At 42.0% G+C, this 144,179-nt stretch overlaps 2 protein-coding genes across 5 annotated transcripts; both read right to left on the reverse strand.

The window, feature by feature from the left end:
- Positions 1–14,197: 14,197 nt before the first annotated feature.
- Arl4a (ADP ribosylation factor like GTPase 4A) lies at positions 14,198–16,308 on the reverse strand. Of its 4 annotated transcripts, none has more exons than XM_028872281.2 (2): positions 16,170–16,308; positions 14,198–15,202 (listed from the first exon to the last, which is right to left on the reverse strand). In XM_028872281.2, the coding sequence occupies exon 2, from the start codon at positions 15,117–15,119 to the stop codon at positions 14,517–14,519; it is 603 nt and encodes a 200-aa protein (XP_028728114.1). In that variant the 5' UTR covers positions 15,120–15,202; positions 16,170–16,308; the 3' UTR covers positions 14,198–14,516. The 4 variants fall into 4 exon arrangements, with proteins under 4 accessions (XP_028728114.1, XP_028728113.1, XP_028728112.1 ...); XM_028872280.2 differs by having other exon boundaries at positions 14,198–15,205; positions 16,170–16,307; XM_028872279.2 differs by lacking the exon at positions 16,170–16,308 and adding an exon at positions 15,629–15,759 and having other exon boundaries at positions 14,198–15,205.
- A 12,960-nt stretch (positions 16,309–29,268) lies between these two features.
- Scin (scinderin) lies at positions 29,269–116,311 on the reverse strand. The gene is made up of 16 exons (XM_028872278.2): positions 116,020–116,311; positions 108,837–108,991; positions 99,907–100,068; positions 80,839–80,988; positions 60,279–60,371; positions 57,972–58,104; positions 57,373–57,461; positions 55,642–55,857; positions 53,376–53,497; positions 52,867–52,957; positions 49,447–49,617; positions 44,587–44,764; positions 44,231–44,352; positions 32,948–33,025; positions 30,125–30,185; positions 29,269–29,633 (listed from the first exon to the last, which is right to left on the reverse strand). The coding sequence occupies exons 1-16, from the start codon at positions 116,216–116,218 to the stop codon at positions 29,506–29,508; spliced, it is 2,148 nt and encodes a 715-aa protein (XP_028728111.1). The 5' UTR covers positions 116,219–116,311; the 3' UTR covers positions 29,269–29,505.
- Between the last annotated feature and the right edge of the window lie 27,868 nt (positions 116,312–144,179).

Here is a 144,179-nt window from a genome sequence, read left to right on the forward strand (position 1 = left end):
TTTTGTATGAGAACCAACATCACATAAGAATCACTGAGACATTGAGAGTACAATGAATTAAAAATATTCAAGAATTAAAAAGAAATGCTTTCAATTTCTTTCTTTAGGTCTGGGAATCAAACTCAAAAGTTCTTTGTGTACCACACAAGCACTCCATCACTGAGCTACGTTCTCAGCAATTGTATGTTTTCTTTCTTGCAAACAAATTTTATGCATTTAGTCCCAGAAAGTCGTCAGCTAAACTTGCACCCACTTTAGCACTCACATCTACTGTCACTATGACAACACATCTCCCAGAACTCCTGCTCCTCTGGCTTCTATGCTTTAAAGGGTTTGCTATTTATTCTGATCACGGCTATAACATACATTGCTTTGTTTTTGTTCTGAGACAAGGTTTTGCTATGTAGCTCCGGCTGGCCTGGAATTCACTATGCTGTCCCAGCTGGCCTGAGCATTGCAGTCCTCTTATCTCAGCTTTCTGGCTACTGGATTGATAGACATGTGCTACTACCATACCCAACTGGGATATTTTCACTTAAAAATACATTTACATCAGATATATCCTGGCATAAAGAAATACCAAACACCTCTGATGCTTCTTGATTTTTGTGTTTCAAAAATTCAAGTGAATGGACTGACTTACCAACAACCCATAACCTGATTTCTATTCCACAGCGTTTACGACAGCAAAGTTTAGCAATTATTAACATAATTTCAGTAGGTAGGTTTGTGCAATTGCTGGGTTTCAAAATAAAAGTCTGTCCTGGCATTCAATGTCATCTGCTAAAAGACAGACACACAAGGCGTCCTACTGGCAATAAAAATATCTGGAGATTTTAGAAGAAAGGTACCAACTCTGTCCTCTTTGGGACTTCATAGCTTTACCATATAGTCCCAAACATTTAAAAAACAATGATTCAATTGTCTGCCCAGTCGTTAGAGAATCCATTAGTGAATAAACCTGAGGACAAAGGTCTCCTAAACCATGTTACAAATGTTCCTCTGTGGTTTCGGTGGCGTGTTAATTACCTCTTACACAAGAGTCATAGCATGAGAGGCGTGGCCATCACTGTCTTACAATTGCTGTCACTGCTGTCTCAGACTTTCAGTGCATGTTTATCAAGTGGCTAGTTTAGGCAGAGCACAGCCATGATTTAAAGCACTGCTCACACCAGTCCTAATATGATGTACCACTTACTGCCTATTTCTGAGACCCTTAAAACAGATATTGTGCTTGGTGAAATGATTGCAAAATATCACCACAAACATCTTGTTAGAATAACCCAGAAGACAAGCCTCAGAGGACTGTCTTCTTTAGCATCTTCGAAAACAGTTTTTCAAAAATTAGACTCATGCGTCAGTTATCTTTTGAACTGGAATTGTGAGTGAAACCACAAGGAGGTGGAGAAAAGCTCTAAAGACTTCGAATAACGGTGCTTTCTAGTCTTAAAGTGTTAGTGGAGATACATCTAGTCCAAAGTTCTGAGCGGCAATTGTACCTACTTAAGAACCCAAGGGGCCGGCAGGGGCAGGCTTTCTACTTAGCAAAATGTTTAACAGACCTGAGACCTAAAAGTCCCCAAGGTGCAAATAGCTTTTTATGTGGCTACTGGAACATTTGAGTTTCTGTGAATTGCCTCTGAACCCTATGAACTCATAAGTCATCAGGAAAGTGTCAGTGTGCCACATCCAAGATAGAATCACAACAGGCCTTTTGTGCAGACTCTGCCCTAAGCTTCAGCTACCCTGCAATAGGCCTGAGAGTCTTGTCAAGAGGAGACCCAGTATCCACATCTCTTATTCAACAATCAAAGAGTTTCAGTGGGAACTAACAGTTTCTGTGGGATAATCCTTTGGTACACTGTGAATATGTATTACTCTCATTGGCTAATAAAAAAGCTGTTGGGCCTATAGCAAGGCAGGATAAGGTTAGGCAGGACAATCAAACTGAGAACTGGGATGAAGAAGGGCAGAGTTGGAGAGATGCCAGCGAGCCACTCAAGAAGCAAGATGCTAGAGGACAGGTAAAGCCATGAGCCACATGGCAATACATAGACTAATAGAAATGGGCTAATTTAAATGTAAGAGCTATTTAGTAATAAGCCTGAGCTATTGGCCAAGCATTTTGTAATTAATATAAGCTTTTGTGTGTTTATTTGGAACCAGGCAGTCAGAACAGAAAAACTCTACCTCCATTTACAAACAGTGGTGCCTGGTTTGAGGGGTATCTTTAAAAATGTAAAATATACAATTAGGGGAGAGTGGTGGGTACTTTAATATTTGAAGACTCACTTCCATGATGAAGAAAGGTTGCTTACATAGATTTTAACACTATTGCCTTCTTTGCAATCTCAAGTAATGTGTGTATTAAATTTGTTTTCTTTGAAAATTGAATGCTTAAAGTTTTAAGAGCCAAGGTTAAGAAAAGAGAGCTAGAATCTCAAATCTCAGGTGATTTAGAGCAGCAGCCAGGTTGAGATTCATCAATGTGGATTACTCTCCTTGTACCATGCAATATGGGATCAGTTTCTCCACGTGCCCTAACTTCCTTCCTGAGAACTATGGAGCAATAACTATTAATTGTAGAGTGATAAACCCAGCCTACATTTCCACATCATTGAGACACTTAATAAAGCATGTTTTTAAAGATACTTTGCAAAATGGAGAGTCCTTAAAAATGGGGAGGGGATGAAATGAAATCATCTTCCTATTAAGTCCTTGAAGTACACATAACTGACTTTACAAAAATTCGAGAATATTAGCATGACTTAGCAATATAAACAGTTTATAAAAGTCACTGAAAACAAAACTTCACACTAGCTGCATTTCCTGTGCCTAGTGATCATTGTATCCAAGAAAGGCTGACCCTGCTGACCTTCCCCAACCTTCTACAGGTTGAGTCCAACAGAAGAAAGGTCCAGAAAAGGCAGGATTTAGAAGCTCAAATAGAAATGAAGCCTTTAATAATCATACTCTTCAGTTGCCCATGTCAAAGCATGTTCTCTTTGCTCCTGAAATTCTTCGTGATTTTCTATGATCCTATGTGGTTATAGGAGGTAATATATCTGCCAGTGTTATTATATTCAGGGCTTTTTGCAGCTATGTCTCATACCTCTTCATATGTCTAGTTTCTGTTACTGTTAAGTATTATGAGTAAAAACAAAAATGTTAAAATATAAATTCAAAATCTGAAAAAAAATTGAAAGTAAACTTGGTTGGACATGGAGGGAAACAAGATGGAGGCATCAGCGTCAGAAGGAGGTGGCCGACGCAGCCATGGGGCTGGCAGCAGCCACACTGGTCTGTTGGATAAATGGAAGATTGATGATAAGCCTGTAAAAACTGATAAGTGGGATGGATCAGCTGTGGAAAAACTCTCTGGATGATTCTGCCAAAGTAGTACTCTTGGAAAAATACAAGTATGTGGAGAACTTTGTCTAATTGATGATCACCTCGCTAAGCCAGACATTGCCGATAAGAGGAAAACCATTGACACCACATGCCATGTGATGGGATGTAAGAAAAATAGCATAATTGTGAAATTTTTGTTAAAAGGGGGATTGCCTGGATCAAATTATTAAGAAATATTAGTTCTCACCGGGTGGTGGCGGCGGCGGCGGCGGCGGCGGCGGCGGCGCACGCCTTTAATCCCAGCACTTGGGAGGCAGAGGCAGGTGGATCTTTGTGAGTTCAAGGCCAGCCTGGGCTACCAAGTGAGTTCCAGGAAAGGCGCAAAGCTACATAGAGAAACCCTGTCTTGAAAAACCAAAAAAAAAAAAAAGAAAGAAAGAAAGAAAGAAAGAAAAAAGAAATATTAGTTCTCTTACAATATGTTAGTAACTCTTGTCCACCAAAAAAAAATAATAATAAAAGATAAATCAAGAAAAAACAGAAAAATATTAAATAAACCCAAGTTCAGCTCAGAGGCTATTTCTGCAACAACTGACCTGTAATCTTCATAAGTGACAGGACATGAGAGTCAAGGAAGGAAGGAAGAATTGTTCCAGGGTAAACGACACCAGCTACCTCACTGAGCCTGGACTGCATCCCTGTGTCATGAAGGACATTGCTGAATGGACTGGCCAGGAGGATGGCTCTGGGTGAAAGGTTGCAGATATTTTTGTGTTATGTTTGTAACTCTTACCCACATTTGAAACTGTTCCAAACTCAAAAGTGAAGAACACAGTGTCAACCTGTTACTCTGTGACTGAGTCTGGTGAGTGATGTCCATATTAAGAACACCATCTTCGTGTGTTCCTTTGTGACTATGACTCCCCATAATCTAATGTACATAAGAAAAGTGGCACATTTGGAGAACCAGGATAGTCACTGTGAAAACACATTAAGTGCTGACTCACCAAATGCCTCACCAGAGAATTACCAGTCATTAATGTTAAACAGTCACACAGCACCCATATAGTCACTCATAATTCACCAAAAGTAATGGCTCCTTCGAGTTATCCTTCAAAAAAACCAAAGCTACCGTACATATCAGACACATCCTAACACTATGCTTACACAGATAAGGACATGAAACTAGACAGACATTATTCTTCTCCCTTTTATTTCAGGTTCGAGGAGGCACAGATCCAGGCGTCCACAAATGACTGCTCCGTAGTTTGTGAGGAACGAGAATGACGTCCTGTTTGTGCATGGCCAATTAAGAGTCATGCTACACCTTTGGAACCCCAGGCCATTCCGACTTCATCAAGGCTGTGCAATCCAGTGATAATACTTATGACTGAGAATATTGGTGTCTCCATGGATGACACACTAGCTCTCTGTCCTATTATAACAGGGGTCAGAGGAGTCCAATGAAGACAAAACCGGAGAAAAACTGTCATCAGCTTGCTGCTTTTCCCTTCACATCAGAGACCCCTGAACGTTCTTCTTTGCTACAAAGAAAACAAATTTAACGTACTTCTTGGAAATCTCTTTAATTCCCCCATGTGTCTTTATGCCAACATCTGTGCTCCCCTCTGCCAACCCTGGGTTTGATACAAGCATTTGCCTGTTTCTATCCATCATCATTCCAACCACAGATGCTACATAAAGAAATGACAACACAATTTCTTTTATGAAATAACAATACCAGCAATATCACATGGAGAGAGAGCCATAGCTCATGCACACTGTGAACAAACCCTAAAATGGCATTACTGGAAAGAATGCCAGGGGCTTCAGATAATCTATGCAAACCCACAGTGTCCACAGTACTTCAGATAAAATTTCATTTGTAAGCTAACAGTGACGCACTGAATGTATACTAGAATACTTGAATACTAAACAGCATCTATTGATCCTTGTAGTTTTGAGTTTAAGCCAGTATATCAGTATCCCATTCTGCAGACAGGTTTAGTATCCTATTCAAAGCAGCTGGGAGGTGGCAATCATAACTAAGCAGCATTTTTAGCAGGCAGTCTGGCTTGAGAAACCAAGTTTTTTAATTAGCAATTTCCCTCTCCTGAGAGGTCTTCTAAGTCATTGCCAACATTTGCATTGTCAACTTTTTCCAATTCAGTTTAGCAGCTCTCGAGTTTCAGCATTTCAAATCTAGAATTTCTAGATAATCACTCCAGTAGTCATAAAGAATTCACTGCTGCACATGTATTAGGTAGCTCAGTGAAAGAGCACTTACTTACCATGGACAAACCTCTAAACTCAATCACTAACACCTGACCAAAAAAAACCCCTACTAAGTATGCTCAAATCATATTAAAAAATTTAAGGTATATTTGAAATGGAACTTCATAATTTAAGAAGACAAGGGTTAACTGCTGTGGGATGTTAATGTATGTCCTGTGGGAGCCCTTCTTGGGTTCCTCGTGGCTTTACCCAGCAGGTCCGTATAGAGGATGATTAGGACCATGGGCCTGAGTGCAGGTGTTTGAGATGGTCTGCACTTGGCTGTGCTGGGGGATGGTCTGTATGTCAAGTTGTTCTGATTGGTTAATAAATAAAACCTGATCGGCTGTGGCTAGGCAGGAAGGATAGGCGGGACTAACAGAGAGGAGAAATAAAAGGACAGGAAGGCAGAAGGACTAGCTGCAGCCGCCGCCATGACCAGAGACACTGCAGCCGCCGCCATGACCAGCAGCATGTGAAGACACCAATAAGCCACCAGCCATGTGGCGAGGTATAGATTTGTAGAAATGCGTTACTTTAAGATATAAGAATAGTTAACAAGAAGCCTGCCACGGCCATACAGTTTGTAAGCAATATAAGTCTCTGTGTTTACTTGGTTGGGTCTGAGTGGCTGTGGGACTGGTGGGAGACAGAGATTTGTCCTGACTGTGGGCAAGGCCGGAAAACTCTGGCAACAGTTAACAGCAGATATTATGGCCTAGACTAATGGGTAAACTCAAGAGCAATTTTTAAATTTTATTTATTATTTATTGTGTTGGATATTGATACGTACAATTCAGTAGATATTGTCAAAAGAATACAAAGAAAAGCACCTTAGACACACAATGAACTGCCAAAAAAATAAAAACGAGCATCCCAAGTGACCAGAGGACAAAAGACCAGCTACTTTCACAAGAGAAAAATCACTCTAGTAGCTCACTTGCCAGCAAAACCAATGGAGGCAAAAAGACAATGGAATCACATGACTTAAAGCGCTAATACGGGGCCAGAGAGATAGTTCAGTGGTTGAGAATGCTTGCTGTTGGAGCCCACTCCCAGCCTGGGTCAGACGACTCACATCTGCAACTCTAGCTCCAGAGGATCTAACTTCCTCTTGTGCCCTCCATGGGTGCCTATCACACAGAAACTAACATACACATAAATAAAAATTTAACAAAATGAATCTGTAAAGGGCTAGTAAAAATTAGTGCCAGGCATAGTGGTTCACACCTATAACCCTGTAATCTCAGCCACTAGAAGGCAAAGGTAAAAGGTTCACTGCAAATTGAAGGCCAGCTTAGTCTACACAGGAAGTCTGAGTTCAGGAAGCTTACTACAGAAATACTCAAATAGTACAAAAAGCCTGATGATAACTTTTGCAAAATCTTACTGAATGGATAGATTTGCTGGCCCTGTCTAATTTAGTGGGAACAACCGCATGTGTTCATTCTATTGCATGGATTTCTGCATAAATTTAAAACACAGTTCCTCATATATACAAACCATATATTAAGTGCTCGATAGCTACACAAAGCTACCATATTTGACAATATAGAGACTATTTACAGTATCATAGGCAGGTTAGTTAGTTGGTTTTTTTTTTTTTTTTACTCTGGCTCTTTTGGGTTTTTGTGGGGGCCGGCCACCCAGCTCCCAAATAATCACACAGAGGCTTATTCTTACTAAAAAATGCTTGGTCTTAGCTTAGCTTGCTTTTTACCAGCTTTTCTTAAATTATCTCACTTACCTTTTGCCTCTGGGCTTTTTCGTTTTCTTACTTCTGTAATCTTACTTTCACTCTTACTCCGTGGCAGGCTGGGGGGCTGGGGGGTTGGGGAGGCTGGGGGGCTGGGGAGGCTGGCCCCTTCTCTCTCTCCTTGATGTCTCTTGCTTCCCTATCTCCCTTTTCTCCTATTTATTCTCTCTGCCTGCAATCCCCCGCCCTCCTTTCTCCTGCCCAGCTACTGGCCATTCAGCTCCTTATTAGGCCAATCAGGAGTTTTAGACAGGCACAGTAACACAGCTTTACAGAGTTAAACAAATGCAACATAAAAGAATCCAACATATCTTTGCTTCATTAAACAAATTTTCCACAGCATAAACAAATGTAACACATCCCAAACTAATATTCCACAAGACAGTTCCATTAGTGTCACTAAAATGGTAACAATCAATAACTAACATTACAAAAAGAGAAACAACAGAAAAATCAAAGTACAAAGAAACATGTTATTAATACACAAAACTACTGAGATGCATTCAACAAGGTGTAGAGCAGTGCTTCTCAACCTTCCTAATGCTGCGGCCCTTTAATGCAGTTCCTTGTGTTGTGGTGACCCTCAGGCATAAAATTATCTCATTGCTACTTCTTAACTGTAACTTTGCTACTGTTTTGAGTAGTAATGTAATAACTGATATGTGACCCCCAAAGGGTTGTGGCCCACAGGTTGAGAACCACTGCTCTAGAGGGTGAGAAGTTACATAGGAAAAAAAAAAAAAAGGAAAACTAAGGAGCTGAATGTATGGACTAAAACTAGTAGGATCCTGATTCTAAGATTGCAATTTTTAAAAATATTTGAACATGCATGTATATGTGTGTGTATATGTATATGTGTGTATGAGTGTGTGTATATGAGTGTGTGTGTGTGTGTGTGTGTGTGTGTGTGTGTGTCCACATGAGACACAAAGCTTGTGGAGATCACAGGATAACTTGCTGGAGTTGGGTCTTTCATTCTATTATGTGGCTTCAGGCAGCTTTACAGGCTGAGCCATCTCACTGGCTCATGATTTCCAAGTTTCAGAAATGAATTTTGTCATCAGGGAAATATAAACACCAAGTAGACAACCAGTGGAGAAAACCAGATTGGTCCTGAGTTACTCAAACAAAATGAGAGCTATTTTGAGTGTTGGTAATTGCTTTGGTTTAGACATGAAATAAAGACTTGGAAGCAGGGCAGTGGGGAGATGGGGGCCACCGGAAGAATTTAAGTCATTTGGGCATGCTCCTAACAGAAATACTAGGACTCCGGTCCCTTTGTACTTCCCAACAACAAAGGGGAACAGACCTCCTCCACATGTCCCTAGCATGATCTACTGAGCAATCACAGGCCCAGTGCAAGAGAGACAGGGATCATGGACCAAAAGCTCTGAATTGGGAGCCTTTCCTTTCTTTTAAAGTCACCCCAGGTATTTTTGTCACAGAAGTGGAAAGCCAACCAACACAATCATGCTGGTGTAACTTCTGAGTAAGTTTGAATTTGACGTATGATTTTACTTATAAAATCTTAAAACAGCTTGTTTTAAATGAATCTGCTTGAACATCTTTACCTACCCATTTTAGAGTGCTATGCCCATCTTAAGATACTCAGCTCAAAAGCAAAGCTCCTTTTGTGTGTATGAATTAATGTATAGGATTTGACACTTAATAAAATAGTGTCTTTGTTGGTACTGATTCAAATTCACTCAAGTTTTGCTGAATGTTTATTATAAAGCAACCACTGTATAGCCATGATGGCACCTCCCATCTGTAATCCTGGTACTCAGGAGGCTGAGGCAGGAGATCATCCTAGGTTCAAAGCCATCACACAGTGAGTTCCAGCTCACTCTAAGCTACAGTGAAACCCTGTCTCAGGCAAGCACTGTGCTTCTGTAAAAACACTTTTTAGAAGGTCTGAACCATGGAGGCTCATGCCTAGAATCCTACTACTCAGTAATGTGAGGCAGGATTGACAGTTCAAAACCAGCCTGGACTACAAAGTGAATTCCAGCCAGCCTAGGCAGCTGAGACACTGTCTTCAAAACCAAACCCAAATTCAAAGGTCTGAATTATATAGTATTAATTATGAAGTTCCTTTCAATTTTCCTTCTAGTACCGGAGATAGAATGAAGGGCCTCAAACACAGACTCTGCCACTGAGCTATCTCCCGGCTTTCTTGTTTTCTGTAACAAATGACTGGATTTTATGTTAATGCAATGGTTAACTTTAATGAGTACCAGAATCACCTGGATGTTGTAAGCACAAAGACTGCTTGGCCCAACCCTAGAGTTTCACATTCCTAGGTCTGGAGCGGAGGCTGGGGTTTTGTGCTTCCCTGGGTTCCTAGCTAATAATGCTTCTAGTCCATCACTGTCTTACCTCAATCCAGCTGCAGTCATTTAGAAGCAGTAATGTAGTAGTATATTCACACCTGCACTGGGTATGGGACAATCCTCTAGATAATTGTCTCAGCAATGCTTTAAAGATTACTTTTTACTAGTTTTAATTATGTGTATGTGTGAGGGCAGATGCACATGAGTTCAGGTACCCAAGGAGGCCACAGGCACCAGCCCCTGGGAGCGGGAATTACAGGCAGCAGTGAGCACCAAAGTGGGTGCTGGGAATTGAACTCTGGTCCTTTGCAACAGCCATGTGTGTGTGTAACCGATAAACAATTTCGTCAGCGTTTCAGAAATGCCTTAATTCTCCCTCATTATACAACCAGAGTAAAGACCCACTCCCCTATTGAGCTTACTTAAGCTAATATTTGGGTTTTGGGTTTTGGTGTTTTTTTTTTTTTTTACCCAATTTACCTATAAAACCATCTTACCCATTATCAATTGTAATATCAATTGCAGTAAAAGAAACAAAAATTTAAAAACACGACCAGAAGAGCTGCTCAGAGGCAGAGCACTTGTCTAGCACTCGGGGCTCCGGGCTCAATCTCCAGTATGGGGAGTGGAAAAGACCCCCAAATTGAAAGTAATTTAAAAGTAACAAGCATTTTGAAGATCTACACTAGTTTTGGATTTTTAATTTCTGTGGAGTAGTATTTTACCACTACCTAGAAAATAACCAAAACTTTTAACTTTTGTTTCTTGGGGGAATGTTAAGACTTTTATTGTACCAAAATGCTATAGAAATCAAAGAAAATTACCTAGATTTCAAAGAACTGAGGATGTTTAGACCTTCCTAAGTTCTCCCAAGCTGCCATTTTATGCTATGTGGCACACACTCCTAAGAAAAACACACTGTGAGCTTTCGTCATTCCTACTCCAAAATGTCTTTTTTCCAAATACAAATGCAAGAAAATATTTCAGTGACTAATTTATTCAATACTTACTATGAGCCAAGTCCTCTGACAACTAGTGCATTTAATCCTTTTATTCAGTGAAACAAACCCTACCAGTAGACATGACCTTGGCTTACAAATGAAGAAACTAAGAGAGCAATATTAAACTGACCAAGACACGTCTAGTAAGCAGGTTCCATCATCAAGCATGGGCTTGTGTGGCCATTATCATACTATGCTGCATCTCAACAAATTCCTACTCCAGTAAGAATAGGTTATACACATCATTTCCCTCAACCATCTCAAGCTAGGTGGGTCTGCATGTTACCAGAACATTCACAAGTTTCAAAGGATTTGCTCAAAGGGCTACATGTATATCTGAAAAATGCCAGGATTGGGACAAACTTTGAACCTCATGTTGTTTTTAGCTAGTACAATCATTCTTCCCCAAATCTAACCATTCATTTAATACTCCTTTATTTTGAACTTGCATAGAATTGGAACATTCTCTGGCTGTGGTCTATTGGGAATATCTTTAGTCTTCAATACTTTAATATTAATTTATATTTTTGGTATCCTTTATTTGCTCATATGAAAGTTTTAAAAAAAGAAAAAGAATCTGAATATTTTACATCAATACTATCTTCCCATTTCCAGAATGTTCTGCAAAAATTAAAACTTTAATGTAGAATCTCAATGTAAGCATGGTGGTATAAGCTTATAATCCCAGCACCCAGGAGCCTGAGGAGATTGACTACATACTGAGACCTTATTTCAGAAAACCGGCAATGAAAAAATTGAACTTCAAATGACAGTCTAACCCAAGATTCCAAGTTGCATTAATTTATTATTAAAAATTATTAATTTATTAAGAAACATTTTTGTATCTGTTACTGCTAAAATCATTGTTTATATGATGAAACTGTTACATTAAATAGAACACTGAAATGTTATAGCAGGTTTCTCGCCAGGTCACTATGAACAATCCAGCTCTTCTCAGCAAACCACTCCTGTGATGGCTTTTCATTGGCAGTGCTAGGAATCGAACCCAGAGCCTTGCACCTGATAGGCAAGCACCTACTCTACCCCATAACACTGACTCCTACAGAAACGCTCTGTGTGCCGTTTATTCTTGTTCTTCAGCCACCATCCACCCACCCAGTCTGGTGATCAATTTCCATCTACATATCCTAAACTCTGCACATTTTAGCTTTCAGTAGCATCTACCTCATCTTATGGTTATTAATGAACTATCCAGACTAAAACATAACATGATCGTCTGTTTTAGCATAACTTTGGATATGAGTCTTTAAATATCAAGGGATATTTTAACTTTTTGTTCTACAGTAGTTAATTTAATTTAGAATGTTTAACCCAATTAATAGTTTATATTAAACCAACTCATTTCAAATACAGTTAACTATTTTAGAAATCTACTTTAGGTGCTAAAGATGTAGTTCATTGACAGGATGCTTGCTTCATAGACATGGGGCTCAGGGTTTGATCCCTGATACTTCAAAAAGACAAATATACTTTGGAAAAGGGTACCTTAACTAAAAATAAAAAACTTAGATACAAAAGCAATGCCTAAACTCTTGAGATTTAGAGATTCATTAGCTTATTTGATTAATAACTCTAACAAGTGATAGAGAACTTGAATTTATCAAACTGCAAATTTTTTATTGAAATCGCTTATATAAATATAATTTTATGCAATGCCCAGTTTGCTGTTCTCTAAATATGAACTTGCTAGTCCATTTCTTAGCTACAAAAGAAGGGTCAAGCGCTAGTTAACACAAACTACTTTCTTCTTCTTTTTTTTGGTATCTCTATATAGCCTTGATAGCCCTGACTGTCCTAGAACTCACTCTGTAAGCCAGGCTGGCCTTGAATTCAGAGATCCACCTGCCTCTGCCTCCCATGCCTGGCCCAAACTATTTTATATAGCAAGAACAGAGAAAAGAAGGCAGGGAAAATCTAAACTGATTTAGAATTGAGGAAAGCAAGCTTTATTAGCCCATCCTGGACTTAAGGATTTGGGAGAGGATCCTGAATAATGCAGTATAAGGTGGGGGGGGGGACCTCCCAGAAAATAGCCTGTGAAAACCTCACCAGAGAAAATCCAAACTATTATAAAACTAAATAGCCCAGCTGATAAAAGTCCTTTTTACATATATAATTAAAAGCTGCAGCAGAAGTGGAAATCCAAAGCCAGACTATTCTCCTAAAGCCTCGTCATTTATTGGTAATTATTATCCACAGCTCTATAAACATTCTAGGAGACCATCATTTGTGCAGGTACATTTGACATGACAGTTCCACTTGGAGCTAATTCATTTTGTAACAAGAATTCAGGTTCCAAAAATTCAATTGTGTCACTGAGAAAAAAAATGAAAAGCTCAAAACCAAAATGAGAACTGCTATTAAAGTGCACTTCCTTCGGTGAATTCAGAACAAACAGCTGTTAGCTTCAAACATAGGAAATATGCTGATTTGCTAATATGTGATTACTGGAAAGAAGTCTCTTCCTGGAGATAAGAATTAAAGTTCTCTCCTCCCTGTAATTTCATTTTGTTTTTATTACAGTAGAAACAGCACCAGTTAATTGTCTTGAAATGGCTTTGCCACTTTCTCCATCATTTTCTAGGATCTTAATTCCTATCTGGAACACTGTACCACTGTTTCCTACAATCAGAGCTAGAAAGCTATGGAAATAGTGTTCAGCTGATAAGCAAAAAAATTAAAGCTCAGAGCACATATCAAATGGTATCTTACATATTCATTCCACAAAGCATCAGGTGATATTAAAGCTTTCATCCCTCCCAATATACTACAAAAATATATGAAAAAAAAATCTGTTTCCAGCCAGCAAATAGTAATAAAACAAGTATCTTTTAACTTGTATCATGTTAACTTTTAACAAGTATCTCTTATTTTAGAGACTATGTATTACAATAACTCCCTCTGACCGAATTTTCACCACCACTTTCTCCATAAATCCATTCATGTATCCAAGCATATGCATTTAGTCAACATGCTCATATTTACTATATTAGGGAGTCATTTTTAGGTTCAAGTGACAGTTCTCACAATGAACTATTTCTACAATAGCTCTAAGGCCCAAAAAAAGTTTAGACCTGTGTAAACAGATGCATAGCTATTTCTAAAGATCACACACCCAAACATGCTTGTCGGGAAAACAAATCCATGCACTTGAATATATCACATTTTTACTGATGCTGGACCAACTAAATTAAACATTGTCTAGAATTAAAGAGATAGCATTAAAATTGGTTCCAGAAAAACATTAAAAATCATCTGGCCAAAACCTCAAAAAAGAAAATACTTCCTTCTTATCCCAGTGTGTTCAATTTAACTGTGTGTGTGTGTGTGTGTGTGTGTGTGTGTGTGTGTGTGTGTACAATAATCTACCTTAACATTTCCATTCATTAGCATTTTTTGTTTACAATTGTTTTGCAATTTCTTGGCAAAGGCTTCCCCCAAAAAGATACAAGCACAATACATTAGGCATATACACTCTTCAAAGTTTTATTTCACTAACTTCAGGTCAAATATTTCCACAAAATTGTTTTCTGGTCAATTACTAGCCTTTTTTTTTTGGCTTCCCAAAACGGCAGTACCAAAAGATTTGTGGGTCAGGGAGAAGAGACCCCTGCATTTACTCATCTTCCACAAGGCAACAGAGTTGGGTATCTGACTGTTCAACAAAACAAAGCTTTAACAGCATCCAGGAGGGCAGACAGGCAAACCAGGCTGTAGACACTCAACTTGTCAAAGTCAGCCCAAGGAACACTGATTCCACACCCATATAAAAGATGCCATTCATCTCTTCTTTTTCTGTTGCCGCAACATTTTTCTTCTTTTAATTATCATATCATGTAGTTTCTCAAGTCCTTCCTTTAGTCCATCTCCTATGATCGCACAGGTGGGCTGCAAATGCCAAGGAGTCGATGAGCTCAGTTCACCCATTGCTAACAATTTCTCAATTTCTGAGAGTGACAGTGAGTTCCTCAGGTCTTGTTTGTTAGCCACTATAAGCACAGGAACCCCTTGGTTTTCTGATATCCTAGTTATTTTATGAAGTTCCGTCTTGGCCTCTTCCATTCTCTCCACATCGACCGAGTCCACCACAAACACAATGCCATCTGTGCACCGGGTATATGACTTCCACAGTGGCCTTAACTTCTCTTGACCACCTACATCCCAGAAGTGAAAAGTGACTGTTTTGGAATTGCCCAAGGTTACCTTAATTTTCTCCGTGTTAAATCCTTTGGTAGGCACGGTATTTACAAACTCGTTGAACTGCAGCCTGTATAAAACGGTCGTCTTCCCAGCGCAGTCCAAACCCAGAATGACAATATGGAAGGACTGGAAGGACGGCAGGCTGGACAGGATGGAAGTCTGGTCTGACAGTCCATTCCCCATTTCCAGCTGCGAATGGTGTCCCAAACCGACGCCTTCTTCTTATCTGCTTACAATATCTCTTCCCGGGTGATCGAGCTACGAGACTGCTGAGGGAGGAAACGAGTATGTTATTACCGTGAGCACACTAAAATGGGTTTTTCTCTACTTTCTCTAAAAATAGGCACCGCGAGGAACTTCATAAAACTTGCTGTTAAGTCAACACACCAGATGAGCCTGGGAATGCACGAAATCCAAAACAAACGATGAATAATTATCACCAAAAGGCTCCGATTCACCCTTACTTGCAGTAACGTGTACCCGTCTCTATTCTCCCCGAACCCCGAAAGCTTATTCTGAAGACAACCCAAGCCACCGGTATGGTGCACGTCACCGTATCCACCGGAGTGCCTTTTCTTGGCAGAAAAATAAAAAAAAAAAGGCAACCCTATCTGGGAGATCTAAGCCGGCATGCTTCACCGCGTAGCCAGGATCACTTTCCGGGCCCCCCTCCCCGGTACCACCGCTCTCACCTCCCGGGCTGGAGTCCGGATCCCAACGGGGAAACATGGGCGGGCGTTGCTCTCGGCGCGGGGAACGAACGGGCCGCGGCTCTGTCCGCCCAGACCTCGGCGCAGCTCTGCCGGCCGCGGCCCCGGGAAGCCCAGACGCGGGCTCTGGCCACGCCCACCCCCGCGGCCCACCCCGGCCCCGCGATCCCATTGGTCAGCGCGTCGGGGCGGCCAGGCCACTCCCGCCCCGGCGCCCTAATTGGCTGGGGTGCCTGCCGCTCCCCGGGCGGCCGCGCCGGGCTCGCACTCGGCCCTCCGGCACCACCTGTTGCCCTAAGCGGGGATCGAAGGCGTCTCGGAGGGAGCCGAGCCGGGCCGCTCGCCCGCCCGCCCGCCCCGCGCACCTGCAGCGACGCTCGCTGTCACAGCCGCGGGACCGCAGCCGCCGCCCACCGCGCCCGGGCTCGCCCGGCCGCGCCCTCCCTCCCCCTCGGTACGCCGAGCGGCTCCGGCAGGCGCGCATCCCTCCCCGCCCCAGGCCGTGACCCCCCGCGCCACTCACCTGGCTTGGCTGACGGTCCTCCGTCGCCCCGCCTCCGCGGCGGTCAGCCGCCGGGGAGTCCGTCCCCGGGCAGCGGCGAGGCCTGACGGCGGCCCGGCCGACGCCGCGCGCCAGCCCCGCTAACGGTGCTCGCCAGCCTCGCCACCGGCCGCGGCTCCGCCCCTCGCGCCGCGCCTGCCCGCCTGCCTGCTCGCCGGTGCCCGCCCGTAGGGGGTTGGGGGGCGGCGGGGGAGTGCGCGCGCGCGCGCGGGGGCGCGCCTGCTGGCCGCGTCTCCTAGCAACGCCCAAACACGGTCACGTTTCCAACCCTCCCCCGGCGCCCGCGCGGCCGGGCGGAGACGGGCGGGGCTCCGGCCGCCGCTTCTCGATCTTTCTGCCGCCGCAGGCTGGGTGCGGAGGGCGGGCGGGCGGGCGTGGCCGGTATTGCCCTGGCACCCTCTGGACGGCGGCGGCGGCGGTGACTCAGGGTCCGGAGGGCTGGAGGACCCTGGCCCCGCCGGCCCCTGACGTCACGGGGCGGCCTCCCCAGCGCGGGCCGGCTGGGATGGCAACCCCCCGGCCTTTTGTAAGCCAGGCGTTCCCTCCTGCGGGAGGCCAGCTGCGCCCCAGCACCGCTGCTGGGACGGGAACCAGTGCCCCTGCTACGGGGGAGGAAATGCACTCTGAAAAACGTGGTGAAACTGCAGCCCATACGCTGTAACTAGTGATGAAGCGCGCTCTCCGTCGGAGAATGTAATTGTGCCCCCCTCGGTGTTGGACAGTGGAAGGCAAACTGACCCTTTGCTGGCATTCTGTTCTTTATGAGACAGAAGGAACCACGTTGATCCGTGAGCCAGTTACAGAATGCGACCAGCAATCCTTTCAGAGTACTTAGGACAACAAAGAAAAGGGGTATTAACGCCTGGTAGAGCCCATGGGAAATTTTTATTTGGAAACTATACTAATGGTGCATTTTTAAAAATGTACTTTAAAATACGGTTTCTGGCCGGACCTGGTGACACACGCCTTTAATCTCAACACTTGGGAGGCAGAGGCAGGTGGATCTGGGTGCTTCAAGTCCAGCCTGGTCTACATAGAGTTCCAGGCCAGCCAAGGCTACATAGTGAGACCTCCTATTCAAAACAAACAAACAAAATAAAATTAATAGAAATATAGATTGTAACTTCCCTAAGAAATTTTCTAGTCTTCTCAAGACTATTGTTGCCAGCGGTATTTATTTTATGAATAACACAGAAAGACTTGTTTCTGTTGAGTTTTTTGGTTTGGTTGGTTTGGTTTTTCAAGGCAGGGTTTCTTTGTGTAGCCTTGAATCTGGCTGGCCTCAAATGCAGAAATTTGCCTGCCTCTTCCTCCTGAGTGCTGGGGTTAAAGGAGTATGCCACCACTGCCTTGTTTCTGTTTTTTGTTTTGTTTTGGGGGGGGGTTGTTTAGTTTTGTTTTTTAGTAGCTGATATAAAATCTAAGGAATAAGCTTAGTGCTTAGTTTAAATATAGCATCACTAATTTTGGAGGGAAAAGCTAGAAATCTCAAATGACATATTCTATCAAGTTATTGAATGTAATCTGAGCTAAAGATCTTTATAAGTATAGGATCTCATTAGCCATTTACAGTCATTAGCCTAAAAAGTGAGAAAAGCTTTAGTGCGATAATTGCTCTTCTTGGGAATTTTAACAGGCATTCTTTAATTCTTGCTAGAATTGCTTGCAAATCTTCTTAATGTAAAGTAAAATTCCACCATTTACAATAGTTTTGAGATCAAGTGGGCCCTTCAAGTATTCCTTGCTTAGTGCCATTTTTGCAATCTTCGCAGCTAAACAGGTGAGATCTGCAAACACTGACACTCCAGCCTTGCAGAAATCACCTACTGAGCCTGCACTTCACTGTTCGGCTCTGGGCTTTGGAGTACAACAACTATCTGCAGACTACAGTCTGTTAGTTGGATTTGAGAGATTAGGAATTTTCATGTTCTTAGAGAGCCCCAACAGAAAGAAAGACTGCAATATAGACCATCTGTGCCCCTACAAAGCTTAAAGTGTTTGCCCTGTACCTCTGTATAGAAAAATGTTTGCTATGCTTAATCTATAAGTAGTAATAATAGCCATATAAAAACAGCAGCAAATGATTAAAAGCCACGATGTTTTTGAAACTCACTCTTCACTTTGCTGCACAGAGCCCGTTTAGGTATTTTATTTACCTGCTATCCCAGGAAGATGTTACCTTTGGGCTGTAGTTCAAAAACTGCCCTGCTGTGCCCTGGGATACCTTGGGGAACACTTGGGGGCTCTGTGGGTGATTGTAGTTTTGAGGGCAATACTGACATCTGTTGGACTGTGTTTGTAACTACAGCTATTAAGTTGTTTGCCTCTATCTAAATAAATGCCAGTTTGAAAATACACTGACATGTGTAGGCAGACCCTAGGGCCTAAGAACTACTTTTAGTTACAATTTTCCAGATCCAGCTCAATACCTCTCAAGTCAGAACCACCAGAAGAAGGACCAGGGACTGATGAGCATATTGCAAGTAAGTATTCTGGTCAGTCCATGACAAGCCATTTTGAGCAACTCTGGTTTTTAGCCACATCCCAGACCTCAGAGCAGTTCTGATATTTGTGGTGCCCGGCTTCTCTCCTATAACCCACCACATAATAATAAAAGTGCATACCGAAAGTAGCATGTCTTTCCTAACCTTTACCATGTTTCTGCTCTTTTTGTTTAATGCATTTTTATTGGAATCTCCAAGTGGAAAGAACAGGTCAATGGATCTCTTAGAACAAATGCATAATTACTGTGATTTTCAATAGGGTTTCTGACTTGTGAACTGGAAATAGCATCAAGCCTTATACTTGTACAAATGGATAGAAAGAGAAATGCCATTTTTAGCTGGATATTAATAGAACTCTTCACCACATGGGTTGTGTTGTATTTTAAAAATGACTGGAAGGCGTCACACCATACACCAGGGCTCATGTGGAGGGTTTAGTCCCTGGGGAGGAGAGCGAAGAATGAGAAAGACATGGGAGGTGGGCAAGGCCCGCCTTTTATAAGGAAACATAGTGAACTCGCACAGGGGGTGCTCTTAGTGGCTGCAGCTGAGGATATATCCTGTCAGGACCCTAAGGTCAGGCCAGCACAGGTGCCTAAATGCTAACATTCCCACCTTTTGTTTATTATAAAAGGTGAGGAGGCCAGGCGGTTGTGGCTCACGTAGTGCACGCCTTTAATCCTAGCACTCGGGAGGCAGAGGCCAGCCTGGTCTACAGAGCGAGTTCCAGGGCAGGCTCCAAAGCTACACAGAGAAACCCTGTCTCAAAAAACAAACAAAATAAAGGTGAGGAGTTAGAAAGGGGGTAGCTGGTGAGGCGGGGATGAGGGCGCCATGTTCTCAAGAGTGCTTCCTGCTGACCTGAGGTGGGGGTGGGGGTCTATCAGTCGTCTTTGCAGGACCTGAGAAAGCTGGGGTGCTATCTAGGCTCTTTGGAACTGTCTAGCGCTGCTTGGACCTGGCAAGATGCTGTTCGAGGTGGATCCAAGTCCCTGGAGCTCACAAGAACTTTAAGTTTACAAAAAGAGTTAAGTTGTAGACACATTAGAAAGCAACCAAAAGGAATTTAAAAGCCTGAACTTGTGGCTATGATACTATAGTGGTAGAGTGTAGTGTTTAGTACTCTGCCAGAGCTAGACTAATAGCTTATCAGAATTCCGTCAATTAATGTCAAGGTTGTGAACAGTAACATAGAGAGAGAAATCTGGAATATGTTTCATTCTTTTATATATCTCAGATGACTTGCTCCTTATCAGCACTTAAGCTTTCCTATCTTCACATAAACAAACCTTAAAGCACCTGGTCCTTTCCATCACCACAGCATCACCCTGACACCCTCTTTCTGTCCATTCACCAGGAGACACAGGTGGTTGATTACTGAGGGCAGTCAGTAGTAAAAAGTTACATTGAAATCTGTTCTGTGAATTTATTTCTTTTCTGATCTGGTAAAGAACCAAAGTAGCCATACCATGGGTGAAAACAGAACAGGTTTGTACCAAACTGGTAAGGCTGTCTTCTGAGAAGGCAAGGAAAAGTGACGGGAAGATCACCAGGCCAAATGGGGACAGGAGGAAAGGGCTGTGATCAGGACGGAGGGAGCAGAGGTCAGCACTGCCCTGGACAAGCCATGGGGGCCTCTGCCCAACTCTGGAAAAAGGACCCTCTCGGGGCACCAGAAACTCCATTATATATATTGTTTATCAAATATCTTATTTATCAATCATGTAGCCACTTATTTAAATTCTCTAGAAGCTTGGTGTAGAACACTTAGCAAAGACATAAGTACTTAGGTGTAAATCTCTAAGTCAGCTTTTGTTAATCTGAATAGACCTTTCTAACCTTACATTTTTATCACCATAAAGAGTATATTCTAAACCAGAGTTGAATCACATATGTCTTTACATTTCTACCAACATACTAAAGTCCACTACTTACATCATGATGAGGTCACCATCCAAGATGGAGATGAACCACGTGGTTGCTGTTTAAAATGTTTTTCTAAACAATAGTTACATGCACACATACACAGAGTTGAATCCGAGTTACTTACACATACACACAGAATTGAACCCAGCTTACATTTACACATATAGTGTTAAATCCAAGTCACATAATACACACAAACACCACACACACACACACACACACACACACACACACACACACACACACACAGGAAATTTAGAGAGAGCAGACAGACACAAGCAGGTCTTGGAGCAAAGAAAAAGAAATTGGAAAAGTCTGAGTTCCCCAACTGCCTGGTCCAAGGAATACTGAGGCCAGTCTCACTTCCAGGGCAATGGTGAGAGGCAGACAGCCCCACCGGACACCCAATTGCTGACATTGAACAGAAGACAAAGCTGTGGGTGAATGAGAAAGCAGATGTGTTGCAGGTGGAGAGAGCGATTCAGAAAGCAGATGTGTTGCAGGTGAAAAGAGCAGGTCGTTGTGGGTGGAGCAGGCGGGTGGGATCCCAGCATGAAGTGGGTACCTTTGGTGGGCTCTGCCAAGGTATGCCACTAAGCAAACACGTCACACACAACAGAATTAGTGCAAGATGTTTATTGGGAGGGGGAGAGCCAAAGAGCGAAAGGCTGCCTCAGAGTGGGGACATGAGAGAGGCAGGAAGACAAGAGGAAGAAAGCAGGAGAGAAAAGAAGGCAAGAGAGGGAATTAGAGGCAAGGAGAGGAAGAAGAGGCAAGAGACGGGGCAAAGAGAATGAGCTCTGTCTGGCGGGCACTTTTAAAGGGTGCCCATGCCATGGAAAAGGACCTAGAGACAGGTGATGATGCCACTGCTTTGGCAGAGGCTGAGCAGGGGAAATGCAGCGTAACAGGGATGCACAGCAGCAGGCTTCCCAGCTAGCAGGAGCTGAGTAGGGCAGGAAGAAAGAACAGAGAGAAAGCTTGGAACAAGCTTGAAAACAGGGTACCCCCTCCCATCTATTGGATCACTGGCAGAAGTTGAAAAGGTCCCGTGAAATACTGGGATATGGGGAACTGGTAAGTGGCCATTTGAATGGATATCTAAGGGGTATTGGGGCAAAGGCGGATAAGTTTAGCCCTGAAGTCGAGTGGTAGGTGCATTTTCCATGAGTGAGGTAGAGAAGATCCAAGGGCTGGAATCTCTAGCATCCCAGAAATTCAGCAAGGATGGATGAGGAGGCACAGTCTGCTCAGTGCACCATCATCCAAAGAAGCAGGGCCCAATAGGCTGAGCCCAATGAGACACAGTTGCATGCTACCAGAACTTCAAGAAAAGCCAAAAGGCAAGGACTGTGCTCAAGAAACGAAGCCTCACTTGTGGGAAATGGCCAGAGGTGGGGAAGTGGGTGAGGGGTGCTTACCAATCATGCCAGTGTTGGATGAAGAGGCCCAGCAATCTGTTAGGTGGGAAAGTTGGGCTGTCGCAGGTGGACCAGGTTCCAGGGTCCCAGCATTCACAGGTGTCACGTTCACTAAGTATAAAACATATACGTGCAGATCCTTGATATTTTAACTTCAAGTCTCTAGCCATTAGTGGAGACTAACACTCAACATATAACATAGACGTATGATGGCAAAAATAAATGGGGAAATTATTTGATCAAGTAGTTGAGCCAGGAAATGGGATCACTAAGGCTTGTGGTTGATTCAATGCAGTGAGTCTCTAAATGGCTCTTCAAGGCACAGTTAACTGCAGGATTTCCATCCGTCCGAGCGAAGCATTGTCCTTTGGAATCAGCAAAGATGAGGCTGACTCCTGACTTCCTGACGGTGAACTTCTGGGTCTTTCTGCCCTTCCTAAATATTAAATAGTGCACAAATATTGCACAAATATGATACATTTATCACTTGGAAAGAACACCAGTGTGTCAGCTTGTCACTCTAATACCTTTGGTTTTAGATTACTACTTATGTTTGACAATTTGATGCTTTATGTGTGTGTTTTAAATAGAGACACCACTGTGTATGGATCAAAACAACCTGACTATTCTGTGCACCCCTTAATAGTGTGCTGATAAACCTGAATCTACCCTTTCATGACTTCTAATGTTTTCATATTTTAGTGTTTGCCTATTTCACAAACAAAAAGATTCTTCTGTTATGTTATAAATTTAATTACCAGTACCTTAGAGAAACAATTTTTTTATTGTGAACTATGTGCAAATTGCTAGTCAGAAAAGAACAATGAGAAATGCTCATTTGTCTATCAAATTGTTGAAAACTTTCAGGGCAAAAAATTCAGTTCCTTCTCTGATAATTGGTGAGTTCATTGATGAATTTGACTCTCTTCCACATGAAAATCCCCTGCCCATTGTCTTTCTCTCCCCTGACTTTGCCCTTTGGGAAGTTCTTCCTTCCCATAATGCCCTGGATCACATCTCCAGCATGTGTTGGAAGGCATACGTCTCTTCTGCCATAGATATCAGGGGTGACTAAGGAATCCTGTGTTTTCAGTGACTACAGCATGACTTTCTCAGCTGATAGAGAAATGGGGTCTCAGAAAGAGTTTAGTGGTCAAATAATCATAGGCATTTGTAGACCAAGCATTCAAATTTTTGGCAAAATAAATTTGTTCAAAAACAGAAGACTTCTGGTCTGTGTGGTTCCAGAGAGTTGCATGTGACAGAAGCCACACACAGGCTTTGTCTGGATAGTGCCCTCACAGGGTTAATAGCTCTTTCTCTGTTGCACTAATAGCAGCTACATTCAGTATGAAAACACACTTAATCTGATTTTGTATGGTTTGGCTCACGTTTCTGGAAAGCCCTGAGCCAGGTCTGAGTGACATCTTTATCTACTGTTATTTTGTTTACGATAGCGCTGGCTTTTCCAAGTTACTAATCCTCGGTCAATTCAGATTGCGTTCCCCTCACTGAGAATATAGAGCTCTTTTCATTTCTGTTTAACTTCTTAATCCCCCCCCCCCCCCCCCGTCCCTGGTTTGGAGAATGCCACTGAAAGCTGGAAAGAGCAGTCCATTCTGATTAGTATCTTGAATTTTTCTCATCTTTTCCCGGGAGGAACATAACCTGCCTTCTTAGTTACTGCTGGTAGAAGTTTTTCTTGATGTTTTTAAGCTAAAAAGGGATAGCGTTACTCCCAGCTTATGATACTTAAGACTTCTCAGCATGTCTACCATTAAAACAAGGCCAAACACCATTATAGCAAACCCCTCTCTGGGCACCAGTTTTTCTATTACAGTGTAAGGAGATCTGCTTTAGAGAGGGGGTTCTTCTTTCTGTTTACCTGTCTTAAAATGGGCAGATCCTGTTGCACAGGGAACGAACTCTGCCATTTGCTACTGGCTTCTGTCCCTGGGCTCAACAAGGGTATCCAAGTACTCATCATTTCCCAGCTGGTGAAGAAGGGAACAGAAGAGTGGATCGCTAAAAGCTTCACTCTGAAGAGAGTGTCAAGAAACATGCCCTCTTAGCTCAAAACAGAAACAAAAACTGCTTGTATGATGTTTTTCAGAACTGTCAAGTGACCATACTGTTGACTGATAGAGGCTCAGAGGATGGGATCTACAAATATGTGCCAGTGGGGTTTTTGATATTAAATGGCAAGATAGAATATAAAATGAAGATCTCAAACTCATCCCAACATGTTTTCTTCTCTTGATTTCATGTCACTTTGGGGGAAATGGCATGCATACTTAGTCTCAGTTTGCTTTCTATTGTTGCGATAAAGACCACGACCAAAGCAGTTTGAAGAGGAAAGGGTTAAATACCCTGAGTCAAGGTCCCCAGAGGGGAGCAAGGAAGGAACCTGGAGACAGGAACTGAAGCAGAGACCCTGAAGGAGTAATGACATTCTTCTGATGGGTTAATCAGCCTGTGTTCTTAGACCACCTGGACTTCCTACCCAGGGGAGACACCATCCACAATGGGCTGGGTCCCATTAATCAAAAGAATGCCCCCACAGAGTTGCCTGTGGGCCAATCTGGTGGAGGCATTTTCTCAACTGATATTTCCTCTTCTCAGATGAACCTAGCTGTGTCAAGTTGACAAAACTAACCAGCACATTTAGAAACAATGTTTTTAGCTTCCAAGTAACTCACAAAGTCATATATTTTCAGTGGAGATACAATTTTTTTAAAAACTCAGACTGCTTATCAGCACTAATTTAGCAGTCAGTGGGAATTTTACAGTACATTCTGTTCCTCCACTGTCCTTATCATTGAAATTTCTTGTGGGTGTATTTTCAGTTCTGCTGAGAATACCCTAAATTTGTACCTTATACTTCCTGAAGTGTTCCATAGAATCTGAATTCCTTACTAATGTGTCTGGTAGTAGGAATTATTTGTGGTAAGTGTAAAAAGTGGGAATGGGGGCTGAAGGTGTAACTAAGGTCGTAGAGTGCTTGACTCGAATTCAGGAGAGTTTATTGAGTAAAGGTGTGAAGGTGAAGACCCCAAGATGTTGGAGATGCCAGAGTTGTGGGATACCTGCCAAGGAAAGCTGCAGCCCTGGTATGGAACCAACCCGAGAGAAAGAAGTGTGTTAAAGTCAACAAAGCTGAAAGAACTTGGAGATCTGAAGAGCGCTTTAACATCAGACATGGAGATGCGGAGTGGAGTTTGCCCAGTTGGTTTGTGGTCTTGCTTTGGTCCGGTATTTCCTCACTGTGCTTCCTTTCCTCCCTTTTGGAATGGTAATGTATCTCCTGTGTCATTGCATGTTGGAAATATGTGATCTGCTTTTTGATTTTCACTTTACAAGAAGTTACAGTTAAGACTTTTAAGTGGTGTTGAGACTGTGACAGACTCTGGGGACTTTTGAAGTTGAGCTGAGTGCAGTTTTACTTTATCGTATGGCTACAAGCCTGTGGGGGCCAGGGAGTGGAACGTGGTGGTTTGAATAGGAATGGCCCCTATAGGCTTATATAGTTGAATGCTTAGTCATCAGGGAGTGGCATTACTTAGGATTAAGAGGTGTGGCCTTGTAGGAAATGTTGGAGTGGGTGTGGTCTTGTAAGAAATGTGTCACTGTGGACAGACTTTGAGGGTTCAGGAGCCCAAGCCAGGCCTAGTGGCCTTCTCTTCCCGATGCCTTCCAATCTAGATGTGGAACTCATATCTGTCTGCATGTTGCCATGCTCCTCGCCATGAAGATAATGGACTAAACCTCTGAAACTCTAAGCAAACCTCAATTAAATGTTTTCTTTTATATGAATTGCCATGGTAATGGTGTCTCTTCACAGCAATAGAATCTGTACCATTAGAGGACCATTGTATATCGGAGGACCTGCTGATACATCATTCCAGTAATGTCCTCACTGGATGTCCAAATACAGAAATTGACAGATAGCTTGTGGTCAAGAATAGGAGAATGCTACTCCAAAGCAAAGAAGAAATGGAGGTGTGTGTGGGGGGGGGGTCACCGTTTCCTTATTAAGTCAGATCATTATTTAAAATGTCTATGGTTCGGTTAAACACAGCTGAAATGCCCTACCAATTCTCTGGTGTCCACAAATGCTTCCCTGTGCTCTAGATTTTCCAGTAGTGTCCCCAGAATTGTCTGTGAACCCGGCATGAGACTTTTTTTTTTTAACCAGAGTTTGTGAATTTCCACCTTGGAACAAGAACAGCATTTTCCAAGGATTGGGACAGAGAAGAAACACTATCTCAGCACGTTTTCTATTTTAGAAATAAAGCTTTAGGCAGAAGGTGCGGTTAACAGAATACAGGCAAATCTACCAACTTTTCACTGTATCAGCTTTTTCCCAATCTACCAACAACTTAGACTAGCTGTATCACAGACCTTTCCATCAAGGTTGACTAATAATAGCCTTGTGTCCTAAAGCTATCCACATGTTATAACCAAGATAGACTTGTGGATTCTGTATGTTATGTCATACAACAAAAGGATTTTGCAGTGTGATTAATAACACTGAGATAAGAATACTATCTTGGATCACTCCAGGACCCAATAAATCCAGTGGACCTAATATAAATAAGAGGGTCCCTATTAGTGAAGGAGGAAAACCGGAGAATCAGATTTTTAAAAGATATAACCAATAATAAAGAAAAGGAGACTGGAAATGAGAGAGGGCACGGGACAAGCTGGATAAAGAAAACAATGTAGGGAAATGATGTAATTATATTTTAATAACTAATAAAGATATGACCAACAGAGACAGAGGCTAGATGAGGGCACAGATTTTTGAAGATATTATTTTAAAAGTTGCTAAGGTAGAGAAAGTATCCACGAACCAATGAATGTAGATAGCCACTAGAATCAGGAAAATAAAGGAGATAGATTGATTCTTCCCTAGAACTCCAGAATGCATCTCTATCCACCTATTTTAGAACTATATGACAATCTATGTGTATTGGTTTAGGTCACTGAGATTATGGTAGTTTTTATAGTAGAAGAGATTTAATATGAGCAGGAAATAATTGGACTTATAGAGTTTTTAATAATAACAAAATGAGCTATTAATAACAAAGACATGAAATTGGGGGAAATTGGTAGGAGGTAGTAGATGGATATGATCAATATGCATTGCATAAATCTATGAAATATTCAAATAATAAACATTTTAATGAAAAAATTAAGAGATCCAATTAGAAATTTAAATAAATATTTAATAAATAATATCCCATATATAGAAATACCAAATTTAAGTGTTTGAACGTATTTAAAAGGTAACCTAATGTATATACCTCAATCCACATGTATTACATCTGTTAAATATATTGGGTCTTGGGTAGAATGTCTGTTTCATGAGGATGGAATATGATAGATGTCGCCAACTCTGTTTCTATTTGGTCCTTTTTGTGAAACACTATATTTTTATGCATGAAGACTGCTAGCACTTTATTTTAGCTCGTTTTCTTAAAAGCCTACTATAGTAACAGAATGCTGTGTTTCTATTTTAAAGTCTACAGCAGTGAGTCTCAATCTTCCTAATGCTACAACCTTTTCATACAGTTCCTCATGTTGTGGTGACCCCCAATCATAGAGTTACTTTTGTTGCTACTTTATAACTGTAATTTTGCTACTGTTAAGAATCATAATGTAAATGTCTAATATGCAACCCCTAAGGGGGTCGTGACCCACATATTGGGAGCCATGGTCTCATTTACAGAGTCCCAGCTTTGGCACTGTTGACATTTGGGGCCAGATAATTCTTCGTTGTGGGTGGGTGACAGTGATCCTGCACATCAATGGCTGTTTAGAGCATCCTCAGGTTCTGCTTGTTATATGCCAGCAGCATTAGATGTTCAAAGTGTGAAAAACAAAATGGCACTAAGGTCCTCACAGTTGTGCCTTGGGAAACAAACTTGGCTCTGTGTGAAAACTACTGCTCTGTTGCCCACAATTTGGTGGTAACCCCTTTAGCATCCACAGGGATATTTGGCTGTTTTGCTGGGGAAATTATCAAAACACCCAAAATATGGGTTTTTCTATAAAATCCACATTTATGAGTAAAGAAGGTCAACAGTCTCCAGACAGCATTCTCTAGGGCACCCTTGTTCTTCCTGCTGCCTCACTGAGATCTCCTCTAGTTGATGGAACATTCTGGACTCAGCCTTGATTTGCCATCTCTGACTATATTCATCCCTAAGCCACCCGTGGTTTGTTGTTGTTCGAGAAGGTTTCTCGGTCAGTATGCTTCCCCTTCAAGAGCCTTGTGCTGGCACTCAGCCTGGGCCTAACCACTTGGTTTTGATTGTCTCTCTAGCCTCTATGGATAAAATATCATCTGCCCAGCCAGGCCTTCTTAAACTATAGGGCCGTACCCAGCACTTCTCTGCCAAAGGCTGTCTGCTGTCTGTTATTGGAATTCTAGATTTATCCCCAACTCCTGACCTCTGGAGCCTGTGATTTTTATATAGTCTGTGATATGTAAAATGTGTTATAATAATCTAACCATAGAAAAGTAGTTTGACTACTAAATAAAAATTTAAGGAATATTAAATTCATAACTACTTATACATAAAAGTATATTAAGCTATAAAATTAATAATCATTAACTCATCAAATTTGACTAAAATGTCACAACATGAAACATTTTCCAAAAAGATGTATTTTAATGATGAAAAACAGCATTCAGTACATATTTTTATGACATTAAGCACATCCTGTCAAATATATAAAGTTAAACTGATAGGAATACGATTGGCTTTATTATGAAGGGCTTATGATTTCAGTTTCCTAAAAAGGCTGAAGAAGTTCATCTTGGAAAAGGACACTGGGGAGTGAATGGCATCCCCCTAGTGACTAAACCTACTGCCAACAGAATACCCAGGAGGGCAAACGCTCAGGAGCCGTGACGTTCTCTAGTGTATTAAGACAAGGTGGAATAGCGGTCGTTGAATTATAAAATTCCTTCCTCAGAAATTCCCCTAGATTTTATAGTCTTTTACTTTTGTGTCATATAAAAAGCAAAGTTGATCCAAAACAAATGTTTACTTTAAGCTATTTCAATATAGTAACATACAACAATTCCTTTTAAAAAAAAAAAGAGAGAAAGAAAGAAAAAGAAAGACAGAAAGAAAGAAAGAAAGAAAGAAAGAAAGAAAGAAAGAAAGGAAGAAAGAAAGGAAGAAAAGAAAGAAGAAGAAAGAAGGAAAAGAGGAAAAGGAAGAAGAGAAAGAAAACAGAAGGAAGAAGAAGAACAAGGAGAAGGAGGTGGAGGAGTCTCAGCGGAGGAGCCCAAACTAGTCATTTAAAAAGTAGCCGTTTGGCAGAGGTTTATCTTCTGAAGCCAGACGATAAAAAGTAAACGAATCCCCAGGAACAAAGTGGGGCAGCTGCCACAATGCAGCTAGAGTGTTAGCTGGTTTTCTGGAACTCAGTTTACCACCTGCTGGAGTTCCAGCCCAAGAACCAGCCCGTGAATGTGGGTGGCTCATGGCCTTGTTTTATGATGACAATCGGTGTCCTCTTATCTCTTCCAGAAGGATCTGTCTCAAGATACGTCTTGGCTAAAAAGAATTGAAGAGACAAAAGTTCAGTTAAGTTTCAGCTAAACTGAAACACTTACAATGAAAATTCTTTCATACAAGTAAAGAAATTCTTCTTGCTCCCAAGTAGCCACAGTCTCCAGTCATTTCTCTCATCTGCCATGGAAAGTGCCATTATAAAGTCTCATTGTTGCCTGAAAAAACTTCTGAGATTTATGAGATTATCCTTATCCTTCAGTATATAGAAAACTGTGTTTAAAAAGGACACAAAAGATTTTCAGAAATAATCATATTCTAAATTTCAAAAAGAATCATATTCTGAATTAGGCAACAAAATCTTTTCTTGTATCATGAAATTTTTTCACTTTAAAAGATACTATTACTCAAGTTCTGATGGACAGCTGGAATTCTCAGATTTGGCATGCAATTTTGGAAGATAGGAGAGGAGGGTGGGCAGGCCAGCTGTGATAACCATGCTGGGTTCCTGCCACAGTTGTCCCAGGAGAGCTTACCAGACTTCACTGATTCTTTCTTCTCTACTTCATTGGCATCTTTGCCAATCCAAATAAAGATCTGAAAAGCAGAATAAAAGCGTGTGCTGATAGGGTGCTGACCTGGTACTTTGCCCACACCCCCCACTTCACCCTTAGAACCCCACACAGGAGGGAGGTGAAGGTGGGGCCTGGGAGACCTATGCTTTCTCAAGGCTTCCTATCCCCAGGAGACCCTTGCATTTACATCCAGCATCTCTGACTACAGTTCACATTTAAATGTGTTTGCGTGAGCTCTTCTAGTTATAAAGTGGGCTTGCTTTCTTTTACAAGACTAACAGCTTCTAGCCTGATTTTTGCATCCATCTGCTGGGCCTGCATGGCAGTTACCTCCATCCCAAGCTGTAGGTCTAAGCAGCAAAGGATTGCGTGTAAGGGCAGGGCTTGTTTCTGAATGTCCTCAGGAATCTCTGGCTTCCATCTATTGCTTTCTTATAGTATGGTGCAATATAAAACTTCAATAAAGTGTTACAGTGTTTATTAGTTAAATATCAAGAGTTTAAATTTTTATTTAAAGTATTACACATACAATTGTGTACAATAAATATGTGAACATGTAATCTGTATATATCCATTCCTTTGTCAAGTTATTTTAATTCTGAAGCAGTCTCCTAAATGACTTTACATTTAAGTCACCTTACAGTCACTTAGTAGAGCAACTTTGGTGAAATTAAGGTTCTGTTGTGTTCTAATTCACACACAATGTGTCCAAGCATGCAAGACACTATGACAGTACAGTTTCTTGGATAAAAGGGATAATTTATAAAGAAATGAAATGTAGTACTGTGAGGATATAGGGTTGCATCCCTGTTGTGGAATATTATTTTAACTAGATAAAATGTGCTGCCTTTGTTTAATTATGTAAAGATGTGTTGCTGTTTGACCTTGCCTGCCTAAGGAATCTGATTGGTCTAACAAAAAGCTGAATGGCCAATAGCTAGGCAGGAGAGGGATAGGCGGGGCTGGTGGGCAGAGAAAGTAAGTAGGAGAAGAAATCTAGGCCTGAGAGAGAAGGAGAAGAGAATGAGGGAGAAAGACAGGGACATGCCCAGGGCTAGAAGCCAGACACAGAGGAAGCAGGAAAGTCAGACATACAGAAGGGAAGAAAGGTAAAAAGCCCCAAGGTAAAAGGTAGATAAAGAGAAACAGGTTAATTTAAGTTAAATAGAGCTAGCCAGAAACAAGCCTAAGCGAGGCCAAGCATTCCTAACTATTAAGAAGTCTTCATGTCATGATTTGGGAGCTGGGTGGTGGCCTAAAAGAAAAAGCCTGCTGCAAATCCCCAATTCAGATATGGTCCTTGAAGGTCCAACGTTGACGGGTGATTTACTGAGTAGCTTAGCTGCTAGAAACCAATCTGAAGGTTCAGTGGTTAAGAGTACTTGTTCTTGCAAAGGATCTGAGTTTGATTCTCAGCACCCACCTGGTGGCTCACAACCATCCATTACTTAAGTTCCTGGGGATCTGATGTCCTCTTATGACCTCTGCAGGCAAAACACTCATACACATAAATTTTTTTTTTAATATTTTTTGTTTTTAGATTTTGTGTGTGTGTGTATGAGTGTTTTGCCTACATGTGTGTTTGCACTACATGTGTGCTTGGTGCCCAAGGAGGTGGCGAGCTTCCATGTGGGTGCTAGGAATCAAATCTGGGTCTTTCACAACAACAAGGGCCCTTAACCACTGAGCCAGCTCTTCAGCCCAAAATAATTCTGGAAAAGGAAAGAAAGAAAAAGAAGAAAAGAAAACTATCTGAAAACAAGTAGGTACCTTACTCCAAAACTCCTAATTCAGTGTTTGACATTTTGTTCTAAATAATTTGATTCATTTTGTTTGTTTGTTTGGGCGTTTGTTTGTTTTCAAAACAGGGTTTCTCAATGTAATAGTCCTAGCTGTCCTGGAACTCACTTTGTAGACCAGGCTGGCCTCAAACTCACTGAAATCCACCTGACTCTGTTTCCCAAGTGCTGAGATTAATGATGTGTGCCACCACCACCTGGCTATAATTTGATTTTTAGCATATATGTTTGTCCTTTTCACAGTTGTTAATTTACATAGAGATTTTGAAAGACCACCAGATGTATATAGCTGTCCAGTTGCCACTAATTTTCTCCTAAAGTTAAGATCTTTGAGATAATAACATATTTTGCTGCTTCAATTCAAACCTATTCTGTGCCTGATTTTTCCCCCCTAAGGGATGGGTTCCTTAGGAAATCTTGTTGAAATTCTCAGTATTTTGGTTTCTCCCACAGCACTGTGCATATTCATGTAGTTAATAATATAATGACTACACAAGTAACAGTGAGTACAGTTTACCAATAAATGAAAAGTTGAGCGGTTTTTTTGTTGTTGTTTTGTTTTTTTGTTTGTTTGTGTGTTTTTGTTTTATTTTTTCCTAAAGCTGCAAAAAGTGAAAGATGTAGAATTATTTTCAGAATAAGAAATCAATAAACTCTGTGACATTTCTATTGAGTATAGCCTAGGTCCTCAGAACTATTTATTATTTGTTTATTTTTATTTTATGTGCATTGGTGTTTTGCTTACATGTATATCTATGTGAGGGCATAGGGTTCCCAGAGCTGAAATAACATACAGCTGTGAGCTGCCATGTGGGTGCTGGGAATTGAAACTGCGTACTCTGGAAGAGCAGCCAGTGCTCTTAACCACTGAGCCATCTCTCCACCCTCCCCCCATTTATTATTTGAATTGCCATTTCTCAAAGCAAGTACTGTCAGTTCCCAACCATAAATACAGCCTCTTGTTATGAGCAAACTATAGCCCTACCTGTTCCCACGCGTCGAGTAGCATGACATCATCTTCTGCTAAGTCATCCTGGGTGAACTCTCCAGGAACTTCTTCAATCTGAAATGTTTGAAGAAGTTTATGACAAATCACACACAGGAGACAAATGCTGTTTTGTACTTTGAATGACAATGAAACACTTGATTAGTCATATTTTTCTTAGTTTAGGGCAACAGATTTATCTATGTAATCAAGTATCACAAACTGGTGCTACAATCTGGTCCAGATGGTACTTAATATAAACACAGCATCTGCACACCTTTAGGATGAACATATACAGTCAATGTGAACACAGCTCCTCTGTATTTGCAATTCCCCATGACAAAGTCTTCACAGATTTTATTGTCTGCCTAGCCTTAATAAATTTGATATGATGGTTGAGTATGAGGTTATCTTTCTTTTATAAGTCAAGATTATTTTAGTCAAGAGTCAGTAGTTATTCTAATAAATCAGCAAATTTAAAAAGGCAGCATAATACATATGCAAATTTTCATTGTTTTTAGTTCTAATGGATTAAATTTTGTTTTCTACCATTAATTGGTAATAAGTTATTGCAGTACCAATATGAGTAGACACATGTTAATCTGATGTTCAAAGTTTTGGAGCGTTCTGCAGTTCTCCCTGATTCTTAGGAAGGTTTGACAGTTTAGGTTGGGGTCCCCAATTCCTTGTACCTTTCCTCTGAGCGGTCACGTGGACGGAGTTGCCTTCGGCCTCTGCCAGTCCATATTAGCAAATGTGACTTAGCAGTGCTTTCCTGTGCTTCCATCACAGGAAAATAGGCAGCAGCTCTGGCTGAACTCAACTAGAACAAGCTAACCAGTCATCCTTACCTTCTAATATGTTTACTGTGCCCTGAGGAGATTCTGAACTCCTTAAAATAACAAAAAAACAAAAGCAAAACAAACCAGAAAGCAACCTAGCATGTTCAGAGAGGAATAAATTGCTTTATACTGTCTTTTTGTTTTAAAGATTATTATTAAGTGTGTGTGTGTGTGTGTGTGTGTGTGTGTGTGTGTGTGTGTGTGTAAATGCTTCATATGGCCAAAAGAAGGTGTGTTGGGTTTTCTGGCACTGGAGTTATAAGTGGTTATGAGCTGACTGATGAGAGTGCTGAGATCTGAACTCAGGTCCTCTACACGTGCAATATGTGTTTTTAACTACTGAGCCGTCTCTCCAACCCTGCACTGTCTTCTTACAGAATATTTATCAATCATCTGATCATTTAAAAAAAACTTGAGTCAGAAAAACAGGTGAGTGACCTGCCTGCCAGCTGAACTGCCCCACTCAACCCACTGCATGGCCCACATCCTCCTACCTCATGACCTGTCCTACAACTGTGCCCTGCCCCCAACTCCATCTGCCTTCCCCTGCTCAGATTCAGGCCGCACCAGTCAGAAGAACAGAGACACACACACACCGCTTGCTGTGGGATGTCTTTCTGTATGCTGTGAATATGTGTGGCTCCCATTGGATAATAAATAAAGCTGTTTTTGAAGCTTACAGCTAGGTGAGAAATCCAAGCAGAGATACAGAGAGAAGAAGGGCAGAGTTGGGAGAGACACGAGCCTTCTGCCGAAGGAGCAACAGGATGTCAGCAGACCAATGCCACAGCCATGTGGCAACATATAGATGTATAGAAATGGGCTAATTTAAAATGAAAGAGCTAGCTAACAAGCTGAAGCCATAGGCCATACAGTTTGTAATTAATATAAGCCTCTGGGTGATTATTTTATAAGCAGCTGTGGGACCATGGGTGGGGGAGATTTGTCAAGACATTGGGGCCAGGCAGGACTGGGAAAATTCTGTTTACACCCTCCCCTGCTGCACCAAAGCTAGCTACCGTAAAGTCAGTCCCTAACTTAGAGATTCCCTACTGGATCAGAGGCCATGCAGGCCACAGGAACCAGAAGACCAAAGAAGAAACAGAAACCAAGGGACAAAAAAATGCATCCAACAAAGATGCATCCAACAAAGACAAACTCAGAAATCAGCACTTAGACCTATAATCATCCCAAACCCAGACACCTAAATGCCAGTGTAAGAATACAATCAAAAACAGGCAATACAGCACCACTGGAGCCCAGCTATCCTATGATGGCAAGTCCTGAATATTCCAAGATACCTGCAGCACAACAAAATAATACTAAAAATAACTTTATTAAGATGATAGAAGTCCTTAAAAAGAAAATGGGGAAACAATTCTTTAAAGAAATCAAGGAAAAGACAAAAAAAGGAGGAAATCAATAAATCCATTAAAGAATGCCAAGAAAAAAAAATAAACAGGTGAAGAAAACTGTTCAAGACCTAAAAGTTGAAATAGAAGCAATAAAGAAAATATGAACTGAGGGAGTTCTGGAAATGGAAAATCTGAGTAAGCAAACAGGAGCTACAGACACAAGTATCACCAATAGAATACAAGAGATAGAAGAGAGAATCTCAGGTGTTGAAGATTCAATAGAAGAAATAGATTGATTGGTCAAAGAAAATGTTAAATCTGAAAAATTGCTAGCACAAATCATCCAAGAAACCTGGAATGCTGTGCAAAGGCCAAACCTAGAAATAATAGAAATAGGAGAGGAATCCCAGCTCAAAAACCCAGAAAATGTATTTGACAAAAATCATAGAAGAAAAATTTTCTAACCCAAAGAAGGGCATGCCTATAAAGGTACAAGAATCTTACAGAATACCAAATAGATTGCATCAGAGAAGAAGATATCCATGCCCCATAATAATCAACACTAAACATACAGAACAAAGAAAAAATATTAAAAGCTGCAAGGTGAAAAGGCATATAAAGGCAGTAACATATAAAGGCAGTAACATATAAAGTAACATATAAAGGCAGTATCATATAAAGTAACATATAAAGGCAGACTTACTAGAATTACACTCAACTACTCAATGGAAGCTCTAAAAGCCAGAAGGGCATGCACAGATGTCTTGCAAACTCTAAGAGACCACAGATGCAAGCCTAGACTATGATACACAGCAAAACTTTCAATTGCCATAGATGGAGTAAACAAGATATTTCATGACAAAATCAAATTTAAACTGTCCACAAATCTAGCCCCATAGAAGGTTCTAGAAGAAAAACTCAAACCCAGGGAAGTTAACTACACCAACAAAAACATAGACAATAATAACCACACATCAGCAAAACCCAAAGGGAAACAAACATACTCACCACCACCAACACAATAGGAATTAACAATCATTGTTCTAATATCTCTCAATATTAATGGATTAAATTCCCAATTAAAAAGACACATGCTAACAGAATGGATACAAAAATGGATCCATTCTTCTGCTTCATACAAGAAACACACCTCAATATCAAAGATAGACTTCCTCAGAGCAAAGGGTTAGAAAGGGATTTTCCAAGCAAATGGACCTAAGAAGCAAGCTAATGTAGTTATTCTAATATCTAACAAAATAAACTCCAAACCAAAATTAATCAAAAGAGATGGAGAAGGACATTTCATACTCATCAAAGGAAAAATCCACCAAGATGACATGTCAATTCTCAACATCTATACCCCAAATGCAAGACCACCTACTTTTGCAAAAGAAACATTACAAGCTTAAATCATACATTGGCCCTCATTCACTTGTAGTGGGAGAATTCAACACCCCACTCTCATCAATGGACAGGTCATCCAGACAGAACTTAAACCGAGAAATGATGGAACTAGACATTATGATTCAAATGGACCTAACAGACATCTGCAGAACATTTCACCTAACCACAAAACAATATCTCTTCTCAGCACCTCATGGAACATTCTCCAAAACCGACCACATACTCAGTCACAAAGCAAGTCTCAACAGATACAAGAAAATTGAAATACCTCCCTGTATCCTATCAAATCACCATAGGTTAAACCTAGATATCAACAACAGAAAACCTACAAGCTCATGAAATCTAAACAACTCCTTACTGAACAGCTACTGGATTAAGGCAGAAATAAAGATTTCCTAGAATTAAGTGAAAATGAATTCACAATATACGCAAACTTATGGGACACAATGAAAGCAGTGCTAAGAGGAAGTTCATAGCACTTTATGAAGTGCCTTCATAAAGAAATTAGATCTCATACTAGCAACTTAATAGCACACCTACAAACTCTATAACAAGAAGAAGCAAACACACCCAAGAGGGGTAGATGGTAGGAAATAATCAAACTGAAGGCCTAAATCGATAACATAGAAACAAAGAGAACAACACCAGGAACCAATTAAACAAAGAGTTGGTTCTTCAAGAAAATAAGCAAGATAGACAAACCATTATCCAAACTAACTAAAAACCATAGAGAATATCCAAATTAACAAAATCAGAAACAAAAAGGGAGACATAACAGACACTGAGGAAATCCAGAGAATCATTAGGTCATACTCAACAAAATTGGAAATTTAAAAGAAATGGAAAAATTTCTTGATAGATACTACTTACCAAAGTTAAGTCAAGATCAGATAAACAACTTAAATGGACCTATAAACCCTAAGGAAATAGAAGCAATCATTAAAAGTCTCCCAACCGAAAAAGGCCCAGGGGCAGACATTTTTAGCACAGAATTCTACAAGGCTTTCAATGAAGTGCTAATATCAATACTACTTAAATTATTCCACAAAATAAAAACAGAAGAAACGTTCCCAAATTCATTTTATGAGGTCACAGTTACCCTGACACCCAAACTACACAAACACTCAAAAAAGAGAATTACAGACCAATTTCCCTCATGAACATTGGTGCAGAAATATTCAATAGAATGCTTGCAAACTAAATCCAAGAACACATCAAAAAGATTTTCCACCATGATCAAGTAGGCTTCATCCCAGAGATGCAGGGATGGTTCAACAAATGAAAAATCAGTCAATGCCATTTATCATATAAACTGAAAGAAAAAAGCCACATGATCATCTATTTAGATGCTGAAAAGATCCTTGACAAAAATCCAACACCCCTTCATGATAAAAGTCTTGGAGAGATCAAGAATATAAGGGACATACTGAAACATAATAAAGGCAATATACAGCAAGCCAGTAACCAACATCAAGTTAAATGGAGAAAAACTTAAGGCAATTCCACTAAAATCAGGGACAAGACAAGGCTGTCCACTCTCTCCACATCTATTCAATATAGTACTTGAACTCTCATCTAGGGCAATAAGACAGCTTATCAACTTATCAAAGGGATAAAAATTGGAAAGGAAGAAGTCAAAGTATATTTGCAGATGGTATGATATTATACATACGTGACCCCAAAACTTTGACCAGAAAACTCCTACAGCTGATAAATACCTTGAGTAATGTGGCTAGATTCAAAATAAACTAAAAAAAATAAAATAAAAATAAAAATAAATCAGTAGCCCTCCTATAAATGACAAACAGGCTGAGAAAGAAATTAGAGGAATAACACCCTTCACAATAGCCACAAATAATATAAAATATCTTGTAGGTTACTCTAGCTAAGCAAGTATAAGACCTGTATAACAAGAACTTCAAGTCCTTGAAGAAAGAAGTTACAGAGGATGGAAAGATCTCCCATGCTCATGGATTGGCAAGTTTAACATAGTAAAAATGGCCATCTTACTAAAAGCAATCTACAGATTCAGTGCAATGCCCATCAAAATTCCAACACAATTCTTTACACACCTTGAAAAATACTCAACCTCATATGGAAAACCAGCTTAGCTAAAAGCAATCCTGTGCAATAAAAGAACTTCCAAAGGTCTCACCATTCCTGACTTCCAGCTGTACTACAGAGCTATAGTAATAAAAACAGCATATTGGCATAAAAACAGACACATTGATCAATGGAATGGAATCTAAGACCTAGAAATGAATCTACATACCTATGGACACTTGATTTTTATTTATATAGGAGCCAGAAATATACAATGGAGAAAAAAAAAACATCTTCAACAGATGGTGCTAGCGTAACTGGATGTCAGCATGTAGAAGAATCCAAATAGATCCATATCTATCACCTTGTATAAAACTCAAGTCCAAGTGGACAAAAGACCTCAACACAAAACCAGATACACTGACCTGACAGAAGAGAATGGGGAATACTTGAACATACTGTCACAGGAGACAGCTTCCTGAACAGAACACCAATAGTGCAGGTACAATGACAATTAAAAAGTAGGACCTCCTGAAACTGAAAACCTTCTGTGGGGCAAAGGACACAGTCAACTGGACAAAAAGGTAGCCCACTGAATTCAAAAAGATCTTCACCTAATAGAATTTTCCCAAGGGCCTGCCCTAAGAAAATCCCTCCCAGGGTCCTGGGGAAGACACTATGTCTGGTGGGGAATTATCTGAGAGGAAAAAAATCTATGAACACCATGCTCTTTCATCCATTACTTTATTTATCTAGGACAAAGTTCTATCTATACAGCTTCAGCTCCATCCTCACATTCAGCTCCTCTCTGTGCCCATTTTTTCTGTCCTCATAGTTTTAGTAAGCTCCTATGCTTTTGACCTCATCTTCATCCTCTGTTCCTTTGTCCTCCATCTTTTGTTCCTTAGTCCTGGCCCTGAGAAACTCTGCCTTCTTCTCTTCTCCCTGGCCTCATGGCTCTGTTTGCCATCTACAGAAACTGACTTGTTCTTTCTCTCCTGGCCATGCAACTCTGCTCTGACCAGGAATCCTGCCCCATCCTTCACTCCACCTGGATATGCAAAAATCTCCTTTTTTTCTGCGTCAATTACTCTGGAAGACCATTATCCCTGCCTGGAGAAGGGAGGTCTGAGCTTCGTTTGCATATGAAACAAAGCTATGCAACTACAACCCACCTGTCTACTAGGCACTGCAGGGATATTACCTAGTGGATCAGCAGCAGGTCTGAGAAGCTTAACTGTTTGCCATATGGCCTAGTAGTAAAAGGGCACACTTCTTCATAGCAGAAGACAGCTGATATATTATAAACTGAATAACACCAAATATTCCTTGATAAATGGCTTCCTCTAGAAAATGCCTTGACTTTACTAGGTATAGCTTTAATATACAGCTGAATCTCTAATATATTCTTGCAGCCCGCTGCATTTACCAACCCCACATCTGACAGAGGGTAAATATCCAAAATATATAAAGAACACAAGAAGGTGGACATCACCAAATAAATAATCCAATTAAAAAATGGGGTTCAGATCTAAACACAGAATTCTCAACAAAGGAATCTCAAAGGGCTGAGAAACACTTAAATGTTCAACATCTTTAGCCACCAGAACAGCTAAAATAAAAAACACAAGTGACAGCTCATCTGGCAAGGATGTGGAGCAAGGGGAACACTCCTCCACTGCTGGTGGGAGTGCAAACTGGTACAGCCACTGTGGAAATCAATATGGTGATTTCTCAGAAAATTGGGAATCAATCTTCCTCAAGACCCAGTTATATCACTCCTGGCCGTATACCCAAAGGATGTCCCATTATGCCTCAAGGACACTTGCTTAACTCTGTCCATAGCAGCCTTATTTATAATAGTCAGAGGCTGGGAACTGCCTAGAAATCCCACAACCAAAGAATGGATAAAAGAAAATATATAGCCCATTTACACAATGGAGTATTACTCAGCTTTTTTTAAAAAAAAAATCATGAAATTTGCAGGCAAATGGATGGAACTTGAAACAAATCATCCTGAGTGAGGTAACCCAGACCCAGAAAGACAAACATGGTATGTACTCACTTATAAGTGGACATTAGCGGTTATATAAATTATAATCATGCTATAATCTACAGACCTAGAAAGTCTAACAAGGAGGGCTTAAGATGGGATTCAAGAATCTCCCTGGAAAGGGGAAACAGAATAAATTTTGCAGGTGGAAAGTGGGATTGGGAACAGGAGGGATCAAGTGTTGAGGGGGTGGATACTGGGAAAAATGGGGGGAAGGGAGGGAGGAAATACTGGGAGAAATGACTGGAATTGGGGGGCATTTCTGGGTTGAGGTGGAAACCTAGAGCAATAGAAACCATGGAATCTGTCACAGTAACCCTAGCAAAGACTCCTAGTAATGGACATGGAGCCTGATCCAGCCATCTTCTGTAACCAGGCAAGGCCTCAAGTGGAAGGCCTGGGAAAACACCCCAGCCACAAAACCTTCAACCTACTGTTTGCCCTACCTGCAGAATGTTCTGAGACCAGAGCCTAGCAGCATGTTTATCAAACAGACCAGAGAGACTTCATCCAGCAACTGATGGGAGCAGATGCAAAGTTCCATAGCCAAACATTAAGCAGAACTTGGGGAGTCCTGTGGAGTAGATGAGGAAGGAACAAAGGAACCAGAGAGGACAGAGACACCACAAGGACACGGCCCACAGAATCAACTGACCAGGACTCAATGGGACTCGCAGAGATCAGGGAGCCTTTTGGGGTCTGACCCTGGACCTCTGCATAGTTTGGTGTTCTTGTGGGACCCTTTCCTCCTACTGGGTTGCTTTGTCCAACCTTGATGTGATGGTATGTGCTGTTCTTATTGTAGCATGTTATGCTGTGTTTGGTTGATGTCTCTGAGAGGTTTGCTCTTTTCTAGGGAGAGGTAGAGAGACTGAAGAGGGGAGAGAAAACTGTGGTCCAGATGTAACATATGAGAGAAAAATAAAAAATAAGCAAACAGGGGGCTGGAGAGATGGCTCAGAGGTTAAGAGCACTGGCTGTTCTTCCAAAGGTCCTGAGTTCAATTCCCAGCAAATACATGGTGGCTCACAACCATCTATAGTGAGATCTGGTGCCCTCTTCTGGTCTGCAGAGATACATGCAGACAGAACACTGTATACATAATAAATAAATAATTTTTTTTAAAGCAAACAAAAAAATTTATAAAAAACAAAGATTTAAATATCCCTTTTTGGCTGTATATTAATTTTTTTACACAAACATTAACACAACAACCATATGAATTAAATACTGTGGTTTTCGACATTTAATGAATGAGAGCATGAACACAGAGCGAGTAGAGAAGCTGCCTAAGGTCACCCATCAGGTAGGTGGCATCACATATATAGATTGGTTCTAAATGCTGTGATTTAAACAGTGGGCTCTACTGCCATGTACTAGTCTATATGCTTAAGTCTGTTTCCCAGTGGTTATTGTAAGATCAAACACATATCAGTAATAATCCTTTTCCTTAAACTGTGAAAGGAAAAAGAAAGTTTCCAAATATCACATAAGAAAACAAATAGACACAGAAGAAACGAATATTTCTGATAATGGTTAATATGAGCATGAGCAGGAAGAAGGAGGAGGAGGAGGAGAAGGAGAAGGGGAAGAAGAAGATCAAAGACTAGTTGAAACTAATAGATGGTTATAAAATCTACGAGTGAAGCGAGAGTACCTGTTTTGTAAATTACATCTTCCTGAGACTGTGGGGTGCTCAACTACAATCGGCAGACTACAATGTAACCCCTACACTTAAGGCTCAGAGAAGAGCACAGAAGAGGGGCAGAAAGATTATAAAAAGCCAGATGACCAGGACCCCGTAGGGTAGCAGCCTAGTGGAAAATCACCCTGTCCTTGGCTTGCATCCTGGGACTTGCATCCTGGGTTCCCCGCACCATGACTCAGAGTTAACGGCCAAACAATAATCCTAGCCGTGCTGTGCATTTCCACTCCCTCACTGCAGGTGCCCCGCTGCACAGCAGGTGGCCAACTGCGGTCCCAACAATGAATATTTATCACTAGCCATTATTAGATCTTCAATTTTCAGGTTAAACCGTTTGTAAGCTCCAAGTATGTTTTATAAATGGACAGTTCCTTTAGCACACTATTTCTAGTAATGCATCTGGTGAGCTCTTGGGAAATTTTGTGTGGTGAAAATTAAGTTTGTATTCACTAGGATGAAAAGAATCCCTCCTTTAAGTTCACACAAACGTCTAGCAGGTCGGAGATGGTCACACATTTCCGATTAAATGGAGGTAAGTGGATACAGCACAGAATGAAATTTCAGAACCTAATATAAAACCATGTAAGGTTATGGACTGCATGTTTGTGTTCAGTATCAGGAGGTGGAGGCTGATGTGAGGTAATTAGGTTTAGCTGAGGTCATGAGGACAAGCCTAGTGACAGGAACAGTGTACTAGGAAGAGACAGAGTCAGCTCACTGGCCATGTGATGATGCCAGAGAGCTCTCCCAGACAACAGATATGCTGGTGCCTTGGTCTTGGACCTCTCAAGCTCCAGGACGTCATGCTTGCTGTTTAAACATGCCAGTCTACCACATTGGTGTCAAAATAACTTACTAAGACTCTGTTGTGTACAATTTCCTCCCAGATGAAACACTCCATCTAGGAGGGAAGCTCATTATGACTCAAGATGTTCTAAGGGAGGTGAAAGAGTCCACCCTGCATTAATAAGCTCAGGAAGTAAACAAAAGAAAAATTTCAGGAAGTCCCTGAAACTGATTAGATACATTAGCCCCTTCCTCCCGAAGCATATATAAGTAGCAAGGACTGCTGAGAGACACTCTCAGGCCAGCTGAGATGCTTGGAAGAGACGTTCTCCAACCCACTCAGCTGCCTGCAAGTCATGCAGAATGCTCCAGGTTTCCAGTTTTCTTGAGCCGTTGTTCATTCAGGAGTTGACTTTTTATGATGTAGCTAACTTTAAATAATTTCTGCTCCTATAAATAACACCTAATAAAACTCAGTGGTTTACCAAGTTGGACTTTGGTAGTATCCTTACTTTGGACTGTCATTGGTTCCCTATCTGTGGTGAATAGACGTTTATTCTCATCTCCCTAAGAATAGTGCCACACAATAGACGTTCACAGTCTTCTAAGTTTACTTTTAATTGCCTGAATTATAAAGGAGTATAAAACAAAACATTCCTGTTGATGTCAGTTAATTTTCAGGAGACCGTAAAGCTCTCTGTGACTTTTTTTCATTCAATCAACCTGGAGATAATTTCTATTCCTCTGTGAAACCACATGGAAATTTTACACTTAGTTGAAAAATGATGGCCCTCCCCAAAAAGTATCTAATTACTAAATGAGCAGAACCAGCCACCCACAGTTCACAAAGACAAACTAAATACTGATACAGGTATGAAGTAGTTATTTTAAGGGCATTTTGATTTATATATTACTTTAGAATTTTCTAGATGTTTCTCACATCATTGGGCCTTAAACTATCCGGTACAGAGTGAAGATTATCACCCGAAGTTTACAGAGAAGCTAACCTGGGACTCACAGAAGCCACACATCTGGAAGTCCTTGGAGCCAGCACAGAATGCCTAACATCAGGATTGATCTATTTAAGACACTTACAATGAATCTTCCGGTTTTGTTGGAGCAGCCATAAAGTCGAGGTGGGTGGTCTTCAGCCCGTGTTTCTAGCAATGGCGAGGTCTGGTAGTCTCCTCTCCCTCCAAGAGAGTTCCAGAACTCCTCTACGGAACACACAATGAGTTAGCCAATGCATAGTCAGGAGAACATGCTTTGTAGGATTTTACATTAATGGCAATATTATCTCACTCTAACTTAATTATACCAGATGTCATCAACACTTTTGCAATTAAAGGCGGCATCCTTACACAACTCTAATGATGAAAAAAATGATTATTGAAAGAAGTCAATTAAGCACACTGAATATAAAATTGGTGACCTTGACCCACAGCACACACCTGGTTCCTGGCCTTCCTGAATCCTTGCAGTTTTGCACTTGAGAACACCAGCCACATACTCTGCTCCTTTCTCCTCCTCCTGACTAGCACCTTTTCCTATCCAGATGAAGCCATTGCTTTGTGGCAGTTTTAGGACAAAGGCGTCATTGGAATTCAATGAATTTGCATCAACATCAACCTAGAGCATGAGGGAAAAGTAACACAATGATTCAAATTCACTACTGAGGCTATGCAGAGCCATCTAGAACCTTCTTCCTAATCCCAGGAAATTAATTCAAGACAGAGATGCAATAGACACCTGAAACACTGGAGTACAGACCCCTTGGTCCATGCCCCATAATGTTCAGCTGCCTTCAGGCAGTACAGCAGGGTTTAGAAATTGGCAGTCTCTACTGGATGTTCCTCCCCACGGGAGGCCGTGCCTTCTTGTGGGTGGGAGAGGGAGGCTGGGGGGGGGCAGGAGGAGGGAAGAGGGGGATCTTTGATTGGTGTGTAAAATGAATGAAACATTTTCTTAATTAAAAAAAAAGGAAAAAAAAATTGGCAGAGTGTGGTATCCCAAGCCTTTAATCCTAGCACTCAAGAGGCATAAGCAGGCAGATATCTGTGAATTCAGGGGCTAGCCTGAATTACATAGACCTTTCAGGGCAGCAAAGACTACAAGGAGAGACCCTGTCTCAATTAATTAATTGATTAAAAATGAAAATAATTATTAATTATATAATATACATATATTATATATAGTAATATATAAAAATGAAAAAAAAATTAATTAAAAATGAACAAATAAGCAAGCCATCAGTCAAGAATTGAGGGTTTTGGCCAGACATGGTAGTTCACACCTGTAATTCTAGCACTCTAGGAGCTGAAGCAGAAGAATCCTGAAAAGTCCAGCCTAAGCTACACAGAAGACTCTAACTCAGTAACAAGGCAAGAGGGTAGCAAGTTGGTTCAGTGGTTAGGAGCCCACACTGCTCTCCTGGAGGACTTGAGTTGGGTCATCAGCACCCACAACAGGCAGCTCCCAATTGCCTATACCTCCAGCTCTAGGAGATCCAACATTCTCTTCTGGTTACCAAACATGGTAGACAAACATGGCAGACAAACAGCAGATTCTCACATAGACAAACACAAAAATTAAAGAGCAAAAACAACCCAACTGAGGACTTGACAAAGTAATACAAATAATATTCAGAGATATTTCAGGAAACAAGACACGTGACACATCAACAGAGGGTACAATGTCAAACGTTAAACAGGGCAAAGCTGGTCCACCTTCCTCCCCACTAAAGAGAGGGATCCCCAAAACCCATAAAACAGACAGGGCAAAGAGGTGACTTGAGGTTCACTAGAGTCGTTTTCTGACTTAGATAAATGCTGACTCTAATTATAGATCTGTGTGGGGATGGGAAGCAGCCCCGACACACACCTCTCTAGTAACCTGAAGCTGAAGACACTACCTCTGCTCTGCCAGGTGCAATTTGGATTCCTGTGTCCCCAGATGAGGGCGCTCAGGTGGGTTAGACACTGACCTGTGGGTGTGGCCTATGGAAGCATCAGGCAGGGACAAGACCCATGCCATCTCTGGCCTGGCCATGATCATGAGCATTCTAGGATGGGCTTAGACCTAAGACTCTGTGGTTTGTGACATCGTAACCACATCTGTGAGAACTGGTCTGGACACACAGTCATATAGCTGTGCATGATTTTCTAAGTAATTGTGACGCTGACTATGATATGACTCCCAGGGAGACCAGGAACAACCAGTAATCGAGATTAAGACAAAGCAACTAGGAGGGATGAGGAAAACAGGAGTCTGGCCAACTGAGACCACAGTCGAGAACATGTCAAGAAGGCTGGGGTGACACACTGTGCCGAATGATGCTGCCTGGCCCACCTCACTGGACTGTCCAGATCAAGGCATCTGCAGCAGGAGAGATGGATCTTGCCAGTTTGTAAGGGTCTGACTTGGAAAGAAAAACTAGAGGAAAGAATAATGGCTGTTGGAGCTTTAAAGACAAACTCTGGGGATTGGTAGCACTCAGAGAAGTATAATTGTCCACTTTCAGCAGGAATGAGGCATCCTGGACCAAGCAAGGAAATCATCAGGCGAGATGATGGAGAACGCTAGCAACTGGGTCTGGATTTCAGGACTTTTGATCTATCTGTATGTTTCCTTTCTAATGCAGAAGAAGCAGCCAGGAACATGAAGAAAGGTGACAAGAGCCTGGTGCCCAGATTGGTGTGAGACCAGGGAGGAGAACTCTCTAGTGTTTAGGAAGCATCAGCTTCCCAGGAGACAAGACAGAAGGTCACATGAGATCATCATGACTGACATGTCAGGGAAACTGAAGAGGATGCAGCAAGGACGTGGGGTGGTGCACTGAATTCAGCTGAGGACGCCTCCTAAAGAAAGGCCGACTATGGAGGAGACCAGGAGTTGAACAGTGGGACATTATGCTAATCTCTGCATCATTCCAACTTTATAGTATATGTGCTGCCGAAGCCAGCACAGTGGAACATTATGATCAGTTCTTCCGTATAAAATCAAGTGAGTGTCCACAGAGAAGAACTCCTCTGTCAACATAATGGGTTTTTAAAAAATAGTTATGATTGAAAAATGATAATCTATACCCAAAGTCCTGCAGGTGAGATTAATATGGAGGCCCAATTTTAAATGACGTGAGCACATAAGATCATCTTGGCCTGGAACACTTAGGTACTTAGAGGCTAGACAGAGTAAATCCCAACAAAAGCACCCTGGAGGGGTGGCTGGCTTTTTGGAAGAACATTCAGGAAATGTGGTGACACAGCCGTATCAGAAAAATACGTCCAATAAATAGTTCAAGTTGACTGTGGCGAATTCCTGTGGCAGGTTAATCAAATCAAGATCAGGGAAGTGGCCTTTGAAAGCGTTGTTCTCATTCACCCAGCTTACCGTGTTCAGGCTATCAAGAATGTGTGCTCTTAGAAGGACAACAATGATGGGCCCCAGAGACAATCTGGAGAAAGCAAGAGACAGTTTCTAAAGAATTTGCTTTCAAACACATCTCCTGGTTTCAAAATAAATGATCCAGGATCCAAGAATAACTTAGTCATAGATACAAGTGTCTGCAGTCAGGATGGACTGCAAGAAGAGGAACTGCATGGGGATCTGCTGCCTGCAGTCAGGATGGAGTACAGTATGTGCATGGGGATCTGCTGCCTGCAGTCAGGATAGAGTACAGTATGTGCATGGGGGTCTGCTGCCTGCAGTCAGGATAGAGTACAGTATGTGCATGGGGATCTGCTGCCTGCAGTCAGGATAGAGTACAGTATGTGCATGGGGATCTGCTGCCTGCAGTCAGGATGGAGTACAGTATGTGCATGGGAATCTGCTGCCTGCAGTCAGGATGGAGTACAGTATGTGCATGGGGGTCTGCTGCCTGCAGTCAGGATGGAGTACAGTATGTGCATGGGGTCTGCTGCCTGCAGTCAGGATGGAGTACAGTATGTGCATGGGAATCTGCTGCCTGCAGTCAGGATACAGTATGTGCATGGGGATCTGCTGCCTGCAGTCAGGATGGAGTACAGTATGTGCATGGGAATCTGCTGCCTGCAGTCAGGATAGAGTACAGTATGTGCATGGGGATCCGAAATCAAAGGAAGGGTCTAAGCAAACCAGAGAGGGGATCGTAGGCAGAGTAGAAGAACAGGGGCTGGAGCAATTTGACTTTGAATAGGAGCCGTACTTTTTTATTCCATGTAATAAGTATTTATCAGTTTAGCAAATCACTGTAAGATATATACTTTATGAGTAACATTGATATTAATTGATAAAACAGCTCATCACTTTTATATGTTTCTAATACATGAATTATTTTAAAGATACAAATAGAAAAATTTTAATTATTTCATAAACCAGAAGAGAAGACAATATCTATGTACAGATGTAGCTAGTAAAATTGTGGAAGAGCAGATATGGTGATCTCTGTGTGATTACATTTATGTTCTCTTTGAGAGAGAGGAACTGATGTGCAGGAGATTGTTGGAAGAAAAAAGACAGGATGAAAGTGACAGAGGCCATGGCTGAGGCCATCACAATGACACAGAAGGACCAGCTTCGCAGAAGAGGGTTGTGGGGGAGGAACCGCAGGGGAGTGGCTGCTTTGGCAGGGAAAGTGGGGGGCGCCATAAGAAGAGAGATCGGGTGGAGGGCCTGAGTGAACAAGGGCACTACCTTGCCCAGCCCCGTCGGGGTGTGGGGCGGGGGTTCTAGTGAGTGGAAACTGAGAGAAATTACAGCTTCCATTGAAGAGGGTTGCTGGAGTCAGTCCTCAGAGGACAGCCAGAGATGAAGCAGGAGGAGTCTCAGAGAAGTTGCTAGTAGATCGAGGAATAGACTGACTGAATTTTCAGAGCTCGCCGAGTGGCTCCTAAAAACTGAAAGGGTTTAAAAGACAGCTCTAGATCTGGGGAGACCCAGAGCAATGGAGTGCTGGGAGAGACCTGGATTTCAATGGCGACTAGAATTCAAGGTGTGGCCAGATTTTCTTGTTCAAAGGGCTTTCTTAGATGTCCCCAGGTCTCATGGTCATCTGACCACGCCTCACAATCCTACCCGAGACCTTTCAAGATGGAGCTGGAGCTGCTTCGTGCCCCTTTCCAGCTTCACTGGCTATGACACTCCAAAACCCATGTTTGGGTTCGGTGCGGTTGAAAAGCTGAGCTGCCCTCTCATTCAGTGTCTCTTGTTCTAGTTTCTCACGATGTTGAAGTAAAAGGCATCTACTTGCCAGGGTGCAGAGGCCAATACTCCTAATGGCCAGGCGTGTTGGAAAGTCCGTACCCAGAGCATATTTACAGAATGCATAGCCTTACCTCCACAATTCTGGTAATAGACGCCAGGTTCCTCCGAACTTGAAAGAGGCGAGTAGGGGGAGCCGGCGTCTGTCCCCCTTTCCGGGATGTTCCATTCTTATAAATAATGAGTGGTTTGTCTTTGAACAAACTCAGCAGGTGAGCGGGCTCTTTGCCTTGAGAGACACGGACCTGGGTGCACAGGGCAGGGGAACAGAGTATGAATAAGAGTTTCCAGAGGCCAGGCAAATGGAAATTCGGAGGCATGCCCAACCATAGGGGCCTGGGGAATACTGAAAATGACTGACTTCGTAAATGTGGTTCAACAAGTACACATCCAAAAGGGTGAGCAGCTACTTATGAATTGTCTTCTGGCTGGTCGCACAGTTTGGAAAGTGTCGGAGGGGGTCCTGAAAACCACTAATACATCACATAACCTTCAAAAAACAGCAATTGCCCACAGGAGGAAGGGGCACTGATTAAGGTCATGCTTTCCTCTGAAGGAGATTGGAGAGGGGGGAAAAAGTGGATTAAATTGTGTAGTAAGTTGCTTAAATACTGCCAGGATACTCCACCAAAAATACAAGAGCAATGGAGAACTTCAGCTATTCAAAAATAATTACTGTGAACCACTGCCATCTAGTAATTCAATAAGAAATTAGTATTTCGTTCACTGTAGGATTCAGCTGGCTAGTTCCAGGAAACTCGTTAATTGTGTATCACGTACTGTTCTGTGAACTCTCGAAGCACAATGTGTAGCTGCAAACGTTTGAATCGTTTGTGAGAAACAGCTTTAAGCTCAACTACATAACATAGGTGATATCTCTTCTAGCTATAAATATCACATTCCAATGAATGAAATACTTGATTAGGAATGGAGCAGCATGCACCTGAAGAATCCAACAATTTTGTTAATTGGGTTTTTTTTTTTTTTTTATAAACTTGGCTCATGTGCCCTTTATACACAAAGCCAGCTTGCTTTATATATCTATTTGTTCTTACCAAGATGGAAAGACACCAGCTAAAGACCAAGTTCAGCCTCCACATCCCCATCTTACATTCTAAATTATCCGAATCATCTCTCTGCTTAATTACTACACTTGGAAACCAAAGCATACATTTATAAAGGTTTGAAAAACAAGCAAGCAAATTATTTCACTTTTTTGAGACAGGGTTTCTCTGTGTATCCCTGTATCTGTTCTGGAGAAAAACAAAACAAAACAAAAAACCAAAAAATAACTTTTATGCCACATAGAACGTGAGCTCATCTGACATGAGACATGAGGTAGCTAAGCTGACACATCCTTCTGAAGAGAACACTTCACGATGCTGAATCAGAACCATCATAAACAGGCCAATGGAACTGTCTAGATGTTTTTCCCAGCACATGGGAACAAATAGCATCAAAACCTACCCAAGAATGGTGGTAGGGTAAGCAACCGGATTATAAAGCGAGGAAACAGAAGAGAGAGACAGAGGTCTCCAGAGATCTCCAGCTAGGAACAAGCAGGCACGTCTCTGCAGATAACAAGAGTAGACAGAAACGCTGCAGGCAGAGAGCAAGGAGCTGAACAGGCAGACCACATATTTCCTGTGGTCACTAACAACGGTCCTGAGTTGTGGCAGACACTCCAGCATTAGAGGGAAAGCAGAACTGAAGAAAGAACGTTGATACCGAAACCCGCTGGAAACGGCCTCTTAGACACAGCAGAGAAATCTACGTAGGTGCTGATACTGTCTGCTTACTGTCAAACGTTAGCTGTTGCCCCTTCATAGACACTGTGTGTGTGTGTGTGTGTGTGTGTGTGTGTGTGTGTGTGTGTGTGTGTGTGTGTGTGTGAATGTCAGTCATTTTGGCTCAGGGTTCAGTCATTCTCAACAATTTGTTTTTCATTTTCAGAAATACCAAATGCAGGATCGATCTCTTCCCTCCCTGGAACCACCTCTCTTCCTCTGAGTCTTTTCCTTTCCTCCCATTCCTCCCCTTCCCTTCTTTCCTCTGTTCTCTCCCCTCCCTACCCACTTCTATCCTTTTTCCCTCCCTGACACTGTCTTCATTTTTGGCCAGAAGACTTTGTTTCAAACAAGATTCTGGTCCCTAGGAGGGAAAATATGGATCTATGTATCTGCCAAGGTTGATTTCAGCTTGCCTGTGTGAACCATGATTTACGGATTCCTTTAATTGAGAGTGTATAAAATATTGTTCTATGTTTTTATGAAAATGTATAAAATATTGTGTATGTTTTTATGAAAATTATTCAGTTGTGCTTACTCTGGACTGTTGTGTTACTTCTGTTGCTTCTGTAGGAACTTATCACACATAAATTCATCATCTTACACTAGCCTAGAAATTTGAAGCGAGTTATTGCCCTAATTTAGTCACTGGGTTAAAATCTACGGGAGTTTAGTCACTAGGCTAGTACCTGGCTAGTGCAGTATGATAATCTAAATGAGAATGGCCTCCATGGCCTTATGTCTTTGAATGCTTGGTCTGCTGTCAGTGGAACTGTTTGGGAAGAATTAAGAGGTGTGGCCTTGTTGGAGGAGGTGTGCCACTGGGGGTGGGCGTTGAGATTTCAAAAGCTCATGCCAGGTTCACTGCCTGTGGACTAGGAAGCAAACTCTCAGCTCCTGCTCCAGCACCATACCTGTCTGTCTGCTTCCATGCCCCCACCATGATGATCACAGATTAACCCTCTGAACCTGTGAACCAACCCCCTGTCAAATGCTTCCTTCTATAAATTGCCTTGGTCATGATGTCTCTTCATGCAACAGAACAGTAACTGAGACCCGAAGGGACTCTAGGGTGTTTTTTCCTTGCCCTTTCCAGCTTCCAGCGGTTGTGTTATTCCTTTCTGGGTCTCTTTCTCCCCTAAAGCCAGCAGTTGGCCATGGAATCTTCACCACACTACATCCTTCTCACTCTGCCTGTCTCACTAGTTGACTCCTGAGGACCCTGATCAATGCTTTGCATCATGCAGGAATCCTGAATCATCTCCCTAATTTGGGGCCAGATGATGAGCAATTATGATTTTTGTCTCTGATTTTAATTCTCCTCTGCTTTATAACATAACATTTTCACAGGGCCTCCAGGTTAGGATGTGCACATAACACGTAGCTCTGTCTATTATAACTCTTTGTTCATAGCTGTAAATGTCAACTGACTGTGATATATGGTGGATTCTAAAGAGAAGAGTCCCTCTGCTTTCTTCTCAGACTCTGAAATTATTAGTTTTCTGGTGTTTTTATATTGACTTTGGTGACTTTCTCTTCTCCAGAATCTGAGATAACTAGTGTGTTATGAAATGTTTGAATTTCATAATAAAAACAAATCAACGTAAAAATTTCAAAATCCCTTTGACTGTGGGAAGTGAGCTTTCATTAAGAAGTAGGCTAGACAAATCTGAAATTGTGTGAGTTGGGAAGGTAAAGCCTACCAACCTGCACAGCCTGTCCTCCAAGGGACCGATCCAACTGAACAGTCAGGAACGCAGACATGGTCAGCTCATCTCTTGTAGCTGTTGCTCCTTGCCTAGAGGAATGTAAGCAAATCACACTGGCTTGAGTTAACATTCAACACCATCTCATGAAACCACTTCAAAAAGAGACTTAAGATACCATGAAAAACCAAAAAGAAGTGACGGTTCATCATGAGCTGAGCAATCAAAGCTACAGGTGTTTTGTTGGGTACTAATCCTGGATTGTCCTATGGATTTCTAGAAATATATAGAGTGGACATCTTCATCTCCAGTTTAAAGAAACCGGGCTTAGCCCCTAATGTGACTTTGCTAAGTAATCATGTCTCTCTAATGCCTGTTATTTTGGGAAATCATCCTCATAGTGCACATGATCTGAGTACAGTTGCCTTCTGTAATCAAGGGATGATTCTACCTCATGCTCCATGGAGGTCAGTCATGTGGAGCATGACCTGTGGGCTCTGCAGGACTCACCACGTGTAGATGATCTGCCCTCTGGCGTAAGTGTAGAGGATAATGTAGCAATCACCACCGTAGAACTCGCCATGGGAGTTTGGGTCGATCTGGACCCTGCCACTGTTCTCCACCCGCCAGATCTGAAAGAGACAGAATAGACCTAAACCATTACAAGTTCACTGACCTAAACTACCACTCATAAGCCATAAATAGTTTCCACTTGTGACTCATTATCAAGCAATGTTTAAGTTATTTTTCTAACCAGTTTATAATCAAGCAAAAGCAAGAAGATTAACAAATCTGACAATTTCTTGACTTTTAAAAGCTTCTATTTCTTTTGCTTCTTCCTCAATATTTAGTCAGTTCTGGGGATTTTGTTGTGGATGGTTTTGTTTTTAAATTTTATTGTCATTTTGTTTTGAGACAGGATTTCACTATGTATCCCAGGTTGATCTTGAATTTAAGATTCTTCTGTGTTAACCTGGTAAGAGCTAAGATTATGAGCATGTACTACCAAGCCCAGTAATTCTGAGACTATTGGTGTGTGTGTGTGTGTGTGTGTGTGTGTGTGTGTGTGTGTGTGTGTGTGTATCTGTGTGTATCTTTAAATTCATGAAAATAATACGGTACTACTACAATAAAAACTACAATTCAGCTCAGAAATATGCTTCAGCTTTAGAGTAAAATATTTTTTCGTCATTTGTGAAAAGGTCAGTGATGAAGAAGCCATCAGGCATTGCACTGTGCACCTGCGACACAATTCCTCCCTCGTGAGTGAGGGAGGAGGGGGGTAGGACTGGCTTTGGAATGTGGGGTGAGCAATCCCGGGGAACAGTGCAAGGCTTCTAAGGAGGAGCATCCCTGTGCCATCCCTCTAGAGACCAGAGGGCTCAGCAACACAGCCTCACCAACCCCAAGAGCCTAAACAGAGCCACCGGGGGTTAGCATCCCTGGTGTGGCTTAGGAGGCCTTCTCTGAGAAGCTGTGGCCAGAGCTAAAGACGGCACTGTAGTCATAGTGGGTGCCGAGGAGCTCCATCTGCTCAAGTGCATTCCAGGCAAGCTGCCTGTGCTGAGCTCAGAGAGGATACCCAAGCAGGACGAGCTGCAAACAGGAGGCTGCTCCCCTTTGATGGTGGCATCAGAACATTTATGATCTTGTCATTTCCCACCCCCAACACCTATGCAGTTCTTTGAAAAGAGGAAAACTTAATCTCTAAGTTTAACAACTATACTTGGTTCAAGCATTGTGATAAGACCTAGAAATGTAAATATGAAGCATTTAACTCTTGTCCTTAAAAAAACTGATGAGCTGGGTGGTGTTGGCGCACACCTTTAATCCCAGCACTTGAGAGGTAGATCCAGGAGGGTTTCTGTGAGTTCAAGGCCAGCCTGGTCTACAGAGTGAGATCCAGAACAGGCACCAAAGCTACATAGAGAAATCCTGTCTCAAAAAACCAAAAGGGAAAAAAAACCTGAGAGGTCTAGGAGAAATCTGTTAGTAAATAGCAATTCTGTGATACATATGGGATAAATTCTGTGAAAAGTATCATCTCCAAGCACAGAGAAAGGCCTTTTCAGTGCGGACAGCCAGCTCCTCAGGAGAGGCGTAGCTGATACTGATGGAGTTGCTAGGAAAGGGATGGCTTGACAACAGTCCATGAAGAGTGGGGATGCTTCAGATGGCAAGAGGAGGCCAAGGCTCCAATCCTGAAGCTTCCAGCAAGGAGGAAAGCCTCCAGAAAGGCTGCAGGGCCATGAAGAGGCTTTAGAGGAGGGATTATATTACCCAGGGCCCACTAAGTTAGATCATTGGAGAGTAGACTGAGTTTGAAGAGATTTGAGCTTAAAACAATTAGGAGAGTTGTAGCAATTTTGATCTAACCTGTCATAATCAATACATTCAAGTTGACTGCTCAGAAAGGATCTGCTTTGAGCTCATTTTGTTTCATGAACACTTCCAACAGATAGGGGGAGGAAAAATGGGTGGTACATTCTGAGTACAACCTCTACAACCCCAGATACAGACTTTCTGATAGAAAACGCTGCTGCATCCACCACCTTAATGTCAGCATGTACATGTGCAAATGAGCCTGAAGCCGAGCAACAGCACTCCAGCTGCAACTCCACGACTCAGTGTATAGTCTGGGGTCACCTTCCTTACCAAGTAAAATCCACCTCTTAAAAGGATTCAAAGATTGCCAAAGCTATATCCCTCCCCTCCCAGACAGTGCTGTAACAGGGCCTGATAAAAACACCGACAGAAAGAGAAAGATGTAAACTACCTCCACTGTGCCAGAGCCGTCATCCACCATGTTGTGCTGGGCTGCCATCTGGGGAGAACTGTGCAGTTTGGATGCATCAAATGGGATCTGCTGTATGCGAGCCACTTTCTCTGTGATGTAGACCTTCCCAAAGCCATCGCTCTGGTCTTTATCCTTCCAGTCCTTAAAGAACTGTTTGAAAATCGGTGTTTCACCACCTTCGGGAAGAACCTGAATCTGCAATTCAAAATAATAATCAATGGGAAAATAAGAGACGGAGAAAAATATCTACTGTAGGAGAAAGAATGGAGTAATGAAAATACTGTTCTTGTTTCTATGACTGCACTTGCAACTTCGTAAGTCTGTGCAGCAACCACAGTCATCCAACCTAGGTTTTTCTCACGGCCAACGTCATTGCTGCTGCATGTGAAAGACAAAGATGAGAAGAGGTTTCCTGTGTTACCACTGAATCAGTGTTTGTTCACATTAGGTTCACAAGAGATGGGAGCAGGAAGAAATTATCCCACTCTATTATTTGTGCCAGGATATATATGGAGAAAAAGAGTGGCTAGTCAATGTCCGAGCCAATGTGGAGGCAACCAAATATAATGAGGGTGTTACCCAAGTCTTCACAATAGGCTGAGAAATGGTTGATAGTCTTTGTGCAAGTTTTTATTGTTTTTTGAGATAGTTTTTTTTTAGTTTTTTATTTAAATTTGTTTATTTATATATTTATAGTATATATAATATTGAATTAAACATATTAAATACATTTAATTAAATATATCATATATTATGTATTACATATATTATATGTAATTATATTTTTATACATGTGTAATATGTAATATATGGTATATATTACATTAGTATATTACATGTATATGATACATATTATAATAATATATTATTAAACATATTAAATTTAAAAATATATATTAACTTGGTATACTTAAAATAGTATATAAAATGGTATATTTAAATTGCTATATATATATTTAAATGGTATATTCATATTGGGATTGTGATATAGCAATGCTATATTTAAAAAGAATAGCTAATAAAAAAAGGCAGAAATAAGCAAACACACAGACAAATCAAAAATTTCTATTGTGGTGAGCTGTGGTAGTCATTTACATTTTTACAAAGTCTTAATTCTATGTCCTTATTTTGCCATTAAAATATGAAAAAATATTTTAAAACCTGACCAAAAGTCACTACTAAAGTCAATAACATTAGCAAGATAAATCCTTGTGAAGAAGACTGATATACTGCTTTCTTTTTTATGTTTATAAATTAATTAATTAATTTTTTTTGAGATAGGTTTTTATGTAACCCAGGCTGGCCTCAAACTCTCTATGCTGCTGAGAGTGGCCTTGAACCGATCGCCCTGCATACACCTGCTGAGGGCTCCGATTACAGCTGTGCGCCACCACACATCCAGTTTCCTGTGGTACTGGAAATGGGGTCCAGAGCTTCATGTGTGCTGGGCAAACACTCTACCAACCACATCCCTAGCTCTGGGTAGCCCACTTTCTGAGAATGTTCCTCAAAAAAAGACTACTAGGGATGGGCCATGCTCAACTGGAGAATGGCTATACACACACACTCTCATGTGCACGCACACAGACACACAGACACACACACACAGACACACACACTATTTTGAAACAAACTTTTCATGAGCTTTGTGAAGATGTCATGACTCTCAAGTTTCAATGTTTTTTCCTAGTGATTTCTTTTCACACATACTTGAGTGTTGGTGGAATAATTCATTTTCTGTAGAAACTCCTCTGCTGTCTTCATTGCAGTCTTCCTCTCCTGTGGGTTGGCATTTTTACCTAAAATGAAAAATAAAGAGATGAAATTACAGATAAAATTACAAAATTACTATACTGCACTGTACACGGCCACATTACCCTGAACAGGCCCAATCTCATCTGACCTCAGAAACCAAGCAGGGCCCAGCTGGTTCCTCCTTGCATGGGAACACACTATATGATTAAGAAATACTTACATACCAAAAGTAAATGTGGTTATAATTTAACTTAAATATAGCAATGGGAGAATGACAAAATTCCTTGGTACATTGAATACATTTAATATCATAATAATTGACAGTTTATTTAACAATACATATTTCTGTTACTCAAATGCTTTCCTTAGCTCCCTAGTCTCTGCTGAGTAGTTCCAAAAGTTGGACCACTGGCTGCTTCTTAGGTGAGATATTTACAATCCGTATCTCAAGAGGGCTGCTCTGCTTTAAAATCAGGATGTTTTCCTTGCCCTCTTGGGAAGAAAGCATCCGTCTGAGCATGAAACGCAGCAACCATATCAATAGCATCTCTTACCTTTCCATACGAAAATTTGTTTGGCAGCACCGTGGTCCAAGATGAAGCATTCTTCAGAAAGCAACATTGCCATGGAGAAGGGGTTTTCTTCGGCCACCAAAGTCACCTTCATGGATCCACTTGCATCTGAGACCTAACAGAAAAGCCACGAACTCCATGATTTCATTTAGGGAAGAAGCAAACATTCTAAAACTGTGACATGGTGATGATAGCTACCCACTCTGTGGCTGTAGTGAGTGGACTGCACACTTTGAGAACACAAGCCTTACGAGCAAAACTGCCTCAAGACAAAGAGACAGAGCATCCCTGAGCCCAACCTACTGTATCCCAAACACTCTGTAAAACTATTCTTAGAGGCAGAAGAACTACTAACAGAAAGTTACATTCTGACACTCTCTCTAAAACTTCAGAAAACCATGGTGATAACCGCACTGTGTAAGGGCCCTCACAATGCTAGTGTATGCTAAGCTCCCTCGGCCCCTTTGTTCCATGATCATTTATTTTAAATTTTAGAGCAAACCTTTCAGGAGCTGATATATAATAGACACACAAGGCGGAGTATAAATTCGTTTAGGCTTCAGTTTCTGGGTCCCTATTAGATGGCAGTCACTGTACAGAGGAGAGCATTGATAGAGTGTAGTTTATGGCTGCAGATCTTTCAATGCCAGTCCTGAAATTTAACTATGTTTTCAGAAAACCATCAAGGTAAATTGTTTTCTGTCACAGGTGGAAATAAAGCCTTTAAGGAGGTTTTGTAGGTGGTTGTACAAAGGTGATATTTATTCACTAACCATCGCAATGCATTGGTTTTCACGGTCAGCTTGGGGGCCGCAGGGTGATCAGCGGCATGTTTGTTAAGTATGAAGGCTCCAGACCCAGATTCAATCAGCAACCAAGTTTTGCAACCACAAGGCGAGTTTGCACCGAGATTTGGCTTGCCAGTCTTATTTGGCCCCAAATGATTTCCAGGATGACACAGCTTAAATTGTACAGTACACAATATCCCCACTAGAGGGAGCCATGGTTCAAGATTAATACTTTCTTACATTGAACTATATCACTCATACATAATGCTATCCAAGAGGGAAGTTTTGATAAATGGTGGGGAACAAATGACATTTGCTAGACTATAAAAAGAGTAATAAAGTCACAAACCATTTAGTTAACAATGTCTGTATGGATCATGTTAAAAATACCAGTATTTAGCAGATATGATTATCAAATCACATTTTCCTTTATTGTCGAGGAAGAAAAGAAGCCACATTCCCATTAGAAAAAGGAAGTTATGTTACATAAATTAGTAATTCATCTTCATTCAGAACTATGAAGTTGGTAAGCTAGAAAGTTCCTTAGAAGGGCCATGTGTGGTGGCACACACCTCTAAATCCCAGCATTCAGGAGGCCGAGACTGGTGACTCTCCACGTGTTCAAGGCCATCCTGGTCTACATAGTGAGTTCCAGGACACCCAGGACTACACAGAGAGACCCAGTCTTAAAAAATCAAATAAAGAAAACGAAAGAAAATTCCTTAGAGACTACCAAATGCATTTTTCCTCTTCTTGTTGAAAAGGAGAGTATCACTAAATTGTGCAGGGAGATTACCACCTGCTCCAATGACCTGCTTAGGAAGTTGTGGGGGGGAGGGGCACAGGAGGAGTCCCGTCCCAGTCTCCTTCACTGCCTTGTTTTATGGCTTTTTGTCAATTTCACCAGAGTAGATTCAAAATTCTATTGCTGCAAGACACCTGAATAATCACCAAATAGAACTACTTTCTTCCTCCTCTTCCTCCCCTCCTCTCTCCTTCCCCCTCCTTCTCCTTCCTCCCCCTCCCCTCCTCTCTTCTCCTCCCCTTCCCTTTCACATTAGAAAACTCAGATGACTGTATCCGCCCAGTCACTAGGTCAACCAGCACCCAGTTCAGGGCGGGTTCCACCCTGTGCCCCTCTAGCTGACTGTAGAGTTCACCCTCCTGGAACAAAGAAAACACTCTTTGTAGTGAAAGGATATTCTAAAGATGAAGGTTTTACACTCTTACCAAGAATTTAGAAGAAAAGGCTTGCCAAATGTTTTATTCCACAAAGGAAATATTTTATCAGCTATACCATATCAACATATAACCATAACAAAATATAACCATCATGTAAGTTATGGCAGTAACTTCGTTATCATTAATGAATAGAACAAAAAGCTACAGAAGTGAACACTGTAGTGCATACATAAGTCTCTGTGAGGGCGAGGCGCGTTCCCTCCTCCAGTGGAGACAGTCTCCCCAGTGCTGAACTCAGAGTCCCACCCAGCGGACTCACCATGTACAGCTTCGCCATCTTCCTGTTACTTATGTCTGCCACGGCATCGTCGTCATTATCCCCATCTGGGAGTACAGGCTTTTGCCCTAAAACCTGGGAAAGGGGGAAGATGGGAAAAAGTAGTGCAGAATCTTAAAAGCAATGAGCCATCTTCTACTTGTAAAACCATCAACTACAAAACACAGGCAATTGAAATACCCAAGTCACGCATTTCTTGTCAATTTCTATAAACAGGTCTCTTCCCGTGGGTCAAAGGTGCAGGTGGCATGAAGTAAACAAACGCTGCACCTGCTGCTGACTGAGCTTCTAAGAAAGCCCACGTGACACTTAGGTGCATCCCCCTTCTTTAGTCTAACGGGGAGTAAGTAAAATGAGTTTTTAAACTAATTCCACAGCAGACAGAATTTCTCCCATGGCCTCTGCTTATAGAAGTAATCTGTAGTTTCTAACTCATTACTTGAATTATTGTTTGGGGGTAAAATATTGTGATGGTTAGTTAATCTCAACCATCAACTTGATCTAGAATCGCCTAGGTAATAAGCTCTGGGCATGTCTGTGAGGCACTCTATTGGTTAGGTTGAGGTGGGAAGATCAACCCTAGATGTGGGCGGCTCCACTCCCTAGGCTGGAGTCCCAAAGCTGTATAAAGAAGGCTTGTTGAGTATCAGCATTCGTCACTCTACGCCTCCTAACCATGACCACCGTGACTTCTGCCATTGTGATTTCCCTGTCGTGACTGAGTGTAGCTCACAGTGTGAGCTAAAATCAATCCTTCCTTGCATAAGAGGGTCTCATCAGGTTATTTAGTCAAGGCACTGGGATTGTAGGTACATACACCACACCCACAGCACAAGTTCAGTTTGTATCATGGACTACCATCAAGCTTTGTGTTACATTGTGCTTCCGACTGTTGGGACAAAAGTCAGAGACACGGTTGATGCTCCACAAGTATTTATGAACTGAATAGATAAATACATTTATCAATGCTTTGTATGTGTGACCCAATTCAAAAGTTCAAGTACATCATTTGGGAGACTATTCATTTGAATCTGCTTTGCATTTGTTTATACTAAAGCTGCAAAATACAAGAAGTTTAATTCATTAGCTTAAGTGACATAAATAACACAGGACAGACATAAAATGTAAACTTACTCTAAATAATGTAATTGTCATAATGTCAAGTTAAATTTAAACCCAGAAAAGGGACAAAAGGTATTCATAGATTCTGCAAATGGTCAACGACAAGATGTGAGCTCTTAGCTGTTCCTCTCATCATCATGGACTCTAACCTTCTGAATCTATAAACTCAGTTAAACACTTGCATTGCCTTGATTGTGGTGTTTGTCACAGCCATAGAAAAGTAACTAAGACATCGATACCACATGAAAATACCCATTACTGAATGTCAAACGATACAAGTGTACATAAGCCCTTCATGAGCATGTGTACAGTCTCAAGTTGAGAAATTCACCTGGAGACTTGTGTTCCGGGAACTTGACATCTTTTGTTTATGTGGTGAATAACAAAACATTTTAATTGTTATATAATCTGAAAGGCTGCAATAGAGTTTCTTTTTTGCTGAGAGTTGGAACATACCCCAAATTAAACACTTGAAACCAAAATCTCCTTTTAAAGGCATTTGTGTATTGATAAAAGCAAGTGTCACACTGAAGAATCACTCAGTCTCCCCAGGAAGCCCCTGTAAATCTATCCCAACCAAGGTAGCAGTTGGGAATAAATAATTCTAGTTAAGGGTGTAACTAATCCTGGCAAGTCTCCCATTGGGCCAACTGAGTCTGGGAACTGGGGTATATTTTAACTTTTAATTTCCAGACAATTCCCACATTAGCCAGGTATCTTAATTAGCCCTTTGAAGGATGCTAGCGCAGTTGGGAATTGAACCAATGCAACTTGCTGAAAACAGGCCAACTGCAGGGTAGAGATGGCATATGCTGCTGTGTCCCTAGGGGTCGTCTTCAGCCTCAGTTCAACAACTAAGTATTTACCAAGTACCTCACTGGGGAATGAAAGTGAGTTTCCAAACACCTTGCCTGTCCCTTAAGGATATTACACTCTGCCTAGAAAGAACAAAATAATTAAGTTACATCACTCTATTAGCTACTCTGTGCGTTTTGATCTTTGAAACAGACTGCTAATACTGCTCTTCCATTTGGTTCCAGGCAAGATTGAACATAAGCATAAAATGTCTTCATTTTCAACTCCATACTGTTGGCATCTGGCCCGTGAGACCTTTGTGTGTGGAATGGTGTGTTCTGACAGCGTAAAGGAGTAAGGAAACAGAAGAGCTCTATTTGAATCTGTTCCATAAAAACTCACATTGTTGCTGTGAGTTCCTCACATTCAGACCTGTCACTCAAGCTTAGAGCTTGCTTGTCTTCCCACTCCTGCTCGTAAGCATCCCTTTAAAATATCCCCGTCACCTAGCAAATTCCCAACTAGCCATGTTCCTGCCCCTGTTTGCATCAGGGTATCTCCAGTCCCCTCTTCTCAGAGTTTAAAGCCCTCTCTCCACTGAGTCACTGAATGCTCCCTTTTATAGTCATGGTAAGGGGTCCTGCAATATGGACTCTGGTGAAGGTCCCACTTTCCTGCCCTGGGCCACACTTATGCTGCCAACTCCCTCCTGCCTCCAGCCTTCCAGCCTCACCTCAATTGCTCATTATAAGCTGCCTAGCACACTAGCTGCTGAGACTTACTTCATACTTGCCCTATGCTTTAAGAGTATCACTTGATCAGGGAAATCCTGCCACTTGAAGCATGTGTGCACCTACATGCATGTACATATGTAGGACAGTCTGCTGAGTGAAATAAGCCAGACACAGGAGGAAAGATGTGACATGCTGTCACAATCATATGTGGAGTCTGAAGTGTTTGAACTCATGGGAGCCGGGGTAGATTGTGGATTCCAAAGATCAGTGCATGGAAGAAACAAGGCTTTGCTAACGGGGTCCAAATTTCAGTTATAAGATGAAAAAGTTCTAGAGAGCTAATGAACAGCACAGTAACTAAAGGACTGCATACATGAAATTTTCCAAGAGAGTGGGTCCTAATTTTTACACACACACACACACACACACACACACACACACACACACACACACGCATGCACGCACGCAGGGACGCACGCACACGCTCTAATTATTTGATTGTGATAGTTTCTTCACAAATATACATGAACACCAGAACAAAACATCATTTTGTCTACCTTATATAGACAAAATAATATATGTAATTATTATCAATTTTACCCCAAACCGATTAGAAATTAAAAGCAAAAGGCTTTTTACTTATTCTGCAGTAATCATTCTTAAACTTTAGTGTTCTCAGCCAGCATCTGGGTGATCTGACAAACACAAGCTGTCAACAGCCAGCGGCTGAGTCCACAGGGTCAGTACTAAGGTCTAGTACTCAGCCAATTCAGAGCTGAGTACTATCCTGTCAAGCCAGACCAGGAGGTGGGGATCCCAGAACTCTCAGATGTGGACATTACCCACCCCGTGCTCTCTCGGTGCGCTCTCCCCAGCACCTTCTCTCTCTAACCAGGATGACAACCTCCATGCCCCCCATGGGAGCAGTGGCCCACGCTTCCCCTGGGCTTATCCTCTTGCTGGATGTAGCTTCTACCTGGGGTGATGGGCGTGGCAAAAGCAAACCCGCGATTATTGCTGAGCTGGTTCAGTCAGCTATAATTAAGTTCATAATAGCCCTGCTCGTTGACCGGCTCTGAGTCACATCAGGGCCTTTAGTCATGCAATCGCATCCTCACCATTGCTCCATGAACCTAACCCCACAGAAAAGGGTTATACTCAAAAAGCTGACATGATTTCATAAAGCTAGCTGATAAGTGTTGAGGCTAAGTTTCCCACTTGTGTTCTTGTAGTGTCTTAGTTAACTCAAAATAATTGGTTACATACTTCCCTGAATTTCAAGTTTTTGTAATAGACAAAATAGTTCATTTCCCGGATAATGTTCATGGGACCCCTCCAGCAATCTGATGCTACAGGGGTCTGCATCTTTCCTTTGATGTAATAAATAGATGACATCAAGTGGTTTTTTTTCACAGAGAAACCCAGGATTTTGTCTGGCAGAGATAAAAATCACCTCTACACTGCTCAAGAGGCCAGCATTGCATCTGTTTTCAAATTCACTTCCACACTACTGCTCCATGCACCTGCCCATCATTTGGAAGCTTCTTTGGTTATGATACATTTTTGCTTCTTTAATTAAGGAGTGAGTTAAACACGACCTTTGACATCAGTTTGTGCTAGTCTGAATGAGAATGGCAAACATATCTGGATACTTGGTCAGCAGTCAGTGGAACGGTTTGGGAAAGATTAGGAGGCGTGGCTTAGTTGGAGGAGGTGTGTCACAGCAGGGAGACTTTGAGGTTTCAAAAGTCATGCCATTACAGTCGGCATTCTCTCTTTCTCATGGTTGTTGTCTCAAGGTTTCAGCTACTGCTCCTGCGCCATGCCTGCCTGCCTGTTGCGATGCTCCATGGCGTAATGGTCATAGACTCTAACCTTCTAGAACAGCAGTTCTCAACCTGTGGCTCACAACCCCTTTGGGGGTCACATACCAGCTATTCTGCACATCAGATATTTATATTATGATTCATAACAGTAGCAAAATTACAGTTATGAAGTAACAATGAAATAATTTCATGGTGGGAGACACCACAAGTTGAGGAACTGTATTAAAGGGCTGCAGCATTAGAAAGGTTGGGAACCACTATTCTGGAACCAAGAGCCCCTAAATTAAAAGCTTTCTTTTATAAGTTGCCTTTACTATGGCATTTTGTCACAGCAATAGAAAAGTAACCAAGACAGTCATTGTATATTGGTATAAGACTTCATTTGTTTGATTTTTACTTCTCTGAAAATGACTCTCACACATGTGCACTCATCTCGTCTAAAGCACATGTATTGGACAGGGTCTGCTTGTGTATTTTTCGCTCTCATTAGGCGTTGTGTGTATTCAGCCACGTACTTTTCAAGTCTGGTTTAACAGATTGGACACCTCTCTAAGAACTCTGCGTTGGCTGTCGTTTCGGTGTCGCGGCGGCCCTAGGAGGCAGCCCCGTTCTTCATCCCATTCTACAAGTGAAGAAGACTGGGTAAGGTTCAGGTTACACAGCTCTAAGTAACAAATCAGCTGAACTCTGGTTTCAGACTCTATATTCTTCACTATTCTTCACATAGTCTTCACTAGTACACTCTGCTTGCCTTGCGGAGGCTTTTAAAGGCTCCAAAGGCTTTTCTCTGACAGACTGCACAGGAAGTAGTTCTAGTCTCCCGCTGGGACTAGCCCAGGGTGGTGATGAGATGGGGAAGCACATGCTCTAGTCATGGGGATTGGGGTGCCACTTCCCACTCCACAGAACTCCTTTTCGTCTTTCTCCAACCCGTCTCCTCCTCATCTTCCTTCTTCTTGGATCTGCTATGCTGTGGCCATTCAATTCTGAGACAGAGAAATTCTTTCATCATATCAGAGTGTTGCATGGGCTAACAGACGTTAAACAAAGAAATAGTAGGCTGAGATGTAGGTCAATTGGTAGAGTGCTTGCCAAGGATGTAGGAAGCCCTGAGTTTGATCCTTGGTGCTACATAAAACTGGGCATGGAGGCATGCACCTTTGATCCCAGCACTTGGGAGGCAGAGACAGCTGGATCTCTGTGAGTTCAAGGCCAGCCTGATCTCCAAAGCAAGTTCCAGGACAGCCAGGGCTACACAGAGAAACTTTTTCTGGAAAAACAATTAGAAGAAGAGGAAGAGGAGGAAGCGGAAGTGGACGAAGAAGAAGGAGAGGGAGAGAGAGAGAAAGAGAGAGAGAGAGAGAGAGAGAGAGAGAGAGAGAGAGAGGAAGGAAGGAAGGAAGGAAGGAAGGAAGGAAGGAAGGAAGAAAGAAAGAAAGAAAGAAAGAAAGAAATTGTTCAAGATCATCCTTGAGTTTGAGGGCAGCCTGGGATACAGCAGGCCCTGTCCCAAAATAAAATAAATAAAAACACTAAATTGGGAGAATCAACAAGCTACAATTTGAAGGAAATGTGATCAACAATCATTCTCTGATATGAAAGAAAATTCTAGAACTCTAGAAATTATCTTATGGGAAGGAAAATATTCATATTTTAAGTAAAAATTTAGTCTACTAATCATTATCAACAATATGAACTCATAAAACAGTAATATGTATAGAAAAACATTAAAAAGTAAATAAAATGTTTTTTCCCTCAAATATAGTACTTGGTATGAATTTTTTTCTCTACAAATTTTTATATCTATTTTACAGAATTTTAGTAATAAGTATATTTATTTCTTTAACAAACAAAACAGCAAAAAAAATACATCTTTTTTGTCTTATGGGTTTTTTTTCCTTCCAAACAAAACAGCTATATCCTTACTTCATATGGACTAATTATCATTTCCTATTTATTGCAATCTACCATAGACACCTCAGGCCACTTAGGATGTCATCAAAGCATCGTAAGTATTCTTAATGGGTTGCTAACTGTCCTAAATCATTATATCAAAGAAACGTTAACTCGAAGACTTAGAAGTGACCTGATTATCCTGGCAGCCTCAAGTCTTCAGGAAAGAATTAAGTGGCTCCTGAGATTCCAATAGCCATTGTAAAAGGTATGATCTGAGCAGAAAGTGGGAAAACTTGCATTTCTTCTCAGTTCTGTCAATAAAAGTACTGGAAACATCTACAACCAAAGACTCTCTTTGTATGTTCAAGAGGTTGGAAATCTATTTAAATATAGCTTTTTTTTTTTCTTATCAAAGTTGACCATCGTTTCTGCTGCTCCTCTGTCTTCAGCAAGACCTCAGTTCTAAATAAGTCAGAAGATTTTTACATTAAATAATGGAGCAAATAAAACATTCCTGCTTCAGATACACAATCTCCTGCCTCGGAACTTCTTGGTTGACATTTCCAGTGCCCTGACTAACACTGAAGGCTCCTTTCGTGGAAAATGAGGCTTCACACTTGTATCTTGATCATTTTAGCATGCATGGCTTTCCTTCTGTTTTCACAATAAGCAGAGAAACCTCTAAGGCTTCATGAGGGAGTATTTTAATCCTCAGTAATTTTGCATTCATGTTCCTTCATTTAAATGAAAACCAATCAGTAGATTGTAAGCGCATAGAACATAGAAATCAATAATAAAAGCAAAAGCAGCTCCTCTAATGTATTTACTTGCTGCAGCACATTTGGTGCCATAGGTAGGCAAATATTTGATAATAGGGAAGATGCTGAGACAACTAAACACAAGGACTTCTGAGGAAGGGCTGTGGCCTCCTGTGGCAGCTGCCTCTGCCCTGGACATGAGATCCCAACACCTGCTCTCGGCTCTGAGCTTTGCAGCTTCTTGAATACTCTTGTTCCTTTACTGCCTTGTCAGACACAGGGTATTTGCTGACTTGGATTGTGAGTAGAGGAGTTTTGGAGTGAGGATTATGGGACACATAGTGACTGGCAGAAGGATGGGGTGAATGGAGCGTCTGTGCAATGATCTATCTAGCACAGGGCTATCCGCTAGCACTCGATGCAATGATGACCTGCCCCACAGCAAGGCTGCTGAACACAGCTGTCTCCAGCCATTTGTCACTACTGATCCCACAGTGTGGTTACTGTAACTAACTGAATTAAAGATGCTATTTCGTTTCAGTTTGTTTAAATTAAGCCTAAATGATGACATAGATCTTGAAGAAGCTATATCGACTGTGAGATTCTGGGAGGTCTAAGAAATGCCTGCAGGAGTTGAGATGTTGGTCTAGTACTCAGTATTGTTCTAGAATCCATATGTGAGGAGTTTGATTTCAAGACTCCCAGGAAAGCTAACTCATACATCACTGTCATTGATAACAGAAGTTACTATATACAGACAGTTAATACAGGAGCTACTATAAATGTGGAAAGTGAACTCAGAAACTGTTAAAAATGCATAAGACAAAAAGCCAACATTTGATTTATTTTTTGCAATCAGAACATATTAAAATATTAAGATTTTTTATTTTTTATTTTTTTGTTTTTAGAGACAGGGTTTCTCTGTGTAGCTTTGTACCTTCCCTGGAACTCACTCTGTAGAGCAGGCAGGCCTCAAACTCACAGATCACCTGCCTCTGCCTCCCAAGTGCTGGGATTAAAGGTGTGCACCACCACCGCCCCGCTAAAATATTTTTAATATTAATATTAAAATACCAGAACATATTAAAATCCAGCAATTGTTTTCACTGGTTGCATATCAGAACTATCTGGGCAGTTAGGAAAGAGAAGGTCAATGTCTGCAGGCAGATTAGAGAGCCAATGCCTAATTCTATCACTGTCTGTGCAGAGCCTAGGCCCTGCTGGCCCATCTGATAACATGATCCAAGGACGCAGGGTATCAGTGTTATCAGTGTGTATCATTCATCCCCACCACCAAGACCGCTCAGCTAAGCATTCTGAGGTTCCCTTTACCCACCCTGCACACCCTCCCTGGGCAAGCAGCACTCATGGTCTGGAAGCCACTCTAACACAAATACCAGGGAAAGATCTGAGGCCTTCCACCTTTTCTGGACATGACTAAACATTCTGCTGTAAGACCTCAAATCCACTTTGAACATCTCTATCTGTCCAGTTCTTGAACGGATACTGCCAACATTTGCCTTTGGCTTTTCTATGTGTTACCCTCTTGCCTTTTGAATGACTGTTCATTCAACGGGATTAGGCAGACTGAGCTAGAAGGAGCACTCATAAGGCTCCCTGAACTTGCTTCTACACTTAAAACGGTGCGATGATGGATGTCACTTATTAATTAATATGATTAACCAAAAAATGTTTGGGAAGTGATTGTTGATATTGCTGGCACACTGTGAGAACAAAAGCTAAGGCTATGTGGACTCTTACCCTGGTCAAAGCATCACTCTCCTTCTCTTAAACAGCCCTGCATCTTCCTACCTGAATGTGTTTTCTTAAGACAGGGTCTTCACCACATAGCCCTCGCTAATGTGAAGTGATCTGCCTGCATCGGTGTGCAAGGGCTGGGATCAGTTATCTCACCCACCTCAAATCCTTTCCATAGTGGTTTCACCATGAACTTCTATCTCCTTGTGAACTTATATTTTCTTGTTGTTTTTTATCTTAGTCTAATGATTTTACTGAGCAGACTGCATGTTTTGTTGATTTTTTTTTAATTAATTAGAGACAAGGAAGGTCTCTCTCATGTACCCCAGGATTACCTCAAATTCACTAGTCAGCAGAAGGGGACCTTGAACTTCTGATCCTCCTGTTTCCACCTCTCAAGTGCTGGGACTACAGGTGTGTGCCACGATGTTCAGTTTATTCGATGTTGGGATCATGCTCAGGGCTTCCCAAATGCTAGGAAAGCACTCTACCAACTTGGCACATCTCATTGCCAGGTCAAATCTTATACTTTAGACTTAAAACTACAAAGTGATGATGGATCCATTTCTCCCTCTCTAAGCAAAACAGAACTTGTGTGTTCAGCAGGGCAGTGGTTGGCCATGCCCTGAAGAAGGAACACAACAGTCATCTCTTCCTTTTGAGTTATCTCTGTATTTATGGTGTATATAAAGCCACTATGATTTAGTTATAAAATAAATTCTCTTCTCCTCCCATATGTTTAACTCTTATCTCCTCCCACAGTCTTGCACATAGGACTTTATTTTAGCGAAGTAGGAGATATCAGTTAGGCAAGATTTACTCTGGGAGTGTCTGAGGTGTACCAGTTCCATGGATAACAGCAGGGGACTATAATTCTTAACAAGTTAGCTTTCAGTGCAGAGATGTATGTGGGTTTCCCTGGGCCTTCCTGAGTGCCAGTGTGGGCAGAGACTATTAGATAAGTCTGTAGGAAAAGACATTAATATGGTCAGGCAGTTATTTCACATTTGAGCAAATAGGAAAAAACAATGAACTTTTTAACTCCATATATTCTAAAGAGACCATGTGGATTCTCAGTCTGAGAATTGTTTAAAGAGCATCTGGTCCCCAAAGCTATTTCTGCACCATGACATCTCTGAGCCTCTTGCCCCAACCACTTTCTTGTTTTCAGTAAACTTGGAGACATCAAGCTTCATGAGAGGAGGACTGGTGAACAGAAGACTGTTTTCCCCTCCAGTTTCTTTCTATGAGACAGAGAAAATCTACACGTGTCTCTCAGGTAAAACACCAGTGAAACCTCCATTGACATTACTTTGTTTTCATCCCCATGTATGCAAGTAGCTTTAGCATCCATCCCTACAAAAGAAAGTAAAGAACCCACTTATAAGTAACATTAAACTAGATGAGGCCAGCATCAGCTTTGACAAGACCTTCTATATTAACACAGCCAGAAAAATTCTAAGCACCAAAATTTAATTCTGCGCACTTGGCTTGGTTTCCATACACTTGGATAGGTTGAAACTATCTTCACACATTTGGCACCAGGCTTAAAAGAATGTGATTTCTTTCTAAGAGAATGCCTACCCCAATGATGCTGAATCTAATGTCTCCAGGGAGAAGGAACAGCTGGACAGTGACAGCAGGAGATCTGAGACAGAGGATCCAGCTGGTCCACCCACGGCTAACATTCCACTATCGAGACTACAAATGATAACAGAGAAGATACAAAATAAGGGGGACTTACCAAAGAGGTCAGCCGGAGTGTTCTGGGTTCTAGAACACCCCAGGGTTTCCGGCGTTCTGGACAGTTGAGCATGTGTGCCCTAAGCCGGGCATGGGGGCTCAGGTCTTCTCAGCCTTTGAGAGACTCAGGCAAGAGGATCACTGCCAGTTTGAGGCCAGTCTGAGTTACATGTCAGCCTGAAATTAATCAGTTAACTACTTAAACTGAGAAGAACGTTTACTCTGGAAGGTTCCCCCAGTGGCCTATTCTCATTCTCATGCAGGCTAGTCACACAGCCTCTTCTAGAGAAAAGAGAAAAGTCACTCACTTTTCTAGTCTATAAGGAGGGCACATAGCAGCAGCTACTGTGGTTCCACCAGGCCACCCTTGCCCTGCCTCGGAGGTCATCAGGAGATTCTGTCTGAAATGTGAAAGCCTTTCCTCTCCCAGACAGTGTTCCCAGCTACAGCGCTGGATACATTCACACACAAGCTTGCTGGTGGTTCTGAGCAATCAGCCTCCATAAAGTGACCCTGAACCAGTGAGGGGTGGACTTGCTGGTTAAATCTTGTGGTCATCTCAGCCTTCCAAGGGCCGGTTCCCAAATGTGTTCCACACTGCTTCTCCAGGGTCTCTCTGGAACTGAGGCCTGGGCCTGCTCCTTAAATAACTAACATGTGGCTGTATCACTTGACCCCTACGTGGGCTCTCAGGAGTGTCTTCCAGATCCTGACAGCCCTTATCTCTGAGTCAGGTTTTGTGGGGATGTAGCCCCAAGGAGGGGGTAATACACGTATCCATATCATAGAACGGCTTCCTGAAGCAGCTCTTCCAATACAGTCCATGGAAGGTGCCACTCCCGTGTGAAGAGCTGCCATGGTGGCCGTTATTACCTCCTTCAAAGCAAAGGACATCTAATTGACTATGTAATTTGTAAACTAATAAAAGCTGTAAGTTTCAAGAAGATTGCAACCAGAATGAGTGAGGACTAAAGAGAAAATTCATCCTATGATGAGCAGGCCGTTGTCCAGCCACAGAGCTCCAGGGCAGACAGTGAGCATCCCAAGCCAACTGTGGTGCACTCGGTACTCACTCCCAGACAGTTTCTAAATAGCTCATTAAGCTCATCTACACGCATGCTATCCATACATTTTGTTTTTCATTAGTGGTAAGATTTTTAGTTGATTTAGTGTGACAAAACACTAGTATTTAATTTCTAGAGTACTCATAGCCTAGGACTTCATTTAGTAGTATATTTACATAGAGTCCGTGGCATGCAGATATGAACATATTTTCATTTTAGTCATATGGTAGTATTGTTTTCATGATTAAAAGAAAATATGGGCTCTCTAACACTAAAGCTCTTCTAATGGTTTCCAATCCCTTTGTAAATGGCCGAATACTCTATTTACCTGAACAATGGTTTCCTTACAAGGTCATTTTAAAATTATCTTTATTAATATGATGTATATATATTTTGTTTCAAACAATATAACTCCAAAATTATGATGCATTTGATGCCCATGTGACCCATTGATCTGTACAAATGCTGTTAACATAATCCAGCTAGGGCACACTGGGATCCTTGGCTCTGGGCAAACAGCATTAACACCATAGTTCAGATGTCCTCCACCTCAGGGAAATCTTCATTCCACAGAAGCAGATTTCTTCATGACATTAAACAAATGCTAATCGTAAAATAAATGCTAAGGGAATGTGAGCTGATAAATCTTGAAACCCTTTTAATATACAGGCTCAAAAATTTCTTAGCATGAGATATGACAGGAAGTGACATGAATTTAGTGTTACTGTTTTTTTTTGTTTTAGACTGAAAAATTATGTCATTATAAAATAAATGCAAAGGAGTATAAGCCATTAAATAAGAAATTTGGCCATTAATATCTGGGGCTGGTTAATTTTTAGCACAAGAGATTAAAGGGAAATTGGCTTTAAAGGACTGAAAAATGCAGTCTTACTATTAGCTCTTTGTTAATATTGATAACATGTAATCAATATTATGACAATATGAGGTACACTTAAATGACAGCTGAAACCTGTGATTTTTGTTCAGTTTTTATAGCAGTTTATCTAGTTTGTATAGCAGTCTTATCTAGTTTAATATTTAATATTGATTACATTAACTCATTGATTCAAAAGTATACTTTGAGGGCAAAGTTTCGCCTGCTCTCTGTGGAACTCCCTGAGTCCAGCTCTCTTGGGATTGCATCATCCCATTTACAGCCCCTGCCATGGTCTCTCACTTCTGCGGCAAAGGAAAGAGAAAAGTTACTCAGAAATGACTGTCACGTGGTGTCCAGTCAAGCTGATTCTAAGAAAGTGGTATCTTATCAGTAAGGTCACAAGTCGCCATGTTGAATTTTGATGAGACAACAATTATCTAAGATCCTGTCACTTTATTACAGCATACGGTTGACTATGCTATCATCTATGCTGTTCTTATCTTGGTTCAGACTATTTCAATTCTTCCCATCAGAAGAGTGTGATAAGGGACAAAATGCATATCGGAGTTAAATAAATAACAGAAATTCAGGTAATAGATTCATTGAATTAAGTGACTGAGTCAACCCTGGTGGTGCAGACCTGTAATCCCAGATACTTTGGAGACTGAAGCAGGAATATTCAAAGTTCAAAGCCGGACTGAGCTACAGAGAGATGTCAAGGTCAGCCTGGGCAATTTAATGGGGCCCTGTCGCAAAATAAACATGAAGAAAGAGGGGAAATGGTGTACTTGAGGGGTGGGTCACTGGCTCAAGGCCCTGGGTTTGGTCCTCAATAGTGACGAAAACAGAACAACGCAATGAACGCTGCTTTGGGCAATGCTCAGCAAGAATGTAGACAGGAAAAGCTACAGCAGCCGTAATGTAGTATTTGCCACCCTACTTTCTTGGCTATCAGTTATGCAGCATGTCATTGCTGTAAAGGAAAGTGGAAGAAAAGGTTTCCTCCCAATGTCACAGCGAGAAGGAAGGGTAAGGAGCCTGCCCTCTGGCCCCGCTGCACTCAATCTATTCTGTACAGGAGTAACCTAGACAGAGTGGCAAATATTTGATCCTCACCTGGCTCTCATAATAATAAAACTTTAATCAGACAATAAATTCTGGTGACCATCTGCCACGTACTAGACACCAGGAATGAGGGTTTGACATTTAAGGCACTGTTCAGTTTCTCAAGAACTTACAAAAAGATCCAAGAGAACAGAGGAAGAGTCAACATCGAGCCCCATACTACTTGGAAAGCACACCAAGACAAACATAGTTTTCTACCCAACTTTCGTTTGGGTTTTGCTATGTCTATTGACCAAATAAATTTCTCAGGCAACTCAAATTTCCATTTTTACAAAGTGCAGAGTTTGTACTAACAATGAAATAAATGAGATAGATACAGAAAACAGTTTAAGGGGTATTTTTTTACATGTGTATTATAGACACAAAACAGTCTTAGATCTTCTTTATATTTAAAGAGATCAACACTTCCTTACTTGTTCTCTGATGAAAGGAAAAGGGTGATTTTTTTTTCTTTTTAATAGTTTTTTTTTTTTTTTTTTTTTTTTTTTTTTTTTTTTTTTTTTTGCCCCATGAAGCCTTAAAGCCTTTAAAAATACTGTATACATTGTTCCAAAATGATTGCAAAGGATTTTCACATCAGCACCTCAGCTTTATTATTACACTTCTTGGGCTGACTTCACTCTGATTCTACAAAGATAAATGGAGAATGGTTTATCTAATCCCTGGGACATAATGCTCCATCTTCTCCATAGAGGAGAGTTGAAAAACTGTTAGATTGAGTTAAATGTGTAATTATGCTTCAGTTAAAAGACTAAAACACAAATCCTGGGGCTGGAGGGATGGGTACGTGGTTAAGTGAACACCGCTCTTGCAGAGGACCAGAGCTTGGTTCCCAGCACCTATGACAGGTTTGACAAAATCCTACATCTCCTTTTTCCATCTGATTTCTTTCTTAGTGCCTTTCATGCTGAAATGCACAATGTGGATGGGTGCTTCATATGCGTGTCCCAAAGCTTAGGTCATCGAATTCAAAATCATTCCGATTTGTGCATAAGCCTTTTACTGTTTAGTTGGATGAAGGAAAAGACCTAAGCTAGATGATTGAAAAAACAAACTGAATCTCTAGAACTGCGCAGTTCCTTAGAGTTCTGGGAGCATCCAGCTTAAGTCAGAGTGGTAGGCAGTGTGCTAACAGATCTTGAAGGAGCAATGCTGGGGCCAGACCGAGTGGCCAAGGCCAGTGAGCAGCAGGGGTGTGGCTTACAGGAAGAGGAAGATCACACTTTTGTGGCTGCTGGGCAATATCTAGGAAGCTGACCTGACCTAGAAAGAAAAATTCTACAGATGAGTGACTGTGTATCAAAAGAACAGTGTCTACGAGCATTCCAGGGCTCAGGACTTCACCTGGGAACTTGGGGGCTGTTTCAATCATTATGATTATCACAGAACATAGCAGTTATTCTCCAGGGAGTTATCTGTAACCAGCTACCAAAACAAGAAAGACTGGCCAAATATGTGAATTATTCTCATCTAAATGCCAGATACTCCTATATAAATGTAGTTGGTCTTACCATGTATTTCAATCAAAAATATGGCTTTGTTCATGCCAAATGCATGAATTATTCTTATCTAAATGCCAGATACTCCTATATAAATGTAGTTGGTCTTACCATGTTTTTTGATCAAGAATATGGCTTTGTTCGTGTATATGCCAACACTGTCATTTCAACCTTGAGAGAATAGGAAGTTGGCTCATTTTCTGGCAAATGTGTTTTGCATTCTCTAAGCATTAATGAGCAATGCAGTAGAGCTGTGAGAGCTACACAAATATGAAAGCAATGTCTTACCTCACAGACTGTGGAGTGACGTCAATAAGATATGGGTTTTATTTGACAGTATACTTTGGAGAAATACTAAAATTTTGCTCTTCGGCTGAATAAGATTTTTAAAAGTTGATTTAAGAGCCATCTAAACTACTCAACTCTAGTCTTTATTTACCAGATACCCAGATCTGCACATATTAAATATCCAATCAACTTGCAAAGAGACTGGATAAATTATTTTATTATTATCATTTATGACTGATAAAAACAAGAGCACCCCAATTCATAGACTGGGAGAGACTTTAGAGGTTAATCCAAACTGTCTGTGAATACCAAAGAGCCTGAAACATGAATTTCATAAGAAGGATTCCAACAAACAGGACATTCCTTATCTGTGAGGTGTGCGGCCCTCAGCACCCATTGCTGCTTTTCCCCTTTTCTAGAACCTAGCTCCTCTGCTAGAGTAAAACAAGCTGAGACTACATCTATATTGGCAACAAACCTGTGGTGGTTTGAATGAAAATACCCCCATTGGCCCATATATTTGAATGTTTGCTTCCCAGTGGGTGGACTGTTGAGGAAGGATTAGGAGATGTGGCCTTGTTGGAAGAAGTGTCTTGCTAGGGGTGGACTTTGAGGTTTCAAAAGCCCAAGTCAGGACCAGTACCCTCTCTCTCCACCTCCAACTTGAGAGTCAGATTTTATCTCTTAGCTGCTTCCCCAGGACCATGTCTGCCTGCCTGTCTGCCACCATGCTTCCCACCGTGATGATCATGGACTCACCCTCTGAAACTGTGAGCACGCCTCCAGTTAAATGCTTTCTTTTACAAATTGCCTTAAGGGGTCATGGTGTCTCTTCACAGCAATAGAACAGTAACTAAGACACAACCCGAATGCTCAATAAACACTGTGAGACACAATATGATATTCTGATTTTCCTTCCAATTTTCTTTCTTTATCAAGAATCTGAAACAATGTTTAAACATATGACTTTGCAGGAACCTTACAGCTGTTTTTATAAAAACAAGAAAGGAACCAGTTCAGTCCCACAGCAAATGCCTGCATCTCCTGCGCTGTTCTCATGGCTGGCATTTGCCGCCAGCATTTATAATGATTATATAGTCAAGTTCATTACAGTATATTTAAAAAAGAATCTTTCTGCCTTAGGAAACAACCTGCCCCTTCTCAGTCTCTCATCTCACCAGATGCTGTCTTAAAAAAAAAAAATCAACAAAACAAAAAACAAAGTCCATAATCAGAAAAATTATCCTTCTCCTTGGGGCATCTTTCAGCCTCTCTCCTAATGTTTAAAGAAGACTACAGACAATGAATAAACTTCAGGGCCTTTGGGCTAGTGAGATAGTTAATTTCCCTTCATGTTCACTGGTTATTTTAAATATGAAAAGAAGAAAGACCAGGGAAAACCTTTACATAATTTATGTGCAGTCTTTCATAGTAAATGTGTTTATATTCAAGAAAAAAAAACACAGAGCAGAATGTGAGTAGCTAAGGCTTAGTGGCTTCATCACGTAGGATTGCTTTCACAGCCAGACCCAGGAGCTGCTAAACACACAGCAGAAAGCAGAGTAACCGCACATCCTGTTGCCCTCACGGTCTTTTAGTGTGTCCTTACCATGTCCTGTCTTCTCTGTAATTTTACTCTACAAAGTGCTTTGGTCTGAGAAAAGACATATTCAAATTGTGTGGAAATAATGATCAACAGACAAATGAACTAGTGGCCATGGCCTGGTTCCACACATGTCCCAAGCATTCAGCATTCAGTACAGAGTCGTGGCCACTGGATCATTTTACTAATTCGAAAATCCTTGATTTTGAGGCTTTATTTTCTTTCTCATGTAGACATTAAAGTTTCCAGACTTAAGTAACTTAAAACATCCTCTCCACACAGGATTAAGGGTGAACTGTGAAGGGTACTGAAAGATGCTTAGATTTGCACACCCCTCTAAAAGAGCACCAATGTACAATCTCAGGGGAAAAAATGGCATTTCCTTATCTTACACAGAAGACTCCAGACAATTTCTGTGCTTGTCTGCTATGGAGAACTTTGGCTCCCTCTGAGAAAAAAAATATTTTTAAGTTAATAAAATAAAATTCAAAGGATTACAATGAAAAACAATTATATTGGAATATAACTATCAACAAATCTATCATTGACCTGTTTTGAGACAGGCTGCCATGTAACCCAGAGTGGATTTGAACTTGCCACGTGCCCTTGAATTCTTGATCTCTTCCCACCACCTTCTGGGTACAGGGATTCAATTTCCTGTGCCATTCCCTGGTCCTAAATGTATTTTTAAGAAGCCAGCTAATATATGAGCTTTTTCCAGGTGTAGTGAAGCATGTCTTTAATACAGTGCTTGAGAGGCAAAGGCAGGAGGATCTTTGTGAGTTAGAGTCTACAGAGCAAGTACCAGGACATTCAGGGCTGGGTAGAGAGACCCTGTCTCGGGGCGGGGAGTGGGGATCAGCTTCTTCATCAGCTTATTGAACAACAAATATCAAAAATAACTACCACTGGACAGTGGTGGCACACTCCTTTAATCCCAGTACTGGAAAGGCAGGGCAGGTGAATCTCTGAGTTCCAGGATAGTCTGATATACAGAGTGAGTTCCAGGACAGCCAGGGCTACACAGAGAAACCCTGTCTTGGGGAGCAGGAGACCTACCAAGTTGTGATGAAGCTAACTGATATTTTGAGGTTATCCATTATAACTGAATTGTGGTCTAAATAGTCACAGGAACAGGCATGCTACTCTGGTTTGTTATACTCACAATTCGAGGAAATACCACACTCACAAGTGCATGAAAATAAAGTTGTAATTTTTCCCAACCAATTGAGGTCTTGAGTTCTATCATCACAGTTACCAACTTCAAAATTCTAGAAGATAAACTAGTTTCCTGTAGGTGCATAGTTAGTTCATCAAACAATCACTGTTGCCATCAGGCTGCAAAGCCTCAGCGATACAAAGCCCACCGACTGCTTCCTCTCACCTAAGAAGGGCTCTCACTGGAAGTTTGCTTCAGTTCACTGCACCAGGAAGAGCAGTGAGAGAGAATGCAGCACAGACCCTGAACATACTGAGTAGAGACCTAGTGCATGCATTTTTAGGAATTCAAAGCCAAAACAGGGAGTCTCTGAAACACAGACAGCATCTTAGGAACTGGAACTCTTTACTGCCGTCTAGTATTTGAAAGTTAAATTTGTGTCTTTAGATTTATCTCTTCCATTAGCATTTTTATATCTTAACACAATGCTTAAACTTTCTTTTCCAGTTTTTTGAAAGAAACACAATAAACACCCAAGTCTGAGTGTGCACAGGCATGCCACCATGCCACAAGTAGTTGTCAGAGGTGAGTGTGACAGTAAAGTGTGTTAGTTAGGGTTTCCATTGCTTGATAAAACTCCATCACTAAAAACAACTTGGAGAGGAGAGGGTTTGTTTCAGGTCACGTGCTCCCATCACAGTCCACTATGAAGGGGAGGAACTCAAGGCAGGGACATGGAGGCAGGAACTGAAGCAAAGGCTGTGAGGATCACTGCTTACAGCCTTCTCCACATGGTCTGCTTTCTCACTCCGTCCAGGACCACCTACCCAGGTGTGGTACCACCCCCACCCCGTGGGATGAGCCCACCCACATCAACCATCAGTGAAGAAATTGCAGCAGGGCTTGCCTATCGGCTAAACTGGTGGGTGCATTTTCTCAATCGAGGTTCCTTCCTCCCAAATGATGCTTACTTATATCATGCTGACGTAAAACTAGTCAGCACATAAAGAGTTCATTCTAGAGAGCTATGGAAACCTCCATATTCATTACAGAAAATCATAAATATCCTATTTATAAGACAAAATTCTTGGCGTACTTGAAATATATAAAATATTGGTGTATTTAACGCTTTGGTACAAGATTTTCCATTCCTTTAAAAACGTGCTTTTATTTTTATTATTTTTTTTGTGTGTGTGTCAATGTTTTGCCTGCCTGTGTATCTGTGTACCATATGCATGCCTGGTGCCTGGAGAGCCTAGAAGAAGGCAGTGGATTCCCTGGACCTGGAGTTAACAGATGGGTGTGAGCTGCAATTCCTAACCATTCGGGTGTTGGGAATCGAATCTGAGTTCTCTGGAAGAGCAGCCAGTGCTCTCAACTGCTGAGTTATTTTTCCAGCCCCAGATTTTTCATTCCTTAATGAAGTAGTTGTTAACACTTTACGTTAAAGAAAATGAGTACATTTAAAAGGTAATTAAATCTAGATGATTAAACAATTACAGACTTTGAAAATGTATGGTGATGAGTTCAGTGGCAGACAACTTGCCTAGCATGCTCAAGGCCCAGGTGTGAGCACCAATACTGATAAGAGGAGAAAGAGGTATAAGCAGGGTCAAGAGACCCCGAGAGGAAGCAGGTGTGACTGAGTCCTCACTGTTCCGCGACTTCTGGGGCAGTTTGAATGTAATTGGCCCCCATAATGCCATAACCTCACAGGGAGTGGCACTATTAGGAGGCGTGGCTTTGTTGGAGTGGGTGTGGCCTTGTTGAAGGAAGTGTGTCACTGTGGGGGTGGGCTTTGAGGGTTCCTATGCTCAGGACAGGCTCCCAGAGTGTCTGTCGACTGCCTGTTGCCTGCTCGGATATTTCTCCAGCACCATGCCTGCCTGCATGCCACCATGCTCCCTGACATGAGGGACTGAACCTCTGAACTGTGAGCGAGCCACCATAATTAAATGTTTCTTTTATAAGAGTTGCCATGGTCATGGTGTCTCTTCCCAGCAATAGTAAACCCTAACTAAAACAATTTATGTAACCTTGGTGCTTTTAAAAAGCTAATTTTAGCCTAGACTCCCATTTGGAAATATATTTGATCCCATCCCCTTCCCCTAGACTCTCTCTCTCTGTCACACACACACACACACACACACACACACACACACACATGCACGCACGTGTGCGCGCACACACACACACACACACACACACACACACACACACGGACGCACGCACGCACGCACGCACGCGCACACACACACCTATGGCACAGAGTTTCCAGCAGACAAATCACAGTACCTTCATGAGCTCTGATGGCTCACTTCCTTCTTCCACCACAATGAGCTGAGATCGCCCCTTCCTCTCATTGTCCCGAATGCCGATGGCAACCTGGCTTGCTTTCAGACGCTCGTATTTGTTGCATGAGGAACCACACCACTGGTAAATTTCCTACAAGAAAAAGACCGATCTTTTGAGCTGAAATGTCTGTAGAGGACTTCCTGATTACTAAAGATAGCTTAATAAAAACACAGAGGCATGGTAATAATATTCTGTATAACAGATAAACAAAGGGTGGTGGTTAGTAGAAACTCACAACTGTCACAGCGCAGAGCAGAAGTGTCTGCAGAGTGCCGGGCCGTAAATCAAACACCAATGTCACACACTCTTTGACAACAGCCCAGAGAGTGTAGAGGAGGAAGGGAGTGAGAAAAAACGTACAAAGCCAGAGATCAGGGGAAACTGGGTGTTGCTTACATAAGATCTGCAGGAGATAAGTTCCAGCCTGGATTCAGGCGGATACACGGCCCCCAGGCCTAGCTTGGAGAGAAAGTCAGTTTTCTTTAGGGGTGTGTCCAGTGGATGACCCCACACCCATGTGCACAAGGGCGGCACTAATTAGATTCAGTGGGATCTATATATATAGACATGAAGTTGGGAGGGACCATGGGGAGTAACCCAGGAAGAGTTGGAGGAGGAGAATGCGAATGATTAAAATGTATTGCATGCATGTATGAAACTCTCAAAGAATACACACAAATGTTATATTTTTAAGAAGAAAATTAAAATTAAGATATGTAAAATTTCATGCATTTATCTGCATCTTATTGACTTGATGGAATTATAAAGAGCATTTAAATGAAAACTATGGATATATATCAGCACTCTTTTGTGTATAATATCTATTAACTATAATTTATAAAAGTAAATTTACATAGATTACTTAGATTAAAATTTGTGTAAGTACCTTATTTCAGAAAGGTAGTCAAAATATGTTAAAGTATTAAATTTTGATGCTCATTAATTATAAATAATATTTTGTAAAAGAAATTGTTCTTTCATTTAAATTAGTCAATGCAAATTAGCTACATATATATTTATTTATATATATATATATATAATCCCACACAGCATGGAACTTTAAATAGGTATATATTATTGAATGACTACATCTAAGAAACTAAGATATCTAAATTCACTCAACAATTCTTATCAAGAGCCATGAAAAGAGTTAATGACCTTTGACTCAGTAAAAATTCATTTTAATAATTAGTCACAAAAGAAGAAAAACTTACCTGCACAAGAATTGTAACCACTATGTAATGTTAGTGAGGCATTATAAAGATATTAAATATTCCATAACAGGATAAGATGTCTAAATTAAGATGCACAGAAAGAGCTGGATGCTGAACTACTAAAATTACTCTTAACACAGAAATACAGAGAAATAGGAAAAGTCATTTGTTATATCACAGAGATCATCTCATGTGTCACTTAGTTGCCACATTACAGATTTAAGTTTGAGGACAGTGGTCATAATATGCACAGCTGCAACTGTAAAATAAAGACTCTTGAAAATTGTTTCCTTTTTTGAGATTATAAAATAATTACACCACTTTCCCCTTCCCTGTCCTCCCTCCAACCCCCCCCCACCCCCACCCCGTATGTCCTTGCTCTCTAAGATGAAAACATTTTTTCAAGATGAAAGAAGTTACTTGCTTCCCAGGTACCCAGCCTGGGAGAGGGGTCCGAGTTCTCACACACTAGAAACCTCCAGGAGCTTCCTGTGAGGGTACTCTAGCAGCAGAGAGAATCATTAAATCTGCCTCTAACAGCAAGGCTTTCTGGGATCTGTACTAGAGAAAGGCTCATGCACTACATGAGCAGCAACAGAAACGTGCTGGTAGAGGTTGCTACGGAACTGCCCTGCAGGACACTCGGAGACCCCTCATCACGGCCGAAACTGGGGTGCTTTTTAATACGGTGTGGAAATCACTCAGGTAAACTATGAAGGATAAAATGAAGCCACAGAAGAACACAGTGAAGCAGAGCCAAAAAGATGCATTGGCTACAGAGAAAGGTATTTAAGGAGGCGTGACTAGCTGTGGAGAAACCCACCACTGTCCCATTCACTAAGGCAGAGCTCTGTGTGAGGACGACTCTGGAGAAAGAGGGATAAATATGATGAACCCAACAGGGTGAGTGTGTATAGAGACACTCGCTCTAACGTACTTGCATCACCGTTGTGTTTCAATTTTCACACGTCTCACCTGGTGAGCTTCGGAGAGGTCGTAAGCACAGTAGTTAAATATGAGGGAGGACTAAGCGTGAGCGAAGAGGGTCTGGGCGGCCACTTGTTGGTACATGACAGTGTGTTGGCAGATTGTGTGTGTGTGTGTGTGTGTGTGTGTGTGTGTGTGTGTACAGTAATAACAGAAAATGAAAGCACACTCACACTGTAAGACATCTTCATTCCAGAGTCATTTTGTCACTCAAAAGCAGTGCACTAAAATGAGACAAGCTTTCTTGTGAATACTGGGGCAAGGTTTGAGTAACACGGGCTTGTGTCCGTCCTTCTAACCCTTCTCTTTATCATGTTCCCAAATGACTTAATCTTTAGTCCTCCTTAAGAGCAAAGCATACCTATTAGCAACTCGAACTTTAATAAGAAATACAAAGAACTGCGTCTTCTGTTCCGTTCATTCTAGAACATATTTTCATTACTCAGTATCATCCAGGTACATCTCTTTCATATTTCCACTAGAGTGGTACATTCCCATTATTTACTCTCTAGCTCCTTTTCCAAACCTGCACGTTGGAATTTGAGGCATACATGCAAAGTCAGTTGAATTCCATGCCAAGGTGAGCAATTACAATACATGAAAACACATAGTTTCCAATGATTAACTATTAGTCACTCAGAATTAAGATCAATGGAGCAGAAAGGGCATTTTTAAAGACACAGAGATATATACAGAGATGGGAGTTTCTTTTGCTATCACAGTTCATATTTGAACTTTCTGTAGTATTTGAATTCTGTAGTGTAAAATATATAGAAATTTCTAGTATTATAAGCATATTTAATTTTTTGGTCTGCTGCCAGACTGCTTTCAGATAAAGTCCTGCCCTGCAAGACTCACTGAGAAACTACTTATTGAAAGTTCTCTGGGAGATTCCAGAACTCGCTAGCATCAAAACCATTGTGGGTCACCTTGGGCACACAATACATACATGGAACCCACCTTACCATTCTGCCAAGTGCCACCCAGGGTCTTAGCTCAGAGTGTTTTCCCTAACCCAGTAGATGAGAGTTTGCAAATAATTCCTTTTATAGTAGATGTGAGAAAGTGAGCTTGAGTGATGATTATTTTATAGTATAGTGAAACAGAGAAAGTGCATTAGAATTGACATTCTAGGTTTCTCAGATTAATTAGTAACTTTCATAACAGATTTTCTCCATAATCATCTAACTTATGTTTATATTCTCATTATCTCCTTTATGTGAATGACTTCTCTTTTATTTCAGAGATTTATGTAAAATCATAATAGTACCATCTGTAAAGCTTTATGTAAACTTAGTAAAAAAAATAGATAATTGTCTATGGATTCCAAAATGTTATTTATATTTTTGGATGGAGCTTTTCATGTGAATATCAGTTTACAAATGAAATCAATGATCAGTTGTAAAATATTCCTCACTATTGTGTAGAGAGATTAGTTTCTATGTTCAAATTAAGGGGGGAAAGTAAGCACTACTCATATCTAAAAATAGCAAGAGTTTTAGTGAAGTTTTCCTCAAAGGAAAAACTTCAAAATGACTAAACAACTAAAATTGTAAAAAATAACAGCCTTAGTTTGGCATGAAAGTGAATTATTTGTGTTATGCTTACTATTTCTTATTTTTATCATGTATTATTTATAGGCAAGTGACAGATTTTCTTACTAGACTTGGTTTTCTTTTCTTTTCTTTTGTTTTCTGAGACAGGGCTTCCCCGTGTAGTTTTGGTGCCTGTCCTCGATCGCACTCTGTAGCCCAGGCTGGCCTCGAACTCACAGAGATCCACCTGGCTCTGCCTCCCGAGTGCTGGGATTAAAGGCGTGCGCCACCACCGCCCGGCTAGTCTTGGTTTTCAATGGTAAAAAGTAAAAAGTCAAAATGGTTCGAAGAGCCACATTTGGTACGCAAACAGCTGACTGACTGCGGGCAGTAGCATGCCAAGCTTGCTTTCCAGTGTCAACAGGGTCAGCTCTGCTGTGCTACCCAGGCAGGTGCAGGGCCCGCTTTCCAAGTGCTGCAGCTGGAAAGGAGGGGGGTCAGCTCCCTCACCCACCACAGGTGGCAGGGATAGGGGGGTCCTGGGGGGTGGGGGTGGAAGAATATTTCTTGGGCCCTCACCACCACATGACAGACAAGGTGGGTGTGGCCAGCTATCCACCCTACACCTTCAGGGACAGCTTACAGGGGTACTGGTACTGGTGAACCAGCCTGAGAACACGAGCGTGGGAGATCTGGCCCTGCCTCTCATGTGCCTTATGGTAGTATAGGCGTGAGATGCTGCCTGTGGCAGATAGGAATGTTGACCCTGAGGCCATAAGAGTGGGAAGCTAGCCGGGCGGTGGTGGCACACGCCTTTAATCCAGCACTTGGGAGGCAGAGCCAGGAGTCAGATCTCTGTGAGTTCAAGTCCAGCCTGGTCTACAGAGCGAGATCTAGGACAGGCACCAAAACTACACAGAGAAATCCTGTCTCGAAACCAAACAAACAAAAACAAGAGTGGGAGAGCTATCCCTGCCCCTCACCAGCAGCAGCCCCTGCCCCTCACCTGGGCAACACAGTAGAGCTGACCTGATGGTCCAGGTGAGGGAGGGCAGACCCTGAGGGCCTGAAAGCAGGTGAACTGCCCCGCCCCTTGCTCATTGCTGCAAGGGGTGAACTAGCCAGGGCAATGCTGGAGCTCACCCTGGAGGTGGGGACAGGAGAGAATGGGTGGGCTGACCAACCCTGCAATGATCCAGAACCAGGGTTATGAGTTGGCCTACTCCAACATCCACCTCACCTATGATCTGTGGGAGCATGTGAAGGGGCTGGTCCTGCAGACACAATGCTGCAGGGTCTTTTCAACACAGGACAACAGGATATCCAGGAGGAGTCCCAGGGAGGGCCCAGAATCAATACAGTGGCAGAAACCAGAGGCTTGCAAGGAAAGATGTGTGGACAAAGGGGTTCACCGTGTGACTCACTGTGTCCCACTGCAGCTTCCATAATGAGATTTTTTTCTTTTTCTTCTTCTTCCATTTTTCCCTTACATTTTATTTTATTTGATTGGGGGGGGAGTGTAAAGGCAGAGGATGGATACAAAGGGACAGGGAAAGGAAGGGATAGAGACGCATGATGTGAAAAACACAAAGAGTAAATAAAAAGAAAGTTTTTAAAAACTAAAAATAAATCAAATGTAAACAGAATTGTAGCAATTTAAACAGTTTGTACCTCACCGTATGATTAGACGGTTTATACTTCACCGTATGCTATGGCTAGGGTACTTCATTTTAACAGCGTCTTTGCTGTGTGGAAACAGGGTGGGCATGCTACTAATAAACTACTCTGCCCAACACTCATTCTGTTCAGGGGTGGATGGTAAGACTCCTTAGCTTTACACACTGGGGACTTTGTAGTCGGTTGGCACCATGTTTGAATAAACTCTCCTATAATTCAACTTGATCTGCTTTCTAAATTTGTGTCAAAGGGCAATTCTGTGTAGAACTATAATAAAAAACAAAGTCTAGATTGGCATGATAGTTTAATATGTGCCATTACATCAAAAAAAGTCTGTTATAATCTACATCATTTTGTTTACAATACTTCCATAGGATTAACTGAGAACTTCCATCAGCTTGAGTATAGGCATGAAAACTGTAAATTAAGTATGGTTGCAGAGGAAGTGTTTTGCCTTCTAAGACTGAATGCATTTATCAAATACTAGATGGGGTATTTCTTTATACACAGAATATTAAAAACATCTCTGTAAAGATGAACACATCCACACAGTTTAGAATGAAATTTGATTATGTTTTTACTTGTTGATGTATATATACTGCCCTGCATACCCTCCTTAGAAGTTCACAAAACCATCCGTAACTTTACCATCCAAGCAGTTAAAGGAAAACAAATTCCTCTGCATAACCAGGAAAGGAAGAAATAAGGACAGAACCTATTACTGGCAATTAGTCTGTTCCATGAGTAACCAGAAACAGAAGCAAGCATAAGACAATTACAGAAACAGACACATTTGAGGAGGGGAGGCCTATTACTTGTCTGCACAACCAGCATTTCAAAATTTTCCTTTCAACTATGTGGTCAAAGTTAATAAGCAAGACATCAAAGGGCAACCCAACGTCACTGGAGGACAGGAAATAAAGCAAAAATAAACCAGTGCTCATGATGCCCTTGGAGTTCATTGAGAGGGGCACGAAACAGCCTGTGTGGTGTTGACTCACAACACTGGGAAGCTGGCAGCGCTACACTGCCTTTGAGTTCTTATCTAGGTTATTTATTCTAAAATCTACAAAGGGAGAATGGTGGCCCAGACTTCTCTTCTTCACTTCAGTTTTTCCTGTTTAGTTTTCCTTAGACATAAGGAAATTCATCAAGATATTCCTTTCATCCAGAAGTTCTCTAAGCTTACAACAATGATTTGTGGGATACCTCCACAAATCTAACATCATCATTTAACTTCTTTGGTTTGGGGATGAAGAGATGCTTACTTATATACTATAACCAACTTGATTCACTGTTCTTCAATGGCACATGTATTTATTTCTTTTTAAAACATTTTTATTTTAAAATTGCGCTGTGTGGGGTGGGGGTGGGCATGCTGCATGCGTATACAATGGTACACATGAGGAGGAAGAACATTCAGGATCGGTTCTCTCCTTCCACCCTGTGAGTCCTGGGATCGAGTGCAGGTTGCCAGGTTTAGCAGCACATTCCTTTTAGTGGCTGCTCCCTCTCACCAGCCCATACTTCTCTAAATGAAGGATGGAGGATGAGTAATTGACATGCAAGGCCACTGAACACTTGGTGACTGTAAGTAACTGCATCCTAACTCGGGCAGAGCAGCAGTAACAGAGGAAAATCGAGGCTATTTGGAAAGGTAAAAACTGCAGGACCGATGGACAGTGTAACTCTAAGTAGTGCCTGAGAGCAGTGGTTCTCAACCTGTGGGTCACAATTTGGGGTGAGGTCAAAGGACCCTTTCACAGGGGTCACCTAAGACCATCGGAAAACACATATATTTACATTACGATTCATAACAGTAGCAAAACTACAGTTATGGAGTAGCAACAAAATTAATCTTATGGTTGAGAGTCTTATACACGAGGAGCTGTATTTAAGGGTCACAGCATTAGGAAGGTTGAGAACCACTGACAAAGTAGAGGGACAGAGAAAAGGGAAACAACGTGGACGATTTTGACCTGTCTGCTGATGGCAATGCCACCCATGGACACCTTCGGGTTTCTTGTCCCGTCACCAGAGTAGGTGACACTGTGTTTTCTGTACTAGCGACGTGTTTGGCAAATCAAAGAAGGCTTACAGTCACATTTTACCGAAAGCCATCTCCAGTAGCCATGTGCCTTGGTGACATAACTACTCAGATGACACACTTCGTGCCTATGGCTCCGAACTGTCCAGAACCATCCGGAAGTGGTTCTCAACATCCACACTACCTTAGCATAAGTAACCCAGGGAGAAGGAGCTTAAAAATCACCCACACCCAAGTGCCACCCCAGCCTTTAAATTCAGATCCTTTGGGTTTAAAAGACAAGCTCAGCATTTAAAATTTTTTTCCCAAAGTATTCAAACACGGAGGCACAAGTGAGAATTGAAGTAGAAATCCTAACATCATCACCGTTCTCTTTTCTAGGGCCCTCGTCTATTCATCAGCCATAGCGAGACTGTGCCCTCAGCATGCACACCTTCCACCCAGCCGCGCTCGGTGCCTCACACCTGGAGGTCAAAAGTTACCTCTTTTCACCCTTATCCACCATTGGTGAGCACACAGGCAAGGCCATTGGCTCTGGCTTTTGCTGCTGGGTACAGTGTAAGGATTCCAGGTTGAGTTTATCTCTCTTCTTATCTTTTCCTCTTCCCACAAGGCTCTCCTCTTATGAAACTACTATTACGCATTACTTTGGAATAAGGACAAATTTATTCAGAACAAAGAACACTTGTTTATCCTGTCCTTTTTTTAATTTTTAAACTAACTTTTTTTAACCTAAAGAAAAGATAAAAGCCTGAATGAATACGTGAGTGTGCCAGAAAAAGACACCTTTTTGTCAGCAGAAGGGTTGAACCTAGGGCATCATGTGCAAGAGGCAAGTGCTCTCCAACCTCAACTCAAAGATTCCTTCATCTGGGAAAAGACGAGAGAATGATGGCTAAGAGGACAGTCTGTGTACCAAGAAGAGGGTCGTGCTCTTAGGTGCTAGAAAGTACTGGGAACCACAGTTCCCAACACACCCCTCCCCCACCCTTTTTGTTTTGTTTTGTTTTTTTGAGTCCTGGCTGTCCTGGAACACTCTCTGTAGAATAGGCTGGCCTCGAACTCATAGAGATCTGCCTGCCTCTACCTCCCAAGTGCTGGGATTAAAGGCGTGTGCTACCCAGCTCACAGTTCCTAATTCTTAGGCAAGAATATAATATGGCATAAAGGAAGTAGGAAAAGTAGGGAAGTGGACCAGAAGCGGTGACCCCAGTACACTTGCCCTCAGTGGATTTGTCATCCACACGGTTTGGATAAGCATCACAGCCCCAGACACTATTAGGAAGTAGCAGGGCCTTTAAGAGATGGGACCTAGCTAGGAGTCTGGTGGTGAGAGAAGCATGTCCTTAAAGGAGATACTGAGATCCCAGACCCCTCTCCTCCTCCATCTTGCTTTTCAGATGCCATGAGGTAAGTTATTTCCTTAACAAGACATCCCCCACCATGATATCCTCTCAGACAGGCCCCAAAGCAATGGAATCAAATAACCATGAACTAAAACCACAAGCCAAAATAAGCCTTTACTCTTCTCCAGTTGATTATCTGAGGTACTTTTGTTAAAGGCACACAAAGATGGCTAAATTCATGACTCATGTAGTCATCCTTGAGCCTGATTATTAGAGCAGAAATGAGTGTGGGGCATGGTCCAGATAGTCAGGCCACTGGCGGAATGTGGGCAAACTGGCTCAACCCTCTGCCAGGGCATGGAAAGCACTAAGCAGTGTTACTGTCAAGAATGAAACAGCAACTGAAGGGATCAGATGAGGTCTTACAGCTGATAGGAGAGAATGATGTCAGGAGACCCCATTGAGCCCAAGGATATTCCATAGCAAAAGTCTAAAGAACAGAGACCAAAGCCCAAAGCTCAAGAATGAACACAGCTGGGTACAATGGTGCACACCTATAACCCCAGAACTTGGCAGGTGGAGGCAAGAGGATCAGAAGTTCAAGGTCAACCTTGGCTACATAATGAGTTTGAGTCTGGTGTGGGTTACGTTAAGACCATGTCTTGCTGGTGGCCATGTCGGAGGAATAGCATGTGGCAATTGGGGTTCAGGGTGTATTAAAAGATAGACGATTTTGTAAGGATATATAAGCTGCAAGAAGACAGGAGAAGATGGAACATGAGAGAGAACAACACGAGCGAATAAAAAAAAAAGAAACCATCAAAAGAGTGCATGAGCTTTTTCATTTTTTCCCTAACCCCTCAGATAGAAAAATCGTAGCTTCGCCACACTGTGGATTTTCCTTTGAGCCCTGAGTGCTGTCTTAGAGGCTGGACCTCAGGACAGCGATAATGTCTCAAAAGAATTTTTTTTTTTTTTCAAAAATAGTAGGAAACCACAAGGCGGCTTTTCCTAGCACTTGGGAGGCAGAGGCAAGAGGGTTGTTTTGAATTTAAGGTGAAACTGGGCTACATAGATGAATTCCAGCCAACCTGAGCTACAGAATGAGGGCATGACTGAAAAATAAAGAGATAGACAGACAAACACACATGGACACGGGGCACACACACACACACATACACATACACACACACACACACACACACACACACACACACACGAGGAGAGGAGGGATGGGAAGAAATCAAAACAATAAATGGAACTGCATTGCTACAGTGAAGTTTCTAAGTGAGTTAAGGATAGTCAGAATCATACTTCATGCCCAACCTCACCCCTACCCCAGGCCACAAAATCGTGTGTGTATGTGTGTGTGTGTGTGTGTGTGTGTGTGTGTGTGTGTTTGCATTTTAGACATTCCCGTGGAAAGAGTCCTCTGAGGATAGAGTCAGACCGAGTTGTAAATGGAAATATTATCTCTCTTCACAAGCTCCCATGTACCCACATGCTTTCTGCTGCATAGATGTGCACTTGTAACAGTATCTGCTGAATGACTGTAAGTTCCAGGCTTTGTGCTAGGAATAAAGCCAGTAAGTGAAGCCAGTGAGTGAAGCCGGTGAGTGAGCGGAGGGAAAATGTGAGACATGCCTCGAGAGGCAAGTCCTGCCTGAAGACAAAAAGACAGTTAAGCAGAGAGACCTTACACCACAGGTGGGACAAGGACCTAGAAAAGGAGGTTGAAGGGCATCCTGCAAAGAAGGCAGCATCTTTGCGTGTTTGAGCATGAGATGCTGTCGGATGTCTGCTGGAGAAAGGTGTCACAGAAGAGGAAATACTCCAGGTGAAGGAAGTCACCTGAAGAATTAAGGACAAGGTCTCTGGAGGGAATGTGTCCGTCCACACAGTGTCTTGAGCAGCAATAGTGACGAAAGAATGGACAAGTCTAGAACAGACTCAGAGAGTGATTAACTAACTGCAAGGGGCACCCTGGGAGACGTTACCAGCATGACTCCTGGCTTTGGAGTTTCACAGCCCTGAGGAGCCAGTGAGCTGTGGTTCTGTTACAAGATGGGGCAATAGGAGAAAGGGTAGGAAATGAGAGTGAAGCTGATGGCCTTCTTTCCTTATTTATTCATTTATTTTGAGGCTTTTGAACTTGTTCGGTTTAAGGGGCTCATGATACATATACGTTGAACCTGAAATATCTGGGCAAGTCAAACATACTTGAGCTCAAGGACAGAGTGTGAAAGGGAGAATTACCAGTGTGTGAGAGCTCAATTGCCACAGGAGAGTGTGATCCAAGAGAATGGGTGATAACGAGAAAATAGCTAAAAATGGTTCACTTAAAAAACTGCTAGGTGGGGGCTGGGGAGATGGCTCAGAGGTTAAGAGCACTGGCTGCTCTTCCAGAGGTCCTGAGTTCAATTCCCAGCACCCACATGGGGGCTCACAGCCACCTGTAATGAGAGCTGGCACCCTCTTCTGGCCTGCAATCATACATACTGTATACATAATAAATAAATAAATCTTTTTAAAAAAAAAACTGCTAGGTGGCGGGGGAGGGGGTGGGATGGGGGTGGCACACAGATCACGCAAAGAAAGATGGGAAAAGGTGGCCTGAAAGGAAGGTGAGCCGGCCAGCGGAGGAGGACGCTGAAGGCAGGAAGGAGTAATACACAGCGTGGACAGAGGGGCAAGGGACCAGGGAGACGGAGTGTTCAAAGGATGTGGCATCAACGATATCACAGAAATCATCTCCAAAAACAAACCAGACCCTTGGACTGTTGCCTGGTGGAGAAGGAAGTAGGGACTGTTTTTTCAAAGCAAGGTGGCTGGACGTTGGGGGAGGGTGACAGGTGACAGGCAGCAGAGCCGGACAAAGCTGACCAGGTGAGCTAACAGGGAAAGAGAATAAGCAGAAGGGCAAGGCTGGTAACTCACCACAGGAATTCCCCCTCCGGTGAGGCCTCCTTCTCCACTGTGGCTGACTCACAGGTATTTGTGAAAGTTGGCCTCACATCCCAAGCCTTGAGAACACGGCCCTTTCCAGGATGTTCCCATTATGTAGTTACTGGTGCATTGCTGTGATTGGTGCTTGTTTGGTTTTGAGACAGGGTCTCACGCAGTTCCGACTGACCTTGAATTTACTATGTAACCAAGGGTGACCCTGAACTCCTGACCCTCTTGCCTCTACCGCTCAAGTGTTGGATGTGGTGAAGATCTAGCCACATCCCATATGATTTTCTAAGGACATAATACAAATACATAAATCATTCTCTAAATTATTCACTATTTATTCTGGTACTGACTGATTAAACTCATTACATTACAATCTCATGTCTCATGCCCAGCATCTCACATTATAAGCCTATGGAATGCCCCCACAGCCTGAGAGCCTATGAAAGAGCGTGTTTCTGAGGCATAGAGAATTATGTTAGTAATACTGACTGTTTATCACAAAAGCTATATTTCTCAAGCATTATTTAAAATGGGATTTAAGTTGTACTTATGACCTAAGTATTGTCCAGCTGACTCTGGTTCAGCGACAGCTTTGGACATTTAGCTTGCACTTGTCATATTTGGGTAGGAAAACAAACTTACACAGCAATGGCTTTGAGTCTGTGCCCTCTAATGCCATTGAATAATTAGCTCAAGCTTACCATTGAAATATTAGGGTTCAGAAAAGCGTTGTTCACTGTGTCACAACCCCAAAATAAAGTTATCAAGATAATCACAAGATCTTATCACCATTAGAAACACTTAGCAACAAATCAATGGGTTAAAGGTTAATGACTCAGACACAGACCTCCTGGGCATTTACTTCAGAGTCTGGAGGATCCTGCCTGGATATCCCTTCAGGGCTCAGGAAACTTCCATTGCAGGCGGAAGTTTCTCTCCCACCTGCTGCCTGCCGGTTCCCAAAGATCCGGCAGCCACTTCTTAAATAATTGACTTGGAGGCTTAATATGTGTGACATTCTCATCTTTTTTCCTGAGCATCTGGCTGGTTACTCTCAACTAAGCCCTTCCTCTTCCCAGAATTCTCCTAGTCTGGTCACCCCTCCTACACTTCCTGCCTGGCTACTGGTCAATCAGTGTTTTATTAAACCAGTTGGAGTGACAAGTCTTTACAGCGTACAAGCGTGTTACCCCACAGCCCTTCCATGCTGTAAGAGAGACCTCAACACACTGCCCCTTCATCTCATCTATGAGGCCTGGACTCAGGGAAACTTGGGCTTTGCTGAAGATGACTGACTGTATAGAATAAGGCTGATCTGAGAGCTGGAGAAACGGCTCAGCAGTTAACAATGCACAAATCTCTTGCAGAGGACCCCGGTTCTGTTCCCAACACCCACACTGGGTGGCCCACAATTATTGGTAACTGTAGTTTCAGGGGATTCCATGCTTCCTTCAGACCTCCTCAGCACGTGTGCCCTTGCTCACACATAGACACACATGCAACACACAATTAAAAACAACAATAAATCCTCAAAATAAGATAAATTGCTGTTGAACAGACAGATGTCTTTGAGTTATGCATACCCTGAACCTTTGAGGTCTTTATGGGTCGTACACCCACAGGCTGGCATTGCCTATGAGAAGAAGCACATATCATTGGAACCTCAACCTGCCTACCACATCCAACTACCAAGCCCATTTAGAACTCAGTATTTGTTTCACAAAATAATAATGTCATAAAAAAAATACTTTCAGTAGAATCCTAGCCAGGTAGATGTGCATGGTCAGTTCTAAATTCAACCGATTCTAAAATATTTCACGACATTCAGCCTCATGCTGTCTCACACAACACAAAAGTGATTGTGCAGTGATAAGAGTGTGAGATAGAGATAGAAGCCTCAGGTCCCCTCCGAGGTCACCACTCAACATGTGTCACTTGCACCACACCTTCGAGGACTTTTGTTTCCTTAGAGAACGGAAGTGATGGCTGCTATCTCTCACATGTGAGTATGTCAGCTGAGAGTGAATCACAGTCAGCAAAGGCTAGAGAGGGCATCAGAAGCCAGATTAGGATATGGGAATAAGAGAAAACCGAAGTTCCAGAGGTTAATCATTGGCCCAAGGTCAAAGAGTAGATAGTTAGAAAGCTGAATTGGAAGCCATTCATGATAATTAAATAGATCGTGGCATTTGTACAACAATTACATAATACATCAAATCCAAAAAGCAAAACCTTGTGAACATGATGAACCACGTCACTGGAAAGTGCTTCTTATTTGAGTTCTCCAGAGATGCCCCAATCAAATACCTACCTTCACAGATGAGGAACTGAGACCATCATAACCTGAACTAGAACTGAGATCTTCTTTACCTTTGCAAATGATATCATTTCATATGCAAAACACTTGTAAAGGACTTCAAAATATGCATTAAAAATAAAACCTAAGACAAACGTGCACAGGTTTGAGGGAAAATTGCAGTTGATTTTTAGAACTGTGTGGTTTAATGATGTCTTGGGGACTTTACTCCCAGTAAATATTTCTATTTTTGGTGGCAATGAAGGAATGGCCATCCTACTCAAAATAATATACAAATTCAATGTATATTATTGAATATCAATATTCCATCAAAATTCCAACGTAATTCTTCACAAATCTTGAAAGGATGATTTTTAGCGTCATTTGGAAATGGACACACATTCACTCATACACACTCTCTCTCTCTCTCTCTCTCTCTCTCTCTCTCTCTCACACACACACACACACACACACACACACACACACACACATTAGCCAAAATAATCTCGAATAATGAAAGAACTGCTGGGGGTATCATCACCTTCTCCCATTTCAAGTTGTAGTACAAGCCATAGTAATAAAAACAGAATAGCATTGGCACAAAAACAGAAACATTGATTAATGGAATTGAATTAAAGACCCTGACATAAACCCACACACCTATGGACACCTGATTTTTTTTTTTATAAACTAACCAGTATGTATAAATACATACTGAAAAAAAGCATCTTCAACAAATGGTGCTGGTCTAACTGGATGTGTAAATATAGAAGAATGCAAATAGATCTATACTTATCACCCTGCACAAAATTTGAGTGCAAGTGGATCAAAGACCTCAGCATAAAACCAGATACAGTGAACCTGATGGAAGAGAAAATAGGAAATAGTTTTGAATATATTGGTAGAGGAGAAGACTTTCTGGACAGAATACTATTAGCATAAGCACTAAGATTAACAATTAAATGTGGGACTCGTTAAGCAAAAAAGCTTATGTAAGGCAAAGGATACCATTATTCAGTCAAAGCAGCAGTCTACAGAATGGAGAAGATTTTTACTAACTCCACATCCATAGAGGACTAATATCCAAACTATATAAAGAACTCAAGAAACTAGATACCAAAAAACTAAATAATCTATTAAAAGATGAAGTACAGATCTAAACAAGAATCCTCAACCGAGGAAACTCAAATGACTGAAAAACACTTAAAGAAATGTTCAACATCTTTAGCCATCAAGGAAATGCAAATCAAAATGCCTTTGAGATTTCATCTTACACTTGTCAGAATGGCCAATATCAAAAACACAAATTCATGCTAGTGAGGATGTGGAGTGAGGGGACCAATCCTCCACTGCTGGTGAGAGTGCAAACTCTCACAGTCATTATAGAAATTAGTATGGTAGTTCCTCAGAAAGATGGGAACTCATCCTACCTCAAGATCCTGTTATACCATTTCGGGGCATATACCCAAAGAAGGCTCCATCCTACCACAAGAACACTTGCTGAAACATGTTCATTGCTGCTTTGTTCATAATAACAAGATACTGGGAACAACCAAGATGTTCCTCAGCAGAAGAATGGATAGAGAAAATGTGGTACATGGAGTATTATTCCATTGTTTAAAAAAAAAAAAATGACATTGAGAAATTTGCAGGCAAATGGATGGAACTAGAAAAAAAAATCATCCTGAGTGAGGTAAAAGATAAATATGGTATGTAATATGATACATGTAAATGATAACCAAGCTGCAATCCATAGACCACAGAATTTATGTATAGAGGAAGGGACAGGGTGGCGGCGGGGGCACATATGTATCTCTCTAGGGAAGGGAAATACAATAGATTTTATGGGTGGACTGGGGGCAGGGTGGCAGAAATGGAAGAATCAGGTGGAGAGGGGAAGTGGGGATGGAGTTGAGGAGAATGCAGAAGAGACACCTAGAATTGAGGGAAATTTGAGGGATGATATGGAAACCTACTGTAGTGGAAAATTCCTAAAACATATGAAGTCGATCCTAAGGAAGTCTCCAAACAATGAGGAAGACAGAGTCCCAGCTGGCCATCACTTGTCACCAAACAAAGCTTTCTGGGTTACATCCAACTGAGTCGTGGACCAAAGGGATCCCATGGGGATCCCCAAACAACCCAGGCTGTTGTCAAGACAGTAGGTTGCTCTCCACAAACTGACAACAAGGCCTCATGGTTGAAGATAACACCCACACAGCTCAGAACATGGAGATGTCGAACTGGTGCCTATATAGAACCTTCACTCCCATGTTCTAGAATCTTTGGTACAGAAAGGCACTCTGCAAGCTACCAAAGAAGAAAGGTAAACAACAACCCAGCCACAAACCACTGTCCTGCCTGCAAGATATGCAAGGGCAATGGTAGCACAAAGCTTGTGGGAGTCACCAACCCATATCTGACTTGACTTAAGGCCCACCCCTCAAGATGGAACCCATTATTGCCACTGCTTGGGTGACCAAGAACCAGAGACTAGATAGACCAGAGACCTAGGGTAAAACCAAATACTACTGGTCTTAAAAAAAATAAAAATAGTAGTAGTGATAAAATGACTCCTAATGACATTCTCTATATTCATAGATAAGTGCCTTATTCAGCCATCATCAGGGAAGATTCATCTTGCAACAATTGGAAACAAATGCAGAGACCTATAGCCAGACACTTTACACACACACACACACACACACACACACACACACACACACACACACACACACACACGGGGAGGGGCAGACAGACAGACATTATAACACACAGCACACTTTCCATCAAATCCCTCTCCTCAGAGCTCAGGAAACCCTGTGGAAGAGGGAGCATAAAGAGTGTAAGCGCCAGAGGGGATGGCGGACACCAGGAGAACAAGACCATCTAAATCAACTCAGAAAAGTTCTCTGATGAACTCACGGAGACTGAAGCAGGAAGCACAATGCCTACCCAGGTCTGCACCAGATCTTCTGCATATATGTTTAGCTTATGATAACTAAACTAAAAGCTACATTTTTATGGGACTCTTGAATTTGTCAATGAGCTGGTCCCTGATTCTTGTACCTTCTCTTGGGCTCTTTTCCTTCTGCTGGTTTGCCCTGTCCAATGCCAATGTGATGGTTTTTGCCTTATTATATTTTGTTTTCTTATGTTTCAAAAAAGAAAACAATCATTAAAATAAATAAATAAGTAATGAAATGAAAGCTGAGACAAACGGCAGTGCACAGTCCTTGAGGGACAATTGCAGCTGATCCTTAGAACTGTGTGGTCTAATGATGCCTCTGGCCTTTTACTTCCAACAAATACTTCTTTATTTCTGGTGTAGGGTTCTGATGGAGAGGTAGAGCAGCTGGTTTGTGCCGAGATACAAAAGCCAGGTCTCAAATATGGTTAGTGGAGTCGACTGGATTTTGAAGTTGGAAAGGACTTTGCTGTGGGATATCTTTCTGTACACTGTGAATATGGGTTGCTATGATTGGTCAATAAAGAAGCTGCTCTGGCCTATGGTCAGTCAGGTTATAGAAAGGCAAGAAACGCAAGAGAGATACAGGAAGAAGAAAGGCAGAGGAGATGCCAGCCAGCCACCCAAGGAGCAACATGCCAGCAGACTGGTAACACCACAGTTACGTGGCAATACATAGATTAATAGAAATGGGTTAATTTAAGATGAAAGAGCTAGCTAGCAAGAATTCTTAGCCATGGGCCATATAGTTGGCTATTAACAAGCTTCTGAGTGATTATTTTATAAATGTCTGCAGGACTATGGTTAAGAGAGATTTATTCCAAACTGGGCTGAGCAGGACACAAGAAATCTTCCAGCTACATGAAATTGACTCAGAATAGAAGAACAGCCATTCACCTGTACAGATATCTAGTCAGGACTGGGAATTGTATTTTGAGCATTGGTATTATTGGAATCTCAGTTACACACACAAGCTGCTATGAACCAAAGCCATCAAATTATAGGCTAACAGTATTGAAACGATAGACACCCCCTAACTTAGAAGAATGGATGAAGCTTATATTTAGGGGGTATTCTCCAAACTATAACCTGAACATATTTCAGGCCTTTGTTGTTGCCAAATCAATACTGTTCACACGGAGCTAACCACGCACCTCCACTTTGAGAATCCTTGCTGCTCCCTTCTCTGTGCAAGTACTGTCTGCTGCTTTATCTCAGACACAGCCCGGACAGACACAGTAAAACACAGTGTTTAGAGGAGAATCAGACAAGCCTGGACTCCTGCTCTGGCTTCCCCATCGACAGGCTGTGCAACCTTGATGGGGCCTAGGCAATTCAAACCACAGGCTGCCCGAAGCAATGGGCTCTGTGTGCGGCTTGCTGCACAAAGGCAGGAGATGACAGTCAGAGCATGGCTGTGACCTGCATCCGAAGAGCGAGGATCATGAGGAGGATCCATCGGCCCTGCCTGCTTATGCCCCGGCACATGGCTCTGAAAGTCTAAGAGACACAATACAAACATGAAGCATTGCGGTCCACACACGCACACACACATCCACAAACAACATCCACTCACATTTATGTATGCTCATATGTTAAAATATTTTCTTCTTAGTTCCTCAGGCTGTTTAGAGTCATCATATGGCCAGCTTAAATTCTGGAACCTTTGGTTGCTTAGAAAATCATTTCCCTCACGCCCAAGCCACATTTTCTCACACACAATCAAAGACAAAAATAATCAGTGGAAATCTGTCCAGAGTCATGGGGAAATACATTGAAAATTGTTCAAATTATATTCTGTGGTAGGAAGAACCAAATCATTTTTCTATTCTAAACCTGTCAGAGAACAAAAAGTCTTTGAATTCCCACATTGTGTGTCTTTAAATAAGTGCCAAGTGTGTGGAACGGTTATCCTTAAAGGTGTGTGCATCTGATTGGAAGTAGCAAATTCCCAGAGGTGTCAAGTGGGCCTATGAAACTTACAGTGCCAAGGTCAATGATGAAGCAGTCGCCTTTGTTGAAGCTCTTCCAGCTGAGAGGGACTTCCGTGGCCCTGACCACTCTCCGACCCTTCACATGCAGGAGTCTCTGTGCTGTCAGGTCATTGGTGATAACATGGTTTAGTCCAGAAGCCACACCTCCAGCCTGGCCACAGGGAGAAAAACACAACACAAAACAGAGAGGGGTGAGACCGCTACCCAAACACACAGCAAGGCACAAGCCACCAGGCAAGAATGCCCAGGTGAGGCCAGGACCAAGACACCACTGCAGAACAGGTGGGAAGGGAGGTGAGGAAAGAGCATTATTGGTAAAATCAACAGGTGAGCTGGTTGCTTTGCTCTTTTTCCCCCATCATAAAAATTTGATATGAAATTAAACATATTTACCGAGGACCCTCAGTGAGGAATAATACCCTGCTACATAAAAAAGAAAAGTCAACATTAATTTCCCTGGTCTTCCCAGATGACTCATGGGTGAGCAGCAGATTGGCAGCAAGAAAGCAACAGGAGGCTGGGGAAACTGGAGATGAGGAGCCTCAACTATAGTATCTCAGAATGGGTACCCAACCTTCCCATTGTCACTCACAGAAAAAGAGGATCCCCACCATCACCATAGGGAACAGGTATCCAACCTTCCTACCATCACCACAGAGAAGAGGATCCTAACCTTCCCACCATCACCACAGAGAAGAGGTTCCCAACCTCCCCACCATCACCAAAGAGAAGAGGATCCCAACCTTCCCACCATCACCACAGAGAAGAGGTTTCCCAACCTCCCCACCATCACAGACCAGAGAAGGAAATAGAAGATGTGGCTAAGGGTGGGCTGTTCCCATGAAGGGTACAAAAACAAACAGCAAAACCTCAGGGCTGAGTATTTTTAATCTTAAGAAAGATATAGAATCATGATTCTCCATCCCCAAACAGAACAAAACCAAAAGCATTGAATGAGAGTTTCTGAAGAAAAAAATATTAACTGTTATCCACTACATCTTGTAGTACTGCAATCATCTTTTACATTTTTCTCTTTTTCTAGTTAAATGTCAGGAACTATATCTTTACTTTCATAACCGGCAAGAAGATGGTGTGTCTAATTATGAGGTTGTATTATAAATATATATATGTACACATATCTATGCATACATACATACATACATAAACACACATGTTGTTAAGCTGCCCAGGATGGCCTCAAATTTACAACCATCCTGCTTCAGCTTTCCAAGAACATTCTACTTTTTAAAAATAAGTAGGATTACACTGTGATCTTGTTTTTAAAAATAGTAAAGGATACTGTATGTAATAAAAAGGTTATAATGTGGAATCAGATTAAGACTGTAATCTCTGGCTCCTTTCCCACACACATATAAAACATTCAAACTAGTCTCATAGAGTAACCCATCAGAGTAATTTATACCTTGAAAATGTAACGTTCTTTTAAACGTTATTTATACCTTGAAAATTTAACGTTCTCTGGCCAGTGAGGTGGCTGAGCAGGTAAAGATGTGTGTTGCCAAGCCTGACAACCTGAGTTTGATCCCCAGGACCCACATGGTCGAAGGAGAAAATAGACTCCTGTAAGTTTTCCTCTGACCTCCACAAGGTGTCACAGAATACATACACCACACACACACACACACACACACACACACACACAGACACACCATGCACATAAATACACGCACACACTTATAAAGATATAAATAAATCTAATTTTTAAAGTTAAAATATAATACTGTTGCTGGGTGGCAGTGGCGCATGCCTTTAATCCCAGCACTTGGGAGGCAGAGCTAGGCAGATCTCTGTGAGTTCAAGGCCAGCCTGATCTATCCAGTACAGACACCAAAACTACACAGAGAAACCCTGTCTTGAATAAACTAATATAAATATATAAAAGTGTGTGTGTATTACTGTTTTTAATGTTCAATGTCACAAATGCCCTGCCCTCCCCCCCAAAAAAAGAAGCTGTATGTTGTCAGACTGGCAAGGTGGCTCAGTGGGTAAAAGCCTTGCCAAATAAGCCTGCTGGCCTGAGTTGAATCCCAGGAACCTACATCAAGGTAGAAGGAGAGAACTGACTTCACAAAGATGTCCTCTGGCCTCCACACTCATGCAGTGGCACATGTGAGCCTGCCCCCAACACACATCATACAGATACACAATAGTAATAAAAGTAAGCAAAGCAAAACAACACGCCACACATACGTCTGCACTGGAGAGTAAGTAGCTCTTTCGTGAACACTGTCTAAGTTAGCACTAGAAGCTTCCAGACCCTTTCTGCTTTCACTAGGAAGGGCCACAACTAAGCAGATGACCCTTTCAGTCAGTGGGACCAGAGGCACAGGTGTGTGAGTGAAACATGTTTGCTCGACACCGTCTACAATCATGGCTGGAGAAAAGTATGTTAGCCATAAATTTAATGCCAGGGAGCAGTGGTAATGGATGTTTGTAACCACTTTTCTGGCTTTGGAAATGCCCAGAGAGAAAGGACTCAAACCCTGAGACAGGAAGATGATCCTGGCATAGTGGACAGCAACTCGGCATGATTTTTATAGACTCGTTAATGACAGGCTCTGTTAGGTTTGCCCACTCAAAACAGACACCAAGCTGCTTCCAGGTACTCTTCCATTATATCTGTCTTGACATGTGAATCACTTATGTATGTTGAGAGAAGCAGAGAATGGTGATTACCAGCTTAGGCACCGGGGTCAGACAGTCACGAGGTCACTTACTAGCAGAGACTGTCGTAAGTTGCATAGAATCTCTGAGTCTTGCTTCATTTATCTGAACAGAGCAGAATCGACGGCAAACGCATCCACTGGGGATTTATATTAAATAAGGTAATTTGCATGTCATGATTAGCGTAGTCTATAAACTTGAAAGTAAAAATGGGGTTAAAGAGCATCACATGGTCATCTCAGGCACTCTGAGTGGCAAGTTGTCTCTGAAGCCACACATCCTAGCAAGCAGTGGCTCCTGACGCCACCCACACCAGCATCATGCTGCTGATCAGAGAATCTGCTGATCCTGATGACCTATGTGACCTCCACTTACAAACGTCCCCCTTTTTGAAGAATGCTGACTCAAGGCCGCTTTAATGTCCATAGAAGATAATTACCCAAACAACTACCAAGTTACTTTTTTATTATGTCCACGTTTGCATATGTATCCTAGAATTTGGTTTCCAAGACCCTGTTAATGGCCAAGTTCATCCTGTGTATGTGGTATGTTAGAATTTTATTGTTTACTGTCATGCTCAATCCCCATGCAATGTCTGTTTGGGGAACTAGCAAAAAATACATTGTGCATCCTGGAAAACCAAGTGTTTTCCCTGCACTTCCCTGAAGCAAGCCATTTGTCTGGATGACATGGTTTCTGACAAGGTGACTCTATTGTTCCTGCTTTGAACGAATGTAAGATCTCAGTTCTTCAGACTGTTGGGTTCATTGAAATGAAGGAAACTTCAGGATCTTTTGACATAAACTGGGGGAACTCTCATGTTTGAAGTGACTTACATCCTAGTGTGAAATAATGATTCCAAGAGACAGAAGAAATCTTGTGATTGTTTTGTCTGATCTCATGGTATTGCAAATATTCAACCAAGGACAAAATCCGATAAAGATAGAAGTAAACCTGTCATCTTTTGGTCATTGTTTTGGGGTTTGTTTGGTTGGTTAACTGGTTTGTTGGTTGGCTGGTTTTTGTTTTGTTTTGTTTTCAACTTTGATATAGAGTGTGACTATATAGCTCAGGCTGGCCTTGAACACATGATCCTGATGCCTCAACCTCCAAAATGATGGCAATGTAGGTATGCAGCCCAAGTCTGACTTAAATCTGCCGTTTTTAAAAGGCAAATTAGCATATATTCAGAAATCCTGTTTAGCTCTATGGTCTAGGTACTCGCAGGAGTGAAGCAGCAGGTGAGCACCTGCTGGCCCATGTGGTGGTATTGTGTTCCCCAAAATATTGTGTACCCTAATAAATTTATCTGGGATCAGAGAACAGAACAGCCACTAGATACAGAGGCTAGAAAATGGTGGCACTCATGCCTTTAATCCTAGCATTCCAGAGGGAGAAATCCATCTGGGATCTCTGTGAGTTCAAGGCCACATTGGAAAGAGCCAAGCATGGTGACACACGCCTTTAACCCCAGAAAGCCAGCCTTTCCCATGGAGTGATGGTAGAAAGCAGAAAGGTATATAAGGCGTGAGGACCAGAAACTAGAGGCATTTGGCTGGTTAAGCTTTTAGCTGGTTAACCTTCAGGCTTTCGAGCAGCAGTTCAGCTGAGAGCCACTGGGATGAGGACACAAAAGCTTCCAATCTGAGGAAACAAGACCAGCTGAGAAGTTGACCAAGTGAGGTTAGCTGTGGCTTGTTCTGTCTGTCTGACCTTCCAGTTCACCCCAATACCTGGCTCAGGTTTGATTTTATTAATAAGGACTCTCTAAGATTCCTGCTACAGGCCCATGTCTTCCTTACAGAGAGCTTGCTTCTGGCGTGTCTGTTGTAGAATATTAATTTAAGGTGTGCTACTTTTGTTTATGTTGCATTTGTCTAACTCTGTGAAGCTGTTACTGTGTCTGTCTAAAACACCCGATGGTCTAATAAAGAACTGAACAGCCAATAGCAAGGCAGGAGAAAGGATAGGCATGGCTGGCAGGCAGAGAGAATAAATAGAAGGAGAAATCTGGAAAAAAGAAAGAAGTAGTCAGAGAAGGAGAAGGACCCAAGGGCCAGGCACCCAGCTACACAGCAAGCCACTGAGTAAGAAACAAAAAAAGTTATACAGGAATAGAAAAGGAAAAGCCCAGAGGCCAAAAATAGATGGGATAATTTTAAGTTTAAGTAAAGCTAGTTAGCAACAAGCCAAGCTAAGGCTGGGTATTTATAATTAAGAATAATCTTCTGTGTGTGATTTATTTGGGAGCTGGTTGGTGGGCCTCTCAAAGAGCAAACCAACAACATTTTGGTGTACCAATATGGCACTCGAATTTCCATAGTGCCTGAGAAAGCTTTCAAAAAAAAAAAAAAAAAGGCCAGGCGGTGGCGCACACCTTTAATCCAGAGTCAGGCGGATCTCTGTGAGTTCGAGACCAGCCTGGTCTCCAAAGCGAGTTCCAGGAAAGGCGCAAAGCTACACAGAGAAACCCTGTCTCGGGAAAAAAAAAAAAAAAAAAAAAAAAAAAAAAAAGAAAAAGAAAAGAAAAGATGCGGCTCCTTTAAGAGTTTCTGCCAGACAATGAGCCCTAGAGCAGCTATTATGTTAAGTAGGAACAAAAAACTAAGTAAAAACACCTGACACAGCACAAGCATTGACATTCTAGAGCTCTAGGAAGGGTAAATGCAGTTTTTGGTCATGAACCTGCAACCAAGCCATGAGCTTTAGGCCTGCCTTTCATGTCCCGAGAAGCAGGTAAAGCCAGCCAAGAGAGCCACATGGAGGATCCAGGTGTAGGTTAGCAGTTTAAAGCCTTGCTCACATGGTGAAAAAAGTCTAAAAGATACCCAGTAAAAGAGGTCCAGATAGAAAAAAATCTCTAAACAGGTTCCAGTGTGTTTTACAATGTACATAGGCTTAAGAAAGAATGAAAAGGAGTACAGACAGTCATAGAAAAAAAAATAGTTTAGAAATAATAAAGTCTATAAAGAGAGTTGCTGTGGGATGTTCTGTATGGCAAATGTGTTGCTCTGATTGGTCAATAAATAAAACACTGATTGGTCAGTGGCTAGGCAGGAAGTATAGGCGGGACTAACAGAGAAGAGAAAAGAAAGAACAGGAAGGAGGGAGGAGTCACTGCCAGCCGCCACCATGACAAACAGCATGTGAAGATGCCGGTAAGCCACGAGCCATGTGGCAAGGTATAGATTTATGGAAATGGATTAATTTAAGATATAAGAACAGTTAGCAAGAAGCCTGCCACGGCCATACAGTTTGTAAGCAATTTAAGTCTCTGTGTTTACTTGGTTGGGTCTGAGCGGCTGTGGGACTGGCGGGTGACAAAGATTTGTCCTGAAAGACAAATCTGTGGGCAAGGCAGGAAAACTCTAGCTATACAGAGTAAACGTAATATAAAAGAAAAATGGCATGTAAGATGGGAAATACACAGGGAGTCTGGATTCTATATGATAGTGTGTTGATTTTGAATTTTTTGAATGGTGAGAAGCAAACAACAGCTGCTAAGAGACATGGGATTGTGAGGACTGCAAAACTGAACCAACCTAGATAATTCAGGGCTACCTTAACTTTAAAAAAAGGAGCCAAAAAATGTATTTTTCAAATGAAAATAAAAAATGCTTTGTTTTCTTCCTACAGGAAATGAGAGGTTGTGGATTCCTTCAGGAATAATATGGATCAGGTGTGACCAAGGGAGGCATCCTGAATCTTGACAGGTGATTTCTATGACCAAAAGTTACTGCTGGTCTTCCAGGGCGTGGTCATTATCTCAAAATTTTCTCAGGGACCTCTAAAGATGTATTTGCCCACAGACAGCAGGAAGCAGTTTAGAGAAAACTATGCCCACATTCCCAACAATTATGGTGTGGAGGTGGGTTTTGGTTATTTTGTGGGTTATGGATGTTTGTTATCATTTAGGGGAATATAGAATATTGTTACAAATTTAAAGTTATTTTTATTACACTATATGATGTGTCTACTCTCATTTAAAGGATTTTTATATATTGGTAAAAATGTAAGGTTATTTTTGTTACAACATATTGTATGTATGTTTCTATTTTTGTTTGAGGTATTGTGCCTATGCAGTTCATTTGGAAATGTAGGGTGAAGTTCTAGTTTTTGAAAGCTACTATTATAAGCTATATAGGATAATCAGGAAACAGAGGGTAGTTGTTAGTCATTTATAACATTCAAAATTGTAGATATGTTAGGTATGCTTTCCAGATCATATAGAGACATATTTTAGATAGATAGATGGTCTTCAGACTTTTCAAAGACCTACAGAATATGTCATTTAAAATGTCTTGTTAACTTAGGGCTTTTCATGACAATGAGACATATCTGCTCCTGAAAACACCAATTTACTTCAGAGATGATGGTCATCAAAGAAACTCCTTATAGAGTTTGCTTTCAACATGGCAAGACTGGCCATTTGGGCAAGAAGCTGCTCTTGCCTGGACTGCTAGACAGTATGTTGTATAAACTGGACATTCAGGACCCACAGGAAAGCGATCGTTGAACTTTGCCACAGCAAGGCATGATGGCCCTTCAGGAAAGTGACTGACAAACTTTTCCAATATAGGTGGGACAGTCTTTCAAATTTCCTGCTTCATTGAAAAGTCTGCCAGATACATTGGACCTGTAGGCTGAAGATGGATGCCCCAATATTGCAGAGGAAATCTGGGTAACTGTCCAGGCAGTCAGATGACTCTATATCATTTCTAGAGTTTTTGGAAATGGTTTGCAATGCACTTTATTTTTACTTAAAAACTATATCCTTTTGGAGTCTTTGATAGAGTTGAAGACTAGATAGTTATAGTTGCAGTTTTCCCTAGATACAATAGAAAGTAAATTAGGTACAAAATTTTGGATTTACTAAGATAGGATAGATTATGGGGTATTTTCTTTAAATTTACCAGATATAAATGGATTTGAATTCAGTACATTGTAAATGTAATCTTTACTTGATAATTGTTCATATTGTATACAGTCTTATTATGTTAAAGTTAAACCCTTTCATTTCTATTTAGAAAAAAAGGGGGGAATATTATTTTAAGGTGTGCTACTTTTGTTTATGTTGCATTTGTTTAACTCTCTGAAGCTGTGCTACTGTGCCTATCTAAAATACTTGATGGTCTAATAAAGAGCTGAACAGCCAATGGCAAGGTAGGAGAAAGGATAGGCAGGGCTGTCAGGCATGAAGAATTAATACAAGGAGAAATCTTGGAGGAGGGGAAGCAAGATCAAGGAAGGAGTAGCCAGAGAAGGAGGAGAACACCAGGGTCCAGCCACCCAGCTACACAGCAAGCCATAGAGTAAGAAATAATGAAAGGTATACAGGAATAGAGAAAGATAAAAGCCCAAAGGCAAAAGCTAGATGGGATAATTTAAGTAAAGCTGGCTAGCAACAAGCCAAGCTAAGGCTCGGCATTTATTATTAAGAATAAGCCTCAGCGTGTGATTTATTTGGGAGCTGGGTGGTGCACCCCCCAAAAGAGCAAAAACAAACAACAGGTGTCTATCTGAGGAGGCTATTTCTCATGTTTTAACTGAATTCGTGGGCAGGGAGGGAAGGACTAGGGAAGGATGATCCAACTGCAAAGCTCACTGGGGGAATTAGGATGAGGGAGGCAGGGTCTACCCTTTACTACGCATTGCCTAAGAGGTAGGCCTATTTAACTATCAATACATACACATTTTTTTTTTTTTTTTTTTTTTTTAGTTATCAAGGAGCTGAGGATGTATTTCAGTTGGTAGAATGCCTTCTTGGCATTTGGAAGTCTCTGGGCTCCATCTCAAATACAGCATAAACCAGGTAATCTCAGCACTTGCAAGGTAGAGGCAGAAGGACCAGGAGCAAAGGCCATCTTTGACTACATAATGAGTTCGAGGCTAGCCTAAGGCTACAAGAGATAGTGTCTCAAAAAAAATTGCCCATGTAAGTAAATTAGGTCATAATAATTCACATCACACCATACATCCTGAAACTGGGTTTCCTTTACAGAATTTACTGAGTACCAATTATATGTCTGACAAATATGAGGATAAATCACAGAGAGAGAGAGAGAGAGAGAGAGAGAGAGAGAGAGAGAGAGAGAGAGAGGTGGGGGAATTCTAAGACAAAACAAAAACCAAACCCATGCCCTCCAGGAAGCTGTGATCCATGAAGTGTGGACCATCATGAAGAGAAACCATTTGAAAATGTCACAGTGGAAAGTGTCAGAGAGAAGGGCTTACCTTGTACTTCAGACCACCTTTGAAATAGCCCACAAAATCAGTAGACTCGTAGCCTTGAAGTTCTCTGCTCTGGACTGGCTTGCCACCCAGATAGTCGTCCATCTGGACCGTGAAGATGGCCGCTGCTGTGCTTTCATCCTGGGAGCATTCCTTTCCTGAAACAACACAGCTCTCAGTCACTTGAAAAGCGCGGAGGCAGAAGAGTTGACAAGCAGGACACCAGAGCTCTCTTTCACTTATTTGCTTGTTTGTTTGGTTGTTATTTGTTATTTATTTATACATTTTCATTGAAATATAATCATACTACTTCCCCATTTTCCTTTTCCTCCAGTTCCTCCCATTCCCCCTTCTCAAGTTAATATCCTCCTTTTCTTTGAATGCAGACATAGATATATTTATATAACCTGCTGGGTCCATTTTTGTTGTTCGTGTGTATGTGGTTTCAGGGCTGACCAGTTTGTGCTGGGTAACTAATCAGGGCGCTCATCTGCCCTGTTCCAGCAGAACCATGACAATATCAATGGACGTGTTAACATAGAGATTTTATGCAGAACCATGACAATATCAATGGACGTGTTAACATAGAGATTTTATGCAGAACTGTGACAATGTCAATGGACACGTTAACATAGAGATTTTATGCAGAACCATGACAATATCAATGGACATGTTAACATGGAGAAGATTCTGTGCAGAACCATGACAATATCAATGGACATGTTAACATGGAGAAGATTTTGTGCAGAACCATGACAATATCAATGGACATGTTAACATGGAGAAGATTCTGTGCAGAACCATGACAATATCAATGGACATGTTAACATGGAGAGGATTCTGTGCAGAACCATGACAATATCAATGGACATGTCAACATGGAGAAGATTTTGTGCAGAACCATGACAATATCAATGGACATGTTAACATGGAGAAGATTCTGTGCAGAACCATGACAATATCAATGGACATGTTAACATGGAGAAGATTTTGTGCAGAGCCATGACAATATCAATGGACGTGTTAACATGGAGAAGATTCTGTTTCTGTTATGTTTCAAGACAGCAGCCTGCTGCAGAAAGACTCCTTATCAGGAGAACATGTGATGTGTTATTTGGCTCATAACCAAACATTTTTCATGTCCCTGCTTTTTAAAAATTCTTATAAGAAACACTACTGCACAGATCTGCTTGGGGGAAAATCAATATATGCTAGCAAGACTCGGGAAAGCACTCATTTCATATAGTTAATAAGATCCTGCCAGGAAACACTTAGGAACTGCTTTGTCGTCACACTTCAGGCTTACGGCATGGCAGCGAGACATACTCTATCGGCCATAATTAAGTAACTGAGTGATTTTTAAGATAGGAAAGTGAATGAAAGTTCACCTGTGCCCTGTTTTGGGGCCTGTTTCCCCCACTTGACTATCTCTTTACTTTTTGTGTGTGAAATAACCACCAATGGAAAGACAGGAAAGGAACTAACACGCTGATGTCTCTTAAATGCTATGTATCTGATAGAATTTAAGACAGTATACAATTAGCTTTTACAATTATGAAATAGAACCCACCCAGATATCTTTGCTGAAGTCAGATTCCTAAGCATCAATGTCTACACAGTATGTGATATTCAGAACCAAGATAGGCTTGAGGAAGACTCACAGTTCACTAAAAAAAATAAATAAATAAATAAATTAAAAAATTAAAAAAAAATCCCACAACCCTAAACCTTCAAAACCCTCACTAATCTGAGCTGAATGAAAATTGTAATTAATAATAATGCAAATATCAACACATTTCTAGTACTCTTGCAATGGGCTACACACAGTACTAGTGTTTTATATGAATGACATTCAAATATCCCCATGAAACAGACCTGGTTTATACCACAGTACTGTGGAAGTCATTGACACTGGGAGAGGCTGAGTAATTCCTGAAGTTATAAAAAAAACTTTCAAAACAGGTTTATAGAATTCTAAAGGGCAAATTCTTAGGAAGGATAATACATGTGTTTTAAGGAAGATTTTTAAAAATTATTTGTTTTTTGTTTGTGTGTGGTATGTACATGTGAGTGCAGGTACTCAAAGAGGCCAGAAGAAGGCATTGGATCCCCTCAAGCTGAAGTCACAGGCAGTGTGAGCCACCAAGTGTGAGTGCTGGGAACAAAACTCATGTCCTCTGCAAGAGCAGTAAGCACCCCACCCACTGAGCTATCTCTCCAGCCCCACATGAATTCATTTATTACAATCCTTATTAGTAGTAAATTCTTTGGTGATCACAGTATGTAACTTTCCCCAATGAGCCATAAGCTTAGAAGCAGTAACAGTATTTCCCTGAATAATGCCAATTGAAATTCACCAAAATTGAGGAAAGTAAACCAGTTACCTATACTAGGAAAATTCAAGTTCCTTCACAGCTCTCCTTCTGTGTTCATAGATGACCTACATAGCTAGGATCTTCTTAAATTTCAGCAGCCAGAACAGTACTTATATGGTAACAGCTTTGTAAACTTTCTGTGAAATGTACTTTAACACACACCTTAAATATCCACATGCAATTCTGCAATCCGAAAAAAATGCCGGTGCCATTCTTTGCCCGTTTTTCCAGCTCTCATGATAGCAGATCTTGGTGTAAATTTCATGCAGAGATGCTTTAAGAAAGACTCGTAAGCCAAGGTTGACATCAAAGATATTAAGGATGACGTGTTTGACAGAAACATTATTAACTGAAGAGTTGACACATGACTCTTTTGAAGTAGATATGAATGGCAGGCGGGAAGTTAATAAATGAGATGGCAGGACGTTAATTTGGTCATGCTCTCGTCTGCTGATGTTTATGTACTGTGCTGGGCCAGAGAATATCAGGATGAATAAACCAAAGCCCTGGCTGGCCTCCAAAGGTTGAAAAGACTTAACGAAGTCAATATCAACCTTTTTAATGTGTATAACTAAGTCAGAGTCTATTGAATCATGATGAAATTCTAGCAGGTACTCAAAAATGTTTGTGCATGAATCCTGCTTATGACTTCACTTGAGGTCCCAGGTGAATTCTGTTTGTGACCTCGTCCCTTGTTTTCCTAAGCTTGTGCTACACCATGCTGTGCTGTGTCACTTTATATTTTATACACGTATGTATGTTGCACTTACATGTGTAGTGAGAAACTCCTAAAACTGGGACATGTGACGATTTTATAAACAAAACACAGATTTAAAGAGAAGTCTCACAACTAGACCTACCTAGTTCTCATTCCTGATTTTAAAGATCTGGCCACATTAGGACTAGAAGAGAAGGAGCATCCTCAACATGGTGAGTAGCATCTACTGGAAACACATGGAATCTAAGGGCAGTTTTTTAAAACTTGAGTGTGGCGCAGCATCGTGCAGTAAACTGAAGTGTAAGGGAGCGCGGGCCTTCTCGGGGATCACAACTGAGATGGCCACAGGGGTGCGGTCAGCCTTATTTGTATTTCCCAGTGTTGCTTGTTCCTGCCCATGTGCTCATGTGAAGTTAGTTCTGTGGAACTTTACCACATGTGCTAATGCACATGTCTGCCTTCAGAGCCCCGATACTAAAGAGCTCCATCACCGAGAAGACCCTCGTGTCTCTAAAGAGCTCCATCACCAAGAAGACCCTCGTGTCTCTAAAGAGCTCCATCACCAAGAAGACCCTCGTGTCTCTAAAGAGCTCCATCACCAGGAAGACCCTCGTGTCTCTAAAGAGCTCCATCACCAAGAAGACCCTCGTGTCTCTAAAGAGCTCCATCACCAAGAAGACCCTCGTGTCTCTAAAGAGCTCCATCACCGAGAAGACCCTCGTGTCTCTAAAGAGCTCCATCACCAAGAAGACCCTCGTGTCTCTAAAGAGCTCCATCACCAGGAAGACCCTCGTGTCTCTAAAGAGCTCCATCACCAAGAAGACCCTCGTGTCTCTAAAGAGCTCCATCACCAAGAAGACCCTCGTGTCTCTAAAGAGCTCCATCACCGAGAAGACCCTCGTGTCTCTAAAGAGCTCCATCACCGAGAAGACCCTCGTGTCTCTAAAGAGCTCCATCACCGAGAAGACCCTCGTGTCTCTAAAGAGCTCCATCACCGAGAAGACCCTCGTGTCTCTAAAGAGCTCCATCACCAAGAAGACCCTCGTGTCTCTAAAGAGCTCCATCACCGAGAAGACCCTCGTGTCTCTAAAGAGCTCCATCACCAAGAAGACCATCAAGCCGCTTTCTTTATTTTTTTTTTTTCTACACGCGTTTACTTAACTTAGACAAAGATACGTTCATGCCACCGCACATATGTGGAGATCAGAGAACAACTGTCAGGAGCTGCTTCTCCTTCCGCCAGGTAAGTTCCGGGGATGGAGCCTGGGTAGTCAAGCTTGGCCTTAGCAGCAAGCGCCTTGACTCACTGATCCATCTTGTCGGCCCAACAGTCAGTTCCTTGACATTGCCACTAGCCTCTTGTATATTATGAGATCCTTGTATTGTACATTATGTGCTATATATTGTAATCTAGTCCTTCTCTGTCCCAGTGCCCTGTGTAAAGCCACGTGCGCGCTCACACACACACACACACACACATACACACACACACACACACACACACACACACATTATAACGTGAGTGAATGCTGTTTTAAAATAGATTAATGTCTAAAGCTGGCAAGGAGAAAGGGTGAGGGAATGTATTTGGAAAAAGGTTGGAGGCACAAAAGCAGCTTTAAACCAATCCCTGCCCACAGACTGGATGCTGTGAGGAACCAGAGGCAAAAGCTGGGCGCAGTTTAACTGCTAGATACAAAGCCAAAATGGTTTCTAAGAAGGAGCAATGTAAAACATTTTGAGCCACAGGCCACCACTTCTTACTTCCACTGTATCTAGACACACACTACGGGCACAGTTATCTGAGACACGCCGAGTGTTGTGGAAACTGAGTGCGGAGACTAGAAGGAAGACTGCATTTTCCCTCCTCTTAGTCCCATGTCCCCCCCACTTCGCTTGTCTCCTCCTGTCGGGTCTATCCCTTCGTTTGTACACTGGGCGTCTCCCTCACGCAGCCTCTTTTAACTTAACTTCTCCCAGGTGACGTTCTCCCTTCCTTCATGAAGTTAAGACTTCTTTCCCCTGAACTTGTTCCAATCATCCTCTCACTAATCCTCGTGAACTCTTCCCTATTCAGATCTCAGAATAAACTCTTTCAGATGGAACTGCCTCTGCCTGGAGAATGGAATGGGAAAGGCTGCTGGGAACGCTGAAGGTGTCCTGACCTCTTCCTTTGATGGTTATAGTCTTGGCACAGCACCTCCCCACTTATCCTCATTTCCCTGTGTCCATCAAGGCTACTTATTCCTACCGCCCAGAGCCTGCAGACCTCTTCCATGTCGTTAATCACAGGCTACCAGAGGTTTTTTTCCTTATTGCACCTTTGGGGTTATAAATTCTTTGGAAAGCTTCATAAACTATGTATTGCAAGTGACTTATAGGCTCCTGGGAAGCCTGAATTTATAGATGAACTACATTGTAATTAATGTACTATTAGCTTCCGTTTTTTAGACTGTTTCTGCCCAAACTATGTCCTATTGTAATTGTGAGACTGGTTTGCACTAAATGGATAATTAAGAGTAAGAGAACCAGGCACTCAGGATATGGAAGCAGGAAGATAGAGCACAAGAGGCCAATATGGACTACATTTAAGTTCCAGAGAATTCTGGACCATCCTGGCTGTAAGGCCCTGTCTCACACAAACACACAAAAACAGCTCAAGTGAATCTACGAGGCTGGTGGAGCACAATACAATACGTAAGGCACCTACTTGGGTAAGAAGACGTTTACTGAATTAAAGAATTGGCCTCTGAGCCTTCTTTGAGCTGTCTTCCGATGAAGCTTGGGAACAGCAAGCGAGTTTTCTCCCATTTAAACTCACTCTGTTGACCCTCAGACATACATCCACTCCAGACCCAAGTTCCGAGTGGGAAGGCTCTTCTACCCCGGTCACTGCTTCATGAATCGAGCACAGATCACTGTGTAGTGTGTGTTATGCCTGGAGTGGCGTTCCAAGCTGAAGCAGCAAAGAGTCCGGAGCTTAGACACCTCAACCAAGCACCTGGGGCACTTGTAAATACACTACCTTCCCCTCTGGGTTTCCTGTCTCAGATGCCCGATCTGAGCGTCTGTAATGCTTAGGAAATCACTTCTAAAGGTTTTTACTTGTTCCTTAAATTTCTCAGATGTTAGGCATTAAAGTGAAATGGTGGCTTTGTGTCGTCGTGTGTGTGTGTGTGTGTGTGTGTGTGTGTGTGTGTGTGTGTGTGTGTGTGTGTGTGTCTCAGGCTCAAGAATAAATACACTGAAGGAAACACTAGTATAAAAAGGCAAGCTAGTTTGAAAAGAAGGCTCAGATTATCCGGCACGTTGTCAGGTAGGGTGTGCCCACTGGCACCAGACCTCACAGGGAGAGCTTGAACATTCAGGATGTTTACGGGTAAAAGTAGAAGGTGGAGAAAGTGGAACACACAGCCAGTGTTCCGAAAACCTGGCACCAAGGCAGCTCAAAATAATTACGACCGCTAAAGGAGCCGTTCTGGTCCACACTGTGTCCTTGTTAAAACAGATGAATAATGAATGAACAATTTTAAACGAAGCAGCCTATCTAAAGAAATATACCAGCCATACAGGGCATTTTTTAAAAAACAGATGATGGCTGTATCATTTCCCAAACACGCAAGCAGTGTTTGGGGTGGCACAATCAACTAGTCTCAATTAGCAGAGAAATCTAAGCCCATGCCCCCAAGGCAACAAATAAAAATAAATAAAAGTTTGGAGCTGGGCATAGAGTTTTCTCTCCAGCTGCAGCAAATGTCCACAAGCATGTTTGACTTCATCTCCACCCTGCCTGGGAAACCAGAACTGCGCTTGCCTGAGGTGCTCAGTAGTTGGCCAGCACCCGGGTTTCTCTCAGGCAGCCGCCCAGGAATAGAGCGGGGTTTGGGTTAAAGGGAAAAAACCAGAGGAATGAGCATGAAACCCCAAAAGGGGCTTAGTCAAGGCCAGTGGGTGAGCCTCCTGGGTGACTCACCTCACCCGGTTTGCAGCCCGCCGGGAGTTGAGCTGGGGCTAGGAGAGGGTGCTTCCTGAGTGTCACCCATCCCGCCCAAGTGAGGGGCCCCTGGGCTGCCTTGGGCTGCTCGCCGCTTACCCAGCCAGAAGTGCAGGCGGTAGGAGAAGCCCCTGCTCCCTTTGGCCGTGTGCAGCACCAGGTAGGCGTCTCCGACGTAGAAGTCACCATAGGCACCCTGGGGCACCGGCACCAGTTCCAGCTTCTCGACCCTCCACACCTGCAGCCCCGCCTGCTGGCCCGCGCGCGCGAACTCCGGGTGCTGCAGCTCCTGCGCCATGGTACCCGCGATGCTGGCAGAGCTGGGGGAGACTCCCTCGGATCGCGCCCTGAGCCCAAAGCAGCGCCAGTTGAGAGCGGACCTGCTCGTCCGGCTTTTATGGAGCTCGCCCCGACCGGAGGCGGAGCCCGGAGGGCAGCCAACAACGACCACGCCCGACCCCAGGCGGGAACCTGCATCTCAGATTGGACCTGGCTGACTAACCCTTTAGGAACTGCCTCCTTCCTCAAATAAATAAGTAAATAAATACTGTAAGAGGCACTCTACCTGGCAACAGGTGGGTTCTTCCCGCAGCACCCAGGCCGGTGCACACTGGACCAGTTCCTTCGCTGGTCGGGTTCACCCTGTGATGGCCCCCCGGGGATTGTAGGAGGACGGACTAGCTAGGAGGACCACAACGTGTACCATTAGGGGTTGGAATGACTGACTGTGTCACTTTGGCAAGCGCGAAGAATTGCACTGTGGGGTCCTTTGATTCGTGCTAGACAGCCTCTCCAAGACTCCTGGTGGCCAGGATAGGTCTGGAAACTTCTTTGGATAGGTTTGTAAAACTCCATGTTCAATAGTACATCAGGTTTTCTCTAAAAGATAAAAATCGAACAAACTATCCGTGATACTGGCGTCAGAGCTCTCAGCTAATCCCTTGGCGGCCGGGAACTGTGGTAACGTGCCACCTGCCTGTGATGCCAAGAAAGTCACAGCAAAACACATCAACAGCCCTCTGGGGATGCTCTGCGCTGGGCTGTTCAGGACTAATTTTAAGCTCGACCTGGCTTTTTGAATTACCGGTTACCTGACTTCAGGGCACTCAGTTCTTGTTTCACCGACAAGTCTCGGTTTTGCCCACTAAAGAATAATTTGCATACATTTCATTGCATTCAGAAACTAATGTAGTAAAAAATCCTATTATTGAAAACGCAAATCAGAAGCTACATAAAAGATTAGAGTTGATTGTTTTTAATTCATGTAATTGTTTTACTGTTTCTCAAATTGCAGAACTTCCTGGAAGGCCACTAATTGTAAGGGCACAATTAGATTTTCTTTTTAATGAGCATTTTAAAATAAGTAATACACGAAGTGTTAAAAATTAAGTAGCACAAAGTCTGTCCAATCGCCCAGTGTGCAGGACGCAGGAGGCTGAGGAAGGAGGATCATTGAGGGCTCTAGGTCAGTCAGGGTTACATTGTGAGATCCTTTCTCAAAACAACCAAAAAAACAACAAAATGTGCAATAAAATTTCATCTGCATTTCACCCAACTGCCTTCCCCAAAGGTAATTAAGTTCCAAAGAAATTATTTAATGAACAAGAATATGCATAAAATAGCTATTTAAAATTTTTAACAGAAATTTAAAATTTTAACAGAAACGGTAAGAGTGTGTTCTGAATCTGTCCCTGTACAATATGTGCGTATTTTGTGGTGGCTTGTTATTGTTTGTTGTGAGGTTTGCTTGCTTGCTTTTGTTTTGAGATTTTGTTTTTGTTTTTGTTTTTTTAGACTGGTTCTCATGTAGCACAGTAGCACATGCTCACCTTGAACTCTATATGTAGCCAAGGATGAGCTAGGACTTCTGGTCTTCTTCCTCTCAAATGATGACCTACAAATATGTGCTATTACACCCCAAGCTTATTTGGTGGAGGGATCAAACCTGGGGCTTCATGCGTGCTGGACTAACTGAGCCACATCCCAGCCCTTTGTGTGTGTATATGTAGCTTAAGCTGAGGAGAAAAGTATAAAGCCTCCTGGGGATGTGTGTCTCCTGATAACACTTTTCCTGGCAACAGCACGAGCGTACACACAGACACGCGCACATGTACACACACACACACACACACACACACACACACACACACACACACCAGGGAGAGAGAGAGAGAGAGAGAGAGAGAGAGAGAGAGAGAGAGAGAGAGAATCAATATTCCATGTTCATAGAGCTGCCTCTTCTATAGATTGCGTAGTACTTTATCTAATAAATGACTATATTTGGTCTGTCCAAGTTCACTGGCATTTAAACTGTGTCTAGGTTTTGCTAATAACTCTGTGAGTCTCTTTAAACAAGCTCATCATGCGCGCCAGCACAACCAGGCTCGGTGCTGTCTGTGTTAGTTAGCTTGCTGACGACGGTTGCGACCAAACCCCTGACTGAAACAACTTAAGATCCGTTCATTCTGACCCACAACTTAAGATCCGTTCATTCTGACCCACAGCTACCCTTCTCACTCTCTCCACCCCTGTTTCCATGTATACCGTCTTTGGGGAGTGGGAGACTCCTAAGAAATGGGAATTTTCCTGTTCTGATGGCATCCTTCGTTATAAGTTGAGCTATTCATCAGCAACCATTATTAACTACTTCCCCTTTTACCAGAACAGTGAAAGATAAATATGGTCTTTCTCTGTCTCTGCCTCTATCGTCTCCCTCTCCCTCTCTGTCTCTTTCTGCATGTCTGTCTCTCTGTCTCTCTGTCTGTGTGTGTGTGTGTGTGTGTGTGTTCGTGTGTATGTATTCAAAATTTTCAGCTTTTTATGATCTAATGAGAGGGAGGTCCCCCCCTTTGCTGTCACGACCTCCCTGGACCCAGTGAGTCCGCGTCCTCCCTGTGTTCCCATCCCCTGCTCTCCCCTTCCAGCAGTCACAACACTCGGAACGGAGCTTTCGCTCATGAAGTGATAGGTCCACCTAGAGACTCACATCTCAATATGCCCTGGCATCACCATAGTGCATGCTGGATAGGTATGACTGAACTGCTGGCTTTGTATTATTCTGTGCTTATTTTTCATCAATCTGTAAACTCTATCATCCTGCAGGGAAATAGCGAATGGAAACGAGTCTTTTACCAAGAGTCAAAGATTTGGGATTTGGAGCCTTATGACTAATTCAAGGTTGATGTTCTGGAAAGTTGATGTCTAAGTGGAAATACCACATCATCTAATCCTCAAAACAGTAACTATGTCAAATAATGCAATTGAGACTTTGTGAGTTATTAGAATGGGGTACTGAAAACAACTGGCTTGGAGTTGCAGAGGTGGCTCAGTGGTTAAGGCCACTGGCTGCTCTTCTAGAGGACCTAGGCTCAACTCCCAGCAACCGCATGACACACTTACAACCATCTGTAACTCTAGTTCCAAGAGATCCAATGCCCCTTCTCTTCAGACACCAGGCATGTGGAGCACAGACATGCATGTACACAAAACACCCACACACATAAAATAATAATAAAATTTTAAAGACTGGCTTAAGTGCTTGTCATTCCTCAAGCACAGGACGTGATTTAAAAGGTATTTCTTTTTTTTTTTTTTCTTATTTTTCTTCTTTTAATTTTTTGAGACAGGGTCTTCTTATATGGCCCTGGTTGGCCTGGAACTCACCATGTAGACATGACTGGCCTCAAACTCATAAAGATCTAACTGCCGCTCCCTCCCAAGTACTGGGATTAAAAATGTGTGCCACTATACCTGCCTCCACACCTTAAAAAATTGATGTAGCAATAAAAAAATTGTATAGAAAAAATGCGAAGCATTCACCTGCATACACAAAGTATATTGTCTTGCAGGTCAGCAGCACCAGAAAAACAAAACAAAACAAACAGCTAGACCGTGTAAAGGTTTTCTTCTTGATTTGACCATCATGTAAAAGACCTAACAGAGGAGGCTGGGGGGATGACTCAACGGTTAAGAGAACTTGCTGCTGGTTCAGAGGACTCAAGTTCAATTCCCAGGACCTTCCCTGGTTGGCTCACAAGTGTTTGTAGCTCCAGCTCCCAGAGACAGGTCAGCCTCTTCTGATGGCCAGCACCTGCACACAGGGGTCATACACCCACACAGACAGAAATGGACACATAGAAAGTAAGACGTGAGTGGGACAGTGGTGGCTCTCACCTTTAACCCCAGCACTTGGGAGGCACAGGCAGACAGATCTCTGAGTTCAAGGCCAGCCTGGTCTAAAATGTGAGCTCCAAGACAGCCAGGGCTACACAGAGAAACTCTATCTCGGGGGGGGGGGGGGGGGGGGGGGGGGGGGGGGGGGGGGGGGGGGGGGCGGGGGGGAGAAAGAAAGGAAGGAGGGAAGGAGGGAAGGAGAGAAGGAGGGAGGGAAGACCTGAGAGATTTAATAAATCCCCCCTTTGCTGTGGGACGGTCTGTATGTCAAATTGCTCTGATTGGTCAATAAATAAAACACTGGTTGGCCAGTGGCCAGGCAGGAAGTAGGTGGGACAAGGAGAGAGGAGAATTCTGGGAAGCAGAAGGCTGAGGGAGAGAGACACTGCAGCCGCCACCATGACCAGCAGCATGTGAAGACGCCAGTAAGCCACCAGCCACGTGGCAAGGTATAGACTTATGGAAATGTATTAATTTAAGCTATAAGAACAGTTAGCAAGAAGCCTGCCACGGCCATACAGTTTGTATGCAATATAAGTCTCTGTGTTTACTTGGTTGGGTCTGAGCGGCTGTGGGATTGGCGGGTGACAAAGATTTGTCCTGACTGTGGGCAAGGCCGGAAAACTCTAGCTACACCCCTTAATCATACAATAAAACCTCAATATATATTTCATCACATCCGCTCACAAAACAGTCTAATCAACTACTGAAAGTATATTCATTGGTCTCTCCTCCTGTATTTCTTCTTCCAAGAATGTTTTGATCTCCTATTAAACCTCAGAAATGTGCTAATAGCTGTTTCTGAGTTACAAAATACAAAATAATTTTTTTGAGCAAAAACCTTGGGTCTTACCACTTCAAAATGAGATACTGAGTCCCCACAGTCTTATCTTTTTCTTAACAGTCTGAACATCTTTACAGCACACATGTAAGGCTGCTTGTGACATACGATGTGTGGAGACAGTCCCCATACTTCTATTCACTGCATAGCAGCCGCAGTTGTTGAAACCAAACACAAGTGAATGACAGGAAGTTCACTGGGGGGGGGATGCTTCACACATGTTACTTAAGACTCTCCTTTTATTATAAATTACAAAATGAATACAATTAAAATACATTTATTTTACTGGCCCTTTGACTAAACTGTAATGATTCACGTTCTATTAGCCAAACCATTTGCAGGCATAAACACGGAGCCTGGGGTCAGGATACTTGAGGGTTGTGAAGATTCAAAGATTGTGCATGGCAAGCCCAAGCACACCGTCAATAAACACTGTTAATAATTAGCAAACGCCCTTTGTAAAGCTTGGAGATTCAAGTGGAAATGCACTCTGGGGTAGTGTATTTTATCCAGCCAGCCCAAAGAGGCAAATTACAAGTTTCAGTCGTGGTGGGGGGGGGGTGTATTATTATTATCATGGTTGTTGTGGTTACTCAGAGGCAAGGCATGAGTACTATGGTGCGCATGTGGGGGTCAGAAGACAGTTCTGTGGAGTCACTTTCTCTTTCCACCTTTACTGGGGCCCCAGGATCACGCTCACATTATCAAGCTTGTCCCTTCAGGAGGCAAGCACCTCTACCTGCTGGGCCGTCTCTCCGGCCCTAGAAGGGCATTTTCTTTTGGGTTCCTTTGTTTTGGTTTGGTTTGGTTTCTGTTTTTAAGCTAAAGGTCTTGAGTGCTGCCCCTTGTGAGCAGGATATTCTAACATTAATACAATACTGGTAAAATGGCGGCATGGTTCATGGCTCAGTCCTGAGGTGGAGGTTCTGTTGGTGCCGAAGGCACGCTGTGGTGATATTCCTTTTTTATTCATTGACAGCATCATGAATCTTTATTTCTATTCGGCTCAACCCTTTGTATTGATGACGCTTTTAAAAGCAACCTAGCACAGATCAGTTGTTTGATGGTTGCATGTAAACTTTGTCAGGTACTTTATGACTACCCTTCAGTCAGTTCCTGGCCCCCCCGAGAGAAGACATCGTGGTGACATGTGAGGTTTACCTATCCCAGGGTGCTGGTGACAGTAATAAAGGTTGAGAACCAGAACCGGTTTCATCTTCACGGAGATTTACGATTTAAAACATTTGTCTTTACCCCTTAAGAGAAAGTTGTTGTAACGGGATGAAGTTGAGCTTTAGCTGCTGACACCGTGGCATCATCCTCTGGTTCTCTCTTGCATGACTTTTCCAGCTGTGCCTCTTTACGGGTGGTCCCAGTTAACATGCCCTGTCTGGTTGTAGTCCCAGCTTAACCAACTCATGAGAAAGAAACCACTTCAGATTTTCAAGGAAACTGTCAGCAGCATTTAAACGCCAGGAGTGTGATTGTGGAAAAGGATGGAAGTCAAGCATGACCAGACAAACATTTTCTTCCCAAGATACTTACAAAATAAGGTGAATTGATTCACCTAAAGGAAAGCAAAGGTTGTTCTTCAAAGTTGCTTGGTTTACTCCTGTTAGCCAGAGGTCAGTTACTTCCTTTAGAAGGTGTCCTTCTTCCTCCCCATCTGCACGTCTTCAGGTGAGTCTACACTGAGTAATACAACTGACACTCCAGTCACTCTGCTTCCCCTTATCTTGGCATCTTGAGACTTCTCAGAAGTCACAGGGCTTCTGTAAACCAGTCCGGTTTGTTTTACATATTTCAGGAAACTCTATACTTTGACTTCTAGTTAAGAGAACCCGTGCCTCCTCTGTGTCCACACTGTCCCCCTCTTGTTGTCAGTAAGTCACTCAACAACCCTCCTGGACACCCACACTCATGATGGGGCAGGGTACTTTGCCAAAGGAGCTCTGTGTCCCTGGGATACTGGGGGGGGGCAGTTTTTGTTTGTTGTTTGTTTTTTCGAGACAGGGTTGCTCTGTGTAGTTTTGGTGCCTGTCCTGGAACTCACTCTGTAGACCAGGCTGGACTTGAACTCACAGAGATCTGCCTGGCAATGATTTTATGGATGAAGAAGAACTTTTTTTTTTACTTTCTGTGCAATTTTTATTGTGCATTTTTAACTGTTACAGTAGTTACACATTCTGGTGGTTAATATTGTCAAATTGACAGGATCTACAATAAGATCGGAGAGGAATTCCTGGACATGTCTATGAAGGGCTAGACTTCATTAATGGAGGTGGCAAGAAGCACCCTGAACGGGGGTGGCATTATTCCACGGGCCGGGGTCCTGGACTGAGCAAAAGGAGAAAGCAAGCCGAGCACCAGTGTTCATCCCTTTCTGCTTCCTGATTGCAGATTCAACGCAAGCAGCTGACTAAGCCGCTGCCACCATGCTTTGCTTTCCGCCATGACAGGAATGCTTTCCGCCATGACAGGAATGCTTTCCGCCATGATGAGCTGTACCCTTGAAATGTGAACCAAAATAATACTTTCATTTCTTAAGTGCCTTTGTCTGGCATTTTGTCACAGGAAAAATAACTAACGCACACATGTTTATTGGAGTTGAATTTGAAATTACCAAATACAGATAAGATCAAGGTAATGAACACATAACCTGGGATAAACACTGATCTTTTTTTTTTTTTTTTTAGTTGAGGTCTTAAGATGAACCTGTATGTGTTGACTGGTAATTTTGTGGCTATAACACCTGGGCCTTTTGGGGCGGGGGGGGTGGGGGTGGGGGTGGGGGGGTGGGGGGGGGTGTAGTGAGTGGGCCTGAAAACAATAAGATTTTTTCTTTTTAAATAGAAAGTCTGACAGTGTGCATAAATGATTCTGTGTAATTTGAGAGCCAAAGAGGACTTTATTTTAAACCAAAAATTACAAAAAGCATTTATATATATCTAATTATAAATATTTATTATATAATATAAAATATTATATATGTAGTACATAATATGTAAACGTTTAAAAACTTAATTCTTTATTACTGTGTTGTCCATAATCACATCTTTCTCATTATCTTTTATTTCAGCAAATGTATTTTATAAAAAGCAAGTGCCTGTCTTTGGTTAATGGAATCCTATGTCTAAGAGATTGCATCATTAAAAATTCATTATATTTTCTCAACAAACTGATACATATTTTTGTAAAGTTTTGAGATGACTCAGATGTGACCAGCACTGCCTGCCTGCCCACCTGTCCCTCTGCTCACACATGCTCCTTTCACCGTGTTAGTGGCTGGAGCACGGGTTCTGGTGGCGGCTATCCTGGCTCCGTTTGCCAGGTCCAGTCGTGACTTCTCTGGAATCACAGTGTGCCAGTTCCAGCCGAGTAGCTGCCAGAAAGAGGCTCTGAAACTCGATGTTCTGAGATCTAAACTAAAGGTACCAAGGGATAGGATTGTTACAGGATTGTTCAATGTGTGAAGATTAAGTTCTTAAGTTTGTTCTTGCCAACAAATACGGTTCTCAATACTTTTATGTTGTTCACATTAACGTGAATATCCACATCGACCCACAGGCATTTGAATCAAAAGGAAGTACATGTTGGCGTATGGCTTCCATTATACATGAAAAGACATGAATGTCATTTAATTACGAAGCTCCTTCTAGGTATGTACGTAAACATTTACTTCATTGAAAATAATGACTTCATATGTTCATATATTTCCTTATTTGTGTACTTCTAACTGCCTCAAAATGCATCTCCTTTAACAATATCTCAAGAAATAAATTTCCATACATGCTATTCTTTGCATGTGTACAATATTATTTCTGTAAAGTAGACTTCTAAAAATAGAATTATTAGGACAAATGACTTTTAATTGTTTGGTTTTGTTACTTGAGTCAGGGTCCTGCTATGTACCTGGCCTTCAACTCCTAATCCTCCTGCCTTAGCTTCTCCAATACTAATTATAAGCATTCCACGTCTATGTTTAAAAAAAAAAGTTGGGTTTTGTTTTTGTTTTTGTTTTTGTTTGAGACAAGATCTCTTTGCAGCCCAGGATGGCCTCAAATTCACCTATGAGACTAAGGGAGACCCCGAGCACCTGACCCTCCTGTCTCTGTCTCCTGAGTGTGGAATACTAATCATGAGCTTGGCTAGTGTTTTAAGATATTATCAAATTACATTCTCCAAATCAATATAACCATGGCCATTTTTTCCATACTTGATTACTAAATTCTAAGTGACTTGCATTTGAAAAAAATCTCTTCCAGTCTGATGCATAAAAAAGTCTACTCATCTTTTAGAAGTTGAATATCTATGATTACTAGTGAAATCGAACCTCATTCTATGGATTTGTTACCTACTCTTATTTCTCCTGGAAATTTAATATTATGCTGTTTGCATATGTGTTTTCTAAACTAAGTATTCTCATCATCGTTATGTATGATAAAATTCAGTTTTCCATTCATGGGGCTTGCAGATGTGTCATGTATTTTCCCGAGGAAGCCATCCTGATCTCATGTTCAAGAGCGTTCCCATCTGCTCTGTTAGAAAAATGGCAGGTCTCTTTTCTTCTTTGGACTTTTGCCCCACGTGAAATATATTTGTGCTATCATGTCATACAGCAATTTAATCTTTGACCAAACTGATAGTCACATTCCTCAGTATGACATTTTAATAATCTTTGTATAGATACTGAGTTGAAGCACAGTATTTTTCACACATAAAATTATTACTAGGTAACTTTCAATATAAACTGCTGTGTCTCCCTTTGATCTGGCACATTCTCACTGTTCTGTTGTTGTTGTTTAGTTTTGGTTTTTTGTTTTGTTTTATGAAGCTTACCAATGCTCACATATTTTTCCACAGGAAACTAAGAATGAATTGAAGATCAAATTTTATCATCTGCCACTGAGATGTGGCATTATCTCAGCATTTGTTCACAAATTAGTATACAGCTGCAAATCATATTCCAGATTTTAAAAAACTTAAACACTATAATTGAACATCATACATAAACAAACAACTATACATGCCTTGAATCGCAGCACTTAGGAGGCAGAGGCAGGTGGATCTCTGAGGGTCTGATGCAAGGCTGGTCTAAACAGCAAGTTCCAGAATAGCCAAGGCTGTATATAGTGAGACCTTGTTTGAAAATAAACAAAAAAAAATAGTCATTAATGAAAGGAAGGATGTGAGAGGCAATATCCATGTGCTTGATATTAGCAGGATCATTCCAAGCCCTTTTAAACACAGTTCTGTTCCTTACAGCAACACTGAGTTGTGCATTTGTCTGTTACAGACACAAAACAGGGGCAGAACTGCACAAACACTAGATGTAAACCTGGAACCTGAACCCCAACAGTGCAACTGCTGTGAGTGTCCTGCATTTGTGACACTATTTTATAACTATCAGTTTATTTGCAGTTGGAAAGATTCCAGTTCCAGACCATCAGAGTCCAGTGAGAATGTGGGGAAAGGAAAGAAGTGGGGCAGATCTGGCATGATGGAGCAATTTGAGAAGTATTCTGGCAAAATTTGGTGGAAATTGCAGGCATACACTAATATTTTAACTAATACTTGTGCTCCCAAATTCTGTTTGTGTAGGAGTGCTTCCCAGATGCCCTTCCTAGATACATCAGGAGAAATGGACAATAAAACTTGCCAGAACATATTTGTGGTAGGAAGAAAGTTAAAGTGGACTGACCCCAGTCAACTGGTAAAATGCTCGCCTAGCATGCATGAAACCCTAGGTTCAAGCCCCAGCTCTTCACAACCGTGGCGTGGTGGTACAGACTTCCTTCTAGCATTTGGGAGGTGGAAGCATCAGGAGCAGAAGTTCAAGGTGATCTTCAATTACATCATGAGTTAGAGTCTAACTCAAAGCTAGGTGGGACCTTGCTCCTCAAAGACAGATGAACAAACCAGAAGTTGGATGGAAACAAAGAGAATAAGGAAGGGTTTGGTTGCAGTGTTGGGGTAGATGCTTGTGAGAAGGAAGATAGGCAAAGTCAGAGGCAAGAACATCGTGGAAGGAACAGGTTCTAAAACTATAAAGTCAGATAAAATAGAGCAATGAATTTATGCAATGATAAAGCATGCTTACATTGATAAAAATGAATGTCGTGGACTGACATGTTTGTAAATGTCTGTAAAACGTTTGAAATGTAGCATGGAAAAATGTGCATGGACTGAATGTGAGTGGGCGCTTGGAAAGGGTAGGAGGGGACTGGTACTGGAGGAACAAATGAAGTACCCATGCAATAAAACCCAAGAGCAGGAAGAAGCACAGGTCAATAATAAATGTGAGCCGGGCTGAAGTGGCAGGACTGATGACTCAGAAGACCTGTGAACCCAGGGGCTTATGATGCCAAGGAAGGAAGGTCAAAGGTTCAAGACCAGTCTAGGCTACAGAGTGAGTTCAAGGCCAGCCCTGGCAACTTACAGAAACCTTGCCTCAAAATAAAAACTAAAAAGATATCTGGTAGAGTAGTTGACCAGCATGCATGGTTCAGTCCTTAGGAAGAAAATCAAAATAACAACAATAAAAAGCCACAAACCAAAGAATACTGCCAATTCTATTCTGTGGATCCGAGATCCAAAATCATAAGACAACACAAAATAAAACAGTAGCAAAGATTTTAGAGCATGTCAGGCAGGATGGCGCTCACCTATGACCCCTGCCCGGACAAGGCCACGGCAGAAGGATAGAAAGTCCCAGATTGAATAAGGCTACATAGGAAGACCCTATCTCAATGAGCAAATGGAACCTTTTACATCTTATCTGTATTTTAGTGACAGATTTTTAAATGTTTGCATACCTGTGTGCAAATTTTACAGTTGTCATAATAAAAAAAGAAAACTGCTTAGGGATTTAGAGACAGCCCGAGGGCTCAAACATCGCCAGTAAAGACAGTGATCCCGGCTCCATTATTTCCTCAGGGTATTTTTAGCTTCAGTGAAAAAAAAAAAAAAAAAAAAAACTTGAACTCAGGAAATGCTTCACATGAACTGGAAACCTGAGTTACTCATTGACTATTTTATTACCATCTGGTTGAAGAATGTGTAGAGAATACTTGCATTTATGACCTAGATTTTTTTTTACAGCCTACCATGAAAACATTCAAGTGAGTGTTAAGAATAGTATGCGTCATATAGCATGGGTTTGAGAGGTTTTGTGCAGCCACACATATCATATAGGCCATGGGACTTGCTTACTTATTGAGAGAGGCGCACAACACAAACGTTGCCGAGGATCTAGAGTAAAAGCAAGCAGACAGAGCAGACATTTCTTCCCTCTTTGCTGTGGTCACTGGTCTCAACCGCTATCCTCTTGCACTGATTTTTATGGATTTTTCATCCATTTTTTTTATCTTTTGAGATCATAATATAATTACACCACTTCTCCCTTTCTTTTCTTCTCTTTAGCTCTTCCTGTGTACACCCCTTTCTCAAATTCATGGCCTCTTTCGTGTGTGTGTGTGTGTGTGTGTGTGTGTGTGTGTGTGTGTGTGTTGCTTAATGTATGCATACTACCTGCTCAGTCTGTATAATGTCACTTGTATGTGTGTGTTTTCAGGGCTGACCACATGGTAGTGTATAACCAATGAGTGTAGTGGGCCCTTCCCTGGGGCGACCATCCCTCCCGCTCTCAGTGTCCCTTAACTGCCTGTAGCTCTTTGTGTACTTCAGCCTCACAAGCCTTTCCCCTCTGCAGTGATGTTTTTATTGGGATTTCAATATTGGATTAAATAACAGCAATGAAATATTGATACATGAACATTCACTAAAAATAACAGGTAAAAATGAGATGAGCTTTTCATTCTCATTTAGAGATAAAGTGAAAATGCTTGTATTCCAGGAATGAATTCTGAAAGGGCAAGTGAAATGGAATTGACCGAGTGATAATAATTATTGTGCTGAGTGGTTGGCAGATACGGTTCATCATCCTGTTACTTCTGTAGTATTTAAAAGTCTTGACTATATATTAAAGGATAAATTTGAACATTATGTAGTTTTAAAAATCACTGAACTGTAACTGCTCCCCTTTGAACTGCTTTTGCAATGGGATGTGTTAGGGTGATGTAGCTAGAAGTATTTGTAGGAGTCTATGGTCCTGATGCTGAACCAATGTTTTGTAAACGAGAATGTCTGGAAAGAAGGTATGTCTGCCAAGTCTGAATTGAACTGGAGTGGTGTGGAGGGGTCGAAATGTTGGTGGTCCAGAGGCTTGTCTCATCTTGGGCTAGCAGAGGCTTGTCTCATCTTGGGCTCGCATGGGAAGCCCCTGTGGATCCAACCAGAAATCAGTTGGTTGTCTCCCGTACAATTTGTGCCACTGTTGCACTAGTTGGCACATCTTGCCTCACACATCTGTAATGTACCATGCAAAATCCAAAGCTTGGATAGACAGTTGCTGATTTTTCTCCCGCAGCTGCCTGAACAGAAACTTCAAGCACCATGAAAGCTAACTAGCAGAGAGAAAGCTGGTAGTTCAGTTCTGTCATGGTTTCTTTGTGTTTTACAATGGAATCATGTGTTGTCTTCATCAATGAAGTCTTACCATCTCATTCTGGACTGGCAATAATCTCTAGAGCTTCAGAGACCTCTGGGGCCTTCCTGGTGAAGAACTCCTAGGCAGGTTGTCTTAGTTAGGATCCTATTGCTGTGAAGAGACACCGTGACCACAGCAACTCTTATAAGGGAAAAACATTTAATTGGGGCTGGCTTACAGGTTCAGAGGTTTAGTCCATTATCAGCATGGAGGGGAGCATGGTAGCAAGCAGGCAGACGTGGTGCTGGAGAAGGAGCCGAGAGTTCTATGTCTGGATCAGCAAGCAGCAGGAAGAGAGCAACACTGGGTCTGGCTTGAGCTTCCGAACCCTCAAAGCCCGCCCCCAGTGATGCACTTCCTCCAACAAGGCCACACCTCCTCCAACAAGGCCACACCTCCCTGTGGATCTATGGTGTCCATCTCAACCACCACAGAGGTATTCTACACCTGACACTAAAATTTTTGTGTAGTGTCCCATGACCTCTGGAAAGCATGCAGAATACCTTGGTCCAAGCTCTTTCAAATTATATTTGTAATTAGCATATATGATAGTAGATTTTCATATGACTGATTTAGTTTTAGTTACTCCTCCCCCCCAGTTCCTCTTCTTCCCCATCCCCCACCTCATTCCCACTTAAACTTGATGACCTCCAGTATTTCTCACCTCTATTTTCATATCTCATGTGTTCTATTATACCGTTCCCAACTCCCACTTCCAGAGCTCTACACACATTCCAAATTAAGCAAATAGAGTGCTTTTGGATTCGAAGCTAGGACACACAGATGAAAGAGAACACATGGGAGCTGGGTGTAGAGGTGAGCGCCTTTAATCTCAGCATGTGGGAGCCAGAGACAGGCAGATCTCTGTGAGTTTAGATCTAGCCTGGTCTATGTAGAGAGTTCTAGGCCAGCCAAGGCAATATAGTGAGACCCTGTCTCAAAACACCGGGTGGTGGTGGGGTAATGCAGGGAGGGAAATAGGGAGAAGAAATAGAGAAAATGTATTAGAATTAACTTTTTGTATTGGATTATCTCACTTATATTATCTATCCATTGTCTTCAGAATTTTATAATTTAACTTTTTTACAACTGAATAAATTCCATGTGTATATGAATGAATATATGAACCACATTACCACTATCCATTTGTCAGTTGATGGACATCTAGGCTGATCGCATTTCCTAGCTATTCTGTCTTTTTTTTTTTTAAAGATAGCACAAAGAACAACTACATAAAAGGCAATACCTAAAATCACCTAGTCTTGCTGAAATGTTTAAACTAATGACTAACTCATTTTAGAGAGACTCTCTTATGTCAAAATATCTATTTCCACATTGGTTATATGTCATGATAATTTAAACATTTTAGCTGATAAAAATTAGAAAGAGCATGTTAATAGATTGATAAAATAACTCTGGAAGTGTTGTTGGTTATTTTTACTCTTTTTACTCTTTACTCTTTTGGGGGGCTCCCAAAATAAATCACACACAGAGAGAGACTTAGTCTTACTTATAAATGCCTGGCCTTTAGCTTGGCTTTTTACTTGCCAGCTTTTCTTAAATTATCCCATCTACCTTCTGCCTCTGGGCCTTTTCCTTTTTATACTTCTGTATTCTTACTGTCTTTCCTACTCCATAGCTGGCTGGGTGACTGGGTGGCTGACCCCTTCTTTTCTTGCTCCTTGAGCTCTCATTCCTCCTCCTTCTTCTTCTTCTTCTTCTTCTTCTTCTTCTTCTTCTTCTTCTTCTTCTTCTTCTTCTTCTTCTTCTTCCTCTTCCTCTTCTTCCTCTTCTTCTCCTCCTCCTGCTCCTCTTCCTCCTCCCAGATTTCTCCTCCTATTTATTCTCTCTGCCTGCCAGCCCTGCCTTGCTATTGGCTGTTCAACTCTTTATTAGACCACACAGGTGTTTTAGACAGTCAAATAAACACAGCTTCACAGAATTAAACAAATGCAACACATCTTTGCATCATTAAACAAATGTTCCACAGCATAAACAATTGTAACACATCTTAAAATAACATTCTACAACATTCCCCATTTTGTCTAAATAAAAAGAAAAGTTTTAACTTTAACATAGTAAAACTATACACAACAAAAACAGTTAACAAGTATGATTTACATTTACAATATTCTGTCCATTTGTAGTTAGTATACTCAGAGAAAATAATGCACTATCTCTTATCTTAGTGAACCTAAAATTTTATACCCAATTTAGTTTCTATCATAACTAAGAAAAACTGAAACTATTACTATCTAGTATTCAACTCCATCAAAGATCCAGAAGGATGTAATGTTATCTAACAACAGAGACATTTGACTTCCTGGACAGTCACCCAAAGTTCCTCTGCAATGTTGGGGCATCCATCTTCAACCTATAGGCCCAGAATACCTGGCAAACTTTTCAGTGAAGCAGGAAATTTGAAGGACTACCTGGCTTTTATTGGCAAAGTTCATCAGTCACTTTCCTGTGTGTCCTGCAAAATATCTGGCAGACTCTTCTGTGAAACAGGAAGTTTGAAGGACTGTCTTGCCTTATCTTCACAAAGTTCAACAGTCACTTTCCTGCGGGTCCTGCATGTCCAGTCTGCACAGCACACTGTAAACAGTCAAGGAAAAAGTGATTTCTTGCCCAAATGGCTAATCTTGCCACAATGAAAGAAGTTCCTAGGGAGTTTCTTCAATGCCATCATGCTTTTATGAAGTAAATTGGTGCTGCCAGGAGCAAATGTGTCTCATTGTCATGAAAAGCCCTAAGTTAACAAAACATTTTAAATGCCATATTCTATAGGATTGGATTGTTTGAAGACTATTTAATCTAAAAGATACCTATTTAACCTTGAAAACATAACTAATGTTGACTACAAGTTTAATTATTATACATTAGCTACTAACCTCATTTCTTATTTATACATTGCATTTTTAAATGAACCCCATAAGCACAATACCCCAAACAAGAATAGAAACATATATGCAGTGTAACAAAATTAACTTTAAATCTGTATCAGTGTACTAAAATCCATGCCAATGCACAATATCTGAGATTAATAGTTGTCTTTTTTTTGGGGGGGAGGGTTCGAGACAGGGTTTCTCTGTGTAGCTTTGTGCCTTTCCTGGAACTCGCTTTGGCAACCAGGCTGGCCTCGAACTCACAGAGATCCACCTGCCTCTGCCTCCCGAGTGCTGGGATTAAAGGCGTGTGCCACCACCACCCAGCTAATAGTTGTCTTTTTATCCTATATTCCTATATTCCCCTAAATGATAACAACATTCATAACCCACCAAATAACCAAAAGTCTCCCACACCCCTCTTGGGAATGTGGGCATTGTGTTCTCCAAACTGCTTCCTGCTGTCTCTGGACAAAGTATCTTTAGGATCCCTGAGAAAATTTGAGATAATGACCAAGTCCTAAGAAGACCAGCTATAACCTTTGTTGATACTACCTGTCAAGGTTCAGGAGGTCTCCCTTAATCAAACCTGATCTATATTGTTCCTGAAGGAATCCACAACCTCTTGTCTCCTGTGGGAACAAAACACAAAAGCCATGTGTTTTTTATAAATAAAAAAGCCATTTTTTATTTCCAATTGACAAATATATTTTTTAACTTCTTTTTTAAAGCTAAGGCATTCCTAAAGTATCTAGGTTGGTTCAGTCCATCAGTCCAGTTCACACTCCCATGTCCCTCAGCAGCTGATGTTTGCTTGTCAAAACATTCAAAGTCAACACAATAACATACAGGATCCACACTCCCTGTGTAGTTCACATCTCTAAGTGGCTTATTCTTTTTGATATTTTGTTTTTTACTTCTCTCTTTAAGGACTTCATTATTTTTAAACTATTTCTTTCTATGACTGTCCATCCTCTCTTCCTTTCTTTTTTTAAGCCTACACACATTGTAAAACACACTGGAACCTGTTTCAAGTTTTTCATCTGGATCCCTTTTACTGCATATCTTTTAGCCTTTTTTGACTGCACAGCAAACTTTATACTGCTAAGCTACACCTGGATCCTCCACGTGGCTCTCTTCACTGGCTCCACTGGCTTCTTAGGTCATGAAAGACAAGGCTAAAACTTGCAGCCCCATTGGAGGTTTGTTTGATCTGGAACCGAATTCAAACCTCCAGCAATGGAATGCCAGTGCCCTGCACTGTGGCAGACATTTTTTACTTAGTTATTTTATTTCTATTTAGCTTGAAAAAAACTATTTAAGTGCTCTGCTGTAACAGGGTTTCTTAAAGCAGCCATGCCTTTTTTTTTTTTTTTTTTTTTTTATTCTTTTCAGTTTTCTCGGGCCTGCTGTGGAATAATCCTCTTATACACTGTAAAGATTTGTTGCTTGAATTGGTTTAATAAAAGTCTGATTGGCCAGAAGCCAGGCAAGAAATATAGGCAGGGCATCCAAACTAAGAATGCTGGGAAGAGGAAGGATGGAGTTAGGAGTCACCAGCCAGATGCAGAGGAAGCAAGATGAGAATGTTGTGCTGAAAAAAGGAACCAAGCCATATGGCTGAACATAGATAAGAATAATGAATTAATTTAAATGTAAGAATTAGTTAGTAAAAAGCCTGAGCTACCAGCTGAGCACTTATAATTAATACAAGCCTCTGTGTGGTCATTTGGAAAGCAGCTGCTGGGTATTTGGGAGTTGCTGGCAGGACGAAACTTCATTTACATAGGCTCTAGGGATATTCGTGCCTCACGTTGGCATGACAAAACGTTGTTGGTTGTTTTTTGTTCTTTTTACTCTTTACTCTTTGGGGAGGCCCACAACCAGCTCCCAAATAAATCACACACACACACACACACACACACACACACACACACATACACACACCCCAAGTCTTATTCTTACTTATAAATGCCTGGCCTTAGCTTGGCTTTTTACTTGCTAGCTTTTATTAACTTAAATTATCCCACCTACCTTCTGCCTCTGGGCTTTTTCCTTTTCTTACTTCTGTATATCTTACTTTCTTTTCTACTCCATGGCTGTGTGGCCGAGTGACTGAGTGGCTATGTGGCTGTGTGGCAGGGTGGCTGTGTGGCTGTGTGGCTGGGTGACTGGGTGGCTGTGTGGCTGTGTTGCTGGGTGACTGGGTGGCTGGGTGGCTGGGTGGCTGGGTGGCTGGCCCCTTCTTTTCTTGCTCCTTGAGCTCTCATTCTTTTTCCTTCTTCTTCTCCCAGATTTCTCCTCCTATTAATTCTCTCTGCCTGCCAGCCCTGACTATCCTTTTTTCTGCCTTGCTATTGGCTGTTCAGCTCTTTATTAGACCACACAGGTGTTTCAGACAGACACAGTAACACAGCTTCACAGAGTTAAACAAATGCAACACAAAAAAAAATGCAACACAATTCGCATCATTAAACAAATGTTCCACAACATAAACAAATCTAACACTTCTTAAAATAATATTCTATAACAAGGAGGCCTCTCCCTTCAGGCTTTAAGTATGACAATGTACCTCTTTATCCTCTCTCCCTGGTCATATAAAATGAGTAAAGTAAAATAATCCTAGTTTTTAGGGGAGGGAGGTATTTTCAGCAGCTCTTTAGAGAGTTTGGCTTTTTTTAGCATTATTTAAATGACCCAGAAATATTCTCAATTTAAATAAAACAGCCATAAATAAATAAAATTAAATAAATAAAATAATCCATAAATGAGGGTTCAGTGATAGAAAAAATGAGAATTTTTGTCCATGAAGTTGAAGAAGAAAACTGCTGTGGGCCGCAGGAATATATCCTAAGAACTCAGCTGGTTATGGCAAAGCCACTACCTGGAGGGATCAAGGATTTCCTCCAGAGGACGCCAAATCCCAAGGAGCTTTTGGTGTTATTAGCTTGTTATATATCAGCTGTCTTCTGTTATGAAAATCATGTGTGCCTTCATAGCTTCCCCAATTGATTTTTCCCTAAGAATTGCTAACAGTGTAGAGTGATCACTCTTTGGACATACACATTCAAAGTATTTGGAGACTTCCTTCCCTTAGGACCATCCGTTTCTCCCCTTTCAGCACTGGAATCAGATATCTCCCTTAGTCACATTCAAGGACTAACAGAAATAACAGTCCAGACTGCCACATAGTAAGTCTCCCGAATTAAGGTAAATTCCACATGGAGACACCACCTAGGTCAGGTAGACCTTAAGCAATAACTTCACGCAATTTAGCTTGGATCCTCCTTTCCTTACAGCCTTACTAACTTTATAGACCTCTAACTCCTTATCTAACCACTTATAGGAATATTTGGATAACCTTCTGTGCTGACAGCTATGCTCAGCCAGAACTCCAGTTCAAGCCTCCCTGTAATTATCGTCATTGGCAGCATCCGGCCAGGTCCATCCCCAGATGAAGGAAAGTACCTTATCAGACACACCTTTTTACTCTCTAAGAACAGACTTAAGCGTCCAGACTACCTTTTGAGAAGGCCTGGCGGATGTGCTAATCAAGCTTAACTTCCTCCTTTCTCAAATCTTGCCTCTAGTTCCAGAACTCCCTTTAACTATCACCAGAGGCATCTAGCTGTACACAGGTTGCCAGTGACCAAGCACACTTCCCCCCACCCTTCAGAAAAATAGCAGATAGCTTAGACAGATAGGAGCCACAGGAAAAAGGAAGGCAGTTTTATTTTCACCCATTGAGCTAACAACTTATAGATTCTTAACATTTTCTACCAATCACATTAAGATTATAGTTGAGCACATAAGATCCCTCTTCTTAGAGATTACCCAAATTTAGCCTTTAGTTAATTCATTTCCCCATTAGTCACTTCCCTTTTGGGTTGCAAATGATAAGTAACAATTACTGCCCCTCTTTGTGATTCTTATCACCCCTCCGTTTGACCCTGGAAGCCTGGCTTTGCACTGCTTGTAAGTGTGTATATACCAGGACTCCCAGCACATGGGAGGAGAAGAAGATTTGGAAGAATAAATGACTGGACTAAGAGCTCGGTGTGCTGAGATTCTATTTCCCGAAAATAGTCCTCGCCATTTGTAGTTCTCTCTCCTGAGCCCCCGGGATGTGTAATATTAAGTCTGGTCCTTACAATATTATACAAGAGAAAACAAAACCAAATCTAATAAAATAAAAAAGTTTACAGTGCTATCTCAATGACAGGCAAGTTACTTGAAACCTGAATAGTTTAATTTTGTATGCAAATATTTTAATATTTGTATCCAATCACAAAATACAACACTTTATAGTTATTAAGAAAATGGCAAGTAACTTAATTTTTTCAAAGCTGTTAAAAAAAAGAATTCTTCAACTTCAAAATAATATTCCTTTCTCACTTTGCATCACAACCTGTAGGCAAAAGGACATGTATGTGTAGTAGTGAGTTCAGGAGGAAGACTTTAGTGAAGTCAGTTTTCAGTGGGAAAACTGAGGATGAAAAGAATCCCTGAAACCCATTTCTTTCCTTTACCTGCTCTGAATGCCCTGAGTAGAGTGAGTGATTCAGAAACTGGACATTGCAATAAGAAAAATTTCTGCTCAAATTTCATTTCCAACCATTCTGTTTATACAGCTCTGTGGCCATTGGAAACTTAGTAACTTCCTTCACAGACACCCTTCTGTAAGATGATAATTATGAAACTGTATGTGTGTGTGTAAGTTATATTATGCATAATAAAACAAATAACTATAATATTTACATAAGGTGCTCACTAAGAATTGATAATTCTTACTCTGGGATAATGTTTATATTAATTTATAATAGACAGCAATGAGTATGTATGTTTGGCACAACAATTGTTTTAGATTTCCATATTTTTTGTGCAGTCACAGACAGAAATGTAGCTTACAGCTATGCACCTGAAAATTGTCCCAAAACCACTAGGAACTATCATTGTCTGGTTGGAAAACTGTTTCTTTGGCTCTCTAACTTGCACTTGGCTTATTCCAGCTTTGTAAATCTCTTTTCCCTCTCTAAAAGAAATGCTTGATAATTCCCACATAACCTTGACGATGACATCACTTTTTAGATAGTCCCTGTCAGAAAACATGCTCAAAGTTGTTTTTTTCTCAGAGTGTCCCAAAGGAAACTGCAGCTGCAGACAAGAACATTTGTGGAAACTCAGCTGTTTGACAGTGTCTATGAGTCCAGTCATCCTTAGGGCATCATGGTTGTTCAAGTTAATGTAAATGTAGGTCATTTTCCTCATAGCTTCAATTTCTTCATTTTGAATAGCTTTAGAAAGCCCAAATTAAATCAATATCATTGGGCACCTATTTTTTTTAAAGATGCTTCTGTCAACATTTTCTCCAAATCTTCTGCATTTCTTATCTAGTAGGATCTTGATGTTTTTAAGTTGCCCTCTCTCCATCTGATCCTACACAGGTATTCATTTACAGTTCAAGAAGTCGATTCAAGAGATTTAAAATTCAACACCCTGTTCTCAGAAAAAAAGAAAAAGAGATCAAGCTGTAAACAAAAGGAAGAACTTCAAAATGCTGACGTGCTCCCTAACTGGAGAAACCAGTCAGCTTTGCTCTTTGTAGGCACCTTTGATTTATGTGGCACTCAGTTTCTCAGTGGAGTCATTCACTGAAGCACCATTTCTCGAGTATTTGATGCTTTATTTGGCACTGGGACACCACAGAGAACACATGCCAAAACTCCCTGGATTCATGAAGTACCTCTATTAAAAAGAAGACACAGTGATCAGAGGAAGAGGACATGAGCATAGAGAAGTAACCAGACCCAAAGGACCATGGCCCACTGAAGGACATTCACATGTCACCATGGCCTGCTGAAGGACATTCACATGTCACCATGGCCCACTGAAGGACATTCACATATGATGTAGACATTGAAGGGTTTTGAGGAAAGGAGGAACATGACGGGAACTACATTTCAAAATAATCAAACAACCACTGTTGTTTTGAGACTAGATGGAGCTAGGTCTGGTACTCTGGGGGACCTCCAGATGGGAGGCCACGTCAATAATTCAGACCAAAGACAGTGGAATTTAGACCAGTGTATTTACTAGAGGCTTTGAAAAGTACTTAGACTTGTGATACAATGGCTTAAAGGGTGTGAAATAAAAGAGAGCAGGTGGGCTCCACATTATTTGGGGGGTTTGCCTGAGCTTGTTGAAGAAAGCAATTGCTATATGCTAAGATGAGAAGCCCATGAGAGGCCTGGGAGTGATATAAAGGGTGAGTTTAACTACAGGGAGCTAAGGATTATTGGATTTTGTAGAGAGGATTCAAATAGGCCATCATAGGCAGGAGTCCAAGAATCTGGGTTTAGGAGAAATACCAGGGTAAAGTATGTACATAGAAAAATCATAATCAAGAATACAGGCTTGGCCGCAGTAAGAATGGGTGGGATTGCCTAGGACATGTGCATAGGTAAGAAAGAGGTGAAGCCCAGCCCTAAGACCCGGGAGATCCCAACCTCTCCGCTCACATTTCCTGAGGAAATTCACCATAGGAATGTATTGAAACCAACATTTGCTACATTTCGACATTTGTTTTTCTAAAGAATATAGTCCTTTTCATGGATTGCCATTAAAATTCCAGGGTACATGAATTGTGCAGAGAATCCTTTATTAAGTGGTAGAATTCATTGCCTCATTTTTCCAGAGACTGATGCTTATGTAAACAGGGATACTAAGACCCATTTGACCGATTTGGACTAGTTTTCATAGTGAGTGAACCCAGAAGAAGATAAGATAACCAACTGACCTCTCCTCTTCTCCTCTGTGGAATGATTGTCAAACCTTGGTCAGAGACAAAATAGCACCGCCAAGCCAATGGTTTTGTTTCTCCCAATATCTCTAAGCAGACTTTTGGGAAATGGTTCCAATGTGAAAAGAGGAATTTTCCAGCCCCTTGAAACTGCAAACTGTCCAAGCCTGATATTCTTCAGGGTGGACATTTAATGCCTTGTTATAGGATATCTTCTCCTTTTCAATGTATTTGAGAGGCTCAGACGAATGTATTAGGAAAAACAATTACAAAGGAAAGAGTCAGCTGTTGATTTGAACATGTCATAACTACAGCAAGGAAGGTTTCTCCAGCCCCTGTGCCCCTCGGTGTGTGTAGTGCTCAGACATGTCACTCGATTTTTTTCCCTCAGAAATAAACCCTATTTATTTATTGCAAACTATCTGCCATCCTCCGATTCTCAAACTAACATGTTTCTAGAAACAGTTGTTTGCCTTCTCACCCTTTCTCATTTATAGTCCCACTAAGAAAGTACCCGCTTGATTCTGATCAGCTTCAGCTCTGGCTGCCACAATGTTATCTATTTATTTAAATAAAACTCTTATGTGTATACCCAATAGTTATTCCTCCACAGACAGTAGTGTAGTCATCCTTTAAGATGACTAAGATTTCGACATCCTTTAAGACGTCAAAATGGCCGGCGATGGTGGCGCACGCCTTTAATCCCAGCACTCGGGAGGCAGAGCCAGGCAGATCTCTGTGAGTTCGAGGCCAGCCTGGTCTACAGAGCGAGATCCAGGAAAGGCACAAAGCTACACAAAGAAACCCTGTCTCAAAAAAAAACAAAAAACAAAAACAAACAAAAAACAAACAAAAAAGACGTCAAAATGTAGCAAATGTTGGTTTCAATACATTCCTATGTGTGTGATACACAGACCACTTCTTCACTGAAGGATGTGAACATTAAATTACAGTACTTGCCATAGAGAAGCTGAGTGGTCAAATTAGTAAGCTTTTTTATTTTTTTTCTTATCTGCTTCTTCTTAATTAACCCCAACCTGCCTGGAGCTTCTTTTTTTTTGGGGGGGGGGATGGGCGGGGATTCAAGATAGGGTTTTTCTGTGTAGCTTTGGAGCCTGTCCTGGAACTCACTCTGTAGCCCAGGCTGGCCTTGTATTCACAGAGATCCGCCTGCCTCTGCCTCCCGAGTGCTGGGATTAAAGGCATGCGCCACCACCACCCAGGTGGAGCATCTTCTTAACTCTGAGAAACAACAGGAAGTATAACTTCTGTTGATGCTTATTCATAGTCACAAGATCCAAACTTCACAAATGAAATCAAAACTCTGTGACAATAATCACATCCACGTTGCAAAAGGGAGTCTCAAATTTCACAACTCTGCCTGAAAATGTGTTGTTTTAGAAGTTTCTCGTGTCTCAGGGAGAATGCAGATTTCTCTGGAATCCAGGCTGGTGCCACAATTCGTCACCATCCTCATTAGGAGCTCAGATCATCTAGGGCGATTTCAGAACCTGTTCTGTTGTTTTTCTCCGTCAGCTTTCCAGAGAAGTAGCGAAGACAGATGAGCATAGACTCCAGACTGGCATGGCCCCAGCAGCAGTGTGGCCCTCGGACACCAAGATGGCCCCGGATCGTGGGCATCCACATGGCCTTCGATGGTAACAGGAGCCTCAGACATCAATGCAGACCCAGACATGGGCCTCAGCTGCAGCTCTGGCCCTCAGACACCAACATGGGCTCAGGTGGCTGACCTACACTGGGGATGTCTTTCTGTATGCTGTGAATGTGTTGCTCTGATTGATTGAAAAATAAAATGCTGATTAGCCAGTAGCCAGGCAGGAAGTATAGTATAAGTGGGATAAGGAGAGAGAATTCTGGGAAGTGGAAGGCTGAGTCAGGAGACGCTGCCAGCCACCGCCGACGACATGAGATGTAAGATGTAAAGATATCGGTAAGCCATGAGCCACATGGCAAGGTATGGATTTATAAAAATGGGTTAATTTAAGCTATAAGAACTAGATAACAAGAAGCCTGCTGCGGCCATACAGTTTATAAGTAATATAAGTCTCTGTGTGTTTACTTTGGTCTGAGTGGCTGCAGGGTGGACACAGGAACACTCCAGCTACAGACCTAACCCTGGGCATCTGCATGGCCCTCAGTAGCAACATGGGCCACAGACTTCAACAAAGATCTTGGCTGCTATAGGACCACAGACCCAGCCATGTCCCTTGGAAGCAGCCTGCAACCTGGATGTCACCATGGCACCAGGTGATGGTGCAGGCCACCCAGAGGGGAATGGCCCCAGCAGCAGCACAGCCCTAGGACACCAACATGGTCCCAGGTGGTGGTCCAGACCTCAGGAATCCACATAGCCCTCATGGCAATAGGAGCCATGGACATCAACACGGACCCTGACTGCAGTAGGACTATAGACCCAGACATGGCCCCCAGGTGCAGTTTTGGCCAGGACATCACCATGGCACTTAGATCTGTATGGCCCAGATGTAGCATGGCCTTGGGCACCAACACGGTTCCAGGCAGCCAATCAGACCCAGGGCAGCCACACAGCTCTCAGTTGCAACAGACATCAACGCATACCCTAGTTACTGTAGGGCCACAAACCCAGACATGGTCCTCAGCAGCAGCTCAGGCCTGGACAACACCATGGTCCTGGGTGGCAGCACAGGCCACCCAGATCAGCATGACTCCAGCTGTGGCACAGCTCTTGGACACCTACATGGCCACCGGTGGCAGCCCAAACACTGGCATTTTTGTGACCTTTGGTGGCAACATGGGCCATGGATGGCCACATAGACCCTGGCTCTGGTAGGACCATGGATTCAGCCTGTCCTTTGGCAGCAGCCAGGGACCTGGATGTCACCATGGCCCTGGATGGCAAGCAGGCCTCCCACATCATTCTTTATTTCTTCCATTCCACCTCTTTCCACAGCACGTGAACCACTCTGCTTCTCTTTCTCTTCCGTTTCTCCACCACACCCTTGCTCATCATAATGGGACTCACCCACTTGGCACCACAAGGCACCAAGTGGGCCCATGGGTGTCTTCCTGCCCACAGGTCTTGAGGACCCAGGCAGGCCTATGGGTGGCTTGCTGCTACCTGAGCTGAATGGCATCAGACAGGCCATGAATGTCTTCTTGCCAGCCCAGGTCTTTAATAAGCATTCTTGACACTAAGTACCTAATGGGACCTTTAGTTTCCTAATCTATGAAATTATAACAAAAAATGGTGGTAGTGATAGCTCATCCATCATGTGGTCTAAAGAGATTAAGGGAAGTCGTACAAAAGTGATTATGTGCAGAAGTCCATTAAACATCAAAGAGGCCTAAATACATCCTGATTTACACACTTAGACACTCTCTTCTCCATCCACACCAGGGTGGGGTTGAGAGAACACAGCAGTGTTACCACGAGGTTTCTTGGGAGACGAGATGAAAGAAGGTCCCCTTAGCCAAGATACGTGAGTGTTGAGAAGATGAAGGCATGGCACAGCTTCTGATCCTTCAAAAGATTTGTTAAGCCTGTGTTAGTCAGGTGTAGGGAGCGTTGCTCCAAACTGGTCCATCCACCTGGGACGAATGTGTGAAGTCGGCACATCAAAGAAACCGTGACTACCTGTTTCAAACAAGTGGCCCCGGATAGCCTGGGCCATTCTTATCGATACCATTCCAGTGGTTTGCAGGAACAGTTTTACCCTCAGATCTGTCACCAGTTCGCTCCTCTGCTTCTTCCCCTCCGTCCCCCGACTTTCCCACGGGAACCATTACCTACTGGATCCAAGGCTCTAATGTTAGAAGCATAAGCAGGGTTGCGGATGACAAAGGACTTCTCTAACTAGGCTCACCTACAGCAAGGACAGCGCGCCCAGGTGGCAGCATTTGCAGCAACAGCAATGTGAAAGACAGTTTGGTCCCTAGTGGTTAATATTTACATCTGGTGGGGTCTGGGTTCTCACAATCAACTCACCAGCCGAAGCTGGATCAACTCATTCTTCATTCAGTACTACTCTATCTCTTCTGGGTTTTTTTCATTTATCCTACAGGCAACATGACTTGAAAACTTACTCTTTTTTTTTTTTGTTACTTTTTTATTAAGAAAAAAATTTATTCATTTTACATACCAATCAAAGATCCCCCTCTTCCCACCTCCCCCCTCCAGCCTCCCCCTCCCAACCTACTCCCCATTCCCTCCTACCAGAAGGTAAGGTACATGGGGAGATACATTTAGTAGAGGCAGGTCCAAGCTCCTCCCCCTGACTCAAGGCTGTGCAAAGTGTCTCATCACCAGGTAGAGGGCTCCAAAAAGCCTGCTCATACACCAGGGATGGACTCTAATACTACTGCCAGGAAGCCCTTTAAGCAGATCAAGCTACACAACTGTCACGCTATGCAGAGGGCCTAGTCCAGTCCATGCAGGCTCCACAGCTGTTAATCTAAGTTTCATGAGTTCCCACTAGTTTGGTTTGGTTGTCTTGGTAGGTTTCCCCCATCACAATCTTGATGTGCCTTGCTCATAGAATCTCTTTTCTCTCTCTTCAACTGGATTCCTGGAGCTTGGCCTGGTGGATCTCTGTATCTGCTTCCATCAGTTACTGGAAAAAGGCTCTATGATGACAGAGTATTCGCAAATCTGATTACTGGGGTAAGCCAGTTCAGGCACCCTCTCTATCATTGCTAGTAGTCTAAGCTGGGGTCATCCTTGGGGATTCCTGGGAACTTCCCTAGCACCTGGTTTCTCCCTATCCCCATGATGTCTCCCTGTATCACGGTATCTTTTCCATTGCTCTCCCACTCCATCCCTGCTCCAGCTCAACCATCCTCTTCCCTTATCCCCCATCCCCTACCCTCCATTGCCTACCCATCATTTCCCAGTTTACTCATGGAGATCTCATCTATTTCCCTTTCCCAGGATGATATATGAATCCTTCTTAAGGTCCTGCTTATTAGCTAGCTTCTCTGGAGCTGTGGGTTGTAGTCTGGTTAACCTTTACT

The sequence above is a fragment of the Peromyscus leucopus genome, chromosome 14 (assembly GCF_004664715.2).
Source record: "Peromyscus leucopus breed LL Stock chromosome 14, UCI_PerLeu_2.1, whole genome shotgun sequence".
Lineage (NCBI taxonomy): Eukaryota > Metazoa > Chordata > Mammalia > Rodentia > Cricetidae > Peromyscus > Peromyscus leucopus.

Bases quoted from the DNA above. Each gene is read 5' to 3' on its own strand.
- Scin (XM_028872278.2), bottom strand. From the start codon at position 116,218: ATGGCGCAGGAGCTGCAGCACCCGGAGTTCGCGCGCGCGGGCCAGCAG. The intron at 80,989-99,906 runs GTAAGTTTCATA...TTTTTCTTGTAG, and splicing joins TCATCATTGACCTTGGCACT to GAAATTTACCAGTGGTGTGG. The intron at 29,634-30,124 runs GTAAGCTCTCCT...AATTCTTTTTAG, and splicing joins GAAAGAATCAGTGAAGTCTG to CCAAGACGTATCTTGAGACA.
- Arl4a (XM_028872281.2), bottom strand. From the start codon at position 15,119: ATGGGGAATGGACTGTCAGACCAGACTTCCATCCTGTCCAGCCTGCCG.